Source organism: Tamandua tetradactyla, chromosome 9 (assembly GCF_023851605.1).
Source record: "Tamandua tetradactyla isolate mTamTet1 chromosome 9, mTamTet1.pri, whole genome shotgun sequence".
In the NCBI taxonomy this organism is placed as follows: domain Eukaryota; kingdom Metazoa; phylum Chordata; class Mammalia; order Pilosa; family Myrmecophagidae; genus Tamandua; species Tamandua tetradactyla.
In genome coordinates, this window is record NC_135335.1 from 40,808,795 (window position 1) to 40,952,973 (window position 144,179).

General features: G+C 41.1%; 1 long non-coding RNA gene and 2 other non-coding genes across 3 annotated transcripts; 1 reads left to right on the top strand and 2 right to left on the bottom strand.

The window, feature by feature from the left end:
* Positions 1–22,653: 22,653 nt before the first annotated feature.
* LOC143646070 (uncharacterized) lies at positions 22,654–81,570 on the bottom strand. Its single transcript, XR_013157251.1, has 4 exons — positions 81,444–81,570; positions 79,033–79,146; positions 66,575–66,685; positions 22,654–22,902 (listed from the first exon to the last, which is right to left on the bottom strand). It is a non-coding gene; the product is annotated as an uncharacterized LOC143646070 (long non-coding RNA).
* A 16,594-nt stretch (positions 81,571–98,164) lies between these two features.
* On the bottom strand, positions 98,165–98,271 carry LOC143647450 (U6 spliceosomal RNA). Its single transcript, XR_013158079.1, has one exon. It is a non-coding gene; the product is annotated as a U6 spliceosomal RNA (small nuclear RNA).
* Positions 98,272–141,650: 43,379 nt separating this feature from the next.
* Positions 141,651–141,785, top strand: LOC143647512 (small nucleolar RNA SNORA9). The gene has a single exon (XR_013158131.1). It is a non-coding gene; the product is annotated as a small nucleolar RNA SNORA9 (small nucleolar RNA).
* Positions 141,786–144,179: the final 2,394 nt, after the last annotated feature.

Genomic DNA, 144,179 nt, shown 5'->3' on the forward strand with positions numbered 1-144,179 from the left:
ACATGGTTATTTCAGCTACATTCCACTGTTCAAAGCACTCACAGGCCTGGCCTTGTTGTTCAAGGGGAGGATAAATAGACCACACCTCATGAGGGAGGAAGGCTAAAGAATTTGTGGCCATCTTTAGTTTGCAAGAAATCCTTAAAAGGTTACCAGGAATTCCCTGTAAATGGCTGGAGCCTGACATCCACAGCCCAGCATCATGGATAAATCAGGTCCCTGCAGCATGAGTACCTACCAACAACTTTGGAGAGTTTTCCTTGAGATCAAGACCCATCACTGGAAAAGCATGTGCTGAAGAAAATCCACTTTGTCCATTCCTTGCCATGGACATGATCATAAGCACTAAAGTAAGTGCATTTTAGTAAATAGGAGTATTTCTTAAGTCCTGATTATGGATCTGTGACTTAGGATTGGGATAGAAAACCCCAAACAGCTGTCAGCTCCTGTGAGGGAATTTTCCTCTGCCAAATATTGCTAGGATAATCTTAGAAAAGCAGAAGCAAATGGCAACAGATGATTACAGTCTGGATACTGGGAGAGCTTGAGTTTGAAATATTCCATGAGACAACTATAATTTTATATTGGCCAACACATGATGTAGCTAGAAGAGTGCTTGTTATATTTGCCCCTTTCAAAAAGATATTTGAGCCCATCGAAATCAGTGTTTGTGGTAACTTGGAGCTGCACACCACAGAAAAACATGTTCTTAAATTTAATCTGTTCCTGTGTATCTGAGCTCCTATAAATAGGACCTTTGGATGAGGTGACTTCAGTTAAGGAGTAGCCCAGCTGAATCAGCATGGGTCTTAATCCTGCTACTGAAGCCCTTATGGAGAAGAGTATAGACCAAGAGAGAAGCCACAGGGAGTAGCCACAAGGTGGAAATCAACATCACTGAGACGCCACTAGAAGCTGCCTTGTGCATTATCATGTGACAGGAAAACCAAGGACCAAGAAGGGCTGCAGCCAGCCCCAGAATGCCCCAGTCTTCTGGGAGAAAGCATTGCTTTGATTTGGACTTCTCCAAGTTTTGAGGCTTCCTCCTAGCCTCAAAACTGTGAGCTATTAAGTTGCTATTAGGTAACCGACCCATTGCATGGTATTTGCTTTGGCAGCTAGGAAACTAAAATGGTTTTTGGTATCAGGAGAGTAGGGTGCTGCTATAGCAAATATCCAAAACTGTGGAAACAGCTTTGGAAATGGGTAATGGGTAGAGGTGGAAAGAACTGTGAGGGCTCAAAAATGAATGAGGGTTGTAGAGAAAGTTTGTATCATTTTAGAGAATACATTGTCATGAACCACATTTGGGTAGAAATACGGGTGTTACAGTTGCTTCTGGTGAAGCCTTAGAAGGAAATGGTGTGTCATTCGAAATTGGAAGAATGGTTATCATTTTTCTGAAGTGTCAGAGAAGTTGGTGAAATTGAGTTCTGGTCTCGAATGGAAGGAAGAATATGAAAGTGATGAGATAGGATATTTAGCTGAGGAGATTTCCAAGCTAAGCGTAAAAAGTACAGCCTGGATTCTCCTTGTAGCTTATGGTGAAATAAGAGCAAAGAAATAAGCTGAGAACTGAACTCCTAAGACAAAGAAACCTGAAATTGATGGTTAGGAAAATTCTGACCTATTGAGATTATGTACTCTGAGACTAGGGCCAAAGCTTTATCAGGGGCCTCCTTGAGTATCCAGAAAGTGAATCTTCAGAGAATAGGGCTCCATGTGAGAGTTTAACTGAACATGAGTCAAGTCAGACATTTCAGCAGAAGTCAGGACTGGAAACACAGTCATCCAGGAAGGATCTGTGGAAAGTTCTATTATCTAATGATTTGGACCCCTGTGAATTACATGTAAAACCAACAAGTTTTTTTTTTTTTTTGCAAAATTTGTATGAGGGGAGTCATCACCAGCCTGGAATGCAAGGGCCAGAGAAGGGATGAATTGAAGGAAGAATAACTTAAAGGGCAGAGTCACGGAAGCTGAAGTCTGGACCAAAGTGATCTCCTTGAGCCAAGAAGACAGGACTACCCATGCAGATGGAGAGGGGAAGGTCATCTGTCTCAGCGCTGACAGATGAGGGGGGTGGACCTTTCTCTCCATTGTTCAGATGAGTCCACCACGCTAATACTTAGACAGCATGGGATTTATCCCACTGTTCTGGGAGAGCACAGCCATTGCACGAGCACTTGGAAGGGGTGGGGCTGCTCCATCAGGCTGGGAGACAAAAGCATCAGACTGCAGATGATTCTCAGACTGTGAAACCTAACAGAGTTTGTCCTTCCGGGGTTTGGAGTTGTTTCAGACATGGGACCCCTGTTTTTCTTCCACTTTCTCCATTCTGGAAAGTGTCCATCCTATGCCTGTCCCTCCATTGTATATTAGAAGCAGAAAATTCATTTTCTAGTTTTCACAAGTCTACAGACAGAGGGGAACCATTCCCCAGAACAGACCATACTTCTTATGGACTGTGATGAGACTTTCTACTTAGTATTGTTACTGGCATGACTTAAGGTTTTTGCATGTTGCTATAGAATGAATGCAATTTACATGCAAAGAGAACATGTTTTTTTTGGTGTCCAAATGGAGGGTTGGGGTGTTGTGAAGCTATATACCCCAGAAAAACATGTTCTTATATTTAATCCATTCCTGTGGGTGTCAGATCTTGTAAATAGGACCTTTTGATGAGGTTACTTCAGTTAAGATGTGGCCCAGCTAAATTAGGATGGGCCTTTATCCCATTAATGAAGACCTTATAGGGAAGTCCCGAGAAAGAAGCAACACCAGAAGCAGCCAGAAACTGAAAGTCAGTGGAGCTGAGAAGCCAGGAGAGGCCACCATGTGTTTTGTGATGTGATAGAAAAGACAAAAGCAAGTATCGCCAGCAGCCAGCCTCAGAGCTCCACAGTCTCTGGGAGAGAGTATTGCCTTGACTTTGGACTTCTCCTACCCTTAAAACCACGAGCCAATAAATATCCATTAGATAAGCCAACTCATTGCCTGATATTTGCTTTGACAGCTAGACACTAAAACACAGGCTTCTCTTCTGATTGGGTGGGAAGAGAAAAGAATCAAAGGGGAAGTAAGCGCCCCCATTTCTGCCATAACAGCTCTTGGGGAGAAGCAGAGAACCTTATAACTCAGAGTTTTATCTGATGGACGGAAGCTGTGTGTGTCTGCGTGTATGTGTGTGTGTATGATGAGGATAAAGCAAGCTGACTCTGATATACTCAAGCTAGCCCAGGGGTGAGGGTGCAATGAGAGTCTGTTCTATGTTGGTGTGGCAATCAATAGAGTAACTCATTTTTGTATTGACACATGTTCCAAATCTAATGTTTGCCTAATGAGGGTAACTGGCTTCATTCAAGATGCAGGTGTAAATGTTCTAAAAAGAATCATGGTGATGAATGCACAACTATGTGATGCTATTGCGAGCCACTGACTGTGCATACCTGGGCTGTATGTACACGAAGATGTCTCAATAAAAATATGTATTTTTAAAAAGTTGCAGTTGAGTCTAAAAAATATTAGATTGAACTACTAAGTCAAGATGAAACTGAACCTGAAAAAATATTAACAGTTTACATTTACAGAGCTCACATATGAATTACCTATGTGACAGTTTATTCCCTTTAAAGCCTCTTTGATGGGCTAAGACTCCTTAATGATTCAGTTAAATGAACAGCTCTTTATGTACCTAACAGATAGGTGAGTGTAGGGAAAATTTCTGGTTCATTCTTATTCCCGGAATTCAGAAGTAACACTAATGAAATACTTATTTTTCAACTGTTTTTTCAGGAGCAGCATTTTCAGTATTCATTATTATGGTTCCAATCTTAAAATGGGTGGATTTGCCTGGAGGAAGATTTTCACTGCATTCCTCACAATTAACTGGGGGTGTAAGCTGTGGCCACACTGCAATGAAGGTAGGACTTGGCAGTTCAAACCATATACTCAGAGGCTATCTAAGCACATACAAACCAATTGCTTGGGTTTAATAAGACATGTTTTTTGGAGTGCTTGACTTGATGCAAAATATGACAATTGAATTCATCTCATTTCTCTTGGCTCTTAAACCTTATATAAATGAGAGGAGAATGATTCAATGGTTTCTCTTCTGAAATCAGATTTGGGGTTGGATTTCCTCTTAGCCCAATATTTACCAGCCTGTGGCTTCAAATGGAATCATAACTATCATTTGCATTGTCTTGTATCTTCTTGTTTGTTCTTCTTGTATGTTTGTATCTTCTTGTATGTTCTTGTTGCCTTTGATCTTTAAAAGTAATCCTCAAGAATTTTGGAAGGTCTTGGGAAGGAATTTTTCATGTGCCTATGCATAAGTCTTGTCATCCACAAGTTCAGGGCTGCAAGGTATTTTCCATTTCTTTTGCTGTCCACTGTGATTGTCAACAAGCCCATGAAGAACTGCTGTGTTCTACTAGGGCCAACTGCTGTTTCTTCACCTGTGTCTTCTTACTCTGTGGCCAGGCCTAGGACTTTCCTCAGTTCTGAAATTGGGTGTTATGCCTCTGTGCAGTAAGGAGAAAGTTACTTTCCTTTCTGTGCATTAAACTCTGTACCAACAGGGAGCCACTGCCATAGTGCTCCAAAGAAACACCAGAGTGAATCAGCTCTTTCAGTTTTAATGATAGCTTCCACTCTCCATGGTGCTGATCTGTGAGTCCATGAAACTGAGCTTGGGAAGAGTGAGACAGCCTATTTCATATGGACACGCCCTTCTCTGACCAATGGGGCTGGGTAGAGCCCAAGCGCTCGACTCCTGTTAGAGTAAGGAGTTTCTCAGCCCTTCATTTCATCGGTGGTCTACCTCACCATTTGACAACATCTGCCCAGACCTATCTGAACCTCAGAGATAGACAAAATTTGGATTCACACCAGGATATCCCTTCATTTTCTCCCAGCTACACTATCACTGTATTTCCTCCCTCCCCCTCCACTCCATTTCTCCCTTTCTTTCCTTCTTTCAACAAATATTTATTAAGTGCTTCTGTGAGCCAGACACTGCTCTGATCATAAGGGATATGGCAGAGCACAAAAAATTCTTATTCCTATTAAAATTTAAAAATAATCAAACAAATAAGAATATGTGCCAGATGGTGGTAATTGCTAATGGACAAAACAAACCAGAGGTAGGGGCTTAGGAAGTGCCAAGATGGAGATGGGAAAGAGAGTGTTGCTAGTTTAATAGGGTGACCATAGAATGAGAGGATTTGGGGGAGGAAACCATGAGGATATCTAGGAAAGAGTATTCCCATCACAGAAACCATAAATGCAAAGGCTCTGAGGCTTCAGTGGCTTGATGTATTTCAGGAACCACATGAAGTCCAAGGTTGCTGCGGTGGAGTGAGCAGTGGAGAGAGATGAGTTCAGAGAAGTGGAGGGGTGATGGTGAGGCCACGGGCTTAGACTCCATGTGAGATGGGCTATCATTGGTGATAAGATCTGGCTTACTTTGTTTTGCCTGGGCAGCACTGGCAAACAATGGCTTACTTCTTTTTAACATTTTACGTTGAGATGCAACATATATACAAAAAAGGAATTAATTTAAAAATACATTTTAACAAGTAGTTATAGAGCAGCTTTCAAAGTTGATATCAGTTACAGTTTCACAATTTCAACTTTTTCCTTCCAACTGTTCCAAGGCACTGGAGACTAAACAGAAATATAATGATTCAGCAGTCATATTCATTTGTTAAATTGTAACTTCTCTGTTATAACTCATCTTTCTCCTTTGATCCTTTCCCCACTCTTTAGGGATATTTGGGCTCTGAGCAGCCTAACTTTTTCATGTGGAAAAGAGATGTCAACAATATGGAATAGGGGATGGAATTGATTGATGCTCTTGGAGAGACTGGTGCCTCTGGGCTTCATGACTTATCTGGCCTAGGAACCATCTGAAGGTTTTAGGTTTCTGAAAAGTAAACTTAGTGCGTGAAACTTTTGGAAAATTTCAGATAGAGCCCTGGGTGTTCTTTAGGGCTAGCAGGAATGATGTTGGTTGAGGTTGGCAAACCACGGCAATTAGCATTATATAGTTTAGGCTTGCATAAGAGTAGCCTCCAGAATGGCTTCGTAGCTCCATTTGAACTCTCTTAGCCACTGATACCTTATTTTGTTACGTTTCTTTCCCCCCTTTTGGTACAGAAGGCATTATCAGTCCCATGGTGTCAGAGCCAGGCTCTTCCCTGGGAGTCATGTCCCATATTGCCAGAGAGACTCACACCCCTGAATGTCATGCCCCATGTAGTGAGTGGGGAGGGTAGCGATATTCCTTGCAGAGTTGGGCTTAGAGAGAGAGAGGGAGAGAAAGAGAGGCTGCATTTGAACTACAAAAGAGGTTTCCTAGAGGCAACTCCTAAGCATAAATATAGAGACCCTTAGCTTCTTCACTACAGAAATGAGTTTCATGAGGGCAAGCCTCAAAATCAAGGGTGTGGCCTATTTTCTTGGGAGTCCCTATTGTTTGAAAGAGTATCAGGGGTATCCCAGGTGAGAAACTTTAGTACCTTCAATTTTTTTCTCCAGTCCCTCAAAGGACTCTACCAATACTTTTTACTTAGCAGCCCACCATGGTCTGGGGTGTGTCTGGGCACTACGTTGAGCTATACAGAATGTCAAGGCTTCCTTCCCATTCTGGGCTCCATGTGCTTGTGTTGTTTAAATGAGCTCTCCAGGCAGGCTGATGCAGGTTGTGTGTTACAGAAAGGTGAGGGTCTTGACACAATAAACCTCTCTGCCTTTGGTCTCATGCAGCAGAGGAAGCTCTAGATCACACACACTAGCATCCTTTGCCCTGTTGGGGTTTACCTTAGGACCGACCAAATTAGCTTCATTGTTATCTCTAATTGAAACCTGACCTTTTTTTTCATTACTTTAATAGTTGCTGTATGTAGCAATACTGACTTTCAGAGCTGCAGATCTCCAGTTGTGATTCTTAGGTGTCACAGAGGTAGCCAAAGTTCCAGGGAAGTACCAACGTGTACATATATAGCCCAGCATCTCAGAATCCAGAAATACATTTACAACTCTGGACTCAGTGTGACTGCTATCAGTGCTCACAATCTAGGCTCCTGTTTTCCTGTAAGTATTTTCTAAAATAGACCATATCATATTTGTTCTTTTGTTTCTGGCTTATTTTATACAACACAATGTCCCCAAGACTCACTCTCTTCGTTGCATGCCTCATGACTTCATTCTTTTTTTACAGCTGTATCATAATCCATCATGAGTATGCATCACAGTTTGCCATTCTGCTTCTCAGTCATTGTACCTGTTGGTCCCCTCCATTTATTGGGCATCATGGATAATGTCCAGAATAAATAATCTGTGTCTTATAGTATCTGGACTCTTAATTTTAGATTATTTTCATTGGTCCAAAGAGAAAAAGAACTGATAAACACAGCCTTACCAAATATCAAATCTAAACCTCCCCTTAACTGTTGTCTCTCCTCCCCAATTATTTACTCCTGGTATTACTATGGTACTATTAACTGTCTGTTATGTAGTTACATGTCTTCATGTTAACTATAGGCTATAGCATGCAATAGTAGTTTTCTCCCTATACCACTTGTTTTAGTTTTGAAAGCTGTCAGAATTTAATATACAAGAAATGGAATGGCTTTTAAAAAGGGGAATTTATTAAGTTGCAAGTTTACAGTTCTAAGGCCATGAAAATGTCCAAACTAAGGCAAGGCTATAAGAGTGTCCAAATTAAGGCATCCAAAGAAAGATATCTTGGATTGAGAAGGCCGATGGTGTTTGGGGTTTCTCTCTCAGTTGGAAAGGCACATGGCAATATCTGCTGGCTTTCTCTCTCAGGATTTTCAATGGCTTCCCTAGGGCTCTGTCCGTTCTATTAGCTCTGTTGGTTCTGGTAGCTCTTGTGGCTCTAAAGCTTTTTCCAAAGTGGTTCCCTCTTAAAAGGCTCCAGTAAGCAACCACACCTTGAATGGGTGGAGACAGATCTCCATGGAAACCATCCGATCAAAAGTTACCACCCACAATTGGGTGGGTCACATCTCCAAGGAAACAATAAAAAAGCTCCCATTCAGCAATATAAATGAAGATTAAAGGACATAGCTTTTCTGGGGTACCCAACAGATTCAAACTGGCACACCCCTCTATTGTTGATTCTTTGTACAAAATCAAATGTTTGAAGTTGTTTGTGGAAGAAGCTTATTTATAATTGTAGAGTCAATTGGTGGGATACATGACTCTGTACGACCCCTGTCAATCCTATTCACCTTCAATATAGAAAAGTTACTTATAACCCCACTAAACTAGTACCTTCACTTCTATCCATTCCCTTACATTTAAGTTCAACTTCATTGGGTAACCATTCACCCATCTCTAGCTTCTGTGTAGCTCTAAATCCCCTCTATTTTACATTGTAAACCTTTGATTTTACCATTACCAGAGTCCTATTAGTGAAATCATACAGTATCTATCCTTTTGTGTCTGACTTATTTCACTTAACATTATGTCCTCAAGTTTCATCCATGTTGATGTATGCTTCAGGACCTCATTTTGTTTTACTGCTGCATAATATTCCATCATATGTATATGTCACATTTTCTTTATCCACTTGTCTGTGGATGGGCACTTGGATTGTTTCATCTTTTTGCAATTGTGAATAATGCTGCTATGAACATCAGTTTGCAAATATCTGTTCATGTCACTGCTTTCAGCTGTTCTGGGTAGGTACTGAGTATTGGCATTGCTGTGTTGTAGGGCAACTCAATTTTAGTTTTCTGAAGAACCACCAAACTGTCTTCCACAGTGGCTGCACTATTATGCATTCCCACCAACAGTGAATGTGTCCCAATTTCTCCCTCTCCAACATTTATAGTTTTCTGTTTGTTTAATAGCAGCCGTTCTTATAGATTTGAGGTGATATCTCATTTTAGTCTTGATTTGCATTTCCATTACAGCTAATGAAGATGAGTTTGTCTTCATGTGCTTTTTAGCTATTTATATTTGCTCTTCGGAAAAACTTTGCCCATTTAATAATGGGGTTGTTTGTTCTTTTGTTGTTGAGTTCTATAATTCTTTATATACACAGGATATCACACCTTTGTCCAATATGTGGTTCCCAAATATTTTTGCCCATTGGCTTGGCAGCCTCTTCACCTTTTCGACAACGTCTTTTGAGGCACAGAAGCATTGATTTTGACGAGTTCCCATTTATCTGTTTTTTCTCTCATTGTTTGTGCTTTAGGTGTAATGTTTAAGAAGCTACCTCTTATTATTAAGTCTTGAAAATGTTTCCTTATATTTTCTTCCAGTATTTTTATGGTACTGTCTCTTATAGTCAAGTCTTTGATCCATTTTTAATTAATCTTTGTATAGGGTATAAGGTAAGAGTCCTCTTTCATTCTTCTGGCTACTGATATCCAATTCTCCCATGCCCATTATTGAAAAGACTATTTTGTCCCAGTTCAGTAGACTTTGGGGCCTTTTCAAAGATCATTTTGGTGGTCTATCTCTGCACTCTCAATTCAATTCCATTGGTCAATATTTCTATCTTTACGCCAGTACCATGCAGTTTTGACAATTGTGGCTTTATAATAAGTTTTCCGTATTAGAGTAATGTTAGTTTCATAAAATGTGTTAGGTAGCTTTTTCTATAGCCTCAATTTTTTTGAAGAGTTTGAGGAGGATTGGTGTTAGTTCTTTTTGGTATGTTTGACAAAATTCCCCAGTGACGTCATCTGACCCTGGGCTTTTCTTGTAGGAAGACTTTGGATAACTGATTGAATCTCTTTACTTGTAATTGGTTTGTTGAGATCCTCTATTTCTTCTCGGGTCAGGATATTTCCTTGTTGTTTGTGTGTTTCTAGGAATTTGTGAAAATCCGGGTTCTATGGTGGTTATTAATGTCAAGATTCATTCTGTTGTGGTCAGAGAAAGGGCTTTGAATAATTTTATTTTATTAAATTTATAAGACCTGTTTTATGTCCCAGCATATGATCTATCCTGGTGAACGTTCTATGTGAACTAGAGAAGAGTTTATTTCTTGTGTGGGGGTATAACGATCTATATATATCTATTAAAGCTTATTCCTTTATCACATTATTTAAGTTCTCTATTTCCTTGCTAATCCTCTGTCTGGTTGCTCTACCCATAAGGGAGGGTGCATATTGAAGTCTCCACTATTATTGTTGAAACATCTGTTGCTTCCTTTAGTTTTGCCAATGTTTGCCTCAGGTACTTTGGAGTTCATTGAATGGGAGCATAAACATTTATGATTGTTATTTCTTTTTGGTTAATTGTCCCTTTTATTAATATGTAGTGTCCTTCCTTGTCTCTTGTGATGACTTTACATTTAAAGTCTATTTTGTCTGATATTAGTATAGCTACTCTTGCTTTCTTTAGGTTACAGCTTGCACAGATCTTTTTCCATTCTTTCATTTTCATATAACTAGTATCCTTGTGTCCAACATGAGTCTCCTGTAAGCAGCCCATATAAGAAACATGTTTTTAAATCCATTCTGCCAATCTGTATCTTTAAATTGGTGGGTTTGTTCTGTTAACTTTCAAAATTATTACTTTAATAGCAGTTCTTGAGTCTACATCTTATCCTTTAGTTTTTATTTGTCAGATCTGTATATTCTCTTCCTTCCCTCTCATTTTATCCTTTAAGTTACCCGTACTAGTACTCTTCAATTCTGTGCTTTCCTCCAGGCCTCCCTCTCCTGTCTCTTTTTCTCAGCGGACACACCTACCTTTAGTATTTCTTGTAGGGCAGGCCTACAAGAGAATTGTTGACAAATTCTCTTCACTGTGGTTTGTCTGAGGAGATTTTACTCTCTCCCTCAATTTTGAAGGACAACTTGGCTGGATAAAGAATCCTTGGCTGGAAGTCTTTCTCATTCAGGATCTTAAATATATCATACCACTCACTTCTCACCTCTATAGTGCCTGTTGAGTATCTGAACTAAATCTTATGTGGTTTCCCTCACCTGTAGTAAATTGCTTTTCTCTTGCTGCTTTCAAGACTGTTGGTTTCCTTCAACATTAGACAATCTGATCAGTATGCATCTTAAAGTAGGCCTATTTGGGTTTATTCTATTTGGATTCATTGGGCTTCTTTGATTGCCATATTTATGGTTTTTATAATAATTGAGAAGTTTTCCCTCCTTATTTCTTCAAGTAAACTTCCTAACCCTTTACTCTTCTCTTCTATTTCTGGGATACCGATGATTCATATATTTGTGTTCTTTGTGTTGTCAGTCATTTCCCTGAAATCCTGTTCCATTTTTTTCATCTTTCTTGCTGTTTGTTCTTTTATGTGCTTGATTCAATAGTCCTGTTTTCTAGCTCACTTATTTTTTCTTCTGCCTCTTCAAATCTGCTGTTGTTTGTCTCTAGTATGTTTTAAATTTGGTCTAGAGTATCTTTTATCAATGTGAGATCTTCTATTTTTCTACTTGTTCTTTCAAATTGTTCTTTATGCTCTTCCGGTGTCTTCTTGATTTGTGTCCTTATGAACATGCTTGATTAGTTGTCCCAAATTCCATGTCCCCTCCTGTGTTTTAATTTGATCATTTGGCTAGGCCATATCTTCCTGAATCATCATGTGTTTTGTGATTTTCTGTTGTGTTCAGGAGATTTGATTAACTTGGTAAGGTTGCTTGCAAGTTGATTTCCTTCACTGATCTAAGATTTTGTGTTTGCTTAGGTTTGTGTTGAAGGTTCCCCTTTGCACTTGGTTTGTCAGTAACTCTCCACCATACCAAGGCCCAGATCTCATGGAGGGGATGCAATTCTACTTGAGACTTCCTAACAGATGGTGTTTTTGAGTCATGTCTTCCTCTCACACCTGCCTATCCCTGACTGTGGTAGCCGTATGGACAAGATGGAGACCTGATGCAATTTCAGCCTGGGCCACTGTGTGCTGAGAGTCAATCCCAGAGCTGGGAAGTGAGCAGAGTGCACCTTTACTTAAGGGCCCAATGGGTCTGGTGGTCCCCAGGATCCTGCTTGGGATGACCATAGGCTGTGGGCCTGGGTGTTTCAGCTGCCTCTGCCCACAGCCAGCCTTGCAAACACTTGGCAGTTGGCCCTGGAAAGCAGCAGGGTGGCTGTCTGAGATGCCCCATGGGGCAGCTGGTTTCAGTGAGTGGCTGGGCATACTTCTGAGATCCCCATGGGAGCTCCCAGCTGCAAACCTGTGTGGGAAAATCTCCCAAGCTAGCTGCAGGGGTAGGCTGGGCTAGAGGGATGATCTGACCCTTTGGACCTGCACTTCCCTGTGTGCTGTGATCAGTCCCTGGTGGTGTCATGCCTTAGTTCACTCACCCTGTTCTCCCCATCTTAATTTCTCCCCCTTTTCATCCAGGATCTCCCTAAATAATGTACAAGACCTTCTCTGGTCCGTTGCACCTGGAACTGCAATCCTGGTTATTTTTCTGTGCCTTCTCTCATTGTTCTGTGAGGCAGTGGTGAACTCAGCCTATACTATTCCACCATCTTCCTAGAAGTCCTGATCTGGCTTACACATTTTTTTTTTTTTTTTTGCATGGGCAGGCACCAGGAATTGAACCTGTGTCTCTGGCATGACAGGCGAGAATTCTGCCACTGAACCACCATCACACTGCCCTGGCTTATACTTTTAAAGGATCCATCTGGCTGCTGTATTGTGAGCAGACTGTATGGAGACAACGGGTGGTAGCGGGGAGACTGGTTAGAAAGCTGATGCATGATTCAATCGAGATGATTAAGACACAGTAGTAGTTGCAGTTGGGGGTGGATGAATTAGGTGATGTTCTCTATGTTTCAAAGGCAGAGCCATTATGATTGCCAGTGGAGTGGTTGTATGAGAGAAAGAAAGATGCAAGAAAGACAGTGTCTTTTAGCCTGCAGCTTGTAGCTCTTGACTTAGATGGGGAAAACAGTGTGAGGGTGGGTTTTTCATTGGGGGAAAGGGTCAGAGAAGAACAGGAGTTTACTTTTGCATGCAATTGAAGCTCTCTATCAATTTGGAGCTTCCTGCTAGATTTCCAGGTGCACTTGTCAAGAATGCAGGTGAAGGTCCACTGGAGGAGTCCTTGAGAGTTTGGACCTCAGATGTACACCTGGGGGTTACCAGTGCTTTTAAGGTCCTGAGACTGGTTAAGGTCCTATAGGGTGTGGACAGAGAAGCAGCCCAAGGACTGAGCAGGAGTAGGGGTTGGGTGGTGGGTAATTAGATTTAGTTGTCAACTTGGCCAGGTGAAGGCACCTTGTTTTGTTGCTGTGGCCATGAGCCAATGGTACATGAACCTCATCCATTGCTAATTACATCTGCGGTCGGCTAAGAGGTGTGCCTGCTGCAATGAATGATGTTTGATTTAACTGGCTGGTGCTTAAATGAGAGAGCGCAACGTAGCACAGCCCAAGCAGCTCAGCATACCTCATCTCAGCACTCGCAGCTCAGCCCAGGCCTTTGGAGATGCAGAAAGCAATCACCCCCAGGAAAGTTGTTGGAACCTAGAGGCCTGGAGAGAAGGCCAGCAGAGATCTCCCTGAGCCTTCCCACATAAGAAAGAACCTTAAAGTTATCTGCCTTTCCTCTGAAGAACTAACAAAATAAATCCCCTTTTATTAAAAGCCAATTCTTCTCTGGTGTATTGCATTCTGGCAGCTAGAAAACTAGAACAGGTGTTGTTTAGAGTCGGGGGAGATGGTGAGAAACTAGCAAAGAGGGAGGGTACAAATAAAGCATTTTTATTATATTGATTAAAGATACCAGGTTGGTTACATAGAATTAAGATTATTAAAGACATGGGAAGCTAGATCAGAGGGCTCTCACCCAGCAGTTACAAGGGCACAGCTCTGATTGACCAGAAAGATAATTGATATAGAGCGGGGGCCAGCTTCTATGGCCCAGGGTCCAAATCCAGTTCAATGACAGTTTGTGTAAATAAAGTTTTATTGGCACACAGCCATGCCCATTTGTTTGCATATTGCTTATGGCTACTTTCGCCCTGCAATAGCAGAGTTGAGTAGTTGTGACAGAGACCATCTGGCTTGTAAAGACTTAAATATTTATTATCTGGGCTTCACAGGAAAAGTTTGTTCATCTGTGGTGTAGGAGAAAGTACAAAAAGCCTTACAGTAGGCAGACATGGGGCCCGTTCCCTGCTGTGCCACTTAGCAGCTGTGTGACCTTGGGTAAGTCACTCAGCCTCACTGAGTCTCAACTTCCTCGTCCTCAAAATGGAATAATAATAAGATAACATACTTTAGTTCACAGTAAGGCCCTGTTCTGGTTTGAAACTGTTGTGTGCCCCCAGAAGAGCCATGTTCTTTTAATGCTGATCCAATAGTGTATGGTGGGATATCTTGATTAGGTTGTTTCCATGGAGATGTGACACTCACATTTGGGTATGATCTTTTGATTCGATGGAGATGTGACCCCACATGTTCATGGTGGGTCTTAATTCATTTACTGGAGTTCTTTAAAAGGAGAAACATTTTGGAGAAAGCTCAGATGCAGATGTTAGGAGATGCAGAGGAAAATGCCAGAAGGACCCACAGAATCTGCAAGAGTGGTTTGCGACCAGAAGCCAGGAGAGGAGCCCAGCAGACCTCACCATGTGCCTTTCCATGAAATGCTAAAAACCCAGAGTTTTACTTGGCGAATCTAAGTGAGGACCCACAGACGCTTAGAGAGGAAGCCACTGGAATCAGAAGCACAAAGCAATGAACCAGGAGCAAGGACCTCAGATGCCAGTCATGTCTTCCCAGCTGACAAAGAATCCCAGATACCACTAAGTTTTTCTTCGGAGACAAGGTATCCTTTATCTGGATGCTTTAGTTTGGACATTTTTAAGACCTTAGAATTGTAAATGTAACTTAATAAGTCCCCTTTATAGAAGCCATTACATTTCTGGTATATTGCATTCCGTAGCATTAGCAAACCAAAACAGGCCTAATAGATAGGAACTCATGATGTTATAAAGCTCTTGCTGATTTATTTATTTATTTATTATTTGCATGGGCAGGCACCAGGAATCGATGCTGTTTTATTTTATTGATTTAACAATGGCCTATATGTGTTTACTATATGGCAGGGATTGTGTCAAATGCTTTACAAAAAAAAAAAAAATGGTTCATTTAACTCATTTGATCTTTTTAACAGCACCATAAATTAGATACTATTATTATTTCCATTTTACAGATGTGGAAACAGGCACAGAGAGGTCCAGGCAGTTTCCCCAGCTCACACAGCTAATAAGTGGCAGAGCAGGTATCAAATCCAGGCAGATGTACGTGAATCTGTGCCCCTTACTTCACAGTGTGCCTTTGTAACTGGTCTTATTATTGTTATTACCACAATTTTTTCAGGGAAGCTTGTTTTCCAAAGAGGATTAATCAGGCATGGGAGCACATCAGAGAAAATGGATTTCTCCTTAAGATAATTGGATGTATTTGTTCCCAATGTAGGTACTAATCTTAAAGGATGTTAAAGCTTTTACAGGACTTAGATGGCTCTTAATAACTTTTTTCTACAAAGAAACTTCTACAGTCCAAAAGTGAAATGTGGGTACATGGGAACCTGCAGACTGTTGGGTGTGTTTGAGTTTAGTTGACTTCTTTTGAGAAAGTTGAACTGCTAAAGAGAAGCCCGCCCAGGTGGAGCCTTTTACCACTCTGAATGCTCCACTACAAGAGCAGTTCCACAGCTGCAGAGCAAAATGATAAATGGACCTTGTGCTGCCTGCTCCATGGCCAGGCTCAAAGGGAACTCTGCCACTTCACAGTGGTATCCCACAGATTCAAGGAGGAAAGGATCTGTCAGCTGCACAGCTGGGCAGTTGGTGTAAAATGCACACCCATTTATCATACCAGACCAGCAGGTTGCCAGACCTGCACAGGTTTGTAAATTAAGCACATTTGGAAGCAAGACCCAATGGAGAGAAATAGGCATCGCCAACAAGTGATATAATTTTTTAAAAATCTAGTATAACTTTTATGCATGCTATAATCTCATTATATTACTTAACCCCCTCAAAAACCCTAGAAGGAGTGGGTTCTTAAGATGCCGGGTCATCCTGTTTTACCTATAACAGTTCTAGTCTATGCCTGGTGTGAGTATTAAAAGGGCACCTTTCCATTTTCAGAAGTGCTCCAAGTTGGAGATAAACGGTGTGGCCACTTGAGATATACTCCTTATTTTATGGAGGAGGAAACTGAGGCACAGAGACCGTAAGTGACTCTCCCGAAGGTCACCTAGCAGGTGAGTGATGGAGCTGGATTCTAACTCACTTCATTCCGTCTCTGATGTCCAAGCCGTTTCTGCCAGAGGCTTCTGCTTCTCTTCCCTGGCAAGTGAGCAGCCTTTCCCTTGCATTAGTCCCTGGGGTGGGCTGGGGGGACCAGAGCCCGCTGGGGTGGTGTCGTTGCTGTTCGGAAACTCTTGGAACCTTTCTTTTGGAATGACCTTCAAAGTAATGTTTTTAAAAAAGAGCATTCTCAATGTTGAGAAATCTTGGCCCTTTGAGGATAGATTTCATTTTGGGAAAAACCCTAAACACTTTCACAGCCAAGACTTGTGAATGAGGTAGGGAATTATGCTGGGAAACACCATTTTGGAGCCAAGGCAAAGGCTGAGCTTCAATTAGTGAACTGTTTTGCTGATGAAATCGCCTTCAGAAAAAAAGTCCTAAGTGCCATTCTCTGGATATTTTGGACCGTGACGGTGTCATTTGAATATGTTTAATTTCCCAAGGAAAAGTATTGTTTTTTAATTCTCACTTCATAGTGCCTGGCAGATGTGATGTACTATGTCCAGTCTTTTGTTGTTAAGAACTTGAAGCTTGGAATGAGCTTGTTGGCTCAGCTAAGTACAATTTCTGACTTTAGATAAAAGGAAGAGATCAACTCTTTCCCCGAGACGCAGGTTTGTATCAGCAAGATTCTCAAGCCTCCAGGTTTCACCAAGTGAATTCAAGTGGGTATCATTGTTCAACATTTTAAAAATCAAAAGCCCAACTAACATATATTTGCAATACTTAATATTTTGTCTTTCAACTTATTACAATGTTTTTGATGAGTTTACCTATTTAACTGATTCTTAGAAATTTTGTTTGCCTGTTATAATTTGCAAAGTACTGTGCATTCTGTTGCTTCCTAATTTGAGCTTCAGAAAACCAAGTCAATAAAGTGAATCAGGTATTAACCCATTTTACAGATAAGGAAAAGGGAGAATCTGAGGTTGTGTTTTAGGTAACACAATTGCAAGTGCAGTATCTGGGGGGCATTCCATTGCTGGTTGAACTCCCTTTCCATTAGAGCTACTCACTTCCCTTGTTTTATTCTTATATTTGGATGGAGATTATTGACCCTTTCAATTCTTATGTAGTTTCAGGTGGCTGCTGTAACAAATTGCCAGACAATTGGTGGCTTAAACCAACAGAAATGTATTCTTTTACAGTCCTGGAGGACAGAAATCTGAGCAAGGTTTTATGGAGCTAAATCAAGGTATTGGCAGGGCCACGCTTTCTCTGAAGGCTCTGGGGAAGAAGTGATTTCCTTGCCTTTTCCAGTTCTACAGATGAATTCCTTGGATTCTTTGCCCCCCATCTTCAAGGCCAGCAGTGTTGCATCTCCAATCATCTCTTCCTTTGCTCCATCTTCACCTTACTTTTTCATCTCCATCAGACTCCCTCTTTTTTTTTTTTTTTGCACATGGGCAGGCACCAGGAAGCAAACCCAGGTCTCCCGCATGGCAGGCAAGAACTCTGCCTGCTGAGCCACTGTGGCCCGCCGCAGACTCCCTCTTATAAGGATACACGTGAAGGCATTTAGAGTGTACCCAGATAACCTAGGATACTTTCTACATACCAAGATCCTTAACTTATGACATTGGCAAAGTTTCTTTTTTTTTCTTTTTGTGCCACCTAACGAATTTTCACAGGTTCCGGGGATTAGGATAGAGATAGCTTCTAGGGAGTCACCACAGTAAACTCTCTGGCCACTTGATATGCATCCACTCTATATGTAAAGCACATTCACCCTATCCCAACATCTTCCAAAACTCAACTCATTACAGCAGCAATGGAAGTCCAAAATAACCATCAGCTCAAAAGTCCCAAATCTCATCGTTGAAATCAGTTTCAATGATGTGAGACTTTGGGTATGAATCAGTCCAGGAAAAATTCCTCTCCATCTGTGGACCTATAAAACCAGAAAACAAGTTACCTGCTTCCAAGATACAAGGGTGGGGCAGGCACAGAATAATATTAATTGTAGATGTTCCCATTCCAAAAGGGAGAAAATGGAAGGAAGAAAGGAATCTTTGGTCCTAAGCAATTAAAATCCAGCAAGCCCAAGTCCAACAGGTTTCAGTAATCCTCTCTGGCTCTGGAGTAATCCTTGCGGCTTGTGGCTCCATCCTCAAGTGGTTCTTCCTTTATCTTGGACTAGTACATGTTTATAGGCAAGTAGTTACAATAGCCTGTTTCTGGCCTGTAGAACTCTGGGAGTCTGATAACTTCTTCATTTTGTCTCATCTCTGTCCCTTCTGATCCAAGCCTGCAGTGTCTCTGCTGATATAATTTTCTCAAAAACCTTGTGGCTCTCCAGGATGTGTCATGGGGTTTTAAGCCATGAGACAAGAGGACCCTCTCTAGATTTTTCCAGGACCCCATCTCTACTTCTGACTTCTGCTGAGAGGGATGAGGGGACCTGTGAGTCGCATGTCACATCTCTTCAGCACTAGCAAAAAGTTGTCCAGCCACAGACACTTTTGACCTTCTCTCCAGGGTATGCTTTCCTAACAGTGAGTCTCCTCACTTCAGCATCTTTTGCAATCTGGTTAGGCTGAGAATTTCCTAAGTCATCAAATCCTGGTTCCTTTTTGCTTAACAGTTCTTCCCTCAAGTTCTCTCTTTACCGTTACATTTTACTAGAAGCCACAAAAAAAACTAGGCTGTACTTTTGACCCTTTGCCCTGAAATCTCAGCTACATATCAAAGTTCATTGTTTACAATTTCTGTGTTCTACGTAACTACAGGACACAAATAATCTACGCTTTCTCCTACTATATTACAAGGCTTACCTTTCCTCCAGGTTCCAGTAGCATGTTCCTGTTTCCCTCCGAGCCTTTATCAGTTGTGCCTCCGATGTCCATATATATATAACATATTATATAACATATATATATATATTTTTTTTTTTTTTGCATGGGCAGGCATCAAGCCCAGGTCTCCAGCATGGCGGGCGAGAACTCTGCCAGTGAATCACCATGGCCTGCCCTCTATTGTCCATCTTTAAAAAAAAAACAATCCATTTAACACAATCTAGGCTTTTTCTCGCGTGTGTCTCAAAGTTCTTCTAGTCTTTACCCATTACCCACTTCCAAAGCCACGTCCGTATTTTTAGATATTTGTTACAGCAGCATCCTAGTCCCAGGTACAAAAATCTGTATTATTTCCCATTGCCACTGTAACAAGGTATCGCAAACTCAGTGGCTTAAAACAACAGGCACTCTTTCACAGTTCTGGAGGGCAGAAGTCCTAAATCACCTTCACGTTTTTCAGGGTTACACTCGCCTGGACAGTGGTGATAGTTTAAAACTCTTATGTGTCCCAGAAAAGGCCGTGTCCTTTAATCCGTTCTGCGGGTGCAGATCTATTGGAGGTGGGGTGTGCTGGTTAGGCTGTGAAGGTTTCCTCATCAGCCCTGTTCTGTGGGGTGGTCTTGGGTATAGTTCTAGAAGCTGAGCGTGGAGCCCACTTTCACCCTTCCCAAAATCCAAACAGCTACCACTATTTAATAAACCTCTTTCCCTCTTAAGCTAAATAGCTGAATTCCCACTTAAATAATTGAATTGCTAATGTCCATTTCTATTGATTGCAACTCAGAAAATAACACCATTAATATTGCATATGTTGTAGTTTATTCCTAGATGCACTTCTCCACTCCGTACAGCCAGATAACAGAGCCTAACCCACAGTTTCTAGAGAAAAGAAGGGGCCCAGTCTTGAGACATCAGGCTGCTAGAGAGCTGGATTGAGGCATTAAAATGAGATAAGGGGGAAAGAATTCTCAGTCCCTTTCCCCTCCTCCAGAACACTGTCAGGAATGAGAGAATATTTCTTTGGAGAAAGACCTCCAATAAATTAGCCAAATCCCTGACTAATCACCTTCTAGTAAGGCCCAGCAGTCATTAAAGCTCCTTCTACTCACAAAAGAACCTCCAATCATCTTTTTTACTGCCACTCTCTTAAATATCAATGGACGTGCAGGCATCACCAGACTTTGTAGGGAAGCTTTTATGCCCAAGTGAGAAAGACCAAAGTGAATACTCAGAGAACACAAACTTGGCGAATATAGTGACAGCTCAGCACGCAGAAGGCACTTTAATAAAAAATGCTATAATTAATATTTTCAGAGAGAAAGAGATGATAGTTCACTGATGAATCAAATATGATGGTATTTAGTAAAAGGATTGGAGAACAAAGAGCTCTTGGAAATTAAAAATTTATAGTAGAAATGAAAAAAAAAAACCCCTTGAAAGAAGGTTGGAAATTAATATTGAGGAAGTTTCCTAGAAAGTAGAACAAAAGAACCAAGCCACAGATCACAGGAGAAGAATGATGAGAAAATCAAAAAATCAAGCTAGTGGGTTCAACATCCAACTAAGGGAGACACACAGCAGAGGAATTTAAAAATCTGTGTGTGTGTTTCTGTGTGTGTGTATGAGAGAGAGAGAGAGAGAGAGAGAGAGAGAGAGAGAGAGAGAGAGAGAGAGAGAGAGAGAGAGAGAGAGAGAGAGAGAGAGAAACAGAAGAACTTGAAATTCTATATAAATATTATCATGAAATCCACACTAAGTCCACATTATAGCACCAGGAATGAAAAATAGAAGATGTTAAAAGTTTCCAGAGAGGAGTAAACTGATCACCTATCGAAGGATCAGGAATCAGAACAAGACTCTACTTCTCAACAGCAACTTGGAAACTGGAAATCAAGAGAACAATATCTCTAAAACTGAGGCAGATGGTTTTTAACCTATATCCATATACCTCCAAGTTATCAATCAATTGTGAAGGCAGGATACAAGGACTCGAAATATTTACAGCTGGAGGATACTGGATGGTTTGTTTCATCGCGTAAGGGAAAAATCATCAAGAAATGTCATCAATGTGAGATTTTGGGGACAGGGACCCAACTGAAAGCAGGCATGAGGAATTTCTAGGATAATGATGGGGGGATTTTCTAGGATGACAGTTGTTCAGGGGCTCAGAAAGCAGGAGGTCAGAGGCCTTTAAAAACAACAACAGCAAATCTTCAATGTACTGATCGACTCCCTACGGAACTGGACCTTTTTGAGAGAGGTTTTATAATTCTGACAAAAGAGTTTGAGGTGATAGAAAACTAAGTAGATGACAAATGAAGGCACTCATAAACTTAGGGAAAACAAAAATTTGTATAAGTAAGGAAATGCAATCACTATATTCTAGTAGTTTGTTCTGTGAATAAAAGTTATACAGTAATAATTTAAACAGTGAGCATTTAATATAATCGACATTATAATAAAGCTGTTTTATGAAGCAGGCAGAAGGGAATTGCACGTGGGGAGGGTGAGGAGGTTGGATGTGAGAAAGCTGAAAATTTATTTTTCCATAGAAGGGGAACAGTAGAGAATCCTTTTAAAAAAAATCAGTTAAGAAAAACAAATATGAGTGTATAGAAACACAAAGATAAATACTGGAAGCAAAGGCTAAAAGAGTTGGAAATGATTGGCTCTGGAGAGCAGAACTTAAGGGCGGTGCAGAGGATTGCTATTTTGGATTATAAACTGTGTGGAATTATTTGTTTTTTTTAAACTATCAACATGCATTGCTTGACAAAAATTCAAAACCAGCCAAACCTTTAAAAAATCATGAGAGTAACAGGATCTCTCAAACTCTGTCAGTGGGGGGTGTAAATTAGTGCAATCTTATTAGGAAAACTCTTTGACAAAATCTACTGATTGTGCACATACCCTGGGATCTGGCAATTCTGCTCCAACAGAAATGTGTACAGTTGGGTTTCAAAAGATGTGCTTCAAATCCTGTCTGTGGCAGCATTATTCATGATAGCTGGGTTCTGGGAAAAAAACGAACTGTGTATGCACTGTAGGGTGGATAGTATGTATTTACAGATGGGAATATGATAGAGTAATGCAAAAGAACTTCTATTTCCTGCAACAATATGGATGAATCTCACAAACATTGTATTGAGCAAACAAATTCCAGCAAAAAAGAGCACATTCTATATGATTCCATTAATAAAAACTTCAGAGACAGATTAAACTATTCTCTGGTGATAGAAGCTCTGAGCATGGTTACATTTGGGAAAGAGGTGGGGAAGGGTAGCGTCGGGGTAGAGGGTATGAAGGGGACTTCTGGCTGCTGGGCATTGTCCCTTTGTGGAGTGTTCTCTTCATGAAACTCCCTCAAACTACACTCTATTGTATATATAATGCACTCTTCTGGACATATAAAACACTAAGTTAAACAAGTGTATTAAATAAAACACACATACTCCTATAAGAGTAGCCTAGCCCGTGAAGAAATCCTCATCTGGAGTAGAGAATCTGCCATTCTAGAAAATGAAGAAATAATCTATTAATTTATGAGAATACACTCAGAAAATGTCAGCAACTTGAATATTCTTCTCACCTGGGTATTTCTCAGTTCTTGCCTTTTTTAGGCGATGCAGATTCTTGTGGATTTGTCCTCTCTATATGCATTCTATTTTAATCTGCCTGGAGTTCGATTTTACAACAGTTTGGAACCCTGCAACCTCCACAAGTTCTTTCTCCTGCCCCGCAGATGGCATGCTCAGGATTTTCTGAGCAGTTCTGTGGTGAAGACAACAGAACCTGGAGCACAGGAGGCATCGTATTGTCTAAAAAAGAAAAGAGCATGCATTGACTGGTTTTATTGAAGGTGAAGATGCAGCTGGAATTCTATTTCTTCCTATTTCTTTGTTTTATGGTATCTCAGGAATCTCACTCACTAAAATGATATAATGCATCCATGCCCTTGGTTTTTCCCAGAGGTGTTTAAGAGGAGGGGACATTTATCTTGCCCTTGCCCTTTTACATCATTTGTATTAGAAATCTTCCTTGTGCAAGCCTTGGGAGGAAGGATGAGGGAATAAGTTACATTTTCCTGACCTTCACATCATCTGCACCATAAAAGCCCTTCAATTGCAGGCATTTGCCTTGCTATCTTGCCCCTGATCAAGGGAAAGCAAAGGGAGAACTCTTGAAAGTTCAGCCACTTACACTGAATTACAATAGGTGGAATTGCAAGATACATTAAACAGCCATCTTGGCTGGTTATTGCAGTCTTGCACACAATATGTTTGTGTCCTTGATCATCAATGACGGGGGTGGGGTGGGGGGGGTGGGGCGGGGGTGGGGGAGCTCTTCTCTGGAACAGGGCAGATGGGGTTTGCCGGGAGGGAAGCTGAAGAGCACTGCCAGGGATTCTCCAGGACACAGAACAGAATTTGGATACAATCAGCTCCATTTGGGTTCTTCCTTTCCAGCCGCCAGACTGAGCATTATCTTGGTATAAGTTCAGATGTTTCATAGGGTGGAGGATTATGTAGAAGGATGGTGATTGGTTATTAAAATGCCTATGACCATCAGTGGCCTTACAATACCTAGACTATCTTGGAGGGTCTTGGAGTGGGGAGGGGTGTCAGAAGACCTGAACTCAAATTATGGATCTTGGTTTAACTATTTGTGTGAATTTGAGCCAGTCTCTTGCTTTCTCTTGGCCCTCATAGATAGCCATGCCTTGATTGAAAGGTTGTTAGGGCCAGTGAACAGTAGGTGCTCATTAGATACCAGACATTTTCCTTCTTCTTGTTCTGTAAAGTTATCTTTGGAGCAAATCTTAAAGAATGTCTTTCTGTCCAAACTCATGTATTGGGAATAGCTGGAATAGCGATTTATGCCTCTGTGTATTCCCAGTGCCTCCAACAGCCTCGCATAGAGCAAGTCACTGGAACCATCTCTTAAAAATATTTATCACTTGTCACTCCTCAGCTTACAACCCTTCATTTGTTTCTCTTCACATTTGGAATAAAATCAAAACTCTTTGTCCTGGTCTACACAGCCCTCTGTGACCTGGGTCCTGCCTGGTTCTCCTATCTCTTGACACTATTTGTTCATTGTGCCCCAATCAGGCTGGCAGAACTTCCCATGGCTCTTGGCATCTGTCTCCTTATCCTTTATGGATGGTCAACAGGATGCCAACTCTGAGATGGAATTTAGCATGAAGGACATGCAGTATGGAGAACTTTGGGCTCAGCTCTGGGAGCTGGAGCTGGAATGGTCTTCCAGAGCTGTCTTCAGTTGGCTGAGATGGCCAGGCCTTTATACTCCCTCACTGATCATTCTCCCTGGGTGCAAGCTTGGGGAGGTGACTGCATTGGGGTAATCCATGAGGGACTGATAGGTTACAGCACTCCATCCTGGAAGCATCTTCGTGTCCCCCAAATGGCCTCTCCCCAACCACCAGTGTCTGCTGTATTGTTTTCTGTCAGAGAATTCTGATTATTCCCTTTACTTTATTATTGTTCCCTCCCCACCCCCCAGGCTGTGGGCTCCACGAGAACAGAGATCTTCCATGTCTTACACCCTGTTGCATCCCTTCAGCATTGTGTAGGGATTAGTATTACAGGCATGTGTCGGATTCTCCAGAGCAAAAGAAAAAATACAATGGGATATTTGTATATAAAGAAATTTATCATAAGGAATTGGCTCAGACAGCTGTGGAGCCTGGAAAGTTCAAAGTTTTAGGGCAGCTGGAGGCTGGAAATTATAAAAGTGATGTTGGGTTGGTACCACAGTGGCTCAGTGGCATAATTCTCACCTGCCATGCTCAAGACATGGGTTCGATTCCCGGTGCCTGCCCTTGCAAAAGAAAAGGTGATGCTGAAGTCTTGAGCCTGGAGAATATAGTCTTAAGGCAGAATTCCTTCTTCCTGGAACCCTCAGTTCTTTGCACGTAAGGCATCAAGCTGATTGGGTGAGGCCCACCCACCTGCTGGAAGGAATCTCCTTTACTTATAGTCAAATGACTGCAGATGCTAATCCCATCTATGAAATACTTTCCCAGCAGCAATGAGGCCAGGGTTTGATCACCCAACTCGACGCGATAACCTAGCCAAGTTGACCCATAAAATTAACCATCCCAGCATTTAATATATATTTACTGAATGAATGAACAGTAAACGTTGAATGATAATCAACATGTTAGTTATCAGGAAAGACCATCTTAAAGTAATGCCAAGCTTGCAAATCATGGACCATGTCTTTGCTCAATCAATGTGCCGTTTATCATTAGGTAAGACCATGAACAAAACGATACTGAAACTCTGTGCTCTTAATACTTCCATCCTTGAAAGCAAGACCAAAATGACTGGAGCCAGTAGAGTGGGGAGGTCATAAGGGGGATAACTCTGTCTGTAGACACTCTAGTCCTTGCCTCCGGGAGTCAGCAAGATGTCATTGGAAAAACCCTGGCCAGGTTAGAAGACCCAGGAACATAGCCTACAGTTCCAAAGCCAGAGTGCCTCTAGCCAGCTGAAGACCTTATTCAACATGTGTACGTCAAAGCCAAATATTATTAAACCCATCAGGTGAAAGAAAAAAAAGTGCTGCAAGGCGTGAATGTGCTTAGAAAGCTATGGAATGTGAACAGTAGTTCAGATATTCCCATGGCAAAATTGCCTTGTGTTGCTTTGCTATTAATTGTTTATTGGCCAGAAAATAGCTCTGCAAGAAAGCCTCATTCATACTCACACCTCCAGGCGAGTAAACATTTATTTGGCCATGCATTCATTAATTCGGACTTGTTTCTTTCATGTATTCATTTATTCATTCATGAATAAAAGCGTTACCTACATAATGCTTGGGAAAAGGAAGTCTGGCCAACAATATTGGTGGTTTGGTAGTGTTATCTACTTTCTAATTTCAGTTCATTTTTTGGGCAATTTTATGAAGATATATTATATATTCACATACCATATAATCATCCAAAGTTTACAATCATTGGTTCACAGTATCATCATATAGCTGTGCATTTAACATCACAATCAATTTTTGAATATTTTCATTACTCCAAAATAAAGAACAAATATAAAAATAAAAGTAAAAACAAACACCCAAAACATCCCATACCCCCCATACTACCCCTTATTATTTATTTATTGTCTTTATTTTCTTACTCATCTTTCCATACACTAGATAAAGGGAATGTCAGTCACAGGTTTTCACAATCCCACAGTCACACCTTAAAAGCTCTATAATTATTTAGTCATCTTCAAGTATCAAGGCTACTGGATTACAGTTCAACAGTTTCAGGTATTTCCCTCTAGCTACTCCAATACACCAGAAACTGAGGCCTCTATGGTAGCGCCGGCTTCGGAGATGGCCGCCATACGAAGGTTGCTGTAAGGAAGAGTGAGGCTTCCTTTCTCCTTTCTGTCCTCGCTTTGGGTGCGGAGAGACGTGATGTCAGAGAAAAAACAGCCGGTAGACTTAGGTCTCCTGGAGAAGGACGACGAGTTCAAGGAGTTCCCTGCCGAAGGTCTTGATTAGTTTACCGGAATCCTTTAAAAGAGGAAGCATTTTTGAGAGAGCAACAGAGCCATGAGATGAGAGAGCCATGAGAACCATGGGAGCCCACACAGCCAGAGACCTTTGGAGATGAAGGAAAATGCACCCGGGGGAGCTTCATGAAGCAGGAGGCCTGGAGAGGAAGATGTCACCATGCTTGCCATGTGCCTTTGCAGTTGAGAGAGAAACCCTGAACTTTACTGGCCTTCTTAACCAAGACACTGAAGGAAATTCTCCATGGGTGATCTCCAGAGATTGCCACGGTTGGCCCTTCCACTCCTGCAGGATGCCATGCTTGCTTCCAGAACTCTGGGTCTGCAGGTTCCAGCCAGGGTGCAAGCATGACCCTGTTTCATTGATGGTTGAGACTGGCAGATCGGAAGTGTGCAGTGAGGTCCTGCAGAGCCTCTCTGAAGGATGCCACAGGCTTTAGGACAGGAGTCTGGGCCTGCATGTAATATGATACAAGGCTATTTGATCACAGATGTTTCCAAACTCTGTTTATTGGACTGCAGAGAGATGGAATCCCCATATTTGAAGGTCAAGCCTCCCTGCCCTTTCTGGGATTGCTGGGACATTGACTCTACTAAGAAAGAACTAAACCTGGGGGAGAATCAACCTGAGAAGTTTCCATCGACTTCCAGCTTCTCCTCCTGGTCACCTTCTCCTTGTGGCCTTCTCTACAAGGCCTCCAGTGATAGAATTAAATGCTATTCTGATCAGTTGGCCACACTTTAACTAAAAATGACATCTCCCAAAAGTCCTATTTACAATGGGTTCACACCCACAGGAGTGGATCCAGATTGAGAGCATGTTTTTCTGGGGTGCATAATTCAGCCTACCACAATGCCCATCCAAGTTGTATCAGTTAGCTATTGCTGCAATAATGCTGCATAACAAACCACCCTTCCCCTAAATTTAGTAGTTTAAACAACAACCATTCATTTCTGCATCTATGGGTTGGTGTGGCTGTTCGGTCAGACTTCCTCTTGCATTCGTGTTCAGTTGGTAGGCCAATGAGATGGGTCAGCTCTCCTGCACATGGTCTCTCACCTGCCAGTGGCCATGCCACTCCTTATGGTGCTTCCAGGAATCAGAAGGAGAAGATGGGAGTGCACCAGCCCACCAAGGTAATTCCAATTTGGCATACTGTAAGTTCAGCCACACTCATTGGCCAAAGCAGGTCAGAATCCCAGCCCAGAATCAAGTGATGGGAAACAGAGGCTACCTGTTGGGAAGTGCCATGAAGTCACATCACAAAAGGCTGTCTTAAAGCAGGGGAATGATTGGGGCCATTTTCACCAACATTCCACCCTGCATGCCATAAGACTAGGTCCTGCCCCTCTCAGGTTACCCTTAAGAGGTGAGAGGGTACCAGTAAATCCAAGAAAAAGGGAGTGGAGACCTGGAATCCTAGATGGAGTCCATGGGGCATCTTTCCATGATATAATTTCCATGGGTTTGATTGGGCTCAGAGTCTCTGACTCTGGACAGCAGTAAAAGACACTACGCTGTTATTTTAAAATCAAAATCGGTCACTGATGCTAAACATGGAGAGTGACATGAAGTGCAATGGAAAGCACATGGAATACAGAAATTTAGGACAAAATCACAGGCACATATGGTAGGAAAATAAATTTTAATGCTGGAGGCAGAATTCAGGGGCAGAAGGATAGCAAAACAGAGAGCAAAAACTAAAAGAAAGAAATCAGGCAAGCTATAGCTTAGAAATGAACAAATATAAAAATTGGGTAAAAAATAGAGCTTGTGACAGGGTACATGCTGCCTCCCGTGGCCGAGGAAGTGGCCCTGACAGAGCACGCGGCTGCAGCGGGGATACTGCGCTTCAACCCAGCACTGTGTCCTGTTAGTGCCCATCCTTCAGATATTCCTGAAATCCTTTAGGCTCAAGCAGAATATTGAAATGGTTGGCATTAACATAAAATCGCTATACTATTCACTATTATTAATCAGAGCTAACAACAGATCTTTCATTTTTATTTATTCAAAATGGATATGCTTTAGAGAGATCACCTAATTTCCCATTTACTTTTTAATATTGGTCAGAGACTAGAAAGGATTTTTTTTTCCTCCTAATTTTGGATTAAGCAAATTGTAGAGGAAGTGGAATATTGCTTTAGTCTCAAAGGAGGAGGCTAAAGACTAAAGAAACTAGAATAATTTAGACTACAAAGCACAAGGTTATTAATAAAATTATTCCAGAATGTAAAAGCTAATTATATAAAAGCTGATGATCATTTACTTTGCAACATTAAATGGGAGAACACTAGAAAATGGATAAAAAATGCAGGATGAAAGAGCCTGGCTGTCTATAAAGAAGACCATCCTAGCTGTGAGAAATGAGAAATAAACTTTTGCTGAAGGTCTTTGAGTGTCACGGATAGTGAACCATGATCTTTCTAAAAATTTGAAATTTCATTTCACAGATTTGATACTGTGCTTCTCCTTTTTATGCATAATAAAATTGGAGTACAATTTAAAAAAAAAAAAGAAACTGAAATGGGACATCTATATAATGCATAAGAATAACCTCCAGAATGACCTTTCAACTCTATTTAAAATCTCTCAGACACTGAAACTTTTTTTTTCATTTCTCTTTCCCCTTTTGGTCAAGAATTCTTTCTTACTCCCTGGATACCAGGGCCAGGCTCACCCCTGGGAGTCATGTCCCATGTAGTGGGGTTGGGGTGGGGGGAGGGCAGTGAGTTCACCTGCTGAGTTAGTTTAGAGAGAGGACACCTTTGTGCATAGTTTTAGTTCTTTCTTTTTTAGTTTTAGTTCATTTTTGAGCAACAAAAGAAGAGGATGAAAATGAAAATATGCTTATAGAGTTAAGGAATATTTTGCTTCTTGTTCATAAAATTATATACCTACTAAATACAGAATCTAAATACTTGGTCAAGATTGGCTATAACTTAAGAGAAAAACAGGAGGGTTATAAGCAAAAATGTTGAGCTGCTCTCTTTGGGGCATGTGCTGCATGGGGTAAATGTGAAATGTATCGGCGCTTTTGTTGCCTTTTCATTTTTTCTATTTCCTCAAATTGTCTGCTTTTGTGCATGTATTGCAATTGTGATTAGGAACAAAGTTATTACAGAAATAAATGTAGTTTTTCAAATGTAGTTTTGAGAGTGGTGCTTGGCAGATAGAGGTCAGAAGAAAGGATTTTTAATGAGTCCAAATTGTTTTATTTAAAAAAAGAAAAAAGTTCACAGAGCAAGTACTTATTTAGAGGTCGTTCTGTGCATTTGCAAGAAACAGTCATTTTTCCAAAAAAATCTTCATTATTTAATACTTGTATATTATAATGTGTCAAACTTTTTTTTTTGTTCTGATTTATGAGTAAGTGTTCATTTTATGCCACTAGATACTCTTTGAAAGCATTTAAGTGGCTGCATAGTATTCCATTACTTGGTGAAACCATCATATAGTTCAACGTTTTCTTACTGTTGGACATTTAGATTATTTCCTGCTATTTTGCTATTATGAATGCCTCTGTAACAAATATAAGCCCATAAAGAGTTGTGTACTTCTCTGCTGATTCCCATGGGATAAAGTTTCAGAAAAGAAAAGCAAAACTAAAGAGTACACCCAGCATGCGTCTCTTACACATTTCACCCTCCTTGTTGTAGGAAACTGTTGCCTCAGCTTTGGGGACCAGCAAACAATAAAAGGTGTCACTTAACGAGAATGAGGAGGTGTGCATTTTGACAGAGCCATTCACTTCAGGATTTATTGTTTGAAGTAACTAAAGCTTGACTTTCAATCAGCACATTAAGAAATAATAGATTTGACTTACACTTTTTATTAGTTTTTAGAATCTCATAATTTCCATCTAGGGAAGAGGACTATGGTAGCTTCCCCTATTCTCTTCCCTGCTTGGGGAAATTTCCTAATGATTTAAGGAGCATTAGGAACTTGAGCAGAGTTTTCATCAGAAATTTAAAACCTTGATTTCCCTGGTGATTTGGGGCGTACTAATGTCAGGCACTTAGTTTTCCTTTCCTCTCATTTCTGTTCTCTTGGCTAACAGAGAATAAGAACCACCTGCCATCCTACCCATGTCCCCCACCAGAAGTAGTCACAGCCAATATTTTTTGGGGGAAGTGCATGGTCTGGGAAACAATTTTATTTATTTATTTGTTTTTTAGGTGCATGGGCTGGGAATTGAACCCAGATCTCTTGTATGACAGGTGAGCATTCTACCACTGAACCACCCATGTACCCTTACAGCTAATATTTTAATATACTTCCTTCTGTCTTTATTCAGACACATTTCCAAGCACACATGCAAAATATGTTTATGGGATTGGGTTTCACAGCATATATTCTATAACTTGATTTTTTTTTTTTTACCATTAATGTTATATCTTGACCATTTTATTATATCATTAAATGTGCTTCAAAAATACGGTTTTCAGAGGTTGTGGAGTTTTCTTTGATGTGAGGGTACCATAATTTATCTAACCAATACCCTATTGGAGACATTTAATTTTCCAACTCTTCAACTATCATAAATAATGCTTCAGTGAATATTCCAGCATAGAAATATCATAGGTTTATCTGTGGAAATACTGAGTCAAAGAAGAAGGACATTTTAACACTTCTAGCTACTTGCTCCAAATTGCCTTCCAGAAACATTGACCAACTTCACCTCAATCCTCTGGAACATGTCTATTTCATCAAATTGACACTTAAACTGATATCATCTTTAAAATACTTTTCCCCAGTTTGCTGTGAAAATACTATCTTTTAAAAACATTTCTTACTTCTGATCCCAGGGAGGTTGCATATTTTTGCATGCCTGGCATCTTGCCTTTGTCCCTCCAAGGCCACCCTCCAAGCTTCTCTCTTCTCTCCACCCGGGGGAGACAGCCGTGGGAAGTACATCAGTGGGGCTCCCACACCTGGGGCTGCTGTTTGGGCTCAGCCAATGGGGAGCCCCAGCAGGAGATGGGACGTAGGGAAGGAGGAGGTGTTTTCTTTCCTGACTCCTTTCCCCTACCTGCATGGTCACCTATGGCAAAGAGTCCCAGGCCTCCCCAAGGTGGCTTGCGCCACACAACTCCCTCTCTTTTGTGTTCCAGAGCTCAATCCCTCCTTCAGCCCCTTCGTTCCCAGTCAGCAGGACAGCACCACTGTTCTGACCCCAGGAGCCAACGCTACCCCTTGAATTTTTTGTTTTTGTATCTTTTCCCCTTGAGGTTTTTTTTTTTTTTTTACATGGACAGGCACCAGGAATCGAACCGGGGTCCTCTGGCATTGCAGGCAAGCATTCCTGCCTGCTGAGCCACCGTGGCCCACCACCCCACCCCTTTGAGGTTTTAATGAATCCCTTTGTAAAGGCACCCTTCTTGGATCACCCTGAAGTGTTGCGTCTGCTTCCTTTGGACCCTGATGAAAAAGCATTATCTCATTTAGTACTTGGCCGTATGCTGCACTTATCGATAGGTTATTACTACATTTTCCAAGTGAAGAAATTTAGGTGCAGGGAGCTTGATGGTCTAACCTCTACTGATTCCTCTGGGTTGCACCGACAGATGGATGGCAGGTGGCTAGGTTTCTAGGAGAGATAGACACTAGCGTTTAAATATAAGTATCAGTACTGTTTTGCGAGGTTGTCGATGATAAAACCTTCCGGGTGTTCCTTTTCTTCTGCTTAGCTGGAGCACACAGGAGAACATGGACTCGGCTGTCAGGCAGACCTGGCTCACGGCCCAGCTCTGCACCATGCAATCCCAGGGGAATTATTTAATGACACTAAGCCTCAGTGACCTCATCTGAGAAACATGGACAGTCGTAGTGGTTGCAGAACTGCTCATTTGTTACAAAAAAAAACATTTTCGTACTCAACAATGTTTGACTTTGGCTTTTGTTCACAGGGTTATTGGGAGCATTAAATATGAGACAGGCAGGCAGATCAGTACAGAGGTCGGTACATAGGAAGTACTTAAATATGGTAGATGTTATACGGATAAATAATGATGATATTATTTTCATTATTTCCCATTCAGATACATTTTGTAACTGCCAAAGGAGAGAGGTCATAAGTGTATTTTCTCAGTTGCCATATGAGATCCCATAAGTATGAGTTCTAATTCTAATTCTGCTCCCAGGGTACAACAGATTCCCATGAAGTCATTTGACTTCTTGATGTTTCTTCATCCTTAAACTGGATGAAACCCCGTGCATGGCTCCATGCATCTTTGTGTGCACTTTCAGAAATTGTTTTTGGTTCAGGGTTTGCGTCCCTTCCATAAAATCTCTGATAGCTGCTACACGGTTTCTGCCTTGAAATGTCCTGCCACATAAAACTCCTTCCATATGGAGCACTTGGTTCCATGTTTTCATCATTCTCAAAGAATCTTATTCCTTTTATTAAGTACCTCTCTACCTTCCTTGGCTCTGATTCAGGATTTCTTGAACTCATTACTGTTGCCATTTTGGACCAGATCATTTTTTGCTATGGCCGACTGTCCTGTGCTTTGTAGGATGTCTTGCAGCATCTCTCGTAGCTACTCAATAGGTGCTCGTGCACCCACCCCTGAGTTGGGGCAATCAAAGCTGTCTCCTGGCATTGTCAAATGTCCCCGGGGGTGGAGGTAGTGCAGAGGTTTGGGCAAAATCACTCCCTTATAGGAATCCTTGCTCAAATGAAACATCTCCCAATTGTTCCCACTGTTTCTTCTGAAGCATGGTTTTGGCCAAAGTCAACAACATGGACACTTTCACCTGGGTGCATTCTACTTTACATCTGGGGTGCCCATGGTTTGCTAATGGTATGCATAGGCCCTTAGAAATGACTTCAGTTGAGCACATTCCAGGCATGGTTTGAGGAACAGGGTGGAACAAGAAGATATCTCCATTTTCTATCTCAGCTCATGATCCCACTAGGATTTGTATTTTATTTTACTTATCTGTTTATTTTCTGACCACCTCAACACATCTTTGATTCTCATTTTCCTCATGGTCAATGGCAACTCTTGAGAGTCCTGGTCAGGAAATGAAGGTGAGAACGACGACCCAGCCCTTCCAAATGCCCCACAGAGACAAGTTCTTCAGTTCCAAGAGAGCAAGAGTTGTTGATCCTTTTGTTCTCTCAGAAATGCCAAGGGATTAGGATGGTGCCTGGCACATAGTAGATGCTCAATAAACACTGTTGAAAAACCACAGGCCATTAGGACAAACTGAACAAACCAAACCCATTTTGCTGATGAAGAACCTGAGGCTCCATGAGATAGTAACATGCTCAGCGTTGCCCAAGGATGGAGTTAGCACCGGAACCCAGTTTCCTGATTCTATTGACATCTTTCCCTCTAAACTCCTCTCTACTCTTCTTACCCCCAAGGGGCCTTTGCCATCACTGTGAAGTCACACTGGGAACTACTCAAACTTCTCTTTTGCTGGAACCTCACTTTCTCCTTTCTATTTTGTGTCACCTCCTGGAGCTTTTCCCATCCTAACATAGAGCAATCTCGCTTATTGGACTGTGTGATAGAATTTTAGTGAAATGGTATCTTCTTTTCTCTGAAAGAAGTTGATAGCAGTGAGAATGTTTTTCTTGTCCCCTTGGAAAAAAAATAGGCATCAAATAAAAACAGTGATTTTCTCTATAACTAAATCAGACATTTTATCCCCCAGGCTATTGACACTGGAGAATCTAAAAGAAAAAAATAGCAAATATTTTCACCCAGGGTAATTCACAGTGAATAAGACAGCAACATATTCCAATTGATAACAGAAATTAATTCAATATTTCATGTAAGGGCAGGAGAGTTCATATCAAATGTGGTCCCCAAATCCTGAATTGCAACAATAACAATTTCCTATTCCCTACTAGAGAAAATACTCTGTAGTGAGGTTATTGCTATTGCCTTGCCTCTTATTTATTTATTTGCTAAAGAAATACTTAGCAACTTGCCTGTTATTGGTTTCCTGAATGTGAAAAACCCTCAGGTCAAAATTCTTGGGGACACTCAAGTCAGTAGCAATTTTCCCAGTTTAAAAAAAAATTAGAATTTTAAGATTTTCACCAGTTAGAACAGATGGTTCCAAGCAGTGTCCAAAACCATACTCATGGCTGCAGCTGCTGGAAAAAGTTCTTCCAGTGGTCAGTCAGTTCTCACCAGGGACAGCCATGGCCAGGAGTGTGGGACTTTTGGAAAGGGCTTCGGGTCCCCTGTGCCAGAACTTGGAACGATGTTGGGAAGTCTTAGTTAGAGTGACCCAAGCCAAGGGCCATCGAAGTCTATGCCTGGCATCCCAGCATAGCTGGTACAGCCCACGTGCTTTGATGGGTTCCTAGAATATGCCCAGTGATTTCCTAATCTTTGCATTGGCTATTCCCAGAGTTGTAGTCCTCTCCCCTAATCTACACTGCCTGCTCCTTTACACCCCTCAGGTCACAGGCCAATTGCCAACTCCCCAGAGATGCTTCCCAAATGCTCTCCATCGTGGTAATGCTTGCTTTTCCTTCACAGCCTTGCTCCAATTTAGATTAACTTGTATATTTGTCTGTTTTCTGTCCTTCTCCACCCGGGAATGAACTTGAAGCTGTCTGCTCAGTGGCTTAGTAGAAAAGTTTATTTTCTCACTAATGTACAGTCTAATCAGTGATGATGGGGAGGTAGTACAGGGACCCATAGCGTCATTCAGGGACCCAGGCAGAAACAGAGGCTCTGCCACCCTCAGGAGATGGGTCCCACAGTCAGCCTAGGCATTGACGTACAGACGGTGGAAGGGAAAAGGAAAGGACAGGGAAGACTGTGTAGGAAGTTCAGATAGCCCAGCAAGGGGTGTTTATCACTCTAACCCATTGTTTTGGTTAGGGCAGTTAGTGTGCCCCCACCTAGGTACAAATGGGGTTGGAAAGGCAGCCTCTGGCTGGGCAACTGCCCCTAGCAACTATGTTATGAAGAGAAGTGTGACTCTGTGGCACATAGATCCCCTCTGCCTAGAAGTGTCTGTATTCAGAGCCTAGGGGTACGGCCACCACTATTCCACCCTGAGCTCCACGATGGCAGACACTCATTCTGTCATCATCCTCAGCTGAGAACCTAGCAGAGTGAATATTTGAGTGAATAGCCAAATATCTCTTGATAACCAACTATTTTGGAGCGCTAGGTCATTTGGGAAACTTAGCATGGTATGAAGTCATAGGAAGAACTCAATGAAGTCTTAGAATCAACCGAGAACTCCTTTGTTCACTGCAAACAGCCCAACCCCCAACCCATTAGACTCCATAGAAAACAGAAGATGGTAGAGTAAGTTCTGAAGTGACTTTTCCTGCCCTCACAGGACCAGAGTACCACAAAAGGCTCAAAGAATAAAACACATCAGCTTGAAAGCTGGGCAACAAAGTGGCCGCTAAAACTACTCTTTGGGTCCTTCATGGTCTTTTGTTCCTTGGAGAATAGGGAAAGTCACTTCAGAACATCTTTATTCATCTTCCCATTTCTTCCTAGAGATAGAGAGTGAGTTTCTAGTCTACATTTTTCTTGACCTCATGTCTCTTCCATGGTCTGCCCCACAGTGGAAGAAAAAAAGAAGCTGATCAAGTCATACAGCACATTTTGAACTCCCACAGCCTAGAAAAGCAGAGAGCCCTTGAATTGGGACCACTGAGTAGGGTCCCTACCACTCATTGTGGGAGGTTAACTCCCTCAGAGTAAACTGGATGCTATCACAGGGGTTTCCTCCTAAAGGGGAATGGCATATGTGCAACCACAAATATGACAACAGGCTTTCACGGTTTTCTCCTCATGCCTGTATTAAATAACTTTGCTGAGCTCTTACCTGGAAGCAGCAGTGTTGGGAAGAAAATTTGCACTGTGAAAGAGCATCATTTTTTCTATTTCTTGGATTTTCCAAATTTTCAATGGCAAGCATGAGAGAGAACATTCAGATACACATTCAGGTTTCTGTGTCCAGCCCTGTTCTTTTCCTTATTCATTTTCCTATTTCCAGAGTTTTAGCTTTTCCCTTGTATTTGGGAATGATGTCCTGATTTTTTTTTTTTTTAATTTGCAAATACTCTATGCTCTTGTTCTCGATGCCTGGGATGCAAAGAAGGAAAACCACGTTCCTGTCGCTTCCCCCCACCCCCCTCCCATCTTTCCTTTCCTCTCTTCCCTTGTTTTGGTTCCGTGGTACATTAGACTGATGCTCTTTACCTTTTATTGTCTCACTGTTTATCAGGAACAATGTTTTCTGACATAATACTTTGCAATTTACATAGCACCTTCATCGAAGATATGAAGATATGTTGTAGAAGTACTTTGAAAACTCTGTGTCATGCGATTGTAAACATTCTGTATATGTGAAACTAGTCAGACCAAGAAGCAATAGGAATGATGGCATTATTGTCACTTAAATTTAAAATATTCTCTCACTTTTATCCTTATAAAAACCCTCAAAGGTAGCTCTGAGCAGGTATTATCTGATGATACGTTAAGGGGTCCTGGGTGACAGTGTGCATGTGAGAAAATGGGGGAGCTGGGCAGAGTCCACGTTAAACGGTCTTGCAGAGATACTGGTGTTGGGGTCCCCAACAAGTTTTACCCGGAGGCAACTTTTCTTGTCTCTTCTACACACATTTCTGAGGACTTTTGCGTGCTGGTCCCCTTCCCTAATAGAACGTCGGCACGATGAACAGCGCACAGACTTCAGAGTAGGCAGATTCCAGTTTAAGTCTAGAGGCCCATCTCTGATCCAGGGTGTCCAGTACCTCTCCTGGGGAGGCCCAGATAGCTGGGGGCTGGAGCCTCTTGGAGGATTCTTCACTCCGGGTGACCCGGCCTCTGGGCCCAATCAAGACTCCCAACCGGAGCACCCGGGCGGCCCCAGGGTGGCCGGGCTGCCCACAGCCGGGTGGCTGGCTGCTGAGCTGAGCCTCTGGGGAAGGAGTGTTTCCTGAAGCTCCGTGACCTAGCGTGGAAGCCACGTAATATCACCTCTGCCAAACTCTATGAGGCCTGTGCAGTCACAAGCCTGCCCCGCCCCTCCATGGGAAAGCCACAGCGCACCGCCTGATGTGCGGTCGTTTCACGGATGCTACTGCAGCGCCTGCTAATGCCAGGTGTCGTTCTAGACACTGGAGCTGCCAGAGGCAGAAGACAGATGCCTTCTTTGCCTTCACGGGACTTGCAAAGTACATGGCTGACCTCAGTAAAGGTGGTGGTTAGTGTGACCAAATCAGAGGATGAGTTCTAATGTCATAGCCAGTAAGACGCTGCAGCAGCATTGAAGGGGAAAAAGGAGCTCTATGAAAGTTGCTATTTAAATTAAAAATCTGTCATTTCAAAGATGGCAGGCTCTGGATAATTTAAAGACTTTTTTATTCTGAAATATTACCAGCAATGGAAAAAGTGCAGAAACATAAAGACACAACAGGACAAATTATTATTAAGCAAATACCGGACCTGTGTATGATCACAGCGGCCTGACTACAGAAACTCCCCCCACGCTCTTGTCAATCGTGACCCCTCTCTGCTCCCTCATCGTGACCCCGGGCCAAGCTCTGATGTAATCACTGCCTGTGTTTTGCTTGTATTTGAACTTTTTTGTGTCTGGTGCTTTTTTCCCCTCATTATCAGGTTTGTGAATTCCATCCACGCTGTGCGTGGAGCTCTGGTTTGGGCATATCAATGCTTTAGGATATACCATTGTAGAACATTGATCCATTTCAACCTTGATGGGCATGTGGGTTGTTTCCAGGCAATAATGCTACTCCTGGATGTGGAACTTGGAACCCCTGGGCATGCATTTCCCTTAGGTGTCACCTAGGCATGTATGGTCAACACAATAGATAATGACAAACACTTTTCCAAAGTAATTGTACCAATGCTCACTTCCCCAGCAGTGTGAGAGAGTTTTATTTGTCTGCATCTTCACCAGTACTTGATATTATTAGTCTTTCTAATTTGATTGTTGCCATAATAGTGGATGTGTAGTGGTCTATCACCATAATGATTTTAATTTATATTTCCCAATGGAGTTGATCATATTTGCACATTTCACTGTGATTTGGATATACTTTCATTGTGTGAAATACTTATTATCCTCTGTCCATTTTTCTATTTGGTTTGTCTTTTTCTTATCAATTGCAGGAGTTCTTTATGTCCTCTGAGTTCATGACCTTTTTTAGTTCTATCAATGGCAAATTTCCTTCTCACCCCGTAGCTTGTTTTCTTTCACTTTTTTGTTTATGTTCTTTCTTTTGCTCAGTATTATGTAGTGAGATTCATTTGTGTTGCCCTTGTAGTTTAGTTTGTTTGTTTTGTGGCTGTATACAGTATTCTATGTTCTTAGTTCTAATGTTATCCACTAAAAATTTTTTCTTCCTCAATGATAGCTGCTTTTGTGTCTTGTTTAAAAATGATTTCCTTGTGGCAAGGTCATATAAATACTTTTCATGTTTTCTTTTAAAACCTGTATTATTTTGCATTTTTCACTATGTAGGTGGAAGGCAAGCAAATCTGGCCCTCTATTTGGCTTTGTAAATAAAATTTTATTGGAACACAGCCATACTCATCTGTTTACCTATTGTCTATGGCTGTTTTCGTGCGATAGTCACTGAATTGAGTAGCTCTTAAACAGAGACCATATGGCCTGTAAAGGCCAAAAAATTTACGGTTTGGCCCTTTTCTATGAAAGTGTTTGCTGACCCTATTTTAGATCCTTAACATATTGGTTTGAAGTCATTGTGCCTTCTGCCAATAAATGGGCTTTTCTTTTCCTGATGGAGATTTTTCCTTCTTTCTTTCCTCCTTCCCTTCCTTGTTTCCTTGCTTTTTTCTTTGACAAACATTCATTTAGCACCCACTGTGTGCTAGACCCATACTAGGCATTGGGGATACATAGAAGAGAAATATGGTACCTGCTGTATGTGATTTCAGTCTGACAGCCATGGCCTTTAAATTGCATAGACTTTATCGTAACAGCAAAGCCATGTGTAAGTCAACTCTAACAGACATTGACTGAATAGAACCTAAAATGTGCCAGTGTTGTGTTAAAGACAAAAGATTCGTGGACTAGAGGGTTGGCTATACAGAGAGGAGAGCAGCCAACACTGTGGCAATATGTGGTAGGTGCTGGGAGATAAAACAGCTGGTGAACCCAGAGAAGAAAGAGCAATCTCAGCATGGGAAATATGACCAAACAGAGGTGGCGATGTTATTTTAATGTTATTTGTAAGATTTAGTGTGACGCTTCTCCACAAGCCCCGCCACAGCAGCTATCAGGGGCGTAAACCCTGCTCACTCTGCCCATTAAATCAGTTGTCCTGATAATTATGGAGCTCAGAGATACCTACTAATCAGCCAAATAGAGAGTGAATCCCAGGGTTTGTGGAAATGCATCTGAGATAAGGTAGTTAATTCTGCATACACACTTATAAGAAGTTACAGATATATAAAGAAGCTATGTATTTCCTTAGGGTTCTTACTAACCTTATATAACATCAAAATACAGCTGTTAAACAGCCACTCCCCAACACACATACTTTTTTTTCTATGCTGTGTGGCAGGGTCACATTTTATTCTTTTTCCACGTGAGTACCCCGTTATTGCAGCACCATTTGTTGAAAAAAAAAATGTGTTTGTTTGTATTTGTGGGTTTCTTTTGTTTGTTTGGGAAGTGTGTGGGCTGGGAATCGAACCTGGGTGTCCCACATGGTAAGCGAGAATTCTACCACTGAACTACCCTCGCACCCCCACACACATACTTTTAAGAACTCTAGATCTTGAGGTTAGATGGTAAGATATTTGAAGTCTCTAGAAATCTCTATTTTTGTGGGATTTTGCCCCCCTCTCTCAGTAGACTCCATTGTAAAATGACAGGTTTGGGAAGGACACTGTCAGAAGAATGCTATTGCAAAATAAAAGCACTAGAAAATCAGCTTATTAAAAACAATGGGAGGGCTCAAAATAAGCTATCACAATCAAATAATTAACTAGTGTCCAAAGCCAGTGCTTTTCACTTTTGAGTGGCAGATAAGTATATCTTCTATATGACAGTAAAGCACAAATTAAACTGTACAGGCTATTTGCTTTATTAAGAGCTCTGATCTCCTGGGCTGGTGTTTTCACTAGTATCTTATTTGGGTTTTAAATCTTTGAGTTTTTACAGTTTTGCTTTCAAGTGACTAGACTGATTATTTTGTCTACCTTTAATTGCTTAAACAATACAGTACAACTGGTTTTCTCTCTCATTCCTTAGTTTTTAAAATTTAGAAACCTAGAATTAACCTAAGAGTTTAGGAGAATGCCCTTGGAATAACTGGGGCAGTCAGTGTTTGGAACATAAGTCAGCCAATATTCCAATTTATTTTTCTGGAGGTTCTTGGATTGGAAAAATTCTTAAGTAGGAGGGAAGGGACGCCATTACTTCATTTGTCAATGGTATGCTCAGAATGACTGATTACAGTATTTGAATCTCAGTCTGCCATATTCTATTCTCTTTGTCCTTGCCTTATTTTATACTGACTTCCTATTGGGGATATGCTCTAACTGATTGCTTGGTACTCATTTTCTTTAAATATAAAATAAGGTGATGGGAAGGATGCTAGATTGATGGAGAACCAATGCTCATATATAGAGTTCTGGGGCTAGAAGTATTGTGAGAAGTTATCCACTGGAGCCCAAAGTATTGCAAACCATGGTCCTTAGAGATCCAGGTTTTCCCCATGATGAATTGGACTCTATCCAACCTTTCCTCTTTAAACAGAGGAGCCTAAATTTTCTAAAATCCATTTATATTATGGGGTCTTGCATAGGATTGCACTTGAGCAAAGGATTTTCAAATTTTGAAATTTTCAAAATTTTGAAAAATCCAAATTCTCATCTGACTTTACAATTGAAGAGTTGAGACTGATGGAAGTGGTGATTTCCCCCCCTTTATATAACACATTTACTTGTTGTTAGAGCTGAGATTTGTACTCAGAGTCAGTGACTCTCAACTCCCACCTCTGATGACACTATATGTCCTCCAGGCTATCCAAATTCCCATGTGAGGAAAGACTTAATGTCTATTATTATTTTTTAATATAACAGCCACTTAGCAGCATAGGCAATTTGTGAATAGAACTCACAATTTCAAAAGATCATGTAATATTTCCCTAGAGTTATTTCTCCCCAACAATTCTATGTGTAGTATCTTGGAAAAGATTTTGGATACACACTCCATGGTTTGTCAGTGTCGAGGTCCATATGATTACATGCATACCTCATATGGTGGTAAATAAAGATCTGTCATATTTTCAGAAAGCTGGTGATAGCCAGTGTTTATCTTACATCATTCATATAGCTCCACCAAGCCATTATGTTCCCCTAAAGACTCTGTTTGTCTCAAGTACAAAATTGAATTTTAAATGAAATTTAAAAATCTATGATGTTTTTGGCCTTGATGATAGAAATTGTACTGCATTTTCCCAGTTGCACAGCAGGAAAAAACTTGATAGCTGGAGAACAGAGATTTGTCTAGTTGTCCATGCTGGGCTCTGCTGGGCTTGGGACCTGGGTCTCCCCACCACATTGATGAAAGTTTAAAGGGGTGAAGGTGACCAGTTACCTAGCTCATGTACATTTTCTCAGATAACTCCAGCCTAGTTGCCACTTTTGAGTCCATTATCGGAAGGAAATACATTATACGTTCTAAGGAAGGCAAAAGCCCAAAACAGTTTTCAATTTTTGTCTGTTCCCCTGAATATACTATAATGAAACCTTAGAGAAAGGTCATTTCAGGAAAAGAAATAGAAGTACTTTAAAATGAATATTATCCTTAAACTTTTAGAGGATCCTTATAACTCAGTTTATTTTAACCTCCGTGATTTTAGGGGACAGAAATAATATAATATTTTACCAGATAGTCAATTATAAATCTCTCTCCTGTAAAAAGGCCAGTGATTTATACATGCAAATTTTGAATGTCATTCTGAGGAGTGGAGACATCATCTCTAGGCCATCTCATCATGCTCTTTGCATCCACAGTCAATGAATTAGATCAGCAGTTATGAGCAGCCAAGGAGAAGATCCAGCCCCATCATGGGGTGGTTACTAAAAGAGATGCCTACCCCCTCTCCTTTTCTCCATCTCATCACCAGTCAAGAAGAAAGGAGGCATGTGAAAGAGAGAGCAGACACAATCCACGTCCTGGGTCTGCCATGCTCTCTTATATCGGGGATGGAGGGAAAGGGGCTGGCTTTGAACTGAATATGATGTTATGCTCTGAAACAAACACGGCTGAGCCTGAAGGACCCACCTGAGGCTGTCTTAACAACCAACAGTGACAACCACGTTACACAATCTACCCGAAAATTCATTAAGAAGTGTTCAACCTAGGAGCAGCAGAAATTCTGCAGAGGACAGTTGATGGCAAATTCCCAGAAAAGATGAAATTGGTTCACCTTTATACTCCAGAGAATTGGACCCCTTCCTAGACACATGATAGTGCGCACTGACAAGAAATTTAAGTAAAGCGAATGGAAATCGGGATTCACAGAAAAGGATAAAAGCTGAGCTTCCAAATTCTCCACAGCTCAGTGTAGCCGGGGGCTAAAAGAAGATTTAAAAAATCAAGATAATATGGTTACTTATGCTTATGCCGGAGATCCTCCTGCATTTTGCTCAATTTTATAGTGCAATAATGTGATTTTGTTGTCTTAAGAACTTAATAATTAAAAAAAAAATCCTCTCCCCATTGAGTTGAAATGAATGCTTTTCATCTTATTAGTTTTCCCTATCATAACTGCTAACGACATCACCACGCGCCCCGTCTTCCCTCCATCTGATGAACATTTCAAGCACATTTCTCTGTGGAGAAAGTCCTTTAATGGTTACAATTTATCAGGATGTTCTTCTGAGATTATTACTAAGAAGCACTGTTGATTAATCAAAAAGGGAAAGTAAAAATAGGAGCGAAAAAGAGAAGACACTCTTAATGAAGCAGATACTTGTTGGATTCAACTCTGCCTAGTCAATGCAGACCAGCGCTAGGAGAGAAAATCCAGGGGGGAGTGTCTAAATAGTCACTTGTTTCGCTTGCATCCTTAAAGGGCAAGGGGACGGTCTGAAGGAGGTTGCTTATGGGTAATCTGCATTTTAATAACCTTCATTTTCAGGGAGAGCATAGCTTGAAGAGTTTGAAAGGGCTCTAGATAGGAGAAAGGTGATTGGATAAGTGTTCTTTTATTTGGAGGGGGGACATGAGGAAAATTGGGTGGCTATTTATTCAAAATACTTACACACAGAACTCATTTTTATTGAAATTTTAACAAGAGGGTAAAGTTTTACCACTACCATTCGTGGAAAAGCAGCACCAGCTGTCATTAACAGAAGAGTCCCATTAATGCATGTTAAAATGGATATAGTTATTAGAATTAAAATCATCCAGGCTCTGCCTAAAATCGTCTCCTGTGTCACCAGTGTGGTATAATTGCTGGGAGAGAACTGCTTTTATTAGCTCCCACAATGAAGCTTTAAAATATATCTATATAGTATTAATCTGGATTCTATAGTCATCTGATTCTAAACAAGGGCTTTAAGTCCGAAGTTATATTCATCAGTCATCACACAGGAAATGTTGCTGATGTCCATTATGAACTCCACAGTTGATTAGCTCTCTTGATTAAATAGTGGTGCAGCTGATGGGAAAATAGGAGCTGAATTTACCGCTCTTGCAAAGAGAATTCCCAGCTTGGAATTTCTGTGGAGTTAAAAAAAAAAAAAAAAAAGAAGAGGGCAGGCGACGGTGGTGCAGTGGCAGAATTCTCGCCTGCCATGCCAAAGACCTGGGTTCGATTCCTGGTGCCTGCCCGTGCGGGAAAAAAAAAAGGAGAGAAAGAAGTGGAAAAGGGAAGACAAAACAGTGTTGTCCCAATAGTAACTCAGCACTGTCCCTAGCAGCAGTCCCGTGAGTGGAACCTGGAGGCACTGTTCGATATAGTTTTTAGATACTCAACTGCAGGGGATTTTTTTTTTGGAAGGATAGATAGGTGGGGGGATAACCTGAGTTATCATTAGAAAAGCAAGACCTTGAAGGTTTTTGCTTTAAATCACACTATCTGATGTGGATGATACCTAAATGCTGACATTAACCAAATGCCACATTTTTGGACCGCGGCATAGAAATAACGTCAAAATGTTACTTTTTTTTTTAGGTAGCAATTTTCCCGAGAGATTGGAAAAACAGGAGGAGGCAAGCTGATGACATTTTGATTGCAAGCCCCACTTGGAAGGGCATTGTGGAACTTTGTGCTTAAAAAGTTAAAAAAAACCCTATCACCTTGATAGGCATTTTATTTTATCACCCCCCACTTTTTTTTTTTTTTTTTTTTTTGAGTATATAGTCAAAAGTTTTCTCTTGCTTTTTGTGACTGAGCTTTCCAGGAGTGGTTTGCAGAAGCTGTCACATTGGCAGCTAAAAAACCCGCTTTGAATTGGGGAGCAACTCATTAATAATCATGCTTTCTACCTCAGCCTCTTCTGCAAAGCACTGGCTTAGGCACTGCTGTGGCTTTACTTCCACTTTCTATTGTGTCTTCCATGAAGGGTTTCTGAGCTCCACTGTGAGATTGCTCCCCTCTTCTCAGCTCTCAGCACTATTTGGTACCTCTTCCTTGTCATATCTCTATCCGCTTTGCTCTGAAGTTACCTGATAGGTTACACAATTCTTTGAGGGTAGCACTTTGCATTTCATAGACTAAGTGAATGTTTGTTGTATGGAATAAACGGATGCATGGATGGTGGGCGGACAGATGAATGGAGGGCTACCTAAATGATAGCTGAATGGGTGCATGCATGAATGAATGGGTGAGTCAGAAGATTAGAAAAATAATTGTGAGTTTGCCATATTTGACCTGAGCCTGATAGAGACTGTGTCATCTTTCTGTAGACCTTGAGGCTAGTTTATTAAGTAAAAATGCTGTTTAATATATAATATGTTTCTTTATTCTTTTTTTTTTTCCCTTTGAGCCTGACTTCTATTTTCCTACAGAACTCGGGTATAATATTTGCTGCAGCTTCAGATGTAGACTGATTAGAGGGGAACTAGAGGAACAATTTTATTTTAAACTTATGACTTTTTTATCACATCTTGAGATGTCACATAAAAATTTTATGGGACAGTATTGATAAATTGTAACAATATGATAGCCGAAAGCTTTTTCTTTTTTTCTTCTTTCTTTTTGTTTCTGGCTGTCCTTAATACTTATGCTAGAGGGTTGAAAAAATGAAGTTTTCTCATTTTTTTTCTACATCCTTTTTAATGGAAAAAATGAGAGGGTAGTTAAAATTTACCCCTGAAGCAACTGAAATAAAATTGATCTATCGTCCAAGCCACTTTTCTAAGTGTTCTTTGAAATTAAATGGAGTATCTTGAAAACAGGATACTAAACTTTATCCCTATTCATACATAAATGCAGTTGCATCCCCTGTTATTGCTTTTGTGTTTTGTTGCTCTGAAAAGCATGTTTAAAACCTACCATCATCTAATACAGTGTCTATAAGCAAGGCAAATGGTTGATTTTATAGATATGGGGAGATTAAACAGTGCCAGTATTTTTCTTTGCAATCTGGCTTGAGTTAATATTAAAAGTAAAATCTAAAACTATATATTTTGATATATAGACTTAAAAATAAAGCAATGCATGGAGTTTTTCTGTATTTAAGAGGCAAGGAAGGGTGGAATCAAATTGGAATGTAAGGAAACATGGGAAAGAGTATGAATCTTTTTTTTAAAAAATCCACCCAGCAACACCATCATCTAACTTAAAAAGCTGTGACCCCTGTAGTTCATGACCAGGGAGTGGTATTATGTATTGGTCAGAATAATGCTAGGCTGTGTTGCACTAACAAATAAACCGCAATATCACAGTGGCATAATACCTCAAAGCCTTATTTCTCACCCTGCAGCCATTTCCATCTTGTTAATGATGAATCTGTGATTTATAGATTCATAAATCTATCCTGAAAGGGAAGGGAGAATAGGACAATGCACACCAGCTCTTAATTGCACCAGTGCAAAAGCGGTACATGCTGTTTCCATTTACAGTTCATTGGGAAGAGCTAGTCACAAGGTCTGAGCCCTAAGTTCAGGGAAGGCTGGAAAATGCAGGGGAGCCCATAAAATGCCAGGTGAGGGCTAATTGTTTTTGCTACATATTACTGTCAGGAAAGCATAATCCAAACAGGAATTCTGCCCTCAATTTGGACCTCGTTTTGAACTTGGGGGGTATTCTAGTGCTCTGTGATTTCTGGCAACATGTGGGGGCTACTAATCTTTATACCCATGAAGAGCTTTCAGTGTTCTTCTAGCTGTGCTTCTCCCACCTCCCTCCCTCCCTCCCTTCCTTCCTTCCTTCCTTCCTTCCTTCCTTCCTTCCTCCCTCCCTCCCTTCCCTCCATCCATCCTGCCTACTTTTTATTGGGTCCAATCTCCCAAAGATTTGAAAGAAGACTTTAACTATCCTTCTTGCATAGTGTAAAAAGAGAAAGGACTGAAGAATAACCAGTGTTTTCACTAGCTAGCAGGGGCAGAGGAAAGACTGATAATTCCAATACGTTAACAATTATCATTCCATATCACTAGCATCAAAAAATATGTGCTCCACCCATCTACTTACCCACCCACCTACCTGTCTATATCTATGTCTACCCATCCACCCAATCCATTATCCACCTTAACTACAGCCTCCCTGAGGCATTGAAGTACCTGGGTTTCATTCACTTCTGCATCCTCAGCATAAAACCAAGGCCTGACTCAGAAGGGGTGCCATAAATGTATTTTAAGTGCGTGAATGGAAGCGTCTCTCCACCCAGCCCAGTGAGGTCAGTTCAGCTTGTTCCTGAATCTTAGCTGCAATAGCCTGTTCATAGCTTGGTCTTAGGAAGCTCTCTCTACCCTGAGGTCCCTGGGTCTGGAAGTGAGAGATTCTGAGGTGCTACCTAGATGACAAAGCAACAGTCAGTTCCGATGCTGCTAAAGGGACTTGCTTTGTCAGAAAAAAAAAAATCATATTTGATTCAAAAACACGATAGTCCTGGATAGGAGCTATTATCTTAGAAAAGGATATATCCTGTTTCTGGTTTCTCCATGTGACTCTCTTTCTTTGGGCTGCTTCCTAAATATAGGCTTTCTTTAAAACTGCCCCTTAGCCGTCCTTCCACACACAAGCTCCTCCCTCCTCATGACTTAGCTTTCACCTCCATATCTTCAACCTCTATTTCACCCTGAATTCTATGGCCTTATTTTTGACTTCTACCTGGAAACCTCAACAGGAATTCCTGCTTTCACACCAAGCTAAGAATGCTCCAAACTGAACCAGATGTCTTCAATCTTAGTTGATGATACCATATCTTCTTACTCATGCAAATCTGAAATTCTGCAACCCTGTTTTGCACATCCTCCTCCTCTCCCTCCCATTCTTGGGTCCAGTCCCTCATAGCTGTCATCTCTCCTCCATGCCTCTCCTGAACTATATTTTTTAAAACTTTAATTGCCAGATCTTCATGAACCCTTCCTGGTATGTTTTCACCCTTTAACTCACCTCTCTGCACTTTGTTTAATTTTCTTTTGACTCTTCCTGTTCTTGTTCTTCCTAAAGTCCAGCCAATAAAATTTCTAAAGCTTCACACTTCTCCGATAGAATGTTTTTGTGGGTTTTTTGTTTTGTTTTGTTTTCTGATTTTATTATATTTTTAATTAATTATGTAGTCACAAGTTTCAAGATCAGACTTCAAAATATGCAGAAGGATATACAGTGAAAAGTGAGGCTTCCTTCCTATCCTACTTTCCTTGTTGCATCCCAGAGACGTTTATGACAATTTAAGTGCCTAACAGATTTTCTACATAAATGAAACTGTACTAAGCACTCTGCACTATGCCTTTATTCACATAACTGTATAGTTTGCTACATATTAGAAAATATGTGAATATGTGAGTGTGCCTTGTTATTTATCAAGACAAGGTCATATTCCGTGGTATAGAGGTACCACAACATATTTCACGTGCACCGACTGAAGGAGATTTTACTGAACTAGATTCATTCTTACGTCCTGGAAGCCCATACTACATGCTGACTGTCAACCTACAAGCAATGTCATGGAGCCGTTGCTCTTTTTCTTAGCCCCATAACCCCTCCTATTAATCATTTATTTTTGCCCTTATTGGTTTTTACTCATCTGACCATGCTACTAGTTAAAGGGGATGTCAGCCACAAGGTTTTCACAATCACATGGTCACACTGTAAAAGCTTTAGAGTTGTACAGTCATCTTCAAGAATCAAAGCTACTAGAACACAGTTCAAAAGTTTCAGGTGTTTCCTTCTAGCCATTCTAATCCACTAAAAACTAAAAGGGGATATCTATATACTGCATAAGAGTAATGTCCAGATGACTTACTTAGTCTGTTCGAAATCTCTCAGCCACTGAAACTTTATCTGGCCTCATTTCTCTCCTCCCCTTTTCGGTTAAGAGGCTTTCTCAGTCCCATGATGCTGGGTCCCGGCTCATCCCCAGGAGTCATGTCCCATGTAGTGTGTGTGTGTGGGGGTGTCTGGCAGGGAAGGCGGTTGGTTTACCTGCCAAGTTGCCTTGGAGGGAGAGATACAATGTTTTTAAGGGTCTTTTTACCTTCCAAATAACTTCCAAATGCCTGTGTAGTATCCAAGGCTTTGACCATATGTTTCCATGCCTTATCTCCCAATCGCCCTTTCACAGACTTCAGCCAAACTCTACTACTCTTTCTTTCCCACCTCAGTCATGGCTCAAGCAGTTTCTTCTACAAGGGGAGAATGTTACTCAAAGATCTGGGGAAATTCTATCTATTCTTCTAGTGCTAACTCAAATGCCCTCCCTGGACCCTGAAATAGGAACCAATATCTCTTTCTTATAAACTCCAATTCAGGTGTTGAAAGTAAATTTCATTTCAGGAAACAAATCTAGCTGATTAATAATAGCTACCTGGAAAGTTGTGTTGAGAAGGATTCTGAGCATGTGCTCAGCAGGAAAGATCCTCATGATTTATTAGCAATGGCTGTTCAGGGCACTTGAAAGAGGAATTGAGGCATTAGTATTGCTTAGATTTCTTCATTTATGTACCTTTGTGCTACTTTTATGTATGCAGCATTGCTCGACCAATATGTAAACCCTTTCAGGGATTTATATTCATATCTTGCTATATTTTTTACCTAATGCCTAAAATTTACCTGCCCAATATCTTATGATCATTAGTTGCTCCAAAAAGCTTTGTTAACCCTCCCCTATGCTTGAATATTCTATATAGTTACATAAGATTGAAGAACTCTGGGCATTCTCAGCCTGTGCTAAGCCTGTGTTTGTGCTGATTAAATAGCTGTGTCATGTTATAGCATCTGCTACTTTAAGTACCAGTTTATTAAAGAATCTGCATGTGTCAGTAACTGTGAAGTGCTTCTGAACTTCTGCACCTTTGGTGATAAATGAGACCAGTTACTTCTAGATGAATGGACAACTTCCAATGCTCCAGTATCAGTTCTGGAACAGAACTAACTTTAAAGTAGCATTGATAAATTCTACTTTTAGGTTTACTTTCACAGACCAGCAAAGCGTGTTGTCAAATTGTATGGCCCTGGGCTACTAGAAGACTGGCTTGAAACACATTAGAGTGCATTGTTAAGTAGGTGGTCCTTAAAAATGCCCCAATCATTCAGATAATTAAAGAATTGCACAAACAGCTATAAAACTGCAACTTATGTTTTTCCTTCTCCCAGATAGAAATATCTATTAGTTTAGTCATTCTTATGACAGAGTTTCTAGAAATGACCTCACCCAGTTCTCCCTCTTTTGAATAGCTTCCATTTGACTTATGATGCATGCAGAATTGGCGAATACTCTAGATGTGATCTGACCAGCCAAGATCAAGATCAAAAACCATGTCTCTATGGTTCTACACTCCAAATTTCTGTCAGTTCATCCTAGAGAGACATTTAATCTCTTGATGGTTATGTTACATTGTTATCTTATGGAATTGATAGACATTTGAAATTTCTCAACTCAAACTGCTTTACTTCATCTTGGGTTGGCTAAGCCTCTTTCTATTTGTAAAATCTAGCCCAAGCTGGCCTAACCATAGAGGAAAATTACTGGGTGTGATTACCAAGCCATCCAGGGAGAGATGAATGTTTGGTCCAGGATGCAAGCAATGTCATCAAGACTCCACTTCCTTCTCTTCATCCTCCAGCATCACTTCCTCTGCTTTGGCTGCATTCGCATATACTCTCTCCTCTATGGGAACAAGATAGTTGTAGGAGCTCCAGTCTAAACCATTTCCAGTTCAAGTTCAACAGAAAAAGGAGAAAGCATCTTTTCCTGAAAGGTCCCACAAAAGTCATGCAATATGTTTTAATAACGACTAACTTGGATCATTTGGCTATCTCAGATGCAATCACTGTGTCTTAGATGATTCAGTGTGCTGATTGATTAGCCTGCATCACATGCCCTGATATTGCAATTGGGGTGGGGACCATACGTAATGAGAAAGGGAGGTGATAGTTTCCTCAAAAGAGATCAGGGGACTTCCAGGGAATTGGCCAAATAGACAGTGGCTGGAGATTAGCCCTGCTCCACGGAAAAGTTAGAGAAGGGAAAGGAGGGTGACTGAGGAGTACAGTCAGGAGTGCAGCTGTCCTGGGAGAGCCTTCCCCACCACATGGGGAAGCTCTAGCTGCAGGGGCCGAGGAACTGAGAGGCAGAAAGCTGGAGCCTGGTATGGAGGCGTGGAGGCATGGAGCCCACGCGAATGTACACACAGGAGCCCAGGACCAAGAAGTAAGACAGGTTACGTTCCTTGGGTGTGCCATCCTCACCAGTGCAGCCCCGTGACCGGTGACTCACCCCACACCCCACGCACCTGAATCCCATCACCCACTCCCATTCCCCACGCTCCAGGCGCCCCCACACCACCAGCCCCCAGTGCACATACCTGCTCCCCACCCCCACCCCAAATGCAGCCCAACCCACCTCTCCTGCACCCCTCCTGGGCACTACTTCCTCCTCCCTGTTCCCTGCAGGCTGTTGCCAGTGCATAAAGCCTGCAGGCACTAACCTCCATACCCAGGCTACCCCTGCCCCCTGCCCATAGTGTTGTACAGCCTCACTCCGCACCCCCCAGCTCTGTGCATCCATTTATGGCACTCCCAGGCCTGTGCATGCGCATGGCCCCCAGTCACATCATTCAGCTCTGGGCACTGCACTTAACTGCGGTCCTAGAACCGCACATGCGCACGGCCTCAGCCTCACTTCCCAGCTCTGAGAAAGTGCTGACCTGTGCAGCCAGGTCACATCTGCCCCCAATCTACAAAGGCATAACGTCAGCCTGCTGCCACAGCTCTACACATGCGCACAAAGGGCCCCGTGCCTTAGACCAGCACATACCAGGGTTACACCCCCAGACCGGTGCACCCGCACAGCTATATCCTCCCTGGCTGCTGGGCACCCACATTCCAAGCATCAGCGTAACATCCCCAACCTGCACCTACACCTGCCCTGAAACAAATCACCGCACTGAATGCCCTACCCTGTACCCTGTTCCCTACTGAACAACCATCCCTCAAGTACAAGGCCTTAGAATACTGAAAGAAATCAACTCCCAAAATGAATCAATCAAGATATTTACATGCCACAAAGACAGCAGAAGATCACTAAACATATCACAATGCAGACAGATATAGCCCTGCCCTAATGACCAAATTAAAACACTGGAGGAGACACAGACATCGGAATCACTAATCAAAGATGTTCATACAACTCTGCTTAATAAAATAAGTGGGATAGGAAATGACATAAAGGAGATCAAGAAAACAGTAGAAGAACACAAAGAGGAATTTGAAAGATGAAATAGAAAAATAGCAGATATCACAGAGACTATAGACACTGTTGACCAAAGAGAAAACATAGTAGAGGCATACAACACCAGATTTGAAGAGACAGAAGAAAGAACAAGTGATATACAGACTAGGATAATTGACTTCAAAGACTCAAAACAGCAAATGGCAAAAAAGATGGAAAAAATTGAATGGGAGCTCAGGGAAATGATAGACAAAACGAAACACACAAATACATGAATCATTGGTGTCCCAGAAGAAGAGAGGAGTGAAGGGCTAAGAAGAGTAGCTGAGGATATAATATAACCCTCATAAAGAGCATAAATATACAAGTCAAAGAAGCCCAAGAACTCCAAACAAGATAAATCCAAACAGGCCTTCCCCAAGGCACATCCTAATCAGTCTGTCAAATGTTGAAGAGAAACAGAAAATCCTGAAGGCAGCAAGAGAAAAACAATCTATTACATACAAGGGAAATCAAATAAGACTGAGTTCAGACTACTCAACTAGCACCCTGGAGGCAAGAAGGCAGTGGTATGATATATTCAAGATTCTGAAAGAGAAAGACTTCCAAGAATTCTGTACCCAGCCAAATTGTCCTTCAAAACTGAGGGAGAGATTAAAGTTTTCACAGACAAAGAAGTCCTGAAAGAATTTGTCAACATGAGAGCGGCTCTATGAGAAATACTAAAAGGAGTTCTCCTGGCTGAAAAAAAAAAAGACAAGAGAGGAAGGCCTGGAGGAAGGCACAAAGTTGAAGAGTACCACTAAGGGTAATTTAAAGAACACAAAGAGAAAGAGGGAAAAGCATATATAGATCTGACAAAATAAAAAAGATAAGGTGGTGGAATCAAGAAACGCCTTTTCAGTAATAACTTTGTTAACATACTAAATTTACCATTTGAAAGATACAGATTGGCGGAATGGATTAAGAAACATAATCCAGCTATATGCTATTTACAAGAGACTCATCTTAGATGCAAGGATATAAATAGATTGAATGTTGAAGGATGGAAAAAGATTTTCCACACAAGTTGTAACCAAAAGAAAGCAGGAGTAGCTATACTAATATTGGACAAAATAGACTTTAAATGTTAAGACATTATAAGAGACAAAGAAGGACACAATATACTAATTAAAGGCTCAATTCACCAAGAAGATAAAACAATCATAAATGTTTATGCTCCCAATTAAGGAGCTCCAAAGTACATGAGACAGATATTGGCAAAACTGAAGGGAGAGATAGATGTTTCAACAATAATAGTAGGAGACTTCAATACACTACTCTCCTCTATAGATAGAACAACAGACCAACAAGGAAATAGAGGATTTAAATAGCTTGATAAATGAATTAGACCTAACAGATATATATAGACCATTGCACCCGAAAGCACAAGGTTATACATTCTTCTCTAGAGCTCATGGAACATTCTCCAGGATAGATCATATGCTGGGGCACAAAACAGGTCTTTATAAATTTAAAAATATTGAAATTATTGAAAGCACTTTCTCTGATCACAATGGGATGAAGCTGAATCTCAATAACCACCACAGAATGAGAACATTCACAAATATATGGAGATTAAATAGCACACTGTTAAGCAATCAGTGGGTCAAAGAAGAAATTGCTGGAGAAATCAGTAGCTATCTGGAGATGAATGAAAATGAGAATACAACTTATCAGAACTTATGGGATGTGGCAAAGGCTGTGCTGAGGGGGAAATTTATTGCCCTAAATGCCTATATTAAAAAACAAGAAAGAGCAAAAATCAAGGACTTAACAGCACACCTGGAGGAGCTTGAGAAAGAATAACAAACTAACCCCAAAGCAAATAGGAGATAAGAAATAACAAAGATTAAAGCAGAGGTAAATGAATGGGAGAACAAAAGAACAAAGGAAAGAATCAATAAAACCAAAAGTTTGTTTTTTGAGAAAAATCAATAAAATTGATGGGCCACTAGCAAGACTGACAAAGATAAAAGAGAAAGGATGTAAATAAGCAAAATCAGAAATGAGAAGGGGTGCATTAGCACAGACCCTGAAGAAATAAAAGAAATAATAAGAGGATACTATGAACAACTATATGCCAATAAACTAGACAACTTAGATGAAATGGACAAATTCCTGGAGATACACAAACAATCTACACTGATTCAGGAAGAAAAAGAAGATCTCAACAAGTCAATTATGTAAAGAGATTCAATCAGTCATCAAAAATCTTCCTACAAGGAAGAGCCCAGGGCCAGATGGCTTCACACGGGAATTGTATCAAACATTCCATAAAGAACTAACACCAATCCTGCTCAAAGTTTACAAAAAAATTGAGGAAAAAAGAACTCTACCTAACTCCTCTTATGAAAATAATATCATTTTAATACCAAAACTGATTAAAGATACTATAAGAAAGGAAAACTACAGGTCAATCTCCCTGAACATAGATGCAAAAATTCTCAATAAAATATTAGCAAATCGAATCCAACAGCACATTAAAAGAATTATGCACCATAACCAAGTGGGGTTTATACCAAGAATGCTAGGATGGTTCAGCACAAGAAAATCTATTAATGTAATACAGCACATTAACAAATTGAAAGGGAAAAATCACAGGATCATCTCAATTGATGCTGAAAAAACATTGACAAAATTCAGCATCCTTTTCTGATAAAAACACTCCAAAAGATAGGAATCAAAGGTAACTACCTCAATACGATAAAGGGAATATATGAAAAAACAGATGCCAGCATGACACTCAGTGGAGAGAGACTGAAAGCCTTCCTCCTAAGATCAGGTACAAGACAAGGATGCCCACTGTCACCATATTATTCAACTTTGTGCTAGAAGTTCTAAATAGAGCCATCAGGCAGGACAAAGAAATAAAAGGCATCCAAATTGGAAAGGAAGAAGTTAAGCTCTCATTATTTGCAGATGATATGACACTATACTTGGAAGATCATGAGAACTCTACAGCAAAGTTACTTGAGCTAATAAACAAATTCAGCAGGGAAGCGGGATATAAAATTAATGTACAAAAATCAGTAACAGGAGTTCCGGAGAAGATGGCGGCTTAGTAAGACGCATGGGTCTTAGTTCCTCCTCCAGAAAAGCAACTAAAGAAACAGAAACAATACGAAACAGCTCCCGGAGCCACGACAGAGACCAAAAAGACAGTGTACCCCATTCTGGAATGGCTGAACGGGCAGGGAGAATGCGCTGCGGTGAGATACCCGAGGGGCGCGCGTTTTCCCGGCCAGGGCGGCTGGCGACCGGGGTCCCTTCCACGCACGTGGCTCCCCGGTCTGACTGGGAACGTTGGATAGCAGGGCCCTCCCGCCACGCTTGGCGTCTCGGGCCAGCTGGGCAATTTGGACCGGCACTCTCCAAAGCCAGCCCCCCCTCCACGTGCGGTTTCCTGGGCCGACTGCGAGATTCAGATTGGCAAGTTAAAGGACCCACAGCATCTTTTACTGGTGGGCCCCGCAGACAGACGAGCGCCACGAGCGCCACCTACTGGGCAGGAAAAGAAAAACAGAGCCCAGAGATTTCACAGAAAAACCTTTCAACCAGCTGGGTCCCACACCCAGGGAAATCTGATCAAATGCCCAGACACCAGCAGAAAATAATGGATGACGCTTGGAAAATTGAAGATATGGCCCAGTCAAAGGAACAAACCAATAGTTCAAATGAGATACAGGAGCTGAGACAACTAATGCTGAATATACGAACAGAAATGGAAAAACTCTTCAAAAACCAAATCAATAAATTGAGGGAGGACATGAAGAAGACATGGGCTGAACAAAAAGAAGAAATAGAAAATCTGAAAAAACAAATCACATAATTTATGGGAGTGAAGGACAAAGAAGAAAAAATGGAAAAAACAATGGATACCTACAATGGTAGATCTAAAGAGACAGAAGCTACAATTAGTGAACTGGAGGATGGAACATCTGAATTCCAAAAAGAAACAGAAATTATAGGGAAAAGAATGGAAAAACTTGAGCAGGGGATCAGGGAACTGAATGACAATATGAAGCGCACAAATATACGTGTTGTGGGTGTCCCAGAAGGAGAAGAGAAGGGAAAAGGAGGAGAAAAACTAATGGAAGAAATTATCACTGAAAATTTCCCAACTCTTATGAAAGACCTAAAATTACAGATCCAAGAAGTGCAGCGCACCCCAAAGAGAATAGACCCAAATAGGCGTTCTCCAAGACACTTACTAGTTAGAATGTCAGAGGTCAAAGAGAAAGAGAGGATCTTGAAAGCAGCAAGAGAAAAACAATCCATCACATGCAAGGGAAGCCCAATAAGACTATGCGTAGATTTCTCAGCAGAATCCATGGAAGCTAGAAGACAGTGGGATGATTTATTTAAATTACTAAAAGAGAAAAACTGCCAACCAAGACTCCTATATCTAGCAAAATTGTCCTTCAAAAATGAGGGATAAATTAAAACATTCTCAGACAAAAAGTCATTGAGAGAATTTGTGACCAAGAGACCAGCTCTGCAAGAAATACTAAAGGGAGCACTAGAGTCAGATATGAAAAGACAGAAGAGAGAGGTATGGACTAAAGTGTAGAAAGAAGGAAAATCAGATATGATATATATAATACAAAAGCCAAAATGTTAGAGGAAAATATTATCCAAACAGTAATAACACTAAAAGTTAATGAACTGAATTTCCCAATCAAAAGACATAGAATGGCAGAATGGATTACGACCCAGCAATACCACTGCTAGGTATCTACTCAAAGGACTTAAGGGTAAAGACACAGACGGACATTTGCACACCAGTGTTTATAGCAGCATTATCTACAATTGCAAAGAGATGGAAACAGCCAAAATGTCCATCAACAGACGAGTGGCTAAACAAACTGTGGTGTATACCTACGATGGAATATTATGCAGCTTTAAGACAGACTAAACTTATGAAGCATGTAATAACATGGATGGACCTAGAGAACATTATGCTGAGTGAGTCTAGCCAAAAACTAAAGGACAAATACTGTATGGTCCCACTGAGAATCAGCTTGGAATATATCATTGGTAACAGAGAGCAGCAGGAGTTAGAAACAGGGTAAGATAATGGGTAATTGGAGCTGAAGGGATACAGACTGTGCAAGAGGACTAGATACAAAAACTCAAAAATGGACAGCACAGTAATACCTAAGTGTAATGTAACTATGTTGGAACACTGAATGAAGTTGCACCTGAAATATAGTTTTTTGTTTCTTTGTTTGTTTGTATCTTTTGTTTTTGTTTTTTTCTTTTTCCTTTTTATATATATATATATATTTATTAGTATTATTACTTTAATTCTCTTCTCTATATTAACATTCTATATCTTTTTCTGCTGTTTTGCTAGTTCTTTTCCTAAATCGATGCAAATGTACTAAGAAATGATGATCATACATCTATGTGATGATACTAAGAATTACTGAGTGCATGTGTAGAATGGAATGATTTCTAAATGTTGTGTTAATTTCTTTTCTTTTTTTTGATTAATAAAAAAATTAAAAAAAAATCAGTAACATTTCTATACACCACCAGTGACCTAGATGAGGAGTCAGTTAAGGAAAAAATTCTATTCAAAATAGCAACTAAAAGAATCAGATACTAAGGCATGAACTTAACTCAGGACATAAGGGACTTGTACACATAACATTGCTAAAAGAAATCAAAGGAGATCTAAATAGGTGGAAAGACATTCCCTTCTCATGGACAGGAAGGCTATAGTTAAGATGTCGATTCTCATCAAATTGATGTATAGATTCAACACTGTACCAATCAAAATTCCAACAACCTACTTTGAAGATTTGGAAAAGCTAATTACTAAATTCATCTGAAAGGGAAAGAGACCCCAAATAGTTAAAAGCATCCTATAAAAGAAGAACGAAGTACAATTAACACTTCTTGACTTTAAAACCTACTATAAAGCCACAATGGTCAAAACAGCATGGTACTGGCACAAAGATAGAAGCATTGACCAATGGAATTGAATTGAGAGTGCAGACATAAGACCACCAAATCTATGGTCAACTGATTTTTGACAAGGCCCCCAAATCCTCTGAACTGTAACAAAATAGTCTTTTCATTAATTGGTCATGGAACAACCAATTAATCAATATCAATAGCCAAGAGAATGAAAAAGGACCCCTTTCTTATACCCTACACAAAGATTAGCTCAAAGTGGATCAAACACCTAAATATAAGAACTAGCACCATGAAGCTTCTAGAAGAAAATGTAGGGAAACAGCTTCAAGACCTAGTAATAGGAGGTAGCTTCTTAAACTTTACACCCAAAGCACAAGCAACAAACGAAAAAATAGATAAATGGGACTCCTTAAAATCAAATGCTTCTGCACCTCAAAAGACTTTGTCAAAAAGGTGAAGCGGGAGCCAACTCAATGGGAGAAAATATTTGGAAATCACACACTCAACAACAAAAGAACAAACAACCCAATTATAAAATGGGCTAAAGATATGAATGGGCATTATTCTGAAGAGCAAATACAGATGGCTCAAATGCACATGAAGAGATGTTCATCTTCATTTGCTATAAGGGAAATGCAGATCAAGACTACAATGAGATACCACCTCACACCTTTAAGAATGGCTGCTATTAAACAAACATGAAACTATAAATGTTGGAGAGGATGTGAAGAAACTGGGACACTTATGCGCTGCTGGTGGGAATGTATAATGGTGCAGCCACTACAGAAGACTGTTTGGTGGTTCCTTAGGAAACTAAATATCGAGTTGCCCTATGACCCAGCAATAGCACTGCTTGGTACATACCCAGAAGAGCTGAAAGCAATGACACAAACAGACATTTGCACACCGATGTTCATAGCAGCATTATTCACAATCGCCAAAAGATGGAAACAAACCAAATACCCATTAACAGACAGGTGGATCAACAAAATGTGGTATATACATATGATAGAATATTATGCAGCAGTAAGACAAAATGACATCCTGAAGCACATGACAAGATGGATGAGCCTTGAGGACATAATACTGAGCAAAATTAGCCAGATACAAAAGGATAGATTCTGCATGATTCCACTTTTATGATCAGCATAAAGGTATAATCGGAGGCTTATAATACAGAATATAGGGAATTTAGAGATACGTAGAAACTAGAGATGGGTGACCCGTTAGCTAATGAGGTTGAACTCCAATGTAAGGGAATAGATAGGAGCAAAGGAGATTCTCTAGTGGGTCTAGAAGTAATATTACCATACTGAAGATGAACAAGATTGAAAGGGGTTATATAGACCTACATGTCTCACTATTCATACTAAAAATATGAATTAGTTCTCGCAAGAATTACTTCAAAAATATGATTCTTGTATAAAGAATGTTTAAGTCCAGGATACAGGGAGAAAACTGCTACTGCATGCTATGAGTATATTCAAAAGGAAACCATCAGCACTACCACAGCAACAGCAGAGGTAAATAATTGGGGGAGGGACAAGAGTTAAGAGGAGATCTAGATTTCCTATTTGGCGAGGGTGTGTTTATTGGTTTTCTTCCTGCTGGGAACAATTAAATTATCTAAAATTGAGAATGTTGCTGGACTGTGGACTTTGGGCCCTCGATGTGATGCCTGATGAATGCAGGTGGCTGAAGAATGCACTGACAGAGAAGTAGATAAGTGAATGATGGGGTATACTTATGAACAAAGGTTGTGTTGCTACAAAAAGAACAAAGTCGTGAGGCATGCAATGATGTGAATGAACATTTGGGACATTTGGTGAGATAAAATAAGCCAGAAACAAAAAAAAAACAATGGTATGGTCACCTTTAGAAAATGCTTATAAGAAAACTGGGGCCTAGATTGTAAGCTTTTAGAGTAGATACATTAAGTCCAGAGTGGTGATTATTATTTCCAGATTGTGAGAGGCTGTTATATATATATATAACCTGATATTTAGAGAAAAGAACAAAGCTGAACAGTTTGGGGTTAAAGTAATTCAGAACATAGGGGTAAGGAAGACAGTGTCTATATTTTAGAACCACACGTGCTCTTTGAGACCAATGGAAGGGAGGTTGATTTGATATGGAACTGAAATTTTCTCTAGTGCACAATCTAATTCAACCTAACTGTATACTCATTTGAGCAATTGAAACACAGGGAGCCTAGGATAAGAAAGAAGTCCTTTAATCCTGTATAGATTATTGTAATGCCTGGAAACATCCTAGAGTACATTATGCAGAGAATCAAAAAGTATTGGCAAAGCCCCTAAGGAAGGGGAGAAAGAATTTGGAACTATTAAACCTTATCATTAGGGAAGGTACTGTGTCAAACTTTAGGGACACCCAAATCAATAGGCCATGCCCTGCATCATGAAGCTTACTCTTTGAAGCTAATGTAGGTAGCGGAGAAGCTTAGGCTACCTATAGGCATGCCTGTGAGTTACCTCAGCAGGACCTCTGTTGTTGCTCAGATGTGGCCTCAGTCTCCCTAAGCCCAACTCTGGAAGTGAAATCATTGCCCTCCCCCTTACATGGGACAAGTCATCCATGGGTGAAAGTCTCCCTGGCTACATGGGAGATTACTACCAGGGATGAATCCAGACCTGGCACTGTGGGATCAAGAATTCCATCCTGACCAAAAGGGAGAAAAGAAATGTAATTAATAAAGTATCAGTGGCAGAGAGAGTTCAAATAGAGTTGAGAGGCTACTCTGGAGGTTGCTCTTATGCAAGCTTCAGGTAGACCTTGCTACCTATCATAACCTGCCAACCCCCAACCAGGACCATTCCAGCCAATTGTAAAGAACACCTAGGGCAATATATAAAATTCCACAAGGTTTCCATGCACTAGAGTAACTTTCCAGAAACCTACAACCTCCAGATGTGTCCCTGGTCCAGATAAGTCCTGAAACCTAGCCCAACCTCTCCAGAACATCAGATAGTTCAATTTCCCTATTCATATTAGTGACAGACACTTCCAATATCAAAAATTTATAATTGCCATAGCCCAAACACCCCTAAAGAGAGGTTCAGAAAGATGAAAGGTGATGGTGATAGAAGATAGGATTTAACAAATGAATATGAATGCTAAATCATTAAATTGATATCTCTTTTAGTCTCCAGTATTTTAAAGAAGCTAGAAATAAAAACCTAAAATTGTGAAATTGTAACCCATGTCATAGTCTGAAAAATGTTCTACAACTAATTGTGTTGTGCTGTGAAATTTATAGCTTTTTTGTATATATGTTATTTTTCACAAAAAAGAAGGAAAAAAGTTGATTGTGATGATAAAAAAATATTTAAGCCCTCTGGCCTCTTATATTCTGGAGCAGCTAGAAGGAAAAATATGAGAGGATTGTATGGTAGCCCATGACAAACTCTGGGATCTGTCCTGTAGCCACTTGTTGAAGAGTGCTTTGAAAACTACTTTTCATGTAGCTTTATGTATTGTAGCTCAAGGGATTAAATAGTTTGCTTTGTTGGTTGAAATGTAGACCAAAAAGTGGCCTATATTAAATGTGAATGAAGGTATCCAAAGGCTTGAAGAGACTGGAGTTTCCAATATTATGTGGATGAAGATATCCAAAGGCTTGAATACAATAGAGATAATTAGATTTTCAAAAGCCTAGTGATGGCACTTACTCACCAAAGGAAAAGTGAGGGGCTACCATAATGGAATGAGGAATCAAAGCAGTAAATGGAATAATAAACAGACCTAAGGTGTTGGCTATTTGATCATGGGTACCTACTAGCAAAATGGATGGGCAGCCTAATAAATTCTTACTTGATGCGTATAATCAGAAGCGTTCTAGGTTGAGTTAACTGAAGTCTAACTTCAGTCATCAAAACAGAGAGTCACAGCCCCTTCATCAATTCCCAGAGGGTCTACAGACCCATAACCCCTTGATGCAAGGATCCTGCCTGTGGTAGTTAGATTCAGTTGTCAACTTGGCCAGGTGAAGGCACCTAGTTTCGTTGCTGTGGTCATGAGTCAATGGTATGTGAACCTCATCTGTTGCTGATTACATCTGCAGTCACCTAGGAGGTGTGCCTGCTGCAATGAATGACGTTTGACTTAATTGGCTGGTGCTTAAATGAGAAAGCGCAATGTAGCACAGCCCAAGCAGCTCAGCATACCTCATCTCAGCACTCACAGCTCAGCCCAGGCCTTTGGTGATGCAGAAAGGAATCACCCCGGGGAAAGTTGTTGGAACCCAGAGGCCTGGAGAGAAGGCCAGCAGAGATTACCCCGATCCTTCCCATGTAAGAAAGAACCTCAGATGAAAGTTAGCTGCCTTTCCTCTGAAGAACTAACAAAATAAACCCCTTTTTATTACAAGCCAATCCGTCTCTGGTGTGTTGCATTCCGGCTGCTAGCAAACTAGAACACTGCCACACTGCCAAACATTTATACTGTTAATCTTTCTCCCAGTCTTCCCAGAAGAAACCTATGGGTTTTACCAGGGTGAATGTGCACTGGGGAAAAGGAAATGACCAGACTTATTAGGGATTACTGGACACTGGCTCTGAACTGACACCAATTCCAGGACACTCAAAATGTCACTGTGGTTCACCAGTCAGAGTAAGGGTGTATGGAGGTCCAGTGATCAATGAAATTTTAGCTCAAGTTCATATCACAGTGGGCCCAGTGGATCCCTGAACCCACCCTGTGGTTATTTCCCTAGTTCTGGAAGGCATACATGGAACTCAGCAACTGGCAGAATCCCATTTCCTCCTTCTATTGGCATGATCTGTGGATAGTGTTATATCTGATGCAGTAGGTACTCGTATCCCCTTGCCTTTCTAACATTCCAGTGAGCGCTGACTTGACTTCCAATTAGCATCCCTGCCTTTCTGCCCAGGACTCTCTGACTACCAGAGCCTACCTGCCTGCCTGACAGATTGGTAGTTCCAATAATTAATATTGTAGGGAGCATTTGTCAACCAATGACTTGTCAGAATTGGTAGATAAATCCTCAGAGAGTGTTCCTTTGCCCTCATGTGGAAAGACTTGGAGATATATATTCTTGTCTGAGTTCCAGAGATCCATATCAGAATGGAGTCCCAGTTGTGCATGGTTGTAATTGGCTTGATTACACACTCTTTAGTTGTTTTCTTCTCTCCTCTGTCTTACTCCCTCTCCCCTTCCAATATTTCTCAAGATTATCTCACATCCCAATCTGCCCTATGGAGAACCCAAACTAGGACAATTGTTTTCAAGTGAGGAAAGTTACTGTTCATCATCAGAAGGGGGTAATCAAAGGTCCTCGTCCTGTGAAGGCACATGTCAGCGTGAGGACTGGTGCCCATGCACGGCTCATTCGTCTGGGTGGACTGGGGCTGCTGTCTCTGGGTTTTAATGGTGAGCTGAGCACAGGGAGAAGAATTACTTTTCTCTCAAGCGTGAGTATTTAGAGCAACCGCAGTAATCCATCAACACCACTGGATGGATTTTCTCAGGGAGGAAAGTCCATTCCAAGGAAGCGTGTGGTCCAGAATATTAGAAGTCACTGAAAAGTGGAGGAGATTAAGGGATGAGAAGTGGTTGGATTTGACAAAGTGGAAGGCACTTGAGGTGCAAATGAGAGTGATCTCTTTGGAGTGGTAAAGGTGGGAGATGAGGCAATGGGTTGAAAAGACACAGAGAGGTCAGGAGGGGAAGGCAGGGAATTGTAGATGAATTTTCCCATCACTTCGAGAGTAAAGGCCAGGGACTGTGAGACAGCCAAGGAGCTGAGGATGCAGGATGGCCTGGTAATAGTTCCAGACACTTGAGTGCATGCCAGGCACAGTTCTATGGGCTGTGCATTTCCACAACAACCCAATGAGGTAGGTTATTTTCATCATCTCCGTTTTACTATGAGGAAATAGAAATACTGATGGTGTAATTTATTTGCCCTAGAGCCCAGAGCAGTGAAGAACAGAGCTGGGATGTGAAGCCAGGCACTCCAGCTCTGGAGAGATGACTTTAACCAGTGGGTCAGCAAAGTTTTCCTGCAAAGGGCCAGGAAGATTTCGCAGTCTATACAGTCCTGGTTGTCGCTACTCACTTCTGCCTTGGTAGCCGAAATGAGCATGGTCGTATTCCAATACAGCTTTACTTACCAAACAGGGGAGAGCTAGATTTGACCCATGGACTGCAGTTTGCCGGACCCTGATTTGATGCCATTCATTAGCATTTCAATCTAAAAGATTGTTTTTGCTTCGAGGAGCCTGGTGATGTGCTGTCCTTGTGGATTTTCGCAGAAGCCATGTCTAGCGTGAAACTTCTTTGCAGCAGAGTATTAGCAAAGAGGGTGGGGCAGAGAGGAGAAGTAGTGAGGGAGACAGGACAGAAGCCAAGGGAAGGAACAAGAATGAGAATTGGAAATTCAAGCTTGGTGATTTTTTGGGAGATGGATGTAAGGCAGAAAAGCACTAAATTCTGGCCAATATTGCAGTACAGCTATAAGTAGAAGGAACAGGTTTACGAAATGCTGTAAAATTCAACTTTATAGGATTTGAGCTTCATAGCATATGTTGTAGTGACCTCGTTGAATAAATGTATGTTTTTCATTATATTTTTATTACACGTTTAAAGCACATTAAGGCACACAGCTATCAAAGGAAGAAAAAGAGAGAAACTTTGGCTTCACAAATAATCACATCAGTTTTAAGGAAAGCTGTATTTTATGAAGACAGAGAAAGATGCAGGGCTGTTGTCCTTCTCAGTTTTACACTAGCTCATTCTTCTTCAGGGAACAATACTAATAGCTATTTTGCTGCATTTGTCTCCTGCTGAGGGAGCATTTCCCTTTTTTTTTTTTTAAGAAAAGAATATCATATCTTGGATGTTTATTTGCTTGCCTTTCAGCTATAGGTAATTGGTTGGCATTCCCAGTCTCTAAGACAACTTGTTTTGTCAGGGTTTGAAAAATACTAGTAACCCGTTTCCAGAAATTGTAGCTTGAAATGATTTCTGGCTTGGAGAAGCTATATGATACTATGGTAGTTAGATTCAGTTGTCAACTTGGCCAGGTGAAGGCACCTAGTTTTGTTGCTGCAGACATGAGCCAATGGTACGTGAACCTCACCTATTACTCATTACATCTGCAGTCAGCTAGGAGGCGTGCCTGCTGCGGTGAATGATGTTTGAGTTAATTGGCTGGTGCTTAAATGAGAGAGCTCAATGGAGCACAGCCCGAGCAGCTCAGCATACCTCATCTCAGCACTCACAGCTCAGCCCGGGCCTTCGGAGATGCAGAAAGAACTCACCCTGGGGAAAGTTGTTGGAACCCAGAGGCCTGGAGAGAAGGAACCTCAGTTGAAAGTTAGCTGCCTTTCCTCTGAAGAGCTAATGAAATAAATCCCCTTTTATTAAAAGCCAATCTGTCTCTGGTGTGTTGCATTCTGGCAGCTAGCAAACCAGAACAGATACTTAGTGGTCTTTGATCACAGTTTAATTCTTAGTCTCTGGGGCTGAGCAAGGTCAGTCAGAGAATCCTGGGTGTCTTAATTTGCCAGACTCTATGACGAAGACCACACAATGAGGGGTTGACTCAAACAAAAGGAATTTGTTAGCCCAAAGTTCTGAGGGCAGAAGAAGTCCAAAATTAAGGTGCCAGGAGATAAGATGATTAAGGCAAGAGTAGTAAAGACAAAATCAGCAAAATCTAAATCTATATTCTCTGAGTCCTAGGCCAACTCTGAAGTAGGTATTATTACTATCCCCATTTAACAGATGAGGAAACTGAGAACTTTGAGTAACTGGCCAAAGGTCAAGCATGAGAAAGTTGTGGATCCAAGATTTGAACAGAGTAAAGCAGTCCAATCCACCCTGCTGAGTGTCCAGCACCACATAAGCACTTAGGAAAAAAGGGGTCCACTAACAGTATTGTTATTAATGTGAGCTGGCCCTAAACCTTTCTTGAAGATGGCACCATGGAGCCCAGAGAAGGGTGGGACTTGACACGTGTTTCAGTTTGCTGAAGCTGCTGGAATGCAATAAAGTAGACGTGATTGGCTTTTATAAAGGGGATTTATTAAGTTACAAGTTACAATTCTAAGACGGTGGAAATGTTCAAATTAAGGCACCAAGAAGAGGATACCTTTGCTCAAGAAAGGCTGATCACATCCAGGGTTTCTCTGTTGCCTGGGAAGGCTCACGGCAACATTTGCTGTCCTTCTCTGCAGGCTTCTGGTTTCAGATGGCTCTAAGCCTGACAAGCAGAAAAGAAGAATTTATTGGCTCAAATACCTGGAATATCTAGGGACACTTCTACATTCATGTTTGGCTGGATCCAGAGGCTCAAACATGGTCACTGGGAAATCTTTTGCTTTCTCTCTGAAATTTACCTTCCTGTGTGTTCATTTCTTCTGAAACAAGCTTTCCCTAATGTTGGTGAGGATGGTCACCCTCAGCTCTAGTCCTGCATCCTGATGTCTTAGAGACCCTTTCAGGAAGAGTCACTTCCTTCCAATAGATCCAGCAAAAGCACTTGGTTTCCTCTGACTGGCATTGGTTGGGTCATTTGCCTTTCCAGAACCAAGAAGTGTGGTTCAGGGATGTGGATTCAGTGGCTAGGTATGGGTCATGGGGCTATCCCTGCAGACAGGGATGGGCCTTATTACCAGAAAAGGGGATTAGGAACATCTCCAGGAAAGAAGATGGCCCCTCCACTCTCCCCCAGTCTTAGTTCCCTTAACATTTTATATATATATATATAAATGCTATATCTATCTCTCTATGTATAGATATCTATATATCTATAACTCTATATTTTTTCTTTTTACATGGGCAGGTACCGGGAATCGAACCTGGGTTTCTGGCATGGCAGGCAAGAACTCTGCCTGCTGAGCCACTGTGGCCCGTCCTCCCTTAACATTATCTTTAGAGATTAAAGCTGATGTATCTTAATTGAACAATGTTTCTTATCTGGTCTGTCCTCATTTCCTAAGGAAATGAGATATTTCCAATATCTAAGGAAAAATTTCAGAAAACTTTGATTAAAACTCTTTCTACTTTCTTAACTTCTGTGTACACAATCACGTGATAGAACTTGCTTCTTTTCCATCCAGAAATAAAATTGAAGATACAGTTTCCTGAACATTATCATGTGCTGGAAATTGGGCTCAATATGCGTAGCAGAAATTTGGCATTTGCCTCCCCAGAATCCAAACTACTTCCTTGTAGAAACAACTCCCAATTTTTTAAAAATTTGTTTTTAGAGAAGTTGTGGGTTTACATCACAATCGTGCATAAAGTACAAGATTCCATGTACCGTCCCACCACCAACACTTGGATTGGTGTCAAAAATTTGTTACTATTGATGATAACACTTTTTTGTGTGTGATTCTACTATATTTTAAATAGTAGTTATGTTTGTTACAATTGATGAAAGATTTTTAAAGTAGTACTATAACTATTTTCCAAAGTTTAAAATGGAGTATTTTCCCCATATTCCTGACCTATTATTTTTTTCATGCATGTCTTTATTTTATCGCTCATCTACCCATACATTGGATACAGGGCATGTCAGTCACACGGTTTTTACAGTCACGTGGTACATGATAAAAGCTAGATAGTTATACAATCATTATCAAAGATCAAGGCTACTGGATTATAATTCAACAATTTCAAATATTTCTTCCTGGCTATTCTGATACACTAGAAACTAAAAAGGAATATCTATATAGTGAGTCAGTAGTCATAATCATTTGTCGAATCCTAACTTCTGTTACAACTCCTCCTTCTCATTTGATCATTCTCTCAATCTTCAGGGATATCCTGGCAATGACCATTTAGCTTCTTCATGCTGGAAAGGGGTGTTGACATGGGGTAGAGGAATGGAACTGGTTGACGTTTTTAGAGAGACCTCTGGGTTTCAGGGATTATCTGGTGTAGGAACAATCTGGAATCCTTAAGTTTCTGAAAAAAAGTAAACTTACTAAGTAAGACATTTATAGAGTCTTAGATAGAACCCAGGGTGTTCTTTAGGGTTTGCAATATCTGGCTGGAGCCTGCATAACAGTAACCTTTGAGATTATCTTTTGACTCTGTTTGAAATCTCTTAGCCACTGAAACTTTATTTTGTTTTGTTTCTTTACCCTCTTTTGGTCATGAAGGCATTGTCAATCCCATGATGCCAGGGCCAGGCTCATCCCTGGGAGTCAAGTCCCATGTTTCCAGGGAGACTTACACCTCTGGGACAACTTACAATTTTTAACTGGTGATCAACCTCCTTCATTACTCTCTGTGTGGAACTCCAGTTTACCTCCATTGATGGAGTATGGGATGAAGATTTAAAGCCAATCAGAATATATCCAATTACCTTATCCATTGGTATTGCATCAGAAATGAGCATGTGACCTAAGCCAGTTCAGTTAGAGGGAATCATGGGGCTTTCTTTGAATCATCTGAACAACAGACCTACTGGACTTAGGGAGGGGAGGCTGAATGGGGGCAGCTGTGCTGTAGTTTTCAGGGAAGAATGTGGAGGTTGCAAATGAAGCCAGAATAGCAGAAGGCAGACCCAAGATGGAGAGAAACAGAGGACTGACTGTAGTGATTTTGATACGAATCTAGCTGTGCCTGATGCCAGAACTATCCAACTTTTTAGTTATAGGAGCTGAGACATTTCATTTATGAAGTTGGGATTCTCTGTATTCATAGCACAATGCAATTTTGATGTACCCGAAGTCCAATACATACGTAGTAAGTGTCAAAATGTGAACCAAAACTTGCTTGCTGCTATTTTGCAATATTTCAGGTTGTTTTAAGAATCATTTTCAAAAACTTTTACCTCGCTTCAAATAATAAACTTGGAAAATAGACTACACTATCTCATAAATATGTGTTTAACCTGACTTTTCCCTTCTTCCCACACTCCTCTCTACAGCTATGGTTTGATCCTTTTCACTTTTCCCAGCCCATTCTTGCTTGAATCTATTTTTTGTCATTATTTTTATTATTTAACAGCTATATTGAGGTATAAATGACACAACACACTGCACATAGCTATAGAGTGTAATTTTATGTATTTCCCATTTTCATTATTTTTGAGCAATTTTATTATGATGTGCCATGAAATAGCTTTAACAAATGTTTCTAGTGATGTGGTTCATCGAATTTCTTGGAATTGTGGATTTTTAATTTTAATCAAATTTTGAGATATTTTGGTCATTATTTTTCTAATTTTTTTCCTGCTGCTCCCCAATTCCTTGGTTGAGATTCTAGTTACACATATATTAGGCCCCTTGAAGTTGTCACTTATCTCACTGATGCTCTGCTGTTTCTTTAAAAAGTTGTCTCCCTATCAGTTTCAGTTTGCTGAAGCTGCCAGAATGTAATATACTAGAAGTGAATTTGCCTTTATAAAGGGGATTTATTAAGTTACAAGTTAGAATTCTAAGGCTGTGAAAATGTCCAAATTAAGCCACCAACAGGAGGTTACTTTTACCCAGGAAAGACTGATCAAGTCTAGGGCTTCTCTAGCACATGGGAAGGCATGTGGCAACGTCTACTGTCCTTCTCTCCAGGTTCCGAATGATTCTCAGCATCTCCAGGTGTCTGTGTCTGAGCTTTCTCCAAAATGTTCTCCTCTTAAAGGACTCCAGTAAGCTGATTAAGACCCATCTTGAATAACTGGGGTCACACCTCCATGGAAACAACATAATCAAAAGGTCCCACTCATAATAAGCCTGTACCCACATGATTAAATTAGAAGAACTTTTCTGGGCACATAACAGTTTCAAACTAGTGCACTCTCTTTCATTTTTGATAGTTTCCATTTTTATGCCTTCAAATTTACTAATATTTTCTTAGCAAAGTTTAACCTGCCATTAATCTGAACCAGTGTATTTTTCATCTCAGATATTGTTTTTATTTCTGTTGTTGTTCATTTTTATATCTTTCATGTCTCTACTCAACTTTTTGAACATATGGAATAGAATTTAAATAATTATTTAAATGTTATTGTATGCTGATTCTAATGTCTGTGTCAGCTCTAGGTTGGTTTTGAGTGATTGATCTTTCTACTCATTAGAGGTAATATTTTTCTGCTTTATGTATATATACGGCAATTTTTCAGTGGATGCCAAATATTATAGAATTTTACCTTCTTGGGTGCTGAATATTTTTATAATCATATAAATATTTTTGAGCTTTGTTCTAGGTGCAGTTAACTTACTTGGAAACAGTTTGATCTTTTTAAATCTTGCTTTTGGTATTTGTTGGGCAGGAAATTCTTTCAAGGCAAATGTAGGGCTCATCTTATTGGTTTCCCATCTCTTAGGGATCAGTCTTCTTCATTACGTATTGTCAAGTGTCTTGAAAGCTTTTGCTTCATATATTCTGTCCAATTTTTGGTTGTTTCAAACAGGAGGGTAGATCTGGTCCCTGGTACTTCAAGTTGGCTGAAAGCAGAATTGTGCCCAACCTCCAAGACTTTTTTTACAATTATTACTCAAATTATAATTGTTGCCTCCATTTAGGATAACGAAATCAAAGATCAGAGATGTGAGAATCATAGAGTTATAGAATCATAGAAAGGCAAAACTAACTTCAGACACTGAGTCTTGTCCTCAGAATGCTCACAAGTTATTGAGAAAGTGAATTCACAAAGGGGAAATAGATAACAATGCCAGTTGCTATCATTTATCCCTCTTTCTCGTCAATGCTAAGTCAACCTCTGATCAAAGCGAGGTGACTTCCATCCTCCTTGCCTTTCCAAAGCAGCAGCTTCTCTCCTTCGTTATTTTTTGAGCCATTAATTCCTATCTAAGATAGGTTTCTGTGAATTTAGACCTCTTCAGGGATTAACAAGCAACAAATTTTTACCTACTTCAACAATGAGAAATGAGGGTTACTGTTCAGAAGGAAATTCCATGTGGAAATGAAAATCTCTTTCCAACATTTTCTCTGAGATGCTACTGACAGCCAGTGCTGAGAGAGGAGACTAGAGATCCTTGGTACCTATCCTCTGATACTTGTTTTTTTTCAAAGACACTGTCATTCTTCCATGATATAATTCCATGGGGAGTTCTTTGGATTGGAAATTTCTTCAGCTCCAGTCTGGAAAGGCCACAAATTTTCAACGAATGCGCATATTTCTTGGCCTCAGTGTTCTTGGCTATAGAATGGAGACAAAAATGCCTCCGCCCATCTATTCCCCTGACTTTGAGAAGGTCAGGCACAATCATGGATGTTGCTTTAGTAGGAAAAATTTAAGTACTGGATCTATGGAGTTAGTATTTAAGAGTCTCTTACTTTGATAAGGTTAAGTATAAGTGTCATCATTTTACTTTTAGAAATAAGGCTTTGTGTGAAGATGGTGGAGGTGTTTTATAAGAGGCAAGGCCTGGGATTTAGGAGGAGACTAAAGGGGCTTTCAAGTTGGACTGAAATAGTTCCTGCTGCCTTACATATTTACATCCTTTTTATTCCAAGGCTCATCCCATTTGGGCCCAGCCTTGCTAGAAATAACCGTGAAGGAGTCTTGAGCCCAGCCATCCCCCAGTTAAGCTAGCCTGCCACCCATTACCCCCAATGTGCCCTTCTCATGCCCTGGCTCTGCTTCTCATGCCCTGAAAACATCTTGGCCCAACTCTCTGTGTCCTTCAAGAACCTGCCCATTTCTCTTTTGACATGGCGTCCTGAGAGATTTAGACATTCCATTATCTGTGCCTCTCCCAAATTTTGTGCTGTTGATATAATGCTTATCATATTATAGGACAATTATTCCTTCACATTTCTAGCTACTTTACTATATTTCAGTTTCCTCAAAAATTGAGAACCGACTTAATTCATCTCGGCATCTCAAACCCTCTGATGCTTAAAACATTTAAAATAGTTATCAAAGTTTTTTTTTTTTTTCTGGTGGGCCACGGTGGCTCAGCAGGCAAGGACGCTTGCCTGCCATGCCAGAGGACCCGGGTTCGACTCCCGGTGCCTGCCCATGTTAAAAAAAAAAAAAAAAAAAAGAGTTTTTTTTTTCCCAAAGAAACCCCCTCTAGATAACATCATATTTAGAAGAATCATAGGACAGTATGAAAGGGGATAAATGAAAATGAAAACCCCCTGTTCCCCTAACCCTCCCAGTTACTCAATTTAGGACAACCACAGCCCAGGGTTGAGGAGAGGTTTCTTTCCGGTGTGCATATGCAAAGACACATGCATTTAACTTTAACAAAACCCAAATGGGATCATAATTTTCACATTATTTCAAAATGTTCTGTGTTGAATATGCTTGGTCATATTTTTAAATACCTCATCTTAAAATACCTTATTTATGTACTAATCTTCCTATTGACAAATAACATTTTTAGATTTTTATTGAGTACAAGGCTTCCAAAAGGGTCCTTGAGATTTTTCAATCTGCTTTATAAAAAGTTTGGAAATGCTGTTTTCTAAGTGACCTTGTAATGTGTGATTTATTCTCTCCCCCTCTTCACCAAGATTACAAAATTTAAATTTCATAATGATTAGTTTGAAAAGAGTTGACTTACGCAACTGTTTTCAGACATTTCCCCCCATTTCAAATTCAAAATGTCTTGAGGCACCTTTTCAAACAGTTTGGATATTAAAGTAGTTTCTTTTCTAAGTTTGCTGATTTGAAATGCGTTGAAGTATTTTGAAAATGATATAAAAACAATCAGAAATATTCCAAAATAGCTTCCAAATATTTTACAGCACACGAAAACTCATCGACTGTTGACAAATGTTTGTAAAACATTTAAACAAAAGCACTCAAAAATTGCAGAAAGAGTACGTCATGTTCATGTATAGCTTCATTGCTTCAAGTGTTTTTCTTATTTCAGATTTTGAGTTCTAAGTTTAGAAAATGCAGATGTAAATTTGGGAGCCGTTAGAATATAGATAGCACTAAAAGCCACAAGGTCAGATGAGGTCACCCAGTGTGTTACTCTGAAGGGAAAGATCCAAAGCCTGGGCTCTGATAAGAAGAAACCAGAGAAAGTGACTGAAATGACTCAGATGTTAGCATGGAAACCAAGTAAGGCTGTTGTGTCCTGCGAACAAATGAGGAAGCATTTCAAGGAGAAGAGAAGGGTGAGCAGAATCACTTGGCTAACCTCTCATCTAAATGTTACATTGGGTGTTGGCCGTTTTTAGAAAGCCTCATCTGGTTTTGAGTCCACTTCATTCCCTCTGCCAAGGTTGGAATGGATGCCTCTCCTCTGGGTTCCCAGCCTTATTTTTTTAGGGTTGCTCTCTACTATTGCACACCCCATATTATATCACAAGGAATGCCTCACAGGTCTTGTCTCCCCAATTACATTGAAGGCCTTTTGAGGGCAGGATCAGTTCTTATTCAACTACATTATACCACCGTCTATTACGTAGTATGTAGTCATCGTATTTTTAATGTAAGTAAATGACTTGTTTTTATCTGGTTTTACTGTGCATTTTTTAAGAGTGGTTTTTGAACCAGGTATAATTATTTAAACTTTAGAGATTTAGCAGTTTAGGAGGGGGGGAAAATTGGGCTTTTCAAGCAACTTTGCCTTAATATACATGTTTTATAATCATTTCCATATCACACAGATGAAAGCTTTAATTGTATGGTTGAATTATAATTTAAAATAAGTACTCATGGGACACAGGTGGTAATTAACCAAGATTTTCTTAAATACTGCAAAAGAAATTAAGAAACTTATCCATTTATTCTTGCCCCATTGATACAAATTTCACTTTTAATAATGTTACCATTATTATTATTTTAACCATTCTATTATTTTTATTACTTCATATTTTACAAGGCATTTCCATATACAGTGTCTTATTGAAGTTCAAAATAATTTCAGGAGGCAGATTTATCAGGTATCATGTTCCCATTTGTAATCAATCTTCAATCTTTTGATTAAAATAAAGATTTTTATATTCCAATTTTCAAATACCCTTCAAGAGAGAACATCTCACAATTATACAAAGAGTGATAAACATTTTTCTAAATTACAGATGCATAGACTTAAATACATACGGATGGGTTTTAGCTTCAGTTGTATGATTTTAGCCACATGTCAAGAGATGTAAGACAGAGCAACAAGAAGTTAACCGGTCCAGATAAGAGAGAGCTGCTTTTTAGTGTGTGGTGGGCACCAAATCCACCTACCTTCTTTCCCACTCATCACATTCACTCCAGCACTCATTCTATTAACACTTTTATTGCTCTTATATTACTATCAATTTGCAAGCTTAAGTGTGTAAGGATTAATTGGTATTTATAGCTTTGGTGGAAGTCAGTAACTCTGATTCATTTCCCTTCGGCCCTACTGCTACTGGCACAGTGTCTGGGCAAAGTAGGAACCCAATAACTCTTTGCATCATCAAAATTATTTGAAAAATAAGCAATTTCAACTTTGGGGGCAATACATATTTAAGTCAACCACTGTGCAAAAGTCCCACATTGATTTAAAGGGCTTTCACAGATGGACAGCTTCCTAATAGAAATCAGTGGAATGTTCCTCTCCATTGTTCAGTCAGTGGACCTTCTAAAACCAGTTAGGCATTGTTATGTGTTGGGAGGATCTTGAGAAAGTAAGTAATTGAATACTCATAATTTTTAGCCTCAAGTAATATTGCCTACCTACTGTTTTGCAAAAGGTCAATGGAATCCATCACCATGGCTTTTTATGAGCATTAAATATTTCATACAAACAATCAATCTGCTGGTCATTCTGCAAACATTTATAAAAGTCCTGCTATGTGTTCAGAAGGGGAAGTTGTGCTATGAGAAGTTCAATGTTGTTGGATATGGTCCTCATGCTCAAGAAACTATTCTTTAGCTTGGTGTTTGCTGCAATGTAATGTATCTGCAAGTACTCCCTTTTTCCTTTTCAGTGGTAGAGATGGCTAATTGATTCAGACTCTATCCTGATATTCTTAAATGTATTCTGAAATCCTTTTCTATGAAGTCACTAACAATTGGACTCCACACATGAGATGAGAGCTATTTGCCATCACCATATACTGGATTTCACAAAAAAGGGTGCAGTAAGGCTATTAGAGAAAAGTGGGGTGTGCATCTATGAGAAAAGGCAATCTTTGAGTCTCCTTTTCCTGTGGCTAGGCCACTGGAAGAAGTCAGGAGAGCTGGGTTCAAGTGCATGTTCTCCTATTGCAATTTGGGGTAAGTTGCTTCACTTGTAGATCCTTGTGCTGGTTTGAAAGTATTATGAACCCCAGAAAAGCCACATTTTAATCCTGATTCAGTCTTGTGGAAGCAGCCATTTCTTTTAATCCTTATTCAGCACTGTGAGGCTGGAAATTTGATTAGATTTTCTCCACAAAGATGTGATGCACCCAATTGTGAGTATGACCTTTGATTAGATGGAGATGTGATGCCACCCATTCCAGGTGGGTCTTGATTAGTTTACTGGAATCCTTTAAAAGAGGCAACATTTTGGAGAGCTAGCAGAGCTGACACAAATGACAGAGGCCTCAGAATCAATAGAAACTGTATGGCAGAGCTGACACAGATGCTAACATGTGGAGAACAAAATCATGGATGTTTGGAGATGTTTGAAGCCCAGCCGACATTGCCATGAGAGATGTTAAATAAACCAGAACCTGGAGAGAGCGAAGGGAAGCAAAGAGATGAAAACTAGCCCTGGAGAAGTAAACTAAGGAACCCCCACAGGATCAGGGGCTGAAAGCAGTGGAGCCCAGGAGCAAGGGACCAACAGATGCCAGACACTTGCCTTCCTGGCTGACAGAGGTATTCCTGACTCATCAGCCTTTCTTGAGTGGAGGTAACCCCTCATGGGTCCCTTAATTTAGACACTTTCACTTCCTTAGAAGTGTAAACTTGTGACTTATTAAATACCCCTTTTTAAAAGCCATTCCAGTTCTGGTATATTGCATTCCGGCAGCTAGCAAACTAACATAATACTGTTCTTTGGTTGGCCCTTATGTGGACAAGGTATTTTTATAGCAGCAGGAATCAGAAGTTAATATTTCTACCACCAAAACTTATGCCACTGAGCATCTGTTGAGTCCTTAATCTGTGCCAGGCACTGTGCTAAGGGCTTTATCTGTATCAGATAATGTAACCTTCACAACAACTCTATGAGGTAGTGCTATCAATATCTCTGTTGGACAGATGAAGAAACTGAGACACAGAGAAGTCAAGTGATTTGTCCACAGTCGCACAGGTGAGGAATATCCGAATTCGAATCCTAACCCATGTTCTCTGCCCCCACATGACTCCAAAGTCCGCTTAGTGAATTGTTGTATGTACTGTGGCTACTGTGCTTTTCAAACTTTCTTCAAAGCAGAGTTTCTCTGGCTGAAGCAAGGGATGTGGAGCCCAAGACTCTGCCCTGCTGGCCTCTCCCATGCTCCTATAGCTCTCACTGCCTCTGAGGCATCTCCCTGGAAACCAAGGGCTCCAAAAAATGCCTGAGAACCTCAAGGCTGCAAGAACTTCTCTGGCATTTTGGCTTCCATGTTCTCTTTGCATGTGGCAAATCTGTATTATTCCTCAGCCCTAGAGGAGAACACTCAACGTTTAGATGATGGTAACTTGAATCCTTGCTTTATAAAATAGAGCAATTTGTAAGTGATTCTTCAGGGCTGTTCTGGAGGCAGTGAAGGATGTTTCTTACATTTTTCAATGTCTTCACTCTAGGGGTCCATGAGAGGCACCTTTCTCTGACCTCTGTGTTCAGGGCTTCTCTTGAGCCTGGTATGCTTTAGCCTTATGAACTCTGTGAATATCGTGGCACTGTGTGGCTCCCTTGACATGCTAAACTTCAGAAAACTCAGAGCCAAATTAGTGGCAAAATCCTAGTTTGTTTACTAAGCTGTGTTCAGGGCACTAAATCATCTTCTTTCCCCTTTGCTTTATTTCTTTTCCCTTCAATTTAATTAACTTTTCTGTGGCATATGCATTTTTGGAAGCCATCTTCAATTCCTTTTGGAGCAGGATTGGCTATAAATGAAAAGAAGTTCTTTAAAAAAGAATTCCCTGCAAATGGCCATATGACTGGATGCCCTTAATGAGATTCAAATCTTGGATGAATTTTTCATTGTTCTTGATAGTATTTTAAAGTTCACTGTAAAGGTGGACCCTAATATTGCTGGAGATGAAAGTGACTTCAGTTAGGAAATTAGAAATGTCTATCAAGTTGTCATATGGTACATTGGCCAAAATGGAATGCAAAATCCATCATTCTTGCTCTTTAAACAAAAAAGATTCAAAGATGAGAACTCCCACCAGTTAAGTGTCTATTTGTACTAGAGACTGTGCTGGGTGTTTTGTATACATTTTCTTTTAATTCTCATCACAAACTTGTGAGTTACTATCCCCATTTTACCGATGAGGTAACTGAAGTTCAAGTGACGTTCAAGAAGAGGGCGGTTGGATGTTTCAGTTGGTTTACTACATCCTTCTCCAACTACAGCCACCTGCATTATCCAGAATTCAAATTACCATCCTTTATCGCTGGGACTGCACTTCCTATCTGGTCTTCCTGCTTCCTCTCTACTGCCCCTTACAAGCTAACCTTCACATTGCAGCCAGAGTGACCATAGCAAATTGCACATCTGTTCATGTTATCATAATGCTTTTCAATGACTTCCTTTTACACTTAAGATAAAGATAAGAGCTAAACTCCTGAACGTAGCCTTATGGCCTGCACCATGTAGACCCTGCCAATTTCTCCAGCCTTACTTCTCACCATGCTGCTCTTTTTGTCTCTCTCTCTCTTCCTCTGCCAAGGTGGATCGCATGAGCCAGAATCATCTGGAAAGTTTGTCAAAGCACAGATTGCTCCACCCTGACCCTGAAAGATTCTGATTCAGTAGGTCTATGGTAGGGCTCCATAAATGTATTTCTAACACCTTTTCAGGAGATGCTGCTGCTGCTGCTCAGAGGGCTGCACGTTGAGTAGCATCTGCTGCCATGTTTTTGTCCAACATTGAGTCTTTGCATAAGGGTCAGCACACTTGTGCTATCGAGGACCTGATGGTATTATTTTTGGTTTTGCAGTCCATATAGTCTCTGATGTAATTACACAAAGCTGCCTACTTAGCCCTGTTACTGTAGTATGAGAGCAGCCACACATAATACAGAAGAAGTGTGGTTGTATTCCAATAAAATTTATTCACCAAAGCACATGGAAGGCTGGATTTGGCCCACAAGCCATGTAAGCCATACTCCTGACCATATGCCATTTTGTTCCTTGCTTGGTATGTTGTGCCTCTCCTTATTTTCCCAGTTAACTCTTTCTTAGCCTTGAAGGCTCTCATCAATCACATCTTCCCTTTGCCTTTATGAAGTCTTCCCCAGCCATCCATAGCATTTTCCACCCATTCATACATTCAAAAATATTCATCAGGTTCCTTCTTAATGGTAGGCACCATTTTAGGTACTACGGATATGGAAAAAAGGCAGACAAGATGCCTGCAATCATGGGACCTCCATGGAGTGGGGAAAGTATACAATTAGGAGGTAAACAAAGAGGAGAGTAATATAAAATACAGGCCATTATGAACAATGCCTTGGGAAGGGGTTCCTTTGCAGTGATAACACAATCTCAATTTTACCTTTGTTTAGGGGACAAGACTCACAATGTTCTACTCCATCAGGTGGAAATTTCAGTGAGGCAGTGTCTTATCTGGATTTGCTCACAATTGTTTTCTTATTGAAGAGCACCAAGCCTGACAGAGACAAGGGTTCAAGAAATATTTATAAAATTAATAAGTTGTAGATTTAACTTAGTTCCAGAACATTTGATTTCTCCTTTAATAAAATATGTGTCAAACTATTTCAATACTCTCTACCAGAGATACTGGAATGTAAGATTTGTTCATTCACTCATGAATTGATCTAATATATATACCTGTTCTGTGCCAGGCTCTATTCTAGATAAAGGGATAGAGGGTTGTCAAAACCAGAAAAAGATTTCTGCCCCGATGGAGTTTACCTTCTATTTGGGTAGGAGGGGTCTAGAAGACAGTAAATTCTCAAAACATATACTGAATTAGATATAAATCAATGCAAAGGACAAAAATGGAGCAGGATGAGGAAGGTAGACTGTGCTGGATGCAGAGGCAGGCAATTGCAATTTTGAATAGAGTGGTAATGAATGTGACATTTAAACAGTGATCTGGAGGAGCTGGAGGGGTGAGTCAAGTGAGCCAAATAAATATCTGAGCATTCCAAACAGTACAATCAGTTCAAGAATATTGAGCTGCCTGCCACATTCATGGAACAACAAGGAGGCCAGTGTGTCTGGAGTGGAGTGATGAGTAGACCCCATCTGTTTAGAAAAGCAGGTACATATCAGATGTTACAACTCAAATCAGACCCAGAGAATATAGATTCAGAATATTCTCTCAGTTATTAATCCTCATACTATTTGGTGACCAGCTTCTCAGAAGTATGTTGTATTCAATCATTACACAATGGATTGGCTTAGAGATTTTACAAATTCTTCTAAGCTTAAACTTTCTCTTTTTGCCCTAGAAACCTCTGAAGTAAAGCCACCAAAAACTATTAGTTCAGTGGCATAAGCTTAGTGAAAATTTTGAGGCCCACATCTCCCATGAGATAGTTTAGGAAGATCCCATATTTTGAGTGATTTATCTGGAAGAGTTACTGATTAGAGTTTAAGTAGATCATGCCCTTTATATGACATGTATAGCACAGACAGGTGGTTATTCTCCCATATCCATTTTTCCTTCTCCCGAAGTACGAGAACTCCCACTTGTAGCTGAGGATATGGACGTCTACAAAAAAGGCACTTCCCAACCTCCCTTCTAACTAGGCATGGCCATATGGCTAAGATCTAGCTGATTGATAATGTCTTAGTTTTCCAGGGCTGCTATGACAAATACCACACAGTTGGTTGGCTTAAACCACAAGTGTTTATCGTCTCAGAGCTTTGAAGCCTAAAAGTCAAGGTTATCATCAAAATCTTGACAGGCCATACATTTTCCACAGTCTGTAGTTTTCTGGTGCTGGCTTGAGGTTACCTGGCTCTATTAAATGGAGATGTCCTTGGTCTTCTCCTGCGTCTTTTTCTGACTTCTGCTCCTCTGTTTTCTGGCTTTTCTTTATAAGCCCTCTAATAATATGGATTGAGGCCCACCCTGATTCAATTTGGCCACATCTAAATAGAATCTTGGAAGACCTTTTCACAGATGAGTCCACACCTTACCTGGTAATGCATCTTCCTATGTGCTGAGTTAACAATGAGTTCACATCCGCAGGATGAGGATTAAGATTACGAACTTTTCTTTTGTTTTTGCATATGATCCCATCCACTGCAGATAGGCTGTAAGCAGAAGTGGTATGTACAAATTCAAGCAAGTGTCTTTAAAGGGAAAGAGTGTTCCTTTTCCTTTTTTCCTACCTGCTGGCTAGAATAGGGATAAAATGATCAAAGCTCTAGTTGCCATCTTGGACAACTGTGAAGTGGAGAGCTGGAAGGTGTAAGAGTCCCTCTGAATTTGCAGAGCTGGCCCTGGCATATGGATCTCTAGAAATTCTATGGGAGAGGATAAAACCTTTTCTCTTCTATGCTTCTCTTAATTTGAAGTCACATGCAGTTTAACCTAATTATAACTAATACATCAGTGTTTTATGTAACTGTGGGGTCTGAGAAAACTGAGAAAAAATATAGACATTTATTTTTGAGCCCGTTAAGTAGATATAGTCAGTATAAAAACTGTGTGTGTATGTGCTTCAAAATGAAATTTCTTTTATTATTTGTTTTTATTACAAAAGCAATGCATACTCATTTTAAGAAGAATCCACAGGCAAACAGAGAAGAAACTTAAAATATACCTGTCATTCCACCCACCTAAAAATGATCAGATAATCAATATTGTATTAACTATCACATATATATATGACTCATATATTAAAAGTACTTTTATCACTTGCTTTTTAAAGTTTAAATATATTATAAACATTCATTCTACATCAAGAAATATATTTTTTTCTTTCAAACCTTTAACAGTTTAGTGGTAGATGAGGGCTTGGCCAGTTTCCAGAGAAGGAAAGAGAAAAGGAGATGGTGATTCTGAGGTCAGCACTGTCTCACAAAGACTAAGGCTGCTGCGCAGCTGCCCAGGAGATTAAGGATGTTGAATGAGATCAAATGACCAGGGCTTGGGTCAAGGCACCCAACGTTTGTCTGGGTCAAACGATTGTGGCCCAACAATGGCCTTGATTGTGGATTCAACATTGAACTTGATCATGTGCTGGTTTGAAAGGATTTATGTACCCTAGCAAAGCCATGTTTTAATCCTACTCAATCTTGTGGGAGAACAGTTTCTTCTAATCCCTATTCAGCAACTATAGGTGGAAACTTGATCAGATTATTTCCATGGAGCTATGACTTAATCAATTGTGGGTATTAAACTTGATTAGATGGAGATGTGTCTCCACCAATTCCATGTGGGTCTTGATTATTTTACTGGAATCCTATAAAAGAGGAGACATTTTGGAGAGAGTCACTTTTGAGAACGAGGAGAGAGCAGCAGAATCATGACAGAATGAGGAAAGAACCACAGATTCCACCAGCCAGAGACCTTTGGAGATAAAGAAGGAAAATGCCTCTGAGGTAGTTTCATGAAGCAAGAAGCCAGAAAAGAAAGCTAGAAGACTTCACCATCTGCCCTTCCAGCCAAGAGAGAAACCCTGAACGTCATCAGCCTTCTTGAGCGAAGGTATCTTTCCCTGAATGCCTTAGATTGGACATTTCTATAGACTTGTTTTAATTGAGACACTTTCACAGCCTTAGAACTGTAAACTAGCAACTTTTTAAATTCCCTTTTTTAAAAAGCCATTCCATTTCCAGTATATTGCATTCTGGCAACTAGCAAACTAGAACAGATTTGGTACCAGAGAAGTGGGGTGCTGCTGTGATTTGCAAATACTAAACAGTTGGAAAAGATTTTTTAATAGATAAGGGGAAAATTCTGGAAGAGTTGTGAGGATCTTGATAGAGAAGGCCTAGAATGCTTTGAAGAGACTGTTGGTAGATATGGGGACCTTAAAGATACCTCTGATGAGGCTCTAGACAGAAATGAGGCATGTGTTATTGCAAACTGGAAGAGGGCAATCCTTGTTTGGCAGATAATCTGGCAAAATTGACTAGTGGCTATGGCTGGAAGGCAGATTTTAAAAGCCAGGAGCTTGAATATTTAGCAGAAGAGATTTCCAAATTAAATGTGGAAAGTGCAGTCTAGTTTCTCCTTGCAGCTTGTAGTAAAAAGCAACAGGAAAGAGATAAGCTGAAAATTGAATTCTTGGGTACAAAGAAACCAGAAATTGATGTTCTGGAAATTTCTGGGCTTCCAGGAAGGGAGACCCCAGAGAATGGTGCCCTATGTGAGAATTTGGCCAAATGTGGAACCAGTCAGCCATCTCAGAGAAAGCCATGACTGGAATGGAGTTATCCAGGAAGGATTTGTGGAAGCTCCTTATATCTGATGGGCATCATCCAAGGCTACTGCATAGAAAACCAAGGAGAATGTTGCAGGATCTGTTTAAAGAGAACCACTGCCAGTCAGGACTGAGAGGGACAGAGAAGGGACACATTGGAGGAAAAATAACTTCAGAGGCACAACAATGGAGGCTGAAGTCTGAAGTCAAGAAACCTCAGGCTAGGAGAGCAGACCCATCCAAACACATGAAGAGGGTAAATTTGCCCCAAAGGCAAAGGATGGGCCTTCCACCTCCTTGCAGTGGAAGAGTAGTCTTGCCTCAGGCATTGGAAAGGGTGGAGCACATTCCTTGGGGTTTGGGGAGAACCTGGCTACCACCACATGGTGGGGCTGAGCATGTGCCCTGGAGATGGTAGAGGACGTGGGTGCAGCCCCGATTCTTGGAGGGGTGGAGCCGAGAAGAAGGTGGTCTCCCCAGTGCCTCCAAGGGTTCATTCGAAGAGAGACAGACTTCTGCCTAGGCCCTTAGAAAGGGTGGGACTGCCACTTTCTAAAGCCTGAAGATAAATGACACTCAGATGTTGAAATATAATGAGTTTGCCCTGTAGGTTTTTAGACTGCTTGTGTCCTGTGACCCCTGTGTTCCTTCCCCTCTACAGAAATTGGTATATGTATCCTATGACTGTTCCTCCTTTGTTTGCTGGCAGCAAAAAGACTTATTCCGAGTTTTACAGGTCCAGAACCAGAGGAGAATTTTGCCATAGGACAGACACTGCCTATAACTAATTTTGATGAGACTTTGTACTAGTTTTAAACCTTGTATTGCATTTGATTGTTACTGAAATGCTTTAAAGTTTTCTGATAGTGTGATGGAATGAAGGTATTTTGCATATGGGGAAAACATGCCTTTTTTTAGGGTCCAGAGGGAGGAATGTAATGGTTTGAAAGGATTTATGTACCCTAGAAAAGTCATGTTTTAATCCTAGTCTGTCTTGTGGGAGCCAAGATTTCCTCTAACCCCTATTCAGTACAGTAGTTGCAAATTTGATTAGGTTATCTCCATGGAGATGTGACTCAATCAACTGTGGGTATTAAACTTGATTAGATGGAGATATGTCTCTACCCATTCTACGTGGATCTTGATTAGTTTCCTGGAATCCCATATAAGAGGAGACATTTTGGAGAGAGTCATTTTTTTTTTTTTTTTTTTTTTTTTTTTTTTAAAGGAAAGACAGAGAGAGAAGGAAGGAAGGATAGAAGGAAGGAAAGAAGGAAGAAAGGGAAACATCTTTAAACATTTTCTTGTTTTATTGTATTTTGTTTCTTTGTTTTTGTTACATGGGCTGGGGCCGGGAATCGAACCGAGGTCCTCCGGCATAGCAGGCAAGCACTTTGCCCGCTGAGCCACCGCGGCCCGCCCGAGAGTCATTTTTGAGAATGAGGAGAGAGCAGCAGAACCATGACAGAATGAGGAGACCTTTGGAGATGAAGAAGGAAAATACCCCTGGGGGAGTTTCATGAAACAAAAAGCCAGAAGAGAAAGCTAGCAGACTTTGCCATGTGCCCTTCCAGCTAAGAGAGAAATCCTGAACGGCATCAGCCTTCTTGAACCAAGGTATCTTTCTGGATGCCTTAGATTGGACATTTCTATGGACTTTCTTTAACTAGCCTTAGAACTGTAAACTAGCAACTTATTAAATTCCATTTTTTAAAATCCATTCCATTTCTGGTATATTATATTCCAGCAGCTAGAAAATTAGAACAATCTTGGACCCAACATTGGCCTTGGTCATGGAGTCAAAATTGACTTTGATTTGATTGTGGACTCAACACTGGTCTTGGTTGTGGACCCAATATTGGCCTTGATTGTGGACTCAAAATTGGCCTTGGTCATGGATCCAACATTGGCTAGGTCATGGAGCCAACATTGGTCTTGGTTACAGACCCAGCATTGGCCTTGGCATGGACCCAACATCAAGGACATTGCTAGCCCTAGGAGAACCACAGATGCTGAGATTGGGAGAATAGGTGCTTTCCCTTTGGCACTAAGTCTTAGACTGTTATCCCTGGACTTCAGCAATTTAACATCACCTGGGAAACTTGGAAATGCAAATTCTTGAGCTCTACCCCCAACCTTCTATAATAAAAACTCTGAGACCACACCCAGCAATCTGTGTCTTATCAAGCCTTCCTTGCGATTTCATATATGCTCAAGTTTGAGAACCACTTTTCCAAGGAAAATAAATGTAGTGCTAGCAAGTAAAGGAGAAGGTCTTTGAATAGGCAAATGACAACAAACAACAAGGCAAAAACAGATTTTATAACAATTAAAAATTTTCCTTCCTCTAAAATTCTATAATGCTTTTGTTTATTCTATACTCATACATTCCATTTCCTATAGATTGCATGCCTTTTGAGGGCAGATACGGGTGCTATTCAACTTTGTGTCCTTGTAACATTTAGTGCAGTGCGTTGAGGTGTAGTAGGCATGCTGACATATTCCAAGTGGCCTTCTGGTCCTTCTCTACTCTACTCTCTTCCCCAGAAGGCTGACCCTGTGGATTACATCAGTGGCCTCCTGTGTCCCCTGGATTCCACTTGGAGTTGGATAGTGAAAGTTTTGGAAAAAAATGGGGGAGACAGGAGACCAAGATGAAGGTCTTTATTTCCTTGGCCCCCTTCCTGTGAGCTTTCTTTAGACCAAGTGTGCATTCCACTACCACCACCATAGACCACTGCTCCTCCAAAAGTAGGTTCCTCTATAAGACTCACTCTTCCCAGGGTCTGGTAACCACTTCTTCCCCTGGTCTTTCTGACCAAGGGGTGGTAAAAGCTTTGCTACTACTCACCCCAGATGCCTGCCGTTACCCCTTGCTCACCTGTGTGTATTGTTCCCTTGTGAATAAAGACCATATCCAGTTGAGAACTTAAATTTATTTGTTGATAAAATAGGGCATTTCCAAAAATATTTTTGGTTTGACACACAGTATCCTTACACTTTCTGACATATACAATCCTTTGGTAAATTTTTGCAAAGGATTAAAATAATTTTATTTTGCAAAGAAAAATGTCCTAAAATTTCTATAAGAAATTGAGAAAAGTAATCTATTATTCTTACTCTTGGCTTATACCTTTGCGAAAGAGTAGGTTGAGACCTTCCCCTGATGGCATTCATAATGATAATTTGATCCCATGGGCTACACAAAATCTCAAGGGATATGTTTATTTGTGAAGATGGGCAAAGTTTTAATTTATTTTCAAAGTTAATTTTTCAAAATTATAATGACATAAATTAAAGACACTTTGAGTTATACTGTAAGCCAAATAAATTAGTTTCAGTCTTGGTGTGTGTAAATTATATCTTGGTATTTAGGAAGAGAAATGTTCTCCGAGGCCATTGGTGGATCATCACGCTGCAGTTTATGAATCAAAGGGACAAGTTGAGAATAAAACCCTTTTTATGAATTCGTGTGTCAAGAGCTCCTTGTTACATTTGCTGTAGCGATTAAGTTCTCAGGTGAGAAAATGCCTCTTTTTCAATGTTTTATAACACTGTCATTCAGTACTTCATTTTTAGAAGCAACTCCTCACTGTAAGTACATATTAGGATGGCTTTTCACCTCCATTTAAATGAAAAGTTTGAGAGGAGGAATTGGTCCCTGTGTATAACTTGAATAGCAATGAAACCTGGCCTAAGCTGGCTGGTATGGAGGTGGAGACATCCCCAGGGTGGTTAAACAGCTGCTGTCTCCATGGGCCACTGGCATTTCCTCTGAAATCACAGGACTAGTTGTGGTAGTTAGATTCAGTTGTCAACTTGGCCAGGTGAAAGCACCTAGTTCTGTTGCTGTGGACATGAGCCAATGGTAGGTGAATCTCATCTGTTGCTAATTACATCTGTAGTCGGCTAGGAGGTGTGTCTGCTGCAATGAGTGATGTTTAACTTAATTGGCTTGTGCTTAAATGAGAGAACGCAATGTAGCACAGTCTAGCAGCTCAGCATTCCTCATCACAGCACTTGCAGCTCAGCCCAGGCCTTTGGAGAAGTCACCCCGGGGAAAGTTGTTGGAACCCAGGGGCCTGGAGAGAAGACCAGCAGAGACCATCCTGTGTCTTCCACGTAAGAAAAGAGCCTCAGTGGAAGGTTAGTTGCCTTTCCTCTGAAGAACCAACAAAATAAATCCCCTTTTATTAAAAGCCAATCCGTCTCTGGTGTGTTGCATTCCAGCAGCTAGCAAACTAGAACAGAGTTGGTACCAGGAGTGGGGTGCTGCTGCGGTTTGCAAATGCCAGATCTGTTGGAACTGTGTTTTGGATGGCTAAGGGGAAGACTTTGGAGGAACTCTGAAGAGATTGATGGAGAAGTCTTGGAGGGCTTGAAGAGACTGTTGGTGTAAATGAAACCACTGCCAATCTTGACAAAGGAGGACACAAAAGGGAGAGGTTGGAGTTTGCAGAGTGAGAACCATGGAAGTTCGGGTCTGAAGCCAAGAAACCTCGGCCAGGAGAGTGGACCCACCTGTATGTGTGGAGAGGGTGAGTCTCCCCTCTCATTGCAGTGGAATAGTTGTGCAGCCTCGGGCCTTGGAAAAGGCATAGCACGCTCCTTGGGGGACTGGGAGAGCCTGGCTGCCACCATGTGGAGGGGTTGAGCGTGCGCCCCAGAAATGGCAGAGAGCCCAGGGGTGGCCCTGATGCCTGGAGAGAGTGGAGCCCAGAGGTGGTCTCCTCGATGTTCCCCAAGGTTGATTTGGAAAGAGGCCGGCCACTGCATAGGCCCTTGGAAGGGGTGGGACTGCCACTTTCTACAGCCGAAGGATAAATGACTTTCAGACTTGGAAATCCAATGGTGTTTGCCTGCAGATCTTCCTTCCAATTTCTCCCTATGGAAATGAAAATCTGTATCCTTTGACTATCCTCCTTTGCATATTGGCACCGGACTTATTTTGAGATTCACAGGTCCACAGCCAGAAGAGAATATTTTGCACCTGTTTAAGGTGATGTGAGTAGCTGCCAAGTTGACAAGGGGTGGACATGTGGTAGTTAGATTCAGTTGTCAACTTGGCCAGGTGAAAGCACCTAGTTCTGTTGCTGTGGACATGAGCCAATGGTAGGTGAATCTCATCTGTTGCTAATTACATCCGTAGTCGGCTAGGAGGCGTGTCTGCTGCAATGAGTGACGTTTAACTTAATTGGCTTGTGCTTAAATGGGAGAACGCAATGTAGCACAGTCTAGCAGCTCAGCATTCCTCATCACAGCACTTGCAGCTCAGCCCAGGCCTTTGGAGAAGTCACCCCGGGGAAAGTTGTTGGAACCCAGGGGCCTGGAGAGAAGACCAGCAGAGACCATCCTGTGCCTTCCACGTAAGAAAAGAGCCTCAGTGGAAGGTTAGCTGCCTTTCCTCTGAAGAACCAACAAAATAAATCCCCTTTTATTAAAAGCCAATCCGTCTCTGGTGTGTTGCATTCCAGCAGCTAGCAAACTAGAACAGAGTTGGTACCAGGAGTGGGGTGCTGCTGCGGTTTGCAAATGCCAGATCTGTTGGAACTGTGTTTTGGATGGCTAAGGGGAAGACTTTGGAGGAACTCTGAAGAGATTGATGGAGAAGTCTTGGAGGGCTTGAAGAGACTGTTGGTGTAAATGAAACCACCGCCAATCTTGACAAAGGAGGACACAAAAGGGAGAGGTTGGAGTTTGCAGAGTGAGAACCATGGAAGTTCGGGTCTGAAGCCAAGAAACCTCGGCCAGGAGAGTGGACCCACCTGTATGTGTGGAGAGGGTGAGTCTCCCCTCTCATTGCAGTGGAATAGTTGTGCAGCCTCGGGCCTTGGAAAAGGCATAGCACGCTCCTTGGGGGACTGGGAGAGCCTGGCTGCCACCATGTGGAGGGGTTGAGCGTGCGCCCCAGAAATGGCAGAGAGCCCAGGGGTGGCCCTGATGCCTGGAGAGAGTGGAGCCCAGAGGTGGTCTCCTCGATGTTCCCCAAGGTTGATTTGGAAAGAGGCCAGCCACTGCATAGGCCCTTGGAAGGGGTGGGACTGCCACTTTCTACAGCCGAAGGATAAATGACTTTCAGACTTGGAAATCCAATGGTGTTTGCCTGCAGATCTTCCTTCCAATTTCTCCCTATGGAAATGAAAATCTGTATCCTTTGACTATCCTCCTTTGCATATTGGCACCGGACTTATTTTGAGATTCACAGGTCCACAGCCAGAAGAGAATATTTTGCACCTGTTTAAGGTGATGTGAGTAGCTGCCAAGTTGACAAGGGGTGGACATGTGGTAGTTAGATTCAGTTGTCAACTTGGCCAGGTGAAAGCACCTAGTTCTGTTGCTGTGGACATGAGCCAATGGTAGGTGAATCTCATCTGTTGCTAATTACATCCGCAGTCGGCTAGGAGGCGTGTCTGCTGCAATGAGTGACGTTTAACTTAATTGGCTTGTGCTTAAATGAGAGAACGCAATGTAGCACAGTCTAGCAGCTCAGCATTCCTCATCACAGCACTTGCAGCTCAGCCCAGGCCTTTGGAGAAGTCACCCCGGGGAAAGTTGTTGGAACCCAGGGGCCTGGAGAGAAGACCAGCAGAGACCATCCTGTGCCTTCCACGTAAGAAAAGAGCCTCAGTGGAAGGTTAGCTGCCTTTCCTCTGAAGAACCAACAAAATAAATCCCCTTTTATTAAAAGCCAATCCGTCTCTGGTGTGTTGCATTCCAGCAGCTAGCAAACTAGAACACTAGTCCTGGCAACCAGCTTCAGATTCTGGTGTGATCGTCAGTTTTTATGTTGTTCATCATGTTTTTTTAAAGCAAGAAGAGTGGTTGTGCACATGTAGGCATGTGAATGAGAGAGTGGTGAAAGAGAGAGAAAGTGATAGAGACAGACTGCCATAAATGTGTGTGTCTTTGATTTCTGTAATTATTCCAAGGGAAAGAGGCACATTAGGGAAGTTATTTCAATCTGCAATAAGGAACACTGAGCTTGGAATCAGACAGTCCTGTATTTAAATTTGGTCTTGCAATTGTGCAATCTGGGGCTGATTTCTACACTAAGTGAACAGTGATTCTGCTACTCGCAGGCAAGTGTGAGGAGTAAGTGATAGAGCATAAGTGAAATCGCTTCATAAACAATGAAGCATGTCAATGCCTTCCAACCAAAGACCATGAGGAACAGACCTGTAGTTGAATGAGCTGCAAATTGTTACTTATTGCTGGGAGGGAGAACCACACATTTTTAGTTTCCTCAGCTGCTCAAGCAACTACTAGGCAATGGCTTTGCTTAAATAATGGGAATTTGTTAGCTCACAGTTTTGAAGTTAGGAAAAAGTCCAAATCAAGGTGATATTTTCTTCCTGAAGACTGGGATAATGGGACAGCTGCTGGTGATCATTGTGGCTGGGCAACTCTGCCACATGGCATTGCACATGGGGGCCTCTCTTGGCCTCTCCTGCTCTTCTGATTTCCAATGAACTTTAGATTCTTTCTTCCCAGGACTTTTCCTCTCTCTCTGTCTGAATTTCATTCTGCTTTTAAAAGATTCCAGGATTAGGATTTAAATGCATACTGTTTGAGATGGGTAACACCTTAACTGAAGTAACCTCATCAAAAAGTCCCATTTAGGATGAGTTCAGACCCACAGGAACGGCTTATGCTGAAGAGCATGCTTTTCTGTGGTACACAGATTCAGGCCACCACATCCAGTTTGGGGAACTATGGGTTTTCTCAGTAACAGCGTGTTAGAAAGGATTTATAGGGGATTTGGGCTTGAGTCAGGTGATTCGGGTGAGGATTTAAGGAAGCAGGGGTTTGCTCTGGTTTAAATGCTGCCAGGAATTCTATGATTGAGTATCTTAAATCTTATCTAGAAGGAGTCTAGAACAGGTACAAGATAAAGTTGTGATTTTTAAAGAAGAAGCAGTCATGTACTAGTTAGGAAAGGTGGGTATGTATGGCGATTTTTGTAGCTTGGACAATGTTCATGTTTTGTCTGTGTTAAGACATGATTATGCAATGGTTTTGCTTTTGCTGTGACCCATTAAGTTCACAGAATGGCTTTGTTGGTAATCTGATAAACTATTTATTTTTATTTTTTTGTATTCTGGATGGCAGGGTCACATTTCATTATTTTTCCATGTGAGTGTCCCATTATTACAGCACCATTGGTTGATTTTTTTTTTTGTTTGCTTGTTGTAGTTTCTTTGTTCACTTTGCTTGTTTGTTTGTTTTTGGGGAAGTGCCTGGACTGAGAATCAAACCTGGGTCTCCCACATGGCAGGCAAGAATTCTACTATTGAACTACCCTTGCACCCCTGATTAACTGTTTATATTTAACAGAAGAACATCAGGTACATTTACAAGCATAGCTGGTGGTGTCAGTCCAGCTCCTGGATGGCAGGGGCTACTTTGCTTTTCCTCAAGCATTGTAGAAAAACATGTTTACATTTGTCATTGTACAGATACAGAGAGGAGCTTTCTCGTGCATGTGTGAGTACAAGCTACAGCAGTATACGTGGCCACCATTCCCTGGTGGAAGCACATCTTTTAACTGAGACATTGATATGGTTTTAGTGGCCATACTAGAAACATTCTAGTGTCCTCAGCCATCACTTCCACTCCTCAAGGAAACTGCCTACAGACCCTGCTGAGAAGGGACCATGTTTTGTATCAGGTGAAGCTTTCTCCTCATTGACACAGAGCTGAAAGCATCAAGGCTGGAGCCTGACCCAGAAGCAGCCAATCTATAGGCTGAACAGTGACCTGCAACCTGTGTGGCCTGACCTGAAGTATAAATTTGAACTGATAAAACAGTTCTCCCAGAAATCAGAAAACCTAGAGACTGGACCAGCTAATGGTAGAGGGAAAGGTTCTAGAATGCCAGGAGGAAGAAAATGTGTGAACTGATTTTAATAGGGTCATTAACCAAAGGAGAAGTAAATTAGAGGGTGAGAGACCAGATGGATGGAGTGAAAAGAACAGAGAATTAAAGAAGCAGAGAATTAAAGATAGAATGATTGTCCTCAGAGCCTTCTTGGAGCCCAACCACATCTCTCTTCTAGCCTTGATTGCACTATGATAAACTCCTTTCGTTTTGAGCAAGCTCAAATGGGCTCTTGCATTTCTTTTTTGCAAGAAAGTGAGATTGAATTAAGTAGCTGTGTAGTGTTATATGTTTAAGGTTGTAGACATCATCTAAACTTTGTTTTCCAGTTGAGAAAATTTGGTCTAAAAAAGTGAAATAACATGCTTCTTTTAGTTTTCTGTTCACTGAAACAAATGCCATAAAATGGGTTGTCTTAATAGGAATTTATTAGCTCATGGTTTCTGAGACTTTCCAGAAGGCTTACTTCCTCCCAGGATCAGTATCTACTGGCTCCCAGCAATCTTTGGGGTTTCTTGGCTTTTGTCATGTGGCAATGCACATGGCAGCATCTCCTTTCTCTTTCAGATTCTATGGACTATACACTTCTTGCTTTCCCAATTGTTTCTTTTTGTATCTGACCTTCATCTTGCCTATAAAGGACCAACTTGATTCAGTTGGACCACACCTTAACTGAAGTAATATTTTGAAGAGAGCTTATGTTTCCTGGGTCTGCACCCACCAGGATGCTGACAAAGACCAAACTGGGACACCCATTCAATCCACTTGAACTTGAACGGCTCAAGTTCATGGAACAGTTGAAGGCATGACAGGAATATAATTCTACACCTTGCCTGCAGGATGTACACACGTAAACACCCATGCTATGATTCTTGTTAAGGATGGTGACTGCATTTGGGGGAAGTATGCTTTCCAAGATAGTCCTTTCCTGTAGATAGAGTAGATAATTTCTTATATGTGATCTGAGGAAATCCAGAGAGCTCCCCTACTCTTTCTATGCTTTCTCCATCTGTTTTAGTTACCTAGGCCGTTCAAAGCAACTTACCATGAAACGGTTCAAATTCAACAATGGAAATGTATCACTTATAGTGTCTAAGAACATGTCCAAATCAAGGCATCATCAAGGCCATGCTTTCTTCCCAATAGCTGGCAGTCCTTGGCTCCTCTGCCACAGGGTGATATCTTCTGGTTTCTGTCTTCTCTTCCAGGTTTCATTACTTTATACTTTTTGCTTCCTTTACTATTCCTCTCTGTGTATTTATTCCATTTATAAAGGACTCCAGTAATAGGATAAGTTCAATCCTGGAGAGGTGGGTCACACCTTAACTGAAGTAACCTTATCAAAAATGTCTTACAAAGGGTTCACACCCACAGGAATGGATTAGGTTTAGGAACATGTTTCCTGGGGGATGTCCAGCTTCAAACCACCACAGCATTATCATAAAGGTAACAGCACTTAGTGCCTAATTTTTTTTTTTTTTCAAATGTTAAGTCAGTTTGCCTATATAAAGTTCCGACTATGTGCTCGGTGCATAGAAAGAGCCAAATGAATATGACCTTTCCAAATATGGTTTAAACCTGGGCTCTAACTTGTCATGCCTGTCTCCAAAGAGATGTTGATCCTGTTAATGAATGATGATAGCTAGGGGTACTAGTTCCCTAGGGTTGCTATAACAACCTTCCACAAGCTGAGTGACTTAAAACAACAGAAATGGATTGTCTCACAGTTCTGGAGGCCAGAAGTGTGAAATCAAGGTGTTGGCATGACCATACTCACTCCAACAGCTCCCGGGAAGAATCCTCCCTTGCCTCTCTAATTTCTGGTGGTAGTTGGCAATTCTTGGCAATCCTTGGCTTGTGGCAGCAAAGCTCCAATCTCTGCCACTGTCTTCACATGGTTTTCTTTCCTGTGCCATCTCTGTCTCTTCTCATGACACTAGTGACTGGATTCAGGTCCCAGCCTAATCCAGTATGACCTCATCTTCACTAACTTTATCTTCAAAAGTCCTATTTCCAAATAAGGTCATAATCTGAGGCTTAGGGTAGTCATGAATTTTGGGAGAACTCTCTGACACAAGGCACTATTATCATTAGATTTAGCTTTAAAGCAGCAACCAAAAGATACGATTAACAGTTGTGGGTTGCCATCATCTGTGCTTTTATATAAATGAAAAATACCTTACACTGGTCTTGCTCTTAAATTGGCCTAGATATCTACAGAAGCTCCTTTACCAAACACAAAATGGTGATATTGTTATCCCCATTTTACAGATGTGGAACTATGTAGGCTCAGAGTGTCTAAAAGACATTTTGTGGATGCCATCCCTGTAGGAAATAGGGTGAGAACCTAAGACACTGGAAGGCAGAGAAGAGAGTATACCAAGTTGGAGGAAAGAGGTTATGAAACTTCAACATTTCACCCAGGACCAGATCTCTATGCCAAGGAGCTTGCAAATAAAGGCCACTTTCTGCCTCTGGCTGTGGGTATAATTCTTCTCTGTCCAGGCTTAATGTCACCAACATGATTAATGCTTGTGTCAGGGAACTCACCTCGTCTTGCATCCCTCTTTCCCATTCATCTCTGTCTCTGCAGGTGATGAAGAGAATGGCAGTTTGAGGTTTAGGAAAAAAACTTGCATAATGAAATCAGCCCTTATGGGTCCAGCTGAGCCTCCAGGTCAGCAGAGCAAAGGAAGAGGCTTTTGTTTGACTTTTTACAAAACACTCTAAGTCTATTTGAAAAGTTCTTTGGAAGCTTGGAAAATATGAAGCTCCATTAATTAATTAATTTTATTTTGTGTTATGTTGTTTTATTTTTATATATTTTATATCTTTTATAAATATTTTATATATTTATATTTTGGACTATGTGTCTTTTTAAGGTTTTCTTTAATTTGTTTTTATTAGAAAGTTGTAGGTTTATAGTGAAAACAAACAGAAAGTTCCTATATTACTTATAAAAAGCTCCTATATTACTGTATAATACACACAGAAATTTCCTATAACACATACAGAAAGTTCCTATGTTACTTACCCCAACCCCCTTACACACAGTTTTCCCTATTATTAATACTTTCTCATTAGTGTGGTACCTGTTATAATTGATAAAACAGCATTATCTTACTTATACTGTTAACTAGTTTACATTAGGGTTCGCTGTTTGTATTATAAAACTCTTTTTTTTTTAAATAATTTTTTCCTTCTAGTAATACACACACACAAACTACATTTCCCCTTTTAACTACATTTAAATATATAATTCAGGGATGCTCATTATACTCAAAATGTTGTTCTACCTTCACCTCCATCCATTACCAAAACTTTTCCATCGCCCCAAATGGAAACTCTGTACCCATAAAACATTAAGTCCCATTTCTTAGCCATACCTTGTCCCCTGATAACCTTTATCCTAGTTTCAGACACTATAAGCTTGTTTATTCTAATTTTTAATATCAGTGAGATCACATAATATTTGTCCGTTTGTGTTTGGACTATTTCACTTCACAAGATGTCTTCAAGGTTCATCTACATTGTTCCATTCCTTTCTATAGCTTAATAATATTCCTTTGTATGAATACATTTTATTCATCCATTCATCTGTTGATTGACATTTGGGTTGCTTCCATATTTTGGCAGTTGTGAATGATGCTGCTATAACATCTGTGTGCAAATATTTGAGTTCCTGCTTTCAATTCTTTTGTAGGCTGTGGGACTGCTGGGTCATATGGTAATCTATATTTAACTTTCTGAGGATCCTCCAAACTGTTTTCCACAGTGGCTGCACCATTTTACATTCCTAACAACAATGTGTGATTGTTTCTATTTCTCCACAATCTCTCCAACACTTGCTATTTTCTGTTTTTTAAATAATAACCATTTTAGTGGATGTAAAATGATATTTCATTGTGGATTTGCTTTGCATCCCCTTAATGGCTAATGATGTTGAGCACATTTTCATGTGCATTTTGGCTATTTGTATATCCTCTTTGGAGAGATTAAAGGATAAAATGTCTGTTCAAGTCTTTTGTCCATTTTTAAATTGGCTTGTTTGTTTTTGTTGTTGAGTTGTACGATTTTTTAAATATTCTGGTTATTAAGCTCTTATTGGATATGTAATTTCCAAATATTTTCTCCCATTCTGTAGATTGTATTTTTACATTCATGATGAAGTCTTTTGATGTGCAAAAGTTTTAAATTTTGATATAGTCCCATTTATCTATTTCTTGTGGTTCTTGCTTATGTAACCATTGCCCAATCAAGGTCCTGAGGATGCCTCCCTATGTTTTCTTCTAGGAGTTTTATAGCTTTTGTTCTTACATTCAGGTCTTTGATCTATGTTTGAGCTTATTTTTGTATATGGCGTGAGGTAGGGATCCACCTACATTCTTTTGCACATGGATACCCAGTTTTCTCAGCACCAGTTATTGAAAAAATTATTCTTTTTCCATTGAGTCAACTTGGCACCGCTGTCAAAATCAACTGGTCTCAGGATGCAAGGGTAGTTCAGTGGTAGAATATTTGCCTGCCATGTGGGAGACCCAGGTTCGATTCCTAGAACATGCACTTCCCAAAACTTGCAAGCAAAGGAAGAATAAACAAACAAAAAATTCAGTTAGTGATGCTGTGATAACAGGATACTCACATGGAAAAAGAATGAAATGTGACCCCTGTTACACAGCACACACAAAAAATCAACTGGCTATAAATATGAATTATTTCTGAACTCTCAGTTAATTTCCATTATTATATATGTCTGTCCTGTGAGAATACCCTACTGTTTTGACTACCATAGTCTTGTAATAAGTTTTAATATCGGGAAGTGTGTTTTCTCCAACTTCTTTTTAAGGCTGGTTTTGACTATTTCATGCCCCTTAACATTCCATATAAAGTTGTTGATTGGTGTTTCCATTTTTTCAAAGAAGACTGTTAGTGTTTTGCTTGGGATTGCAATGAATCCATAAATCACTTTGAATATGTAGCCTTCCAGTCCATGAACATGGAACATCCTTCAATTTATTTAGGTGTTCTTTGACTTCTTTTTGCAATGTTTTGTAGCTTTCTATGTAAAAGTTCTTTACATTATTGGTTAAATTTATTCCTAGATAATTTGATTATTTTAGTTGTCACTGTAAGTGGCATTTTGTTCCTGATTCTTCAGATTATTTGATACTAGTGTCTGGAAACACTACTGAGTTTTATGTGTTAATAGCATTTTGAATGTTAAACTTGTACTCTGCAAGTTTGCTTAATTTGTTAGGTCTCATAGTTTTTTGGCAAATTTTCAGGACTTTCTGTAAATAAGATCATGCTATCTACAATAGGGAAAAATTTTACCTCTTCCTTTCCAATTTAGATGCCTTTCATTTCTTTTTCTTGCCTAATTATTCTGGCTAGAACTTCCAGTGCAATGTTGAATACCAGTGATGACAGTAGCATCCTTGCCTGATTTGTAATCTTAGGAGAAAGCTTTCAGTCTTTCACCATTGAATCTGATGTTAGCTATAGGTTTTTCACAAATTCTCTTTATCTTGTTGAGGATGTTTATTTCTATTCTTAGTTTTCTAAATGTTCTTATCAAGAAGAAGGGCTGAATTTTGTCAGATGTCTTTTCTCTGCAAATTGAGATGAACATATGGTGTTTTTACTTCATTCTATTAATGTGGGGTATTCAAGTACTTGATTTTCTTATGTTGAAATAACCCTTGCATAACTAGGATAGGTCCCACTTGATCATGGTATATAAATCTTTTAACGCATTTTTGGATTAGGTTTCCTAGCAATTTGTTAAGAATTTTTGCATCTATAATCATAAATGGACCATGGTCTGTCATTTTCTTTTATCTCATACCTTTATCTGGCTTTGGTGTTAGAGTGACGGGGCTACATAGAATGAGTTAGGAAGTATTCCCTTCTCTTCACAGTTTTGGAAGAGTTTGAGCAGGATTGGCATTAATTCTTCTTGGAATGTTTGGTAAAATTCACGAGTGAAGCATCTGGTCCTGAGTTTTCTGTGTTGGGAGGTTTTTGATTACTGATTCATCTCTTTAGTTGTTAATTGGTCTGTTGAGATCTTCTGCTTTTTCTTGAGTAAGTTTTGATCATTTGTGTCTTTCTAGGAATATGCCTGTTTCATCGAGGTTGTCTAATTTGGTGGTATACTCTTGTCCATAGTATCCTCTTATAATCCCTTTTATTTCTCTAGGGTGGGTAGTAATGCCCCTCCCTTCCAAAAAAAAAAGGAGTTATTTGCATCCTCCTTTTTTGTTGTCAGTCTTGCTAAAGGTTTATAAATTTTATTAATCTTTTAAATGAATAAACTGTTGTTTTCATTGATTCTATGGCTGATTTATATATATTAAAAAAACCTCTCTATTTCTTTTGTCTCCACTCTAATTTTTTTTTTTTTAAATATGGAATGCTTCGCTAATTTGTGCATCATCCTTGCACAGGGGCCATGCTAATCTTTGCTATTTTGTTCCAATTTTAGTATATGTGCTGCCAAAGTGAGCACTCCACTCTACTCTTTATCTCCTTCTGTTTACGTGCTTTAGTTTTAGTTTGCTCTTCTTTTTTTAGATCCCCCAAGTGTAAGGTTAGGTCTCTGATTTTAGATCTTTCTTCTTTTTTAATGTAAGCATTTAAAGCTATAAATTTATCTTTCAGCATTACATTTGTTGGATCCCATGAGTTTTGGGTATGTTGTATTTCAACTTTCATTTGCCTCAAGATTTTTCCTGATTTCTCTTGTACTTCTTCTTTGATCTATTGAGTGTTTAAGAGTTTCCATGTATTTGTGAATTCCAGTTCTCCTTCTGTTTTTTATTTCTACCTTCACTCCATTGTAGCCAGAGAAGAGTCTTTGTATGATCTCTGTATTTTTAAATTTATTAGGACTGTTTTGTGACCTCACCTATAGTCTATCCTGAAGAATGTCCATGTGTGAAGGAACGTGTATTCTGCTGCTGTTGGCTGAAACTTTCTTTACATGTCTGTTAGAACGCGTTGATTTATTGTATCTGTCAAATCTTCTATTTCCTCATTACTCTTCTATCTAGATGTTTTCTTCATTACTGAAAGAGGTATATTGAAATTTCCTACTATTGGTGTACAACCTTCTATTTCTCTCTTCAAATCTGTCTATATTTGCTTCATATATTTTAGGGCTCTGCCATTAAGTGTATATATATTTATAATTGTTATGTGTTCTTATTGAATTGACCTCTTTATCGGTTCATAGTGTCCGGTTTATAGTGTCCTTCTTTGTCCCTTGTAACAGTCTTTGACTTAAAAGCCTAGTTTGTATGATATTAGTATAGTTACCTCAGTTCTCATTTGTTTACTGTTTGTATTAATATTTTCTCCATCTTCTCACTTTCAACCTACTTGTATCTTTGCATTTATGGTGAGTTGCTTGTAAATAACATATAGTTGGGTCATGCTTATCACCCATTCCACCATTCTCTGCCTTTTGACTGGAGAGTTCAAGCTATTTACGTTTAAAGTAAGTAGTGCAGAGCTTTCTTGTGCTATTTTGCTATTTGGTCTTTGTAAGGCTTATACCACTTTTGTCTTCAAATATTCTGTTAATGTCTACTTTCATATTCATTTGATTTTTTTGTAGTGTACCATTTTTTGTCCCTTCTCATTTCTTCCTGTATATGTTTTTCAGATATTTTCTTTGTGGTTACCATGGGGAAGCCCCATTACTTTTTAGGAGGATTCATTAAAAAGCAAAGGTTTTCGGGTATATGGAGTCCTATTTCTGGTTATGGGCAGGGCAATGCTGAATTTGCGGGGGCAGGCTGCCAGCTGACCATTGGTCAGGAGGTTATCCTGACTAGCTCCTGCACGCTTTTAATGGATTGGTTCTTTAAGAAACTTATCTATGTGAACTGGATGCTTAAATCTCCTAGGTTTTCTGACAGTTTTGAATACTAACTATAGGTATATTTTTAAAGCTGTCAGTCTTAACACAAGATTGAAGAATTTTTATTCACATGTTGAGTTCACTTACGAGAAATCCATTACTAGCTTGAATTTTTATGCATTACTCTACTGAAGACCATAACAACTTAATTAAATAATTTTGATTGCTATTTCATGTGTCAAGTACCTTATTTCTATTTTATACTTATTGCTGTTTTTAGAAGTAAAATGCAAAGCTTCACCTAAAATAGAGATATATTATGTTTTTTTGTAATACACATCATATATGGCTTTGGAGTTTATAGAAACTGTATCTACATAGAATTATTAAGTCAATTTGGATAGTAAAGGCTTATTGTCACATATTTGTGAATGTTAAGTCAGTTATATGACAAAAGTAATTATGTATTTTTAAAAAGAAAACATTTCTGATAATTTTTTTCTAGAAAAAGATTTTTTTTGAAAAATTGTAACTATGCTTGGAAAATTTAATTTATCATGTTTTAATTGATGGAGTAGTTCACAAACAGAGAAGTTTACTGCACTTGTGTGTGTGGTGTGCATACTTTTTTCAATGGTATAATATTGTTGGTGATGGTAGACAGATAACTACTGAATACTTTCGGTCTGATTTCACTGTAATATGAGAACTTATCTGAAATTAACAACATCCATTTATTCTAATGATTTGGCCCTTCACTCTGGTTTTTAATCATTAATATTTATTTCATGAAATCAAACAAAAAAATTAAATGACATCTCAATGATATCAGTAATATAGATCCATTTCAATAGATTGGTTTGAATTCTCTCTTTTAAGAGAGTCTCTTTATCTTGTCAACATGACCTTCTTTTCAACTGGCTCTTTGTGAAATAGCCTCTGGTAGTCTTTGGAGCTTTTTCATTCTTTGTGACCTCTACAGTATTTATCATTGTTCAGGGCACTTAGCTCTATTCTCGTAGAAGAATAGAAATATATATATATATATATATATATTTACATTTAAAGTATATATTACAGAGCTTTCTTGTGTTATACGGTTATATATAATAAATTCATAAGCGTCGACCTAGTTTTCAAAATATGCACAAATTGTTAGGTAATAATCATTGTGTATACAGCAGTCAAAAGCTCTTTAAAATGAGTGTAGGTTTCTTCTCCATTAACAATAATTTAAGGAATAATTTTATTCATCATTCTGTGGCAGTGAGTGAGGTTGAAGCTTGACTTGAACCCCTGATGAGATGAGAAAAAAAGAGTTGAACTTTTATAAGAACTATTTGGGTGAGAATGAGCACGAGATATGGCAAAATCAGATGGGTGACCACACCTGTGCCATGCATTGTTCCAGGGCTCCCTTCTCTCCAGTGTTTGGCTGACCACAGGCCTGGTAGATCTGTCACCAGATGTCATCATCCAGTCCTTCATATCTTGACTGAATGGTTGGGTAGCTCTTCCCATGTGCAGAGTTGTGGACATTTGTTATGTTTTGTGGCCATACAGAATTTTCTGAAAAACTGTTCTTTGTTTGCAGAATTTCCTACAATATGAATCCTTCCTACTACAGGCTGAGCTCAGACACTCACTTTGTCAGCCTCCCTTGCATCTGGTTGCTCAGCCATTCAGGTCAAACACATAAAGTCTTTACGTAAAGCAACAGGAGAAAGCAGGCAGGGCAGGGAGTCCATTTTCCAGCTGGGGTGATTGTAGAGACATCTGGCTTTGGAGGTCAACAGGGGAGGCGCTGGTTCCCTGGCTTTCAGGGCCCAATTAGTTGACGGGGCTGTGGTGACAGTGCCCGAAAGGGAGTGGAGCCTTCAAATTGGGGGAGTCCTGAAGGTTGGTTTACAGTTACTCTTTGCTGCAGGAGATTCCAAGTGATAAGATCAATCTAACATACCCACGGATTTCTACTTTACATTTGAATATAATTTATTTTAATGGGTCAACATGTAAAGGAATCAGAATGACAAGAATATAAACAACTTTCTGTAGAATTTTACCAATTAACTTGTGTAGCTGTCTAATTACTTGTAACAATCACTAAACAACAAAACAAAGACATCATTTCTCACTTGGGACAGGCAAACCCCTTTAGCCAAAGAAGTTAGCCAGAGGCAAAGTACCATTTGGGTTTCATTATTTTCCTAGGTTCTACCCTTGATTTGCCAAGCTTTCATTTGCTTCTGCTCACAAATGTCTGCAGACCTTCTGGTCATGGGAAAACAGGTTGGGAGCAAGCCCTGTCTGCAGTTTAAGCTCATTTCCTGCAGGAGGAGGCTCTGTGCTGTAGCTCATACCAGCGACGTGGCTACCATGATGTTCTGTGGTTCTACCACTGGGTCTTGCTCCATCCCTGCTGCTTGGAGTCCTCCCCTCAAAGGGGACATCTGCTCTGGCTCGTCAGAAAAACTTGGGCACATCACTGATTGCACTTTCTACTGCACTGCTCAGTTGTGCTGGGCAGTGAGGCCTCAGTTGCTCTGAGTGACAGGCCACACTCACCTGCCCTCCATCTTGGAGCTGCCTCTCCGAAGGTCTTCCTAGGCTACACTTTCTTTTTATAGTTATCAACTGTCACTAGAATGCAAGCTGCTTGAAGGCAAGAATCCTGCCTTGGCCCCTTCTTTATCCCAAGCTCTAGATCATGCTGGATACATTTGCAGCACTTAAGGAGGTATCTGAGGGACCCTCTTCTTGGCTCCACTAACCCAGAGATACTTGACGTTGCCTGATCATCTCTTTGGCATGCTCAAGGCCTTGACCACACTGACCAGTAACGCTCCTATCTGTTTGGTCTCTCAGTGAGCCATGCTTTATCTGCCAGTTTCATGTCTACAATCTCTTATAGTTCCCCTTTGTGATCCATTTTGTAAGGCCTGTGAGGGTATTTAGGTTTATCCTTTGGTCTTCTGGAGCATATGCTTGTTTGGGCCTTTAAGTAACAATAGACACATTTATGTATGATCTTTTTCCTTCCTTCCTTTTACAAGATAGTTTTCATTACTGTCACAACAGCTGGGCAATGGACAAAATAGTTTCTCTTAATAGACTAAAGCCACACTGTGCATTTTAAACCACTGCGATCCTAGGAAACAAAATAAACAAATAAAAAGCTTTGGGATCCTTTAACTTTTATCTATTCACTCTGAGTGGATTACATTTGCACGATGTGCAAAAAATGGAATGAAATGTAAAATATTTATCCTGTCATTTGACCCCATAATTACAAGTATCTGACTACTTGGGGATACCTCCAGTCCATGAAAGAGTAAAATATAAGAGCCAGAAAGGACCTTAAGTCTTTTTTTTATCCCATATATTAGCCGAAGTATAGAGGTCCTGGGGCCTAGAGGGGCAAGGAACCTAAAGCAGATGAGATTCAGCCACAGAAGCCTTAAGCAACCATTTTGCTGAGAACCAGACTTATCTGTAGAAGGCTGGGAGGATTGTATTTGAAAATGTGCTTCCTTTTTCGTATTTCCTATCTATTGTATTCCTACATAAGGAAACATAAGGAAACTGCTTGGGTGCTTGCATTTTCTACTTGGTTACTGAGTTACTTTTTTCATCTATCATAGACTAGTATTTCACAATTAATGAGAATCTTTTATACTTTTTATTTTGCTCAACCAGATATATTTTACCATACTGTTGCTATATATTTTCCCCCTTTGAAATGATCCAGAAATTCAATAAAAGTGATGCAGTGAAGAAAAGCAGCTTTGTCTGCCTGAAAGGAGTCATCCAATAAAATTATAGCTTTAATTTTCAGTCTGACCTTCCTTGTAATTTGTTCAAAATTCCAAGGTTTCAAAAGGACTAGACTGTTCCCTAAGGAACACATCACCTCCCCCACTCCCACTCCCACCCCTCTAAGATAGTTTGAAAACCAAAGCTTTGAGTCTAATAAGCTAATGACGGAGGCAGAATTTCTGTTTGATATCCTTTTCCATGCATATAAAGAGTAGGAACTGGTCATGTGGCTTTTTGGTCATCATCATTTCCAAAGTTACCACTTGGTATTTCCCTGCTTTTGGAGGAGTCATAGCATGGTTTGGTATTTCTTACATTTTAACATGAACACAAATCACCTGGGGATCTTGTTAAATGGCATGTGTGGATTCAGTAGTTCTGAATCTCAGAGTCTGCATTTCGATCAATCCTTGTGTTGGTGATGCTCACCCATGGACCACATATTGAGTGGCAGGGGCATCCGTAACACCCAGCCTACACACAACCCTCAAATCATTTTGTTTGCCTTTAAAATAAATTTCTTTCTGCCAACAGATAGAAACTTGCCTTAGAAAAGTTTTAAAGTCGAGCATTAACAACACGGACCATTTTTTCTGTCCTTTCCATCGATCATCATGAACCAGCTATTTCCACTCTTTTTTCCTAAAGATGAAACCCATCAGGAAGCAAAGCCAGTGAAAGAGCCAAAGGGGGTGAAGACTGAGAGGTCATCAGAGGTTCTCCAACCTGCACTATATATGGAAAACTGGGATTGTGTTTAAAGTAGATGCCAGGTCAGTCTGGCATGGTCAATTGCATCCCTAGCCTCAGTTCTGTAACCCTCCCTGTATCCATGCCTTTTGCCCTGCAGCTTTACAGGATACGGGTGATAGTGCTTACCCTTGAGGCTGGACGTGGCCATGTGATTAACTTTAGCCAATGGGATGTTAGCAGACATGACATAAGCTGAGAGTTGGTTTGTATTTGAGCTTTGGATCTTATACTTTCTGCATCTCTGCCGTTACCTTCTGAGGGGTATGTTCAAGTGAACCCACTGGTCTCAGGGGAGGGAGGAGGAGCAGCTGTGGAACACAGCTACTTCCAGGTGAGCCAAGTGTTAACCAGTTCAGCCCAGACAACCTTCAGGCACTTGAGAAATAGTAAATTGTTTTTTTAAGTCACTCAGTTTTGGGCTGTTTTGTTACATAGCAATAGCTATCTGACTCACTGGAGTAGTATGTTGGATATAGAAGAATAACAGGTAAAAGAGGGCAAATCAGGTGAAATGGAATGGAGTCCAGGCTAATGTAATTTTAAATATTTTTTTCAGTGCACACTTGTGTGGGTAGGTGAGATATATGTAAAGGTGGACTGAGATTGAATAGACATTCTTATGAGCCAAACAGGACAAGGCCTGACAGAACAGCGTGATGTTTTATTTGTTGCATTCTTGGTTGCATGTTTCATGGAGAGAGAATAGAGAAAATTTGTTTTAGGGAAAAAAAAACTTAACCAATAAATTAATTAAATTTTAGCATGAGTTAACGGAACAACATGCATCTTTTCATGTTGTTTGCCTTCTTGTGATGACAAAGTGACATTTACCTATTTTTCCATGTACTTGACAAAAAAATATATGAGGCATCTTACCAAATCACTAAACATGCAGTACTTGGACTATAAGTCATGGGTTGCCACACCCCACATACAGGAAATTTGGAAAAACTTTAGTCATTCATTCACTCCTTATGCATTCTTTCTAATGTTTTTGTTAAGCTATTAACAGCCCTCATAGAGCTGACATCCTGCGTGGGAAACATGCCTTTGTTGTTTTATTACAGTTGTGTTAGAGAGAGAGAAGGACAGTGAGCCCTACTAGGCTTGGAGTTCCAAGTTTCAAGGAGTAGTTGAGATACTCTGGGGGTCAGTAAAAGTTTCTGTGAGAAGGAAATTACATTTAAGTTGAAATCAGAAAGGGACAGTGGGAACAGTATGTGTAAAAGATCTGAGTTTGGAAGATGTTGGACTTATCTGAGGAACTGAAAGATCAGTTCGGCTGAAGAGCAAAAGACAAGGTATAGGTGTCAGACCTGGCTTGTCCAGGTTAATTATTCTAGGAGAAGCTAAGAGTAATCAAAGGGCTTCAAGCAAGGGAGTGACATTATCAGATTCATGTCTTAAAAGATTACTCTGGCTGCAATTTGGAGAATGGGTTGGAAAAGGGTAAAAATGGAAAATGGCTCTTACAGGGCTCCAGGAGAAAGAAAACGTTGGCTTGGACCCTTGTGGTGGTAGTAGATTTGCAGAGGTTTGGATGAGTCTTAGAGTCATTCACTAAAGAATCAACAGTCTTGACAATTGATTGGGTTGTGGTGGGTAAGGAAGGAGGAAGTGTTATGATTGTCTTTCAAGTTTCTAGTTTGCAATAACTAGTACTGCTATTCTTGGAGACAGGGTACTTAGGAGAAAAATGGGCTGGGGAATTGGATCAAGAGTTTCATTTTATATATGTTGATTGTGAGGTACTTACAGTAGATCCAAGGAGAAACGTCAAGTACACAGTTGAGTATATTGTTCTTTAACTCAGAGGAAAGGCCTAAACTGGACTCATAAATTTGCAAGTGTTGGCATAGAGGTGGTTGTGCTGGTTTGAAAGGGTGTATGGACCCTAGAAAAGCCGTGTTTTAGTCAAAATCCCATTACATAAAGGCAGAATAATCCTATTCAATACTGTATGTTTGAAACTGTAATCAGATCATCTCCTTGGAGGTGTGATTTAATCAAGAGTAGTTGTTAAACCGTATTAGGTGATGACATGTCTCCACCCATTTGGGTGGGTCTTGAATAGTTTCTGAGGTCCTATAAAACAGGAAACATTTTGGAGAATGCGGGAGATTCAGAGAAAGCAGAGCAGAATGACATAGCCACGAGAAGCAGAGTCCACCAGCCAGCAAACTTTGCAGATGAAGAAGGAAAATGTCTCCTGAGGAGCTTCATGAAACAAGAACCCAGGAGGAGAAGCTAGCAGATGACGCCGTGTTCGCCATGTGCCTTTCCAGATGAGAGAGAAACTGTGGCTGTGTTCGCCATGTGCCCTCCCACTTGAGAGAGAAACCTTGAACTTCATTGGCCTTCTTGAACCAAGGAATCTTTCCCCAGATGCCTTAAATTGGACATTTCTATAGACTTGGTTTTACTGGAACATTTTCTTGGCCTTAGAACTGTAAACTAGCAACTTATTAATTTCCCCTTTTTAAAAGTCATTCTGTTTCTGGTATATTGCATTCCAGCAGCTAGCAGACTAGAACGGTGGTAATAGAAGCTAGAAGGAAGAGGATGAAGGCAGAAGAAAGGCTGTAGACATTGTTGAGGAATATCAACCTTTCAAGGACGATGAGTGGGCGAAGGGGATCAGGAAGGTAAGAGCAAGACCACATGAGGGCTGTCACATGGAAAACAAGACTAGAGCATGCGTGAAGGAGGACCAAGGGGCCAGCTCTGTCAAGTGCCGCTGAGGAAGGAAATCTGTCTGTTGGATCTAGGAACAAGGAAGTCATTAATAGGCCTGGTAAGAGCCACGTGGCAAGATGGAGGTAATACCCCGATGGTAGCGGTTTAATAAGGGAGCAAAAGGTGAGAATATAAAGATAAAAAGTACTAATCAGAATGGAAATATATTTTCCCAGCATCCACACTTCTGATTTGGGGATGTTTTAGTTTCCTAGGCTGCTTAAAGCAGTTACCATGAAATGGTTTGGCTTGAACAAAGGAATTTTCTTAGTTTACAATATTGTAGTTTTGAGGCCTTAAAAATGTCCAGATCAAGGCATCATTAAAGGCAATGTTTTCTTCCCAGAGACCAGCTGCTGGCGATCCTTGGCTCCTCTGCCACATGGCAAGGCCCTTGGAGGTGTCTACTGGTCTTTCCCTTCTCTTCCTGGTTTCAATGCGTTCTGCTTCTTACTTCTGCTGGCTTTCTCTCCTCCCCTCTGCATTCATTCTATTTACAAAGAACTCCAGGAGTAGGACTGCCACCCATGCTGAATGAGATGGGTCACATCTTAACTGAAGTAATGTCATAAAAAAGGTCCTACTTACAATGGTTCCAAACCCACAGGACCAGGTTAAATTTTTTTTTTTTTTGCAAATTGCTTTTTATTTATTTATTTATTTTACATACATGGGCAGGCACCGGGAATCGAACCGGGGTCCTCTGGCATTCCAGGCAAGCGTTCTTGCCTGCTGAGCCACTGTGGCCCACCCCAGGTTAAATTTAAGAACATGTTTTTCTGGGTAGATGCAGCTTCAAAGCACTGTATTCCACCCTGTGAACCCCCAAAAGAAATGTTCTTTCTTCACACCACCGTACTCCACCCTGTGAACCCCAAAAGACATGTTCTTTCTATACACAAAATACAGGGGAGAGGGCAGTGAGATGGTGGCTCAGTGGCAGAATTCTCGCCTGACATGGTGGAGACCCCGGTTTGATTTCCAGTGCCTGCCTTTGCAGAAAAAAACAAACAAAAAAACAGGGGAGGAACAGAATTGATGTGCATGGCAGTAGGATAAAATGAATGGAAAAATGTTTGTGGATAGTTCAGAAAGTAGATTTTATTTGTACCAGTCCGATTAGGAATGACAATACAGTTTCAGATTTCAATTTTCCATGATTTGGTTTTTGCTCAACAATGCCTTTAATTTTGTAATGAAAGAAGGTCATATAGTATTTGTCCTTCTGTGAATAGGGTAAAGGAGGGATGGCTACTATATTCAGGAGGACAGAGTTCTAGGCGCATCTTTACATACGGTCATTGTCTGGTGATTACACACTTCTCATCTCTGCTGGATACCACGTTCCATGAAGGAGGGACCCCAACTATTGTCTCCATTACAGGAACACCTAGAACAGCATTTGGCATAAGGAATTGGTTCAGTTACTATTTGTTGAATGAATGAATGCAGGTTTCTCTTTCTTATCCCAAGAGTTACAGTAGCACTCAGGAGTAATACAGCCCTACCCTGGCAATAATGCTCAGTGCTCTTGACCCTTCCAACCTCGTGTAACCCAGGCTTGATATTTGGCCGACAAACCCAAGGCAGGTAGGGCATGAGGCTCTGGTAAAGCACAACTATAAAACGAGCTCAGCATGACTTCTATGGAGTCAGATGAAATTGTTCTTTCCGGAAACCTTGGGTAAATAGCAAGTGAGTAGAATATTGTGAAGTATAATTGTTTGCATTGCTGGCAAACCCTGACTATTATCCAGACGCCAAAGGGAGTGTGCACAGAATGTGATTCCAGAGAGCTGAATAGTACCTGAGGTGCTCCAGATGGTTAGAAACCTCTCCTGTGATTCTTCCTCAGTGCCAGCAAGGATATGAAAGATGTTGGGTTCGGCTGTAACAAGTGCTCTCACTTTTTACTTAATCAGAATTTGCATTGTTTTCTCATTACAGTATTAAAATGTGAATTTTACCTTTGTGTGCTGTGGAAATTACAAAACCTGGTAGCAGTTGATTTTATCATAGCACCTTCCGTCTCAGAATCTCAGAGGATCCCAAAAGCTGATAATGTTCTTTCCAAATGAGTTATTTTGTAATCACACTCCACATGATTGTTTAAAATGATTATTATTCTTTTGCCTTAATATAAAAAGATTTATTTGCCAATAGAAAACCGAGTTTACACAGGAATTTCTGTGCTAACTACCTCTTAGTTCATCAAGGTCTGTGGGAATCTGGAGGCTGTGAAATGCAAATGTTAGTCTCTGGTTCTGTACATTTTAAGAAAATGAGGAGCTAATTTCCATATTCAAAGGAGATTTTTTATATTCTATTTCAGAGCTTGGAGTTGGGTATAAACTAGGTAAAGGAGGGGAAGATCAAGGAGAGGAAGGATGCTCATTTGGGGAAGGTATGGGGTGGGAGGGTAAACTGAGAACTGAGGGGGCATTACTGCCTTCCCCCTGCCCTAGGTTTAGGATTAGGGGTTGCTTTCCAAAGGTTGTGAAACTTTCCTTTGTCTGGCATTCCTGAATGCTGTCTTTCTTTTTGTTCTCATTATTTCTAACCACCTGTGACTTGCTGAAGAGGTCATGTCATCAGTTAACTTTAGCGCTCTCCTTTATTTTACCTCCATCACTGGTGGGTTCTCCTTGACACCTTCCTCTCAATATTCACACTCCTTTGAGGTGAGAGCTTCTATTTAATCACCCTTCACCTCACTCTTAACAAGACTGCATTATGTAGATCAAAGTACAAAAATCTTCATTAGCCATTGTTTTGGGATGAATTGTGTCCCCCCAAACCCTGGTTTCTGTGAATGTGAACTTACTTGGAAACAGTGTCTTTGCTGTATAATCAAGCTGTGTTGAGGTCATATGAGATTAGGGTGGGTCCTAGCCTCATGACGGGTGTCCTTACAAGAAGAGGGTCATTTGGAAAACGGGAAAATGCCACGTGATAAGATTGGAGCGATGCACCTACAAGCCAAGGATTGCCAGCGGTTGCCAGCAACCACCAGAAGAAGGGAGAGGCAAGGAAGGACTCTCGCTAGAGCCTTTGTGGGGAGCCTGACCCTGTGGCCACTGTGATTTCAGACTTCTAGTCTTCAGAACTGTGAGACGATACATTTCTGTTGTTCTAAGTCACCCAGTTTCTGGTAATTTGATTCTGCAGCCCTAGGAATTGAATACAGCTGTATGTGGTTACTCTCCTATTCTGAAATCACCTTGGCTTCATTAGTGTGATGACTTGTACTCTAAATCAGGGAAACTTTATCTATGAAGGACCAGAGATTAATTTTTTTAGGCTTTGTGGGCCACGCGGTCTCTGTCACAAGTATTGAAATCTGCTCCTATAGTGAAAAGTGGTCACAGGCTATAGGCAAATTAATGTGTGTCAATAAAACTGTATTTATAGAAACAGTTTCAGGACTGGATCCGACCCCCAGGCTATAGCTTGTTGACTCCTGTTCTAAATCACAGTTCCCCTCATTTCTCCGTCTTTGTAACTTTAAAACAGGCATATACTGGGCTTTAATATTCCCTAACAGTTATGATGATTTCCAGCTTATTTGGTAATTTCTCATCCATTCCATGTACTCAGTCGGGGATTCTTAGGATTTCTTAAGGTATAGAGTTGCCTCAGTCTCCTACATGGTTCTCGTGATCATTCTTTATGATCTTGTCTCCTGCTCTTCTCTCCCTTCTCCAGGCTGCTTCAGCACACCTGGCCTCTCTGTTGCTCCCTGAATGCACCTCTCTGCCTCTGGAACTTGCTCTGCCCTCCGCCTGGGAAGCTCTCCCCCCACAGAGCCTTATACCTCATTCCATCCTCTCCATGTCTCACTCAGCTGTCACTTTCTGCGTGAGGCCATTTGTTTTGGTCAGTGTCTAGTCAGAAACACAGGAGCTACTCTAGGTATTTCAGAGACTTTAATAAAGGAAATTGGTTACACTGGAGTAGCAGAAGGGACAGTTGTGCTTACAGTGTAACTAATGCCAGCAGGGAATCCCTTTCATCCCCAAGGCTGCAGGAGTAGATGGAAACAATGTAACCCAGAATTCTGCTCACTGTGCCACTGAGACTGCTAATGGCCCTTCTATTGCTGGAACCATCCCCACCTTGAGGGAAGGCCACAGTCTTTACTCCTGCTGTGCTCAGGGGCTAGAAGAGAGCTGCTGCCAATGTCACCACTGCAATGCATAGAGCCACTGGGTGCTGTGTGGCCGCTGCTGTGGTCTCAGTCTGTCTGGGCAGGAACTCATCCAGAACCCCACATTCCACTGTGGTAGCTGCAGTTGCTTGAGACACCACCAGGAGCAGAAAGAATAAATAGGACTGCCCCCTTTCTTCTCCTTGCCAGTTTCACATCAGTGCCACCCATTAGAAGGATCTCGCCAGTTCCAGCTAGATCTGTAAATCTGTAAAATGTAGTTTGCAAGCTCCCTGCCCTTTGCTATAGAGATCTGAGCCTGGGAGGACTGGAATAGAGTGGAGAGATAATGGGTATGTCTTTCCTGTACACCCCATCTAAAATGACAATTCTCAGCATATCAGCCTTTTCCCTGCTTTATTTTTCTCCATGATAGCAGATAACATTGCCTAACATTATATGTGTGTGTGTGTGTGTGTGTGTGTGTGTGTGTATCGCCTGTCTTCCCTACTAGAATGTAAACTCTAGGAAGGCAGTAATTTTGTTCGCTGCTGTACCTCCAGTACCTAGAACATAGTGGACATTCAATAAATATTTCTAGAATGAATGGATGAATAACTGAATGAGTGAATCCCTTAGCAAGACCCAGAGACTTGTCCAGAAAAATACTGTAACTTGCTGAGCTGAGTTTGGCAAATTTAAAGCATCATAGAAAAAAGGGGATTAAGGGAAACTCTCTCTCTCTAATGCATGTGTATTATATTTACATTTTTTCCCTAGAAAGCATCTGTTTCCAAACACCAACCATTTTTATTGGCATTGAAAGCCTGTTTAGAGAAGGACCGTACTTCCGAATCAACGACTTTGGCTGTTTGATAAATCTTGCAATCTGTAGAGAGAGACAAGGCAGACCCTCTTGCAGATTACGCATGTTGCAGCCTGGGTCTCAATTTCACAGTTTTTGAACCAACGTGGACCGGTTTGAAATTGAAAACCTTTTGCACTTGAAATCTTCTCTGTTTTAGTTTTCAAGGTTCCTTTCAAATAACTGGGGGAATACAGTGATGTGGTGCTTATGATGTTTTGCAGAACCATAAAACTCCTATGCCTGACTTTGGAGGTGAAAGCTGAACAGATTTGTTCTCTATCAGCATTCCATGGTGCTGAATGGGTGAGTATAAGTACTTAAGTGATGAGACTCCAGCTATTGCAAAAAAAAAATCAGTAATCCTTTGTCAGGGAAAGGGGCTCTGTGCCCTGTTCCCCCCTTTAGCTCAGTGAGGAATTCTTCAACAGTCTGATGAAACAGATTGCATAGCACGGGATGCCTTGGATCATGATATTGCCTCATGCCTCGTGACTGGTGAGGCTGATCTGGTTTCATAAGTCAGTGTTCCATCAGAGAGGCCCCTAACTTGGAAGCAGATGTACAAGCCAGCTACTGCAGCTGGGGAAAAGTTCAGTAAGGAAACATACCCTCTTTGACCTTGATGTAAATCGAATCTGTCATGGAACACACTGTTAAGTTCTCATCTGGTCTGTTTGCAGCCTTATTCTCTGAACAGCCCACCAGATATCTTTCCATTGTCTCCCTAAATATTGAGTGACCTTAGAAATAGCCTAATAGAGAAAACAAGCAAGGGAGACAGACCTGCTGGTTTCTGCTATTGACCAGTGCCTTGAATGAAAGCTCATTGTGAGATGGAGAGATGTGTCAGACATGAGTGTCAGAGGTGGAAAAACTCAACCAGACCCTGGCAGTGAGTAGAAGTGTGAAAAACAAAACATACACACACACACACACACACACACACACACACACATACAAACACACACACAGCAGAAGCTATTAGTTCTTTGGGGTGTAGTTTATTTTAGGTGCTTTGACCATTTCTACCCAATTATTGTCCTGCAGAAACCTCAGAGAAAGAGAGACCCATTCCTTCCTAGAAATCAGTCATCTAGTCTAGTCTAACCCCTCATTTTAAATGGGTAAAGTGAATCCCAGAAGGAAGTGATAAACGCCCAAGATCCTACAGGGAGTTAGCAGCATGGTTGGTTTGCTTCACTTCAGGTCTGACTCAATTGAAATCCAAGCTCTTTCTGTCAGATTTTGCTCTTTTGTCCCCTGCCTGACAGCATGTTTCAGGGTTCCAACATGAGGCCCTAAATTAGTTTGGGGGCTGAATGTATCCCAGAAAGGATCATATTCTTTGAACCCAATCCCGTATCAACCTCTCGTGGGTGATGTCTCAGCATCAGAACCCCACTACTGCAGTGGAGTGTGGAGTTCTGGATGAGTCCCTGCCCAGACAGACTGAGACCACAGCAGCGGCCACACAGCACCCAGTGGCTCTATGCATTGCAGTGGTGACATTGGCAGCAGCTCTCTTCTAGCCCCTGAGCACAGCAGGAGTGAAGACTCTGGCCTTCCCTCAAGGTGGCGATGGTTCCAGCAATAGAAGGGCCATTAGCAGTCTCAGTGGCACAGTGAGCAGAATTCTGGGTTACATTGTTTCCATCTACTCCTGCAACCTTGGGGATGAAAGGGATTCCCTGCTGGCATTAGTTACACTGTAAGCACAACTATCCCTTCTGCTACTCCAGTGTAACCAATTTTCTTTATTAAAGTCTCTGAAATACCTAGAGTAGTTCCTGTATTTCTGATTAGACATTTACCAAAACAAATGATCTCACCCATTTCGATTAGGTTATTTCCATTGAGTTGTGACCCACCTCATTTAATGTGGGTCTTGATCCTCTTGCTGGAATCCTTTATATGAGGGTCAAACACATACAGAAACTAAGGGTTGAAATAGAGAGAAACTCACTAAGAAAGCCCTGGAGAAGCTGAGAGAGAACCAATGAAGCTGGAAGCTGAAAGCAACGAAACCCAGGAGAGAAGGACCAGCAGGGGCCAGCCATGTGCCTTCCCCTGTTACAGAGATGTCCCACATGATGGCAGTCTGTCTTCACAGCCAGGTATTATCCTGTTGATGCCTTAATTTGGATACTTTCACAGCCTTAGAAATGTAAATTGAAAGTTAATAAATCCCTGTTGTAAAAAGCCAACCCAGTTCTGGTATATTGCATTTCGTCACCTTTAGCAAATCCAAACAGACCCCCGCTCTGGAAAGATGAGATCTGCTCTTCAGGCAGACCAATAGAGCATCTGGGAAAGAGCCGAGGACCGAGGACAAACACACCTGGATTCCAGCCTTAACCCTCACCTTCTTAGATATGTGACTTTGGGCATGTTACATTACCCCCCTGCGCCTTATTTTCCTCCTAAGAAAAATAGACGTGGTAATTCTTACCCTCCTTGCTCACCTGGGGAGATGTGGGCTTGAAACCAGCTTGTGAACACACTTGTCTGCCTTAGTTCCAGCCCATGTTCTCCAGGAGAGGTGATCTGTCACTCCCTTTGTACTCAGTAGTGCTGTACTGGAGATAGTTAAGCCAATGGTCCCTGACTGAGAGAGCCCATGCCTAGGGGACCAGACCCAGAGCTGCGAATTCGACATTGGGAGAAGGAAGAGTGGGGATTTCCAGACGTCTGGAACAGTTAGCTGATGGCAGTGGGTTACTCTGAGTGGGGACTTACGGACAAGCAGGGTAGAAGTCCAGAGGGCCAGAGGGGTGGGACCCTAAGGCAGGTGAGATTTGGCCATAGAATCCTTTTTGCTGAGAAACATACTTATCTGTGCAGGGCTGGGAGGAGCCAGGTTCTCCTTTCTCTCCATTTCTGATCACGGAAAGCATAAAGGAAAAGGAGACAGGCAGTGCCCTGCTGCATCCATGCTCCTGCAGTTGGTTACTGTCTGTCTCTGGCTCCAATCTCCTTTTCCCATTTCTTCCCACTCTTTCCTCCCAACACTATCTCAGCACCAAAGGAAAGCACCATTTCCAAAGGCCTCCTTTCTCTGCAGGAGGGGAGAGGCCTGACTTCAGTGTCCTGAGTGGAGAGGACCCTCACCCAGCCTGGGCCAGGCAGACATCAGGAGAGAGGAGACCCTGAAACCCACCTCCAGAGGAGCATGTAATGGGCAGCCAGCACGGCCTGCCGCACGTCATTCCATCTACAGGTCACACGCTCTTGGTTTCTGCCTCTCTTTTGTGTAGCTGATCCCAAACGACAATTGTTTACATGAGGGATTAGATGAGTGGATAGTTTAATACGGAAAGCAGGTCTGGACATGCTTGTCAAAGGGGAGAGAAAAGGGGCATTTTCGTTAAGAATTCTAGAATGCCTAAGCTAAAGTGGTAATTCTCTTTTTTGTGTGTTGTTTACTAATCATGGCTTCTTTTTCCCTTCCTCCCCTCCTCCCTTCCTTCCACAAATAGTTACTGAGTGCCTACTGTGTACCAAGCTACCATGCAGTGTGTTGGTAGCAAAAAAAATATAATCCTACTCTCATGGAACTTATATTTTAATGGTGAAGATGGGCATTAAATACATAAGGTCACAAATTATGATGCGTGCTATAAAGGAAAGGAACAGTGTTCAGGAGAGCCAACACTACAGGTAATAGATCTAATTCAGGGTGTGGGGTGGTGAAGAAAGAAGAGAAAGTGACCTTAGAATTGGGAGTGGAAGGAAAAAAAGAATTTATTAGGTTAAAAAAAGGAGTAGAACATATCAGGAAGGGATGAAAGTATGTGCGAAAGCCCTGAGATGGTACAGAGCTGATCCATTTAAGGAACAAATAGAAGGGTAGAGAGTGGAGGTTGTGTCAGGTAGGAGATTGCGGCCTGGGAGGTCTTCAAAGGTCAGAGGTAGGTGCCATGAAATGTGATAGATAGAATCATCTACCCCCCTCAAGGGCCATCTTCTTAATCTGAATCTACATTTCTTTGTGTGTGAGCCCATTTGTAAAAAGGACCTTTTAAAAAGGTTATTTTTAGTTAGGATGTAGCCAATTGAATCAGTGTGGGTCTTAATCCAAATTACTGGAGACCTGATAAAGAGAAGAAACAGAATCTATGAGTGGGAGAAGGCCAAATGGGAGAACCTGGAAGTCAGTGGAAACTAGAACGCTGCACGGAGAGACAGATTGCCATGTGATGGAAGGCAGAAATGCAAGCCAAGGAAATCCAAGGATTATGGCAAGGCAGGACAAGAACACTACAGATTTTGAGGAGAAAGCATCGTCTTACCAATGCCAACCCACTGGGCAGTGTATTAGTTTGCTGATGCTACTGGAAAAGAATGTACCAGAAATGTAAAAGCTTTGAAAAAGGGAATTTAATTAGTTATAAGTTTACAGTTCTAGTGCTGAGGAAATGTCCAAATAAAGGCACCAACAAGAGGTTGCCTTCACTCAAGAAAGGCTGGTGCCATCCAGAACACTTCCGTCAGCTGGGAAGGAACATAGCTGGCCTCTGCTGGCCTCTTGCTCCTGGGCGCTGTTGCTTTCAGCCTCTGTTTCCTGTGGGGATTCCTCACTTGGCATCTGTAGGCCTTCACTTAGCTCCTCCAGGACACAGTCCAGGATTCTGGCTTGCTTAGCATCTCATGGGAAGGCACATGGTAATGTCTGCTGGGCCCTGTGTCTCCAAAAGTCTGGGTCTTGTATTGGCCCTCTCAGCTCTGAAGCAGCTGTTCTCCAAGCTTCTGCATCTGTTCTGTCATGTCTCCAAAATGTTTCCCCTTTTGAAGACTCTAGTAAACTAATCAAGACCCACCTTGAATGGGTGGGGTCACATTTCCATCTAATGAAAAGATCACATCCACAATTGGGAATGCTACATCTCCATGATAAGATAATCAAATGTTCCCCATGCTACATTATTGAATCAGGATTAAAAGAAATGGCTGCCCCCACAAGATTGGGTCAGGATTAAACGTGGCTTTTCTGGGGGACATGATAGATTCAAACTGGCACAGGCAGCATCCGTCCCAGTGGTCTGCCCAGTAAGGCAGTCACATTTAGGCTTTGAAAAATCACATGGCTGAGATATGAAGAACAGATGGTAGGGCTGAAGTGGTTGTGGGCAGAGCTATTAGAAGACTACCATATTAGTCCAGGTGAGAAATGATGACTGTAATTTCCAAGAAATGGGAGGAAAATATTTGGAATCTAGAGGAATTTGGGAAGTAAAATCAGCTGTACTGTTTAACTAGCTTCATGACCTAGTTAAGGAAGTCACTTAACTGCCTTGACCCCAGTTTCCTCCTTAACGTATTGGTGCTGATATTGCCTGCTCTTCTTTCTTTACCCCCAGCAGTTATCTGCTCTCTACCAGTTATTATCTGCCAGGCACTGGGAGTATGACATGGGCAATAAGTCGGTCTTCCTTCAGGGAACTAGCCTTCAAATGGAGCAGGCACAATCTGACAGTTACCACCTGGAGAGGAAAGGGGACTTGATGAGAGCCAGAGCGGGGTCACCTGACCAGTTCTGGGAAGCCAGGGGGGACTTTCTGGAGGAAGCAATGTCTCAGCCCACTGTGAAAGGGCGAGTAAGAGTGATTCAGGTGAAGGCATGTGGAGAGGGTGGAGAAAACCGGCTCTGAAGATGAAGCAATGCCTGATGATAGTGGTTTTCAACCAGGAGGTGGGGGTGGATTTTTCCCTTCTCTTTTGGACATTTGACAATGTCTGGAGGCATTTTTGATTTTACAAATGGAGGGGGTGCTATTGACATTTAGTTCACAGAGGCCAGGGATGCTGTTAAGCACCCTCCATGGTTCAGGACGGCTCCCCACACCAAAGAATTATCCAACCCAAAATATCATTACTGCGGAGGGTGGGAAACCCTTCCTGATGAGATAATTCCTGGGATTGTGCATATGAAAATACTTAGCAAATTACACATGTATTTACAAATGTGAGGCCTCTTAAATTTCCTGATCCATTATGAGATTATTATATGTGAAATAAAAGAGTTTCTAACACACAAAAATACATGAGGATTGCTCCTTTATGATTGTCCTGTATGATCTATTGAGAAGCTGGGAGAACCTAAAAGGGAGAATAAAGATTACTTTACAAGGACATGGGACTTGGTGGTGGAAAGGGAGTCCTGGTCAACTGTGTAAGTTGACAGGCTCGTTTTAATAGATAATCTTAAGTGTTTGCATGCAGAAGGAGGTCAGTCCAACCCAGCACTCCACTCTCATTTCTCATCATCAAAGCCCAAAACAAATGAACCCCAGAATGGCATAATGCGGCATAATGTTTCCATGCTTCTGCTTCTTCTTCTCTTTCCCTAGGAAAGTTCTATTTCATTTGGCCCTAGGAAAACCTTCCTTAAAGATGAGAAATTAGGAGAGGGTAAGAGCATGCTGTCTTGTTGAGAATACTGCTGAATCATAGATTGCAAACTCTAAATTTTGGTCAGGGCTGGGTTATTTTGGAAAATAAACAACAACCACACATAAACACACACACACACAAACAAAAAACAAACCAAAAACAACCCAAGAACCATTTTCCTGAGGCTAAGTAATGGAATGCTACATAATACCTGAATGGTCTCTGGACCCATGAAATTATAGTTCTTAAATCTGTAGCTATCAAGATTTAAAAAAAAAGATTAAAAAAGTGTCCATCACTCTGACTGTCTGAAATGAAATTACCTTGCTTTATGGAACACCCTGCTTTAGGCTCTGTGATTTCTTTGTGGATGTTCCAAACCCACCCTCAGTCCCTTGTTTCACCTTAGTCCTGTGTTTCTAGTAAAAGTAAGGTGAGCCTGGCTCTGAATTATCTTTAAGAGGCATTTCAATAGGTGGCGTTATTATCCTATTTTAAATTATCCTTATCAATTACTTCAGCATATTTGATAAAGATCATCATATTCTCAAAACCCTTCAATAACCCTCTGTTTTGTACATAATTAATACAAACACCTTAGCCTGTGATATTTGCTGCAAGCAACACAATTTGACTTAAGCAAACTGGTTAGCTCAGTAAAAAATGGAAGAGCTGGTCGAGCAAGGCTTGGGACGGAAAATGTGCAGGGATGCCCCAGAGACCTCAAAGGCCAGAGTTCATAGGGTGCTCTCTGGGAAACTGCCAGAGATCCATCCACTTTTGGTGGTTATGTGTCTTGTGAATACTCAGGTTCCAAAAAGAGAAAATCTGTTTGGTCCAGCTTGAGTCAAAGGCCTCACCCTTCACCTTGGACTGATCACTGAGGCCCTGAGAAGGTACTAGAACTGGTCTAGTCCACTCTCATTTGCACGTTAGGGTTAGTTATAGGAGAGAGAGAAGCTGGAAGACACAAGCAATAGCCATTCCAAACTGGCCATCAGTGCTTCCTGCGTTTCATCCAGCCAAGCTTTCTGGCTTCTTCCATAATCTAATACATATACTCCAGGTTTTTGTTTGTTTGTTTGTTTTTGTTTTTTGCATTGGCAGGTACCAGGAATTGAACCCAGGTCTCCAGTATAGCAGGCGAGAACTCTGCCTGCTGAGCCAGCGTGCCTGCCATACTCCGTTTTTTTAAATGTATTTTTATAATCAGAACTGGGTGCAGCTTCTGGGATGTTTTTCTTGTATTTGATAACTTCCTACTCTATGCCTATTTTCATACTATTGGCATTTCCCCTCTCCTTCCTCAGCTGTTGAGACTGTCATGAAGCTTCAAGGTCAAGTGCTGCCTCCTTTACCAAGTCCCACAGATTCACATTGCAGGAGATTTTAATGCATTTTAAACTCCAGGATTCTTGACATTGAAGTTGCAGGTGTGACGTATGAGGTGGGGGCAGAGGGCCAGACTGAGGGAGAATCTGTAGGATGGAGAAGGCTGGAGAGTGGGCTAACCCCCCCCCCCCCCCCCCAGTCATTGGTGCTCTGGGCAGTGCTGCCAGGGGGAGTCCTGGGCTTGCTGGAGGGTGATGCGTGAGCTCCAGTCAGAAGAGAGCGCAGTGTAGACGAGTGGGTAAGAGCACGGGCATTAGAATCAGGCCAGCCTGGATTTGGAAGCTGGATCTGGGTGACTCTGGCTTTATCTTCATGTCAATTCCCAGTACTTCAGTTTCCCTATCTGAGGCCAACCTCATCTGGTCTGTTTATTTGTAAAGGTGGGGCACAGCACCTAAGGCATGGCAGGGAAATCAGAAATTAGAGCATTTGATTTCTTAGACGAGCCTTGGTGTAGAAATATACATTATAATTGTAAAACCCAAGAAAACAAACTAGCAAAACACTTCTGTGAAATCTGAAAGATTCTTGGCTAATCTTTGCCTTTCTCACTAGAAATAAGGAAGGGAATGGCGGAGAATATTCATACAAGTATTATAAATAAGGAACCAAGCCTTCAAAGAGTAACTACCCATGTTTCCTTTTTTTAAATACAATATCCTCTCCATTTTAATGAGTTATTGAGTTAAAGAAAACTTGAAATATCAGTTTAACTATTTAATCTTTTAAGGTGTTTGAAAATTTTATTTGTTTATTTAAAATTACAAATAATGTTTGCCTTGAAAAACTGACTTTGTTCACCCAAGGTATAAAATGAACTGATGGCCATATTTTAAATTTAATCTACTATTATGAATATTTTATAGATATCAGAAAAAAAAAAAAACTGGATCCCCTGGGTCTAGGCTTTCTGTTTTAGGCATGCAAATGGCTAGTAAATAAAGAAATGTCTCAAGCAGATCCATGTCAAATCCCAGCACAAAGTCTCATTCTCTCACAAAAGTCAATGCTCAATGCATGTTTAGTGGTCAATAGTATCCCAGCAGTGAGAATTCAGGTGGCAAGTCTTATTGACCTGTAGACAATGGCAGGGGTCCATTTATCAGTGGATCTTCAGGTCTTGACTTAAATGTTATCTCCTCCAGGAAGCTTTCCGTGTGTAACTGACTGAGGACTGAGGTTGGCTCTCCTATTCCTCATTTCCCCAAGACTTTGCATTCATTGCATTGATCTGTTTGCAATTAGTTAATATTTAACTTTCTCCCCTGCTTGTCTCCAAGTAAGGTTTACCAGTGCAGACTGTGGCATTCTATCTTTTTTATATTAATTTTTTAATTATGAAAAATAACATTTACACAAAAAATAATACATTTCAAAGCACACTGCAACAATTAGTTATAGAATGGATTTCAAAGTTTGGTATGGGTTACAGCTCCACAATTTTAGGTTTTTCCTTCTAGCTGCTCTGAGATACTGGAGACTAAAGGAGAGATATCAATGTAATGATTCAGGAGTCATACTCATTTGTTAAATCGTATCTGCTCTGTTATAATTCCTCCTTCTCCTTTGATGTTTCTTCCAATCTTTAGGGGTATTCTAACTTTTTCATAAAAGAGGGCTGTTAATAATATGGGATAGGGGGATGGAACTAGTTGATGTTCTGGAGAGGCTGGCCCCTCTGGGTTTCAGGACTTATCTGGCTTAGGAATCCATCTGGATGTTGTAGGTTTCTGGAAAGTAATCATAGTGCATGGAACCTTTGTAGAATCTAGATAGAGCCCTAGGTATTTTTTAAGGTTGACCGGGATGGTTTTGGTTGGGGTATGGCAAACCATGGTAAATAGCAATGTCTAATTGAAGCTTATGTAAGAATAAACTCCAGAAGAGTCTCTTGACTGTATTTGAACTCTCTCAGTCACTGATACCTTATTTTGTTACAATCCTTTCCCCCTTTTTGCTTAAGAAGGCATAGTCGTTCCCACAGTGCCAGGGCCAGGCTCATCTCTGGGAGTCATGTCCACATTGCCACGGAGATTTTCACCCCTGGATGTGATGTCCCATGCAGAGGGGAGGGTAATGATTTTACTTGTACAGGTGGGCTTAGAGAGAAATAAGTCACATCTGAGCAACAAAAGAGGTCCTCAGGAGGTACCTCTCAGGAATAACTATCGCTTAGCTTCTCTGCTACATAAATAAGCTTCACAAGAGCAAGCCTCAAGATCAAGGACTTGGCCTACTGATGTTAGAGTCTCTAATGTTTGAGACGGTATCAGGGATTTCCTAGTGGTAAAGTTTAAGAGTTCCATAGTTTTTCTCCCATCTCTCAAGTGACTTTGTGCAGCATCTATCTTACATCTCTGTTCTGGGCACACATTTGTGAAATGAAATCCATGTTCATGTCAAGACGAGCCATGGGGAGTATAATCCATCCATCCAGTCCGACAGAGTGGAGGCCTTAGTCTTAGCACATTATCTGACAGCTCAATAGGAAAATCAATGCCAAAACCCAATTGAATATATTAGACTAGGTGGGTATACAAATACATACCAGGCTAATTTCAGATGACATCCAGTGAGGGACCCAGGCTGTGGGCAGTCTACTGGCCTGGAGCTGGAATGGTGGCTCCAGTGGCAGATGGGGCCACTTGGCTCAGGGAGGGCATGGGGTCTCCTGCAAAGGACAGCTGCAATGAATGGTGTGTTTCTATGCTGTCTGACCAAGATCATGGGGTTTGCATTACATTCACTCATGTCTTTACTTATCACTCTGTGAGTTCCTAACACACACTTTTGTTCCCCTGCCTCTGATGCTGAGCATAGTGGCTCAGCAAATGGTTGCTGAATTGGATGGAGCTGATGGCTTTGAAAGGAAGCATAAACACTGACTACCCCAAGATTCCAAGCCAGAGGCAGCAAGTGGATGTCTTTCTAGGATCGCCTGAATGGACCCATTTCCTCTTTTTACAGTCCACCTCTCTCTAGATAAACCTTCCAGTTCCAGAAGAAAGCATAGGACTCCACATCTAGACCATAAAAGGAAGGAATGTACATGACATTGGGTTTCAAATGTCTGTATGTTTTTAGGGTACTCTGACAAACTGGTTAATATACAGATTCCCCAATCCCATCCTCAGAGAAGCTTATTTACCGGGCTTGGAATGGAGCCCATGAAACCACCTTTTTAGCAAGCTTTTAGGTGATATGAGGCAAGGGGTGTGTGAGCTCTTCTCAGAACAGTTAGCACCTGAGTCATGGGGAATCCTGGTGAAATGCACACTTTCATTCAGTAGGTCTGGGTAGGAAGGCTGAGATCCTGCTTTTTCTAATAAGTGACCAGGGGCAGTTGTTGCTGGCCCATACATCAAACTTAACTCTGAGTATCAGAGACATAGAAAAGTGACTGTTGAGTTAGGGCTTTGGAGTCAGAAGGTCTTGAGTTTAATCTAATTTCACCACTTGCTTGCTGGGTGGTCTCTCCCAGTCCCTGTTTCCTTGTGTCTCAGATGGGAGTTGGTGCAGCAATTAAATGGGACAATGATATACATACATAAAGCTTTCAGCATATTGCTTGGCTCACCATCAGCCGTCCGTGAATGCAAGCTGCTATTATGTTATTATTTATAATAAATCCTGCTAATTCAATGCAAATTACTTAGGAATGTTTGTTTTGTAATCCCTCTGTCATTTTATTTCACTCATGTCGTTTGTATGAGGTTTGAGACACTATTTCCATTTCCATGTGACACATCCAGAAGCTATGAAAAACGAATCAATTCCCTACTGGATGCCTGCCCATGCAATGCTGTGAGTACAGCGTGTCCGTAATAAGTTCTTGTCATGTTGATGAACGTCAAAACATCTGGATGAGTTGCTGATTTTTTTCCTCTGGCTCCAGATGTTGGCCATTATGTAGAAAGAGCAGGTGACCCAGAGCTGGGTTGATGTGATTCAGAATGGAGAGGCTACTCAGTGAGAATCTCAGCCCAGGTTGGCTCTTGGAATCATGGGCACTAGTCGCCTATGTACTGGCCAAATTGCTTGGGTGTCAGCTACTTGCCTTGTGCAGCCCAAGTGTGCCTACTGGTGTAGGAGCCCACAGCTCTGTTCCAGGCTTCTTTAGGTCACCTTTAAGGCCATTTTTGGAAAAAGCAAAGGCCCGAGAGCAAGGTGATGTTTCCTCAGTGGGCAAATATTGTAACATAAAACACCCTGAGGTTTTGGAGTCCTGCAGAACTGGGTTTAAACCTTGGCTCTCCCACTTAGCACCTGGGTGACCCTGGAATGCTGACTTAACCTCTCTGAGCACAGCTCCACTGCTGTGAACTCCCTGTCAAGCTGTCAGTGACATTTATGTCATATGCCTTGTTCTTTGAGGTGAAGCCAACGTGAACTATTGGCCTCTGCAAGAGAACTGAGATGATTCAGCCATAATTTCATGTCACTGGTACATGTTTTAACTCACAACAGTAATTCAGACTTAAAATTTAATTTTCAAATATATGCTGTGAGTGTTTGGGTGAAAAGAACTTTTTCTCTTAAGACTGTAGTGTACGTGGGATACCCCAGTCACATGTGACAGCCCTTTGAAAAGAGAGCATAAAGGCTTCATAGAATCCCGGGATGAGCCAGGCATCATGGGATTGAGAAAACCTCCTTTTTTTCTTTAATATTTTTATTGATAAGCAACATACAACACAAACATTCTTAACATACAAACATTCCATACATGGTGTACAATCGATGGCTCACAATATCATCACATAGTTGTATATTCTTCACCATGATCATTTCTTAGAACATTTGTATCACTTCAGAAAAAGAAATAAAAAGAAAAAAGAAAAAAACTCATACATACCATACCCCTTACCCCTTCTTCTTTTCTTTTCTATACCCCTTACCACTCTCTTTCATTGATCACAGTATTTCAATCTACTCAATTTGTTTTAACATTTGTTCCCCCTATTATTTATTTTCAATCCATATTTTTTACTTATCTGTCCATACCATAGATAAAAGGAGCATCAGACACAAGGTTTTCACAATCACACTATCACACTGTGAAAGCTATATCATTATATATTCATCTTCAAGAAACATGGCTACTGGAACACAGCTCTACAGTTTCAGGCACTTACCTCTAGCCTCTCTAATACACCATAAACTAAAAAGGAATAGCTATACAATGCATAATAACTCCAGGATAACCTCTCAACTCTGTTTGATATCTCTCAGCCACTGACACTTTATTTTGTCTCATTTCTCTCTTCCCCCTTTCAATCGAGAAGGTTTTCTCAATCCCTTGACGATGAGTCCCAGCTCATTCTAGGATTTCTGTCCCACATTACCAGGGAGATCCACACCCCTGGGAGTCATGTCCCAGGTAGAGAAGGAGAAGGCAGTGAATTTGCTTGCTGTTGGTTGAGAGAGGGAGAGAGAGGCCACGTCCGAACAACAAAAGACGTTCTCTGGGGGTGACTCTTAGGCCTAATTTTAAATAGGCTTAGCCTATCCTTTGCTGGGATAAGTTTCATATGAACAAACCCCGAGGTTGGGGGCTCAGCCTATTGCTTTGGTTATCCCCACTGCTTGTGAGAATATCAGAAATTCTCCAGATGGGTAAGTTAATTTGAGAAAACCTTCTTGACCAAAAGGAGGAAGAGAGAAATGAGACAAAATAAAGTTTCAGTGGCTGAGAGATTTCAAACAGAGTCAAGAGGTTATCCTGGAGTTGTTATGCATTGGATAGATATCCCTTTTTAGTTTATGGTATATTGGAGTGGCTGAAGGGAAGTACCTGAAACTGTTGAGCTGTGTTCCAGTAGCCTTGATTCTTGAAGACGATTGTATAACGATATAATGTTTACAATGAAAAATAAAGGCTTCATAGAGGCTATAGTATGTCTCAGTTCTAAAATGCAATAATGCATGACCCTTTCACATGTGATCACATCTAATCATTGCCACTATACTCCCTTTATTTTTCAGGTGAGCAACTGAGGCCCAGAGATGTCAAGTGTCTTCTCCAAGGATACACAGGCTATGAGTGACACTGAAGGAATTTGAATCCAGTTAATCTGACCCTAAAGGCCATGGTATGAAATCATTCATTACAATGCCACATAATTCTCTCTCACAGAAGAGATATTAACTTCTGAACTAGTGAAAGAGAGTCAATGACTTCAATCGATTCCAGTAGAGGGAATTTATTTTTGTGCCTTCAGTAACTAAATGAATTTGAAGGTATGTGTTAAAAGTTATATTTACATTATAACATATACATAATATTATACATAATATTGGCATTGCAATCAATGTCTGATTACAACTAATGTCTGTTGTCCTGATTATTTTGCTGACACTGTCATCACATAAAATGTTTTTGTTATTCTAAGGGTAAGAACCGGTTTTTAAAATTTATGATCCCCAAACTGTGTGTCTGATGACTCAGAGAATAAAACTACAAATTCTTTCATCTTCTCTAGTCTGGCCCCAGCAGAAATACCAGCAGCTCCCTTTTCTGAACCCCATAACACAACTTGATTGATTAATTGATTCATTCATTCATTTGCATTCATTTCTTCCATTTCTCCCTTTTGATAGATCTCAGTTTCAGTTTTTGCATCGTCCATAAATATCTTAGGCTTGAATGAGTGGGTAATTACCTCCTCCCAAACTCAGGAAACTTGGATTTACAGCTCTGTAGCTGTTTATTTCCTTCTGCGAGGCACACAGCTGGCTACACTGTTAGCAATGGAATGGAATTCATGATAGTAAATATTCATCGAAGCTTCTGTTCTGTGCTGGGGCCATAACCGCACTGGGAATACTGAGATGAGAAAGATAAAGATAAAGGTAACAACCATAGCAACCAACTTATTTTAAGGGAACTCTGTGTGAAGCCCTGGGTTGGACACTGGGTACCATAGAGATGAATAAGTTGTGGTTCCTGCTCATGACCAATATCCCAGGCACAAGTATTCAAGCCCCAGAGCACCAGACAAGAGTGGCTATGTAGAGAGAAAGGTGGGCAGGAGTCACATTGGCGATGACCCCATCATCTTGGGTTGGGTTGGAGAAGAGAGTAAAGGGCTTTCCAGAGCCTCAGTTCAAGGCCTGCTCTTGTCTGCTTGACCTTGTATTTGTAACTTCTCTTCTGGTTGTGGCCTTATTAGTCAAGCCCTGCTTTAATATAACAAATTTAAGGGTCTAAATGATAGCAAGTCTTAAATGGCAGAAACCTAGAACATCCTCTTCACATAGATATCATCTAAAGAATTTGAATTCCCCCATTAGAATTTTTATAGCCTGAGTTGTGGCACTAGGGAAATGAAATTCACATCATTCCTTCTCATCTGGGCAAAAGGGTGAATGTTTTGTCTCCTAACATCAGGCGCTTAGCATAGGCAGCATATAGAGTTATGATAGGCTGAAAACAAGGTTTCTTAGTGGACGAATCCCTGTGTGATTCAAGCTTCTTGAATCCTGCAGACCTGCCTATCTGGACGTGCAGGATGCAGCATAACCCTTGGCTGGAATCTGGACTTTGGGCTTAGACAGCTCAGGGTGAAGGGTCCTGCCTCCTTTCAGCTACTGGGTGCTTCTGGATGTCCCAAAGCCCTCATGGAGAAAAGGATAAGTGTGGTACCTGGGATTGAGTGAAGTGATGTGTTCTTATAAAATGCTGCCCGTAGAGGCTGATCTATGGTAACAGCTCAAAACTTATTTTGGTTTGTTGCAATGGGGAGAAGACTGGCAGAAATGGAATAGTTACTATTGTGCAACCATTGTGGTTCAGGGCCTAATATATGTCAATTTGCCAATAAATAGAAGATGACAACATCCATTTCAGGGGTTTGTTTTTAATCTATTTTTTTATTAGAGCAGCTGCAGGCATTCAGAAAAAATCAAGCAGGAAGTATAAAGGAAGTATTCACACCCTCCCCCCCAATACACACACAGTTTTCCTTAATAATAACATTCAAAGGGCTTTTATAAGGACGAAACACAGTAGTATAGACCTAGACCTGGATTATAGTAGGTGCTCAATAAATGCTAGTTTTCCATTCCTTTTCATAAAGAACAGACACTATCTATCTCCAAGCAGGAATTAACAGTTACTGTTCTTGACTCCATCTGCCCTGATGGTCAGTCATGAATTCTGCATGCAGTAAACTCTCAGAATGGGTAAGGAGGAAGGAATCAGCATTCTCAAAAGCATTTTTTTTTTACATGGGCAGGCACCAGGAATCGAACCCAGGTCTCCGGCACAGCAGGTGAGAACGATGCCACTGAGCCACTGAGGCCTGCCCCCAAAAGCCTTTTTAAAGGTGATCCCTGTGAGTCATTTTTGGAGATTAAATTTGAAGTGTTACTAGTATTCCAATTACTTCTAAGGCAAAGGTGATATGACTGAAATCACAGCCTGCATGGACATCTAGTGTAATCTCCGTAATTCCATTTAGAGACAGAGCTATTTACCTGAAATAACCTGGGTTCCTCTCTTTAAAGAATTAGGGGCTTCAAGGTCAACAAGGTGTGGCACCAGCCCTCACAGTGGGGGGTGGATCTGCAAAAGCACAATAACTAAACTGAAATAGACATGATGCAATAATCGTTAATGAAATTGAGACCCCGGTGAGGAGGGACCCATGTGAGGATTTAAGCAAACATGAAAGCAGCCAGCCATTTCAGAAAAAACAGGATTGGAGATTGAGTTCTCCAGAAAGGATTTATGGAAAGTCCTTTTGTCTGATGGGCATGATCCGAGCGTATTGCATAGGAGAGCAACAAGAGCGTTCTGGAATCTGCATAAACAGAACCACTGCCAGTCTGGACTAAAAACGACAGAAAAGGGACAAGGTGAAGGAAAAATAACTTCAGAAAGAGAACCACGGACGCTAAAGTCTGGACCCAGGAGACCTTGGGCCAGGAAAGGAGACCCGCCATATACGTAGAAAGGGTGAGTTTGCCCCAAAAGCCGAGGGTGGGCCTTCCGCTTCCTTGTTCAGGAAGAGTTGTGCCATCTCAGGCCTCAGAGAGGGTGGAGCGCATAAACAAGGAATCTGGGGGAGCAGGGCTGCCACCCCATTGTTCTGGAAGGGTTGAAGGTGTGCCCTGTAGATGGCAGAGAGCCTGAATGCTGCCCTGAAGCTTGGAGAGAGTGAAACTAAGAAGAAGGTGGTGTCCCCAATGAGCCCCATTGTTGCAAACTCCACGCCAGCATTTGGAGAGAGCTGGGCCACTGCATAGGCCCTTGGAAAGGTTGGGATTCCGCTTTCTAAAGCCCCAAGGATGAATGACTCTTAGGTTTTGAAATCTAATGGAGTTTGCCCTGCGGGTTTTCAGAACTGCTTGGTTCCAGTGACCCCTGTGTCCTTTTGGATTTCTCCCTATGGAAATACAAACGTGTATCCTATGACTCTTCTTCCTTTGTATATAGGCAGCAGATAACTTGTTCTGAGTTTTACAAGTCCACAGGCAGAGGATAATTTTGCCTTAGGACAAACCATGCCTGTAGTTGATTTTGATGAGATTTTGTACTGTTTCTGACTTTGTATTGTATTTGTGTTATTACTGAAGTGTTTTAAGGCTCTGTGAAATTGTAATGGAGTGAATACATTTTGTATATGGAAAAAATATGTCTTTTTGGGGGTCCAGAAGTTGAAATGTGCTGACTTGAAAGTATTAGGTACCCCAGAAAGACCATGTTTTAATCCTGATCCAATTTTGTGGAAGTAGCTGTTTCATTTAATCCTAATTCAATACTGTAGGTTGGAAACTTTTGATTAGGTCATCTCCACTGAGATGCAACACACCCAATTGTGGGTGTGACCTTTGATTAGATGGAGATGTGACTCCACCCATTCCAGCTGGGCCTTGATTTGTTTGGTGGACTCCTTTAAAAGTGGAAACATTTTGGAGAGAGCCAGTAATGACAGAAGACTCCGAGCTGACAGAAACTTCACAGCAGAGCTGACACAGATGCGGGCACATGGAGAACAGAGATATGAATGTTTGGAGATGCTTGGCACCAAGGGAAAGCCAAGAGATAAAAGCCAGCCCCAGAGAGGCAAAGTGAGGAATCCCCACCCACATGGACAGAGACTGAAAGCAACAAAACCCAGGAGCAAGGGACCAGCAGATGTCAGCCGTGTGGCTTCCCAATTGACAGAGGGGTTCCTGACCCATCAGCCTTTCTTGAGTGAAGGTTACCTCTTGTTGGTGCCTTCATCTGGATACTTTTACTTCCTTAGAACTGTAAACTTGTAACTTTTCAACTTCCCTTTATAAAAGCCATTCCAGTTCTGGTATATCACATTCTAGCAGCTAGCAAACTAACACACTCCCTGAGCAGTGTGGCTTTACCCCAGATGGGGAAACTGATTCCCTGAGGTAAAGAACTTTGTAGCACCAAAAGTTAGACTGGGGGATTATGCTGGTATTTTTGGTGCTTCTGACAAAGTCACTTTTCTACAGTTGGTTTTTCACATGAAGTAAGTAGCAGCCTCTGCAGGGGTTAGAGCAGTGGTGGTCTGAGAAGGTATCCACTGCCTCCTGGTTCCAAGAGCTGATTAAATGGTGAAATTCAGAGTTGAAGAAAAGGTATATGTCCACTAGGGGGCGTTCCTCATGGAGCAGTCACATTGATCTTTGCTTAATACCCTTGCATTAGGTTTTTGTATACCTCTTTCTTAGAATCACTGAATCTCAGAAATAGGAAGAAACAAAACCCATCTATCCAACCCCCCTCAAGGACCATGACTGTTACTTGCTTCCTTCCTGCCCTCCCACTTTCCCTCCTTTAGAAGTGTTTGTTTGAGTACCTACTTTGTGCCAGATACTGGGAATATATTGGTGAACAAAACAGACATGGTTCCTGCCCCTTTGCTCATTGAAGCCTTGTTTGATTACCTCCCCAGACCAGTAATCTCCTTACTGCTCAAGAAGGTCTCCTCTCCCTATGGACTACTTTGACTATTAATGTGTTGTTTGCATTGGGCCGGAATCGATTCCCTATTAACACCCACCCTTTGATCCCAGTTGTATTTCAGCACAGAAATGGCACATAATAGGCATGGAGCTATCTGGGCTTCTGTCCCCCAAGCTACCTTCAGGTATCTGTGAAGAGTGACCAGGTCCTGTTGAGTCTTTGCTTTAGTTTTCGTCATTATTTGGTATTGACTTTTGATTATGAACCCTCTTTTTGGGGGAGAGAGGTGGGCAGGGAATAGGCAGGCAAGTGCCTTAATCCGGACAGAATTTCAAAGTCAGCAAAATTGGACAATAGTTCCCTTTTGACACTTTGGAGTCCTCATAACTCTTGTGAAATTTTCACCTTCAGGAGGTGGGAGTTGTTCTGCTACCTTGATGGTGTTGGCCACGGTTCATCTAATGTATCTGTTCTCTAGAATGCATTGGGGACTAAATGCGGGACACGTGCCTGGGAGATTAGACATCTCACAGCAATGGGAGATAACCAGGTGGGACCAGGCAGTAAGTGTCTTTCTGTCAGGGATTATGACCTTCACTGGAAAAATAGAAACAAACTGGAGATAGGAATCACCAATCCTGTCTGGAATGAATATATGGCTGGTGCTTAAAAAATATTTGTTGAATGAGGTTGAATGAATGAATGAGTGGATGCAGTGATTAACCTTTTTCAAATTTCCCTATCCTGGCAAACGACATTCCTGGGCACTGAGAGGGCATGCAGACAAACTTGCTTGATAGTTTCAATGATCTCTGAGGAAGTATGGAAGAGAAAAGCATGCCAAATGAGATGAGCAAATAAGTTTTGATGAAAAAAATCAAACAAGAAAAAAAATAGACTGGTCATCCTTCATTTCAACTCAAAATGGAACAAATTAAATTAAGGGAAAAATTCTTAGGTATTATTTCATTTGGGGATGCTAAAGAAGTTTCAACCAGTATGTTAATTCTGGTCTATTGATAGTGCTTTGTCTATTGAGAAGAATTGCGACAATTTTGGTTCAGTGGAAAATGATTAATTAGTGATGACTCCCTTGATCCATAAAAGGGGCATGCTGGCACACATCAGACATTTGCTATCCCTGAGCAGTCCAACTGCTTCTGTTTTCATAGCAGGAAAGGAATTTACCCAAAGTCACACAGCAAGCAAGGTAGTGGCAAGGAGTAGCCTGACTCCAAGTTCCTTGACTCAATTCAAGTTAGTTTTTCCATCATATCACCCACTTCCTCTACCTGACTCTTGGCGTGTATTCTGGCTTAAGTTTCCTCTTGCTGGCGGAGGGAGCAGAAGAGTGGAAAGAGAACTTCTAAAGAGCAGAGGTGATGGTGATGTGCTCTATGATGTGTGCAGTCAGCTCGATGCCCTTGAAGACTCTGTGGGAACACTCCATGGGGACTGCCCTGCTGGCATGGCCTGGAGACAGGAAGCGGGGGCATGCTAGGTAGAGCCAAGCAGGGAGTATAAAAGGGGCATTGGATGAGATCAACTCATGCGAATGTGAAGTGAATGAGTCTGACAGGCACTGATTTGTGGGGGATGGGCAGGAGGAGGGGCTAATGTGATCTGGAGACATGGGAAGATTCTTCTTTTGTTTCTTTCGACACTGGGAAGTTTCCCTCCTTTCTTTTTCTTCTTTTCACCAGAATTCATTGACTGTTGATTTTGGGTAATGATGCTGGGTTACCGGGTTGATTTTGCAGAATGACAGGCAGGTGCTGGGTGCAGGATGGTGGTGATGGACGTGAGGTTTGAGGGCTGGGGATGGATATGGAGGTGGTAGAGGGCACTCGGGTCTCCACTCTACCTCCATAAGAGTGCTGAGAACTGCAGGCTTACTGTGTTCATTTGGTTTCTGTTTGAGTTCCCCCACCCCCCAAAAAAGGTAAAACTAAGAAATTAAACAGGGACAGGTGTTTGGGTAAAAATTAATCAAAGACTTCCTTGGGATTTATGCCCCAAACCTTTTTAACTTTTGGACGAGTTATGCAGTATCTGTGCCTCAGTTTCCTCATCTATAAAAATGACACTGTGTTAATCAGGGTTCTCTAGAGAAACAGAGCCAACAGGAGAGATCTGTAAATATGCGATTTATAAAGGTGTCTCACGCAACCATGGGAATGGAAGAGTCCAAAATCCACAGGGCAGACTGTGAAGCTGGCGGCTCCAATGAAGGGTCTGGATGAACTCCACAGAAGAGACTTGCAGGCTGAAGAAGCAGCGAAAAGGTCTCTCTTCTCCCTTAAAAGCCTTCAGCTGATTGGATTATCTCATTGTGCATGAAATGCCTTAGTTGGTTGCAGATGTAATCAGCCACAGATGCAATAACTAACTGATGATTTAATCAGCCGCCCAAGAAAAATCCTTGCAACAATGGTCAGGCCAGGACTTGCCTGACCAGACAACTGGGCATCATCATTTGGCCAAGCTGATACCAGAAACTAACTGTCACGGGCAGTACCTGGTAGGTTGTTGTGTGGATTAAATGAGTGAATATATAAGCATTAGGTCAAGTGCAACGTAAGTATTAGCGATTATTGGCCCACCTGACACTGTGATTTTTTTGGGGGGTGGGGACAGGATTCTTCTCATATTTCTTTGAATAGTTTGTGCCATGGCGTATTCAGTGGGGAGCACACACTGCTCTAAATAGACACAGGTCCATGGGAAAGAAAGAGACATCACCTTTTGCTGAAGCTGAAATTTGAAACCTTTGAGATGCACCTTCTCAATCAGAAATCAAAATGTATTTCTCAGCCGTGCAACCACAGACTGAATTAAAAAGTCCTATGCAAAATGGAATCAATCAAAGAGCCTTGGAATTCTAAGGGTCTCAAAACTTTGTTTGAATGACTCAGTGCACGTTTTGAAGCACTGATTGTGCTATTATTGAATCCTCTACTCAGTGACAATACAATGATAAGAGATCTTCCTGGCCACCAAACGTGGGCTATCAGGAAGGTCCAGATTATCGAGGGGATCTGGCCATTTCTGCAGCAGGTGCCTCCCCTGGGCCAATAGCTGTGCATTGTGTGGAAGGCAGCTCATTGTCAGTTGATTCTCAAAGTGCTGAGAAAGCCTGGGCTGATGGAATATTGATCTCACACTTGTTGGTTTCAACAGCATTCGGGAGTTAGTTTCAATAAAACAGGCTTATATTTGGTTTTCTAGATAGTTGCCATCCTGTTAATTTCTCTTTGTAAGTAACTTTGCCTTCTGATCTCAGAAAACACATGTTGCCTTTCTAACAAAAAGCCCCTTTATGTAACTATGGGAAAATGTGTTCAGGGAAATATATTGGAGAAAATCCATTGCGACCTTCAAGATGCTATCGCTGAGGACTGCTCAGCATTGAAAGCCTACACAGCGGTGATGATTTTCAAACCAGGTTGTAACTAAAGCCTCGTGTTTGCTAGATTGGCTCATAACAGCACTGAGATATTTCAAATGTTAGGTAATCAAATCTGGCGCATGAAAAAGAGTTTAAATTCCCAAATTAGGCACAAAGACATACTCCCTGGGCTTTGAGGCTCCCGAGGTGGGACTGAGCTGAGTGAATTAGAAACAGCTTCATTTTGTATCCTGGTGTACTATCAATTAAGCAATTTCCAGAAGCAACTGCACAGATGGCATTTTACTTACTTTTATGGGATAGTTTTCTACCCTTATTATATAAGAGGAAACAATAGTAGGAGGCAATAAGGCTTTCCTTATTACCCTCTTTGTATTTTCTTAATGAGCTTACTTTGCTTCTACTTTATGTCTTCCTATGTCCAGAGGGCAAAAGCATTTCCTCTGCCATGTTCAATACACCACCCTAGATCTATACTGATTTCTAATAAAAAGTTTTGGCACAAAGCCGTATTGAGTCTTTAAGAGCGCGCCCTCTAAACAACACCCATATCTACAGGGCAAATCTGTTGGATGATCAGATTTTTACTGAATTTAAAAATAGCAGAAAAGAGGCAATATTCTAACACTGGGCCAGGCTAAGCTATTCCAGACAGACCGAGGAAGGAAACTACTCTGAGCCTAACCCTCAACTAATTTTACCATGTTTTGCCCCAGTGCTTAAATTCAACCTCTATATATTTCATTCCTTTGGGATTATGATGATTGTCCCTTTTGGAAAGCTTTACCTTTTTCCAAAAAAATAAGATTGAAAAGTAATAAATGCACATGGTTAGCAAACACATTGCAAATGTGTTGGCAGTGGAAAGAAAGTCTCTTTCTCACTGTAGAAGCTAAGATCTCTATATTCCTCCCCAGAATCAATTACAGTAGTCAATGTCTTTGTTTTCTTTTCCCATTTATTATATGCCTACACAAGTTTCTATATATATTAACCCTCCTTTTTTTTTACACACATGCATGCTTACTGTATTCACTTTTTTTCGCATCTTGCTGATTGTGTTAAGAAATGTCAAAGCTCCTGGTGGTTTAACACATCAAGTTTCCAACACTTACCAGGATGGTTTATCCCTCTTACTAGAGGGAGCTAAGCAGGAAACAAAGGAACGCTGAGAGTCAAGGTGTGGTCTGAAGGGGAGGGCCGGCTCTGATAGCACCTAAATAGACACTCGAAATTCTATGGTAGCATTATGGTTATATCTCCTCACATCTGCATGACTGATCCTTTTTCATCTTTCATGTCTCACCTTCAGCATCATCTCCTTAGAGAAGCCTTCCCAACTCTGCTTTCTAAACCATCCTCTCCTACGGGTCCCAGCCAGAGGGCTATCACCACTTTCTTTGTAGCTCCACCAGCCAAGATGTTCTCAGGCATAATTTCCCTACATTTCTGTTATGGAAGCAAGAGTGTGTTTTTCTATTTTACAAATGTAATATTATTTTATAATATTGGCATGTACTCTTTCAAAGCATCCTCTTTCCTCAGCACCAGAAATGTTGGTGCCTGCTAACTTCTAAGTGAAAAATCATATTGGCTAGACCCTGAGGTGAGTGAAGAGGGTGAGTGTGTCTTATTTGTCTCATATCTCCAGGACTTAGCTCAGAGTCTCAGTAAACATCTACTGAATAAAGAGGCATTCAGCTAATAGCAAGGGAGACATATGAAAGTTGATGGTAATTTGAAAATGGTCTTGACTCAGCTCTTTCAAGTTTCAGAGCTGATTTCTCTGGAGCATTATAGAGTTGATCCCATCAATGCAACTTACAAGGAAGCTATGATTGGTATAATTTGTGCCCTGCTTCTCTCCATGACTTTAACTTAATGGCTTTCAAAATGTCAGATGCAGCATTTTTTTATTTCAATTTTATTGACATATGTTGTATATTCACATACGATATAATTATCCAAAGTGTACAATGAGTGGTTCACAGTATCATTAAATAGCTGTGCATTCATGATCACAGTTGATTTTTGAATATTTTCATTACTCCAAAAAATAAAACTAAGAATAAAAGTAAAAATAAAATAGAAAAGAACACCCTAAACATCCCATGCCTTCCATCTCCCCTATTATTTATTTATTTATTTTTGTCTTCTTTTTTTCTTATTTATCTGTCCATACCCTGATAAAGGGAGTGTCAGTCACAGATTTTCACAATCACATGGTCACACCTTAAAAGCTATATAGTTATACAATCATCTTCAAGAATGAAGGCTAGTGGGTTACAGTTCAACAATTTCAGATATTTCCCTTAGCTACTCCAATATACCAAAAACTAAAAAGGAATATCTATATACTTCATAAGAATAACCTCCAGAATGACCTCTTGACTCTATTCGAGATCTCTCAGCCACTGAAACTTTATTTTGTTATCTTCCCCCTTTAGGTCAAGAAGCCTTTCTCACTCCCACAATGTCAGGGCCAGGCTCATCCCTGGGAGTCATGCCCCATGATGCCAGGGAGATTTATACCTCTAGAAGTCATGATCCATGTAGTGAGGGCAGACAATGAGTTCACCTGCAGAGTTGACTTAGAGAGAGAGGCCACATGTGAGCAACAAAAGAAGTTCTCTGGGGGTGACTCTTAGCATACTTATAAGTAGGCTTAGTTTCTCCTCTGCAGGGATAAGTTTTATAGGAGCAAGTCCCAAGATCAAGGGCCTGGCCAGATGCAGCATTTTTTTCACTGAGTATCTTAAACATGATCTCGAAGGATAAAACCATTAGGTGTGGCATCTTTTTTTTTTACTACAGTTTAACCAAGTTCCAATCCCCACTTAATCTGGCAAAGTTTGCATCAAGCCAGAGTTGGGGTTTTTTTTCCAATTTGATTCCTACTTATAAAGGGAAGTTCTTAGGGTGTCTCTGCCAGTAGGATCCTTCAATTAATTGTTCTGAGGTATGAACCTGATGTGGGGATTCCATCTGCCCACATCTGGGAAGACATCAGATTCCCGGTCACCCTTGTATTTTATTCAGAAGAGAGAAAACCACTCTCTGCATATTTCCCTTGTAAACAGAAAATGTTGAAGAAAAGTTATTTATATCTTATCTTTCTCTGACAATATTTTTCCAACCATGAGCTCTCATGCTCCTCCATTCAATATCTACTTTAACTAATTTCAAAGTTTTTGAAATCTAGAAGCAGCTTAAAAGTGACTTTGCATCATATAGTAAATATTATCAATGAACTAGCTTAGAAGAAGTAATATTCAGATTTAAAAAGGGTGTGATTCCCCACCAAAAATATTTTAGAGGCTATATTTAAACAGAAGGACTTTGCAAAAAGCTTTTTTTTTTTTTCTATTTTGTTTTTGCTCTGCTCCATTTTGAGCTCCGTTTATTGACTTTTTATATTCCATGGTTCTGATGATTAAGAACAACTTCCCCAACATGGAGAAAAAAACTTGTAACTGGACTATCTCCAAACCTGATCCTCTGCCTTGGCACATGGCCTCTGAGACAGAAATAAAAATTTAGCTTATTATCTTTTTTAAAAGTTCCTATCTTTAATTCCAGAGGAACGAACAAATTGAGTGAAATGAATTTAAAATTGCTCATAATTTTATATGATCCAAAGTTCTTCTATCCCTCAGTGCTGGAGAGAGAGAATATATTATTTTAATTCATTAAGATGGCAACAGTTAGGAGCCTCCAACCTTGCAGGAAATGAAACAATTAAGAATCATAAAATCAAAGGCAAATACAATCCTTAAATAGATGAAGTAGCAATGATGTATAGAGTGTCACTGCCTCGGTACCAGTTACTGAAATTATCTAGCCACAGACATGCCAGGTTAATACAGAAGTACAGGACTCACCACTGCCAGGGACCTGAAACCTAATTTTCTTTCTTTACTCTTATACCTTTGTTTTTAAACCAGGAAATTATGCAGGTGTTGAAAAAATGCAAACAATGACTTATTTGCTCCTAGGGTATAAGGGTCCAGAGATTGAGGCTTTTAGTCTTTTCACTTATCGCTAAGTCCCGAAGCCATTTGCACCCTGAAGGATGGGTAGGAGTCAAGCAGACCCTGTGGAGAGTGGACATGGCAGTTCATCGCAGGGTGTGGCGTGCTCAATGCTAGGAGGAGGGGAGCTGGTGAGGGCTTGATGCCCCCTCAGTGTGCTTGATATTGTACTTTAAGCAGGGAGGGGCCACGATGGTGTGAGGTAAAAAGGATGTAGTCAAATCGGTGATTGAGAAGGGCCATCTGGCAGTGGAGTGGAGAAGGGATGAGCCCATAAGAGACTGGAGGCAGGAGACTGTTGGGGAATGATTGTGGAAGAGAGATGCCAAGATAGTGGCTAAGAGGACACCGCAGGGAAGGTGAAACCGTGGGACTGGTGGCCGGTTGCCTTTTGTCAGTGAGTGTGTGGCGGGGGAGAGGAGGGAGAGAGAGACAGAGAGAAGAAAGGAAGGAAGGCAGAAAAGGTGAAAGAAAGGAAAGAAAAGAAAGATGATAAAGAGGAAGACATGTAAATGGAAAGAAAGAACAAAATAAAGAAAGAGAACGGGAGGATCAAGAAAAGGACTGAGATAGTTCTGAGATTCCTAAGGCAAATATTTGGCTGAACTATTCCATTAACCTTGCTCCTTTATCTGCACACACAATAGACACAGGACTGCTGGATTCCACAAGCACACCTTATCACCCTGCTCAGTTCTATTTTTTGAAAGAGCATTTGCTTAATCAGATGAATAATGTACAATGACTTCTTGGCTCTCTACCCTAATTTCTGGTGTTTGAGTTCTTGTCCTCTAATTTTTAGGTTCTCTGATTCATTGTTTATTAGACAAAGGTTTGTGGAGTGCTTACTCTGTGCCTAGCACTGCTCTGGAGGCTGGGGATATAACAGTGAATGAGACAAACAAAATTCCCTATCCTCATGGGGCAATCTCTCTCTCGTCCTATTTGAATCTTAGATTTTTAATTTATTTTGCATGAGAGTCAAGCGTGAGCATCCCTGATCATCACTCCACTTTCCTTAGAAGCAATTAAGACCTAAATCCTGCGGAAGCATAAATTTCCTCCCTAAGTCACTCTTGCTTTGCTTTTTTCCCAGAGAGCCTCATTGATGACATTTGATGTTTCTAATATTCAGGAACTGGCCCTGAGTCCCAGAGAAGTACACACAGTTAGCTGTGGAAGTTCTGCTACAAGTGATTTTTCTGACTTTTTTCTACTCAACTAGGCAAGAGATTTTTGCTTTTGGTTTTTAATTTTAAAAGTGCTAAATATTCAAGAGACCGTTGAAGGAAGAGCTGAACTGGGATAGGGCGTCTGGTGGTTCTAAATGTTGGAGGATCACTGAAGTTGGCAGAGAGAAGGCAGGGGAAGGGGGCCCATGCAGGGGTCCAGGGGTGGGAGGCGTGTCTCCTAATAAACCACAGTAGTAGGCCCCAGGATGCTTTGTAAATATATGAGGGATGCAAAGTGCAGTCATCTGAGGTGCCTGCTGATGTCCCTGATGCCTGATGAATTTAGAGAGCATTTTTCCATTTTCCTTTAATGTTTCTCTGCAAGTTCCATCTCATTTCTTGCTTTAATGAGGACATTCTTTATGCCTAAACAAAACCCCTACTGTTAGAACTTAAGCCTGTTGCCATCACTGTTCCTTTCTGCCAGGATTTCAGGCAGAGCCAAGGAGGTACTTCTGCCTGCTGTGGGCACACAGGACTGTCCCCAACAGGCAAGGAGTGTCCCCATCCTGTCTGACCATCCCAGGTTTGCCGACATGATGGAGAACATCATACCCACTCCCTCTTCTATGTCCTTAGGCCAACAAGATATGGGCCCTGGATTCATTTTGCTTCATTGGAACATGTCACACTTTTTGCTGGGCACTGGGCTACCCATTGACTTACAGAGCTGGACAAAGTGGTATCTGGTGGGCAGGCGAGTCAAAGATGGAACTGGTATGTGTTACAATTAAAGGAACGTGTAAAATGTAATGGCAAGATGGAAGGAAGAACAGTGAATTCTGCCGGGAGGTAGAGAGCAGAGTCTGGCAGGAGGTGACATTTGATGAGTGGATCTTCCAGGGACACAAGAAATGGGCAATGTTTAAAGGTAGGAGCTATGAAAGTGCCTGGCATAGTCATGACTATTGATTAGTCCAAGCAGTACTGTATCATTTCTGTATGGTTGGGCCAGTGACAGAGGGCTCAAAATGTAGACTTGAAGGCCATGCCATGGAGGGAGATTGGATTTGGTATTTAATGGGAAGTCAAAAGTTTATAAGCAGGTGAGAAATGGAATGGATTCTGGATTTAGAAATATCGCACTGGTAGGAACATGGAAGGCAATTGTACAAAATAGAGAATTGTGGCAGGGACCCCATATTATTGCAATAATGCAGGAAAGTGGTGATGTAGGCCTGAGTTTGAGCCATGTCTCCAGTTTGAGCCTCTCTCCTGAATTCCAGCCTCTTTTGTCCAGCTGCTGTCTTGACGTCTCCATTCATAGGTTTAATAGACATCTCAAGCTTGGAGTGTCCAAAACAGAACTCTTGATCTTCCCATCCCCAATCCTGCTTCCTCTCTTGCCTTCCTTATCTCAGTTGACGGGAACTCCACACTTTCACTTGCTCAGGACAAAAATCTCGGAGTCACTCTTGATTTCTTCTCTTTCATACCTCCCATTTAGCCAATCAGATGATCCTACTGGTCCTGCTTCTTCATCCTCCACTGCTATCACCCTAGTCTCAGCTACCAACACATTTTGCCTTTTGCCTCCTTCTATCATTGTTCTCTATAGTCTATCCCCAACACAGAGGCCTGAGTAATCTTTTTAAAACATAAACTGGATAATGCTCCCTCTCTGCTCAAAATTCTACAGTGGCTGCCATTCTACACAGATGTAAAGCCAGTGTCCTCACAGTGACCTATCGGGCACTCGTGACCCAGTCCCTGGTCACCTCTTTGACCTCAGCTCCTTCCACTCTCCCCTTACATTCCCCCTCCTTCCCTACTGATCTCCTCACTATTCCTTAAACATGCCAGGCACATCCTTGCCTTTAGGCCTTTGCTGTAGCTGGTCCCTTTTCCTGGAATTCTCTCCCTGAGCTGTCCACCTGGAGTAACTCTCTCAACATCTTCCAACCTTGCTCCAGTATTACCTTCTTAGGAAGGCTGACCCTGCCCATTGTACCTGACACTGCAACCTACCTTTCCTCAGCACAGAACTCATCTATCTACCCTGTGTGCCTTTTTATTTCTCTAGCACCTATCATCTTCTAGCATTTTATATAATCTTCTTATTTATTTTACTTATTCCTTATTGTCTTTCTCCACCCAAATGTAGCTCTGCAAGGGTAGGAGTCTTTGTCCACTTTTCTCACTACTGTATCTCCAAGACCTGGAATATTGCCTGGCACAGAAGAGGGATGCAATAAATATTGAATGAATGAGGAGTTTGTGTTTGCTAGAAAGATTAGCAGATTACATCAGCAGAGAAGAAACTGCCTTGGCAACCTTTTGGCTCTGAGGGTAGAGAGAAGAGTAAAGAATGATTCTGGATTGCAAGCCTCCAGGATGCTTGGGTCTGGGGTGACCCTGTTTATTCCTACAGTGCTTGCAAGAAGAGTATGGAAATGGTTTGAGGCCTTGATCTGCTCCATCTTTGGAGCAAGGTATTAGAAACTTCGCAGAATTGCTGCCCCTTCCTGAACTTAGTTTGCTGGGCATTCTGTCTGCACTGTCTAATGTGGTAGCCACTTGCCACATGTGGCTTGACTAAAGATAAGTACTGTTTAAAATTCAGTTTTCCATCCACATCAGCCACCTTTCAGGTACTCAGTAGCCACACATGGCAGGTGGTTCTGGAAAGGACTATGCAGCTTACAGAACATATCTATCATCACAGAAAGTTCCTTTGCATGGTGCTGGCATAAAAGTACAGGTGCAGATGTGGAAACCTTGGGCCGTTGCACAGCTCCTGTTTGGGGACAATTCCCTGAGTCCATACGCTGCTATGATGTCTCCCCACCGTGACACCCAACACACTTGTGCCTACCACTCCCCTGGTGTCTGAGCAGCAAATTTCCATAATGCCAGAACTGGAGGATACTTGAAAGGTTGACCCTTCAGTTGCTGTCATGCTGATCCATGGAATTGGTGCAATGCAGGCCTTTTCTGAGATATACATCTCTTCTTCACAGACTTGGGCACCATGTTTACTGCTTTGGGAGCAAGGATCAGGACCCATGGCCCCACTGACATCTCCTGGATGAGAAATAGAGATATTTAAAAAAATGTGATTTTAAAGTTGGGATAAAAAAAGAATGATTCTGGAATCCTTAGTTTAAGTTGATACTTTCACCTAACATGGGGAAGCAGAAGGAGCAACTTATCTGAGGGAAATTACCAAGTTCTACTTGGGTCATGTTGAGTCGGAATCTTTTGAAATTTCCAAGTTTAGTTTTTTGGTTATTTGCTCAAGAGGGAGTCCAGGCTGGAATTAATGTATCCATACTCACCAGTTATGGAGGGGATGAGATCTCTCAGGGAGAAGGAACCAAATAAAGGAGGAGAAAAAGGTAGGAAGTGTTAGAACAAATTTGGGGGGTTGTTCGGTCCAACACTCATAACCTCAGCTTGGGGTTTATTGTAAAGGAGAAAGGGAGAAGGGGGAAGGGGAGGGGGAAAGAGGAAAAGGTAATGGAATGCTTTCTTCAAGTGCCTGAAGAAAATGTCTACCTGCGCTGTGATGTGTTTCTCCTTTTATACTCTGAGGTTGGCCGCCCCATATTGGTCCTGAATTCTGCATTTGGTGACTCGTCTGATTGCCTTTGGCTAGTATTTTTGCTTCCTTCTTCTTTGTACCTGTCCTGACCGACTTGCTCCTTATTGATGGAGTCATACCATTCTTTGATGTGGATTCTTGCACCTTGTGGCAAGGAGGAGGGGGAAGGGAAAGGGTCAAAGTCAGTGGACCATGGGTTTCTGCTATCACTCCAGGGGGAGAAGGGGTTGTGACCCAAGCTCTGTTCCCTGCGACCCATCAGGAAGATGCTAAGTTACATCCACCTTTGTGCATGAACCAGGAGGAGGTATCACTATTCACAGGTGCACAGTTTTTTCCTCTTCACATCCTTGAAAACCTCTTTGGAAGCTGGAGAAGGAGGCAGATTCCTGAATAGGCAAAGGTTGAGATAATCAGAGCAACTTTGTCACATGGTGAGCTGTGTAATGCCTGGGTAGGCCTCTCTGTCCTCCAATCACACCTGTCCCCTACTTCCTGAATCTCACCTGCAGTATCTACGTCAGGTTTGGGGGTGATTCCCATATCGAAGTGGCTGACAATGGAAGCCTAGACTAGAGCATTACCACTACAGAGATTGTTTTCTTCACTGAGTTGTCCTAAAAGCAATCCTGCCTATATCATATGCATTTCACATTCCATGATCCGTTTGAGACAATTTGCTACCAGACTTCAGTTTCCAATTTCTCAGAACCGTCAGAGTTCAGTTAAATGAATTTTACGGTTTTACAAGAGGCGATGATGCTTGCTTCACCAAATGACTCTTTAAAGAAATTCAAAGAAAAAGCCATTTTCTTTTTCTTTTCTTTTCTTTTTTTAAAGAACTTCTCAGGGAAAAGGCAGCAAATGTGTACATGAGGCTCCACATTGCCTCCAAAACCAATGCTGATGGGAAGGACACTCGGGCTTGCATGTGATAGTCGTCATTGTTGCTGAAGTCCGAAGACCCTGATAAATGCCCACATCTGCCACTTAATGTTATTGGTAGTTATTGTTAAATTGGTAGTACCCACTCCAGACTGTGAGGACTCTTTGAAATGGTCATTTTAAAGGAGAAACTGAATAGATTTCTTCAGTTCTCATGCAAAGTTTTCTTCTTCAATTGAGAGAGGATTTTTCGGAGTTGATAGATGTTATCTTCAAGGCAGGGCCTCAGCACAGTTGTGGGCTAATCAAGCAATGCCTTTGACCTCCCCTTTTCCTTTGCCTTCTCCTTTTCTTCTTTAAATGTCTTCTACTTAGGCACTAGGGCCTTCTTGCTTCTTTCTGTCTTCCTAGACCTAGCA